The sequence below is a fragment of the Pelmatolapia mariae genome, linkage group LG9 (genome assembly GCF_036321145.2).
Source record: "Pelmatolapia mariae isolate MD_Pm_ZW linkage group LG9, Pm_UMD_F_2, whole genome shotgun sequence".
Classification (NCBI taxonomy): Eukaryota; Metazoa; Chordata; class Actinopteri; order Cichliformes; family Cichlidae; genus Pelmatolapia; species Pelmatolapia mariae.
Genome location: NC_086235.1, coordinates 17,626,724 through 17,748,783, shown reverse-complemented (window position 1 = coordinate 17,748,783; position 122,060 = coordinate 17,626,724). Strand labels below are relative to the sequence as shown.

At 39.4% G+C, this 122,060-nt stretch overlaps 3 protein-coding genes across 5 annotated transcripts; all 3 read left to right on the top strand.

Moving 5' to 3' along the window:
* The first annotated feature begins 41,576 nt into the window (after positions 1–41,576).
* On the top strand, positions 41,577–48,243 carry insig1 (insulin induced gene 1). Its single transcript, XM_063484256.1, has 6 exons — positions 41,577–41,747; positions 41,847–42,197; positions 43,724–43,848; positions 44,107–44,273; positions 44,723–44,822; positions 46,298–48,243. Exons 1-6 carry the CDS (start codon positions 41,690–41,692, stop codon positions 46,325–46,327), a joined length of 831 nt encoding a protein of 276 aa, XP_063340326.1. The 5' UTR covers positions 41,577–41,689; the 3' UTR covers positions 46,328–48,243.
* A 12,772-nt stretch (positions 48,244–61,015) lies between these two features.
* en2a (engrailed homeobox 2a) lies at positions 61,016–63,653 on the top strand. Its single transcript, XM_063484165.1, has 2 exons — positions 61,016–61,502; positions 63,334–63,653. The coding sequence occupies exons 1-2, from the start codon at positions 61,016–61,018 to the stop codon at positions 63,651–63,653; spliced, it is 807 nt and encodes a 268-aa protein (XP_063340235.1).
* Positions 63,654–92,028: 28,375 nt separating this feature from the next.
* On the top strand, positions 92,029–121,387 carry rbm33a (RNA binding motif protein 33a). 3 transcript variants are annotated; one of them, XM_063483507.1, is made up of 19 exons: positions 92,030–92,208; positions 98,214–98,292; positions 98,625–98,673; positions 99,079–99,152; positions 99,251–99,566; positions 101,314–101,466; positions 101,820–101,991; positions 102,171–102,385; positions 104,107–104,425; positions 106,090–106,151; positions 108,753–108,882; positions 109,252–109,604; positions 110,030–110,293; positions 110,459–110,764; positions 111,691–112,452; positions 114,183–114,359; positions 115,140–115,325; positions 116,209–116,297; positions 116,447–121,387. In XM_063483507.1, the coding sequence occupies exons 1-19, from the start codon at positions 92,190–92,192 to the stop codon at positions 116,493–116,495; spliced, it is 3,774 nt and encodes a 1,257-aa protein (XP_063339577.1). In that variant the 5' UTR covers positions 92,030–92,189; the 3' UTR covers positions 116,496–121,387. The 3 variants fall into 3 exon arrangements, with proteins under 3 accessions (XP_063339578.1, XP_063339577.1, XP_063339576.1); XM_063483506.1 differs by having other exon boundaries at positions 109,252–109,616; XM_063483508.1 differs by lacking the exon at positions 114,183–114,359 and having other exon boundaries at positions 92,029–92,208; positions 109,252–109,616.
* The last annotated feature ends 673 nt before the right edge of the window (positions 121,388–122,060 follow it).

Genomic DNA, 122,060 nt, shown 5'->3' with positions numbered 1-122,060 from the left:
TCTACATGTTAGCTTTCTCCCGTCTCGCTCATTTCAAGCTTGTTAACGAGAAATGCATGTTAACGTGCTTGTCAACAATTTCATCATGTGTGAGCCTGCTGAGATTAAAAAGTAGAGCTGGAATAAAATTTCAGAAAAGTCGGGTAGAGCTGAGCGAGCTGAACTTCATAAATGATAAATTGAGAACCAGCTGGGGATTTTGTGCTGTAACACATCAAAATACTCATCGTCAGTAAAATCTCAAGCAAAGGATTTAATCTAATTATAGAAAAGATGGGTTGTAGTACACAACCCTCTAGGAAAACTGTTGAAAAACGTCTACCTTTTAGCTAGATACACGGTGTGGTATCACATAAAATTCATTCAGACATGCTTGCTGATAAATGTGCATTCTGTCCTCTGATGCTGACGAGCTACACACTAATATTTCTTGCACTTTGTCTACACACTAGTGAGAGTTTTATGAAAGCGGAGAAAAATAGCCACACAAGACATTATTTTCATTTGTTTGAATAAATCCTTTGTTGAGAAGCTGCAGCCACAAATGATCACATCTTACTCCTATTCCAATAACAGATGGATACAAAAGATCTTTTGACTGTTGTAAAGCTGCTCAAAGCATTATCACAATAATAGATTCCAACACGTCAGTCGGAATTGAATTGCGCTATAAAAATAGGGGCGTTAAACTTGATTATACTGTAGTATGAGGGTTACAGGAGTAAGAAAACCTGTCAAGTGACCAACATCCCTGAACAGCTCAAAAGAACCGACACAAAACACAGAGATGATAGAGCTGATTTTTTAGTGTTTTCCATTTTTAGATCTTTTTGTATCACTCCCCTGTTTTCCTGCACAAATTACTTTCTACATAATCATTCCCCACTCTGGAATCGGTTAATGAACCTTTACTTTTTGTGAAATAGACTGTGTTGTGAGGAATCAAATATGAGAAATGGATTTTCAATAAAACAAAATAAAATGGCCTACAGTATTATGCAAATTCTTCAGCTGCCACACATTTTTTTTTAAATAATTTGTTAGGAAATGTCAGAAATAGGTGCAGTGAATTATGGAGATGTGCAAACATAAATAAAAATACAGTATTTAATGCAAAATCTGAGTTAATTCTAATGATCTTGAAAGTCAATATTTGGCTTGAATGCACAACCTGAACTCTCTTGGGAAACTTTTCATTTCTTCAGGAATAGTTGTCCAGGTTTCCTGAAAGCTCTTTTTTGGATGTTGGCTGCCTTGTCTTCTATTTTTCCTCAAGATGATCCCATGCTGCTTCAGTAATGCTGAGGTCCGGACTCTGGGGAGATCGATCAATGACCAGAGGAACACGGATCAATGATCAGTGTTCCTCTTTGTGTTTTTCTGTCCAAGTTATACAGCACTGCCAGTGTGTTTCAGTTCAATTCAATTGTATTTCTGTATCAAATCACCACAACAGTTGCTTCAAAGAGCTTTAATGTTTGGGATCATTGTCGTGCTGAAAGAAGCCAGACATTGTCCAGATAATATTGCATCGTGGCTCAAAATATTTTCCGTTTTCATAATTCCACCAGTTTTGTCGGGATCGACAACAACACTGACTGAAATCAAGCACTAAGCCATGACAGCTCCTCCACAGTTTTACAGATGGCTGTAGATGCTCGACATTGTACCTTTTTTCCTGACCTCTGAAGACAATTTGAACCAAAAAATTCAAATCTGAATCATTACTAAGACCTGCTGCCACTGATTTTCAGCCATATTGCACCAGTTCTGGTGCAATATGGCAGACCTGAACCTTTTCCCCCTGTTTCCCTTCCTTAAGAATGGCTTCTTGTTAGCCACACTTCCACTGAGATCATTTCAGTGAAGAGTAGATAGATTCACTGAAGGGCCAGATGCATCTCTCAGGTCAGGTCTTTGCTGGATTTGTTCCTTATTTCTTAACAGCATGACTTTAACATACTGTCCATCTGTTTTCGATATTTTTTTTTAGGCCTGACACTTAGTCCTCCACTTTGTCAGTTTCCTCAAATTTTTTAAGGACACAAAGCACACTGTATATACACCAATATACGCCAAGGTTTCAGCTGAGAATCACATCATTGGTGCAAAAATACTATTTTCTACCTGTCAGACTGTTATTTTGGGCATAATTCATGGATTCAGCAAAAGAAATGGAAAAATGATTGACAGTTTTTGCAACAGGCTGCTAGTAACAAAGTGCCTAAAGACACCTTTTAAATTTGGTTCTTTGCTAAGTCGTCTGTTATCTGTAGATACAACACTGGCTCTTCCCTTGAGCTAGGTGCCTTTTTTATGCTTGAATTATTCATAGGTCAGTGTTCAGTGGCTTGATGAAAAGCAAACAAACAAAACACATTCTTCTGAAACTTGCACTGGACTGAACTGAACATGAGTGAAAAAACAGCCAATGGCCAAAGAAAAAACTTTGAAAGATCTTCAGATAGCCTGGAGAACTATCTCAGTTATTCTCAAGACCACTTTAAGAAACTGCAGTAACGTCTATCTCCTTAAAGCAAAATATAAAGAAATAAGGGTGGCTGAAGACTTTTGCACAGTACTGGAGAACATCTTTAAGGTTTCTTGCACCATTGCCATAAAATGTTCTCTTTTTTCCCCTGTTTAATCTGATGTGGTAAGATGATAAAGTGCAAAAAAAAAGAAAAACTGCTGACAATATTCTGTGATGAATAAAGAAAATGCATGAAGAAAAATGCTGATTGTTATTACATTCGTTGTGTAAATATCATCCTTTGGGATTCTTTCATTGATTAACTTCGTGCTAATCAATAAAAGTGCTCTCTAGATTCTTCACCCCTCTTTTTTCTTTTCTTTTTTTTGTGTGTGTTATGACCCAGCTCAGGAAATGCAAAGTGGCCCTGTTTACCATCTGTTCCGTGTGTCCTATTTAGAAAAAGAATTAAAAAACCAAACCATCATGTTCAACCGTGTCAACCTTTTTTTCATTTGCGCATGCTCTGCTGCACACAAGTCTTGGATGATAAAATTAACAATAAACAAACAAACACTCCGTTTGTGATAAAGCGAGTCAAGTTCACAACTTCTGTTTAATTTATGAAAGTAACAGCTGTAGATGCTGAGCCACGAGGCACACTGCTAGGTATTTGTTAACTGTTGGCACGCACTTGCCTGGAATAATGCATAAAGCGAGCTGGGGTAAAGAAAATATCATTAAGAAAGAATTTTGCAGCATTTTAGTTTTGGTAAGAATTCAATCACTGCCAAGCCACTGGGGTCATTTTATAAAACAGGCACTGGCATGTCTTTAACTCTCTATGGATCCACTGCCAGCATGCATATTTGAGCGCCAGCAGAGAGCCTGCTGCTGTTCAAAGGAGCATATTCATCCGTGTCCAAGGAAGACAGCATACATGAAAATGTGACCTGCCTAAACTGACTTAGGATTAGAACCTGATGCCTCTGGCAAGGCAAACCTGTGCTTCAGCTACTGAATTTTGCAGTAATAGTTGCAGCAAGCCCCTTCATGACATGTGCACAGTGATTAAATGTACTCTCCTACCACAGCAAAGCAAAATATATATATATAAAATTATATGGAAAAATGGTTGAAGCTTGCAACCAACACCTATTTATTATATTACAGCTATTTCATGCATATGTGCAAGCTTTTAGAGCTTTTTTTTCAAACTTGCTATTTCCACTCTAATATATGTGTCTACCAGTAAAGAAGCTTGTCCCTAGTTTGCCACCACAGCCTCTGGTAACAATAGACCAGACCTGAGGTAATGGGTGAACTGCATGTGGTGTGGCTCGCAGCGTGGAGTGACCAGATAGGACGAGATGTCCTATACTGCCATGACTCTCTTATCTCAACAACAAATTGGACTCAGTCTCTTCTTTTCTGAGGCAAAGTTGACTCTGTGACTGTGTTTTTGTTCCACTTGTTATCTCGTGGCAGCTCGGTTTCATCCAAATAGAAACTGCACAGCAGGACTGCAGACAAGAAAATCCTGGTGAGGGAGGGAGAGAGCACATGTATGTATGTGTGATTGGAATGACATCACGCTCGCTTTCTCGCCCTCCGCTTCACCCTTTTGCTTGCTTTTAATTCAGGTTCTGGGGGCAAAAACAGAAGTGACTGTGGGAGAATGAAGAAATTGGAAATTCTGAAATACTCCAGAGGAGGTACAAGCTGATAAATCTTTTTTCGCCTCAAGCCACAAAAGGGATGGACACTGCTTACTGGATTTTTTACATTTTTTTTTTTTTTAGCTTTCTTTGTTTTGTTTTTTTATATTTCATTACATGAACTCTAGTGATGCACTGTGTTGGACCAAAAAGAACAAAATGTTAAGGAATTTTTAATCAGCTTTTGATGCAATATGAAAAACTCAGCGGTATAAATTAATAATTATGAGTTTGTAGATTTTGTTTATTTGACAGCACAAATTTCTATGAAAATTTGACCCCAAAGGCAGGAAAAAAGCATCATCTCGTGGTTGTATCACATTGCCAAGCAGTCAAGTTGCATTTTATATCAATATCTGCCAGGCTTACACAGTACACTGTATGTTGCAAATACTCAAAAGACGTTAATTCAAACATATTAAGTGTGTTTATGTTTGACCATGTAAAAATGATTATGATAGAACACAAATCTGTGCACAGTTTCCAGATGAGCACCCAAGTCAGTAAATATGAAACATTGTCACAATCTTCCCTTCTGTCCTTGAGTTGTGCCAGTGAATAATAGAAAACGTCTTTTTTTGCAGAAGGTATTGTGCTCACCAGGGATGGAGAAATGGTGGGACGTGGGATGTGGGACAGACAGAAAAAAATAAAGTATCTCGGCATGTCTGTCACCACTGGGGAGGCAAAAATAAATAATAAAAATAATACAAACACAGAAATGTACATAAGTGAAAACAGGACTGCTAATACAGTTTTTGCCTGGTATTCACTGCCACTCTGCAGTCAAACCTGTACATGGCTACATTGCCTGTGCCTTCAACTGCTGAATTAGTCAAGTTTGGGGAGCTTTTCGTGCCCTTGCCAAACTTAGTGTTCAAGTCCTGTGGTGCTCTTTGGGTATGAATCGTGGGCCCTGACCAAATTTGAGAGCAACAACTGTAGCATAAGAGTATATGTGGATAACAAAACATGCAACTCATTCATTCAAGCAACTACGTTACCAGGGATACCAAAGTTACACAATTTATGCACAAAATTTCAGGATAAACTGTCTAATGAATATTTAAACATTTCTGGCTGTACTGCCGTGGCTGCCCAACCAGCCAACATGCTGGCATCACTTTAACAATAAAGTGCGCCCTCAGTTTTAAACAGCCAGCCCATAATGAAGCTGGTATTTTATTGTCAAGTATATGGGATGTGAATGTAAAATGCTTTGGTAAAGACTTAAAGGGAAAAGATTAGGAACCTGAAAGAAAACGCTGCCAAGAAATCTTGTGCACTGACTCATCTGTCTTTTGTCTAAACACAAGTAATGTCCTCAACGTCATCTCCGACTAAGAACTGATGGATTTTTGGGGCTTCTTTTTGTCTCTGACCCCTTTCACTCATACACAATAATAACAATCTCTGCAAGGCCATGAATAGTTAATACGCTCTATGTATAAAGCAGATACTGCCGAGCTACAGTGCCACTGATGAGTTTTGACAAGACTGTGACATTTAAATATTTTTACTTCCTTCTCTTCATTGTTCTGCTATCTAAGTCTTTTTAAGTGGTACTGCATCCTCTTCTCATAATGTCCTCCATTATGAGCCAACTTCAGTTCTTTCAAAACATCCTTTTCATGTAGCATCACGGCAATAAGATGATTTTTTTTAATTGAGCTGAGGTGGAATAAAAAGAACAAAAAAATATAGCTGTATACATTTTATGTTGTTTGGTTGTCTGCATTTTAATTTAACACCCAACTGGGCTTGGTTCAACCGATGCATACATGGAGATAGAGCAGAGAGACCTTTGAGAGGACTTGAATGTAAAAGAGACATTTCACAGGCTGATGAGTCTAAATGCTGATACAAGAGAGCTGGCTCCCGATGAGATTAGGCAGGTGGCGTTGTTATTTCGAGATTGCTTGAACTCACTACCAGACTAATTCAGGGGGGTGATTGCTCAGAGTGGGTAAATGGCAAGATGTGGGGAGTCTTAGTGTGTGTTCATCAGGGAGGCAGACACAGACATATATATTTATGCATACAAACACAGATGAGGAGTGGTTGAGTCGCTGATATTCAATCATTCCACTGCAGGAGATCGAAGGCAGAAGCAGGTGATTCCCCGACTCTTCAGCGCTTCATCAGTTCAGAAACGATAAACCTAAACGCCCTCATGCTCTGTTGCTATGGCACCAAGGCTCAAAGAAAGCTCAGTACATATCTGTGAAGATTCCCAGTCAGTAGGTTATATGGTGCTAAGTCAAAGAAAGGCATGTGGTAATGTTTGTTTCTTCACCAAGAAAGTCCTGAAACATGCCCAGCAAGTCTGCTCTCCTTTAACTTGCCACTTCCAATTTCCCTGTATAAAACACAAACAGGAAGAACAGAAACCATCCGCTGGTTACATTTCTGAATTTGTGCACATTTCCACCTCTGCAAGCACGTGTTTTGTGCAGTCTACTCGGGTTTGATTCAGAGCTGAAGTCCTTGGCAAAGTTTTATGAAACAATCCCAGAAACAGCAATGTCATGCCTGAGTGAAGGCACTTCTCTTGGCAAGCGAGCTATTCTGAAACTGGAATCAAGGAGGAGGGGGACGTCATTTGGCACAAGTGCGTGGCACTTTGGTAAAGAACAGAATGTATTGTCATTCCTCCTGCCCTCCCTCTCAATCAGCCCAGAGGATGTTTGCAGGCGCCTCTTTGAAGTCTGATGATGTGCATGTCGGTGCTTTTATCATTACTCACATTATATGCACTGAGTGTGTGAGCTTCTGGTTTTGAATTCCCTTGAAGAAGCATTACAATATGAATGAGATCAATTGCACAAGAACAGACTGTGGTTGATTACCCACGGCTGATGATCAGGACAAGGGTGGAAGCAGCGTGACCAGGAGCTCCAGTGGCTTTTGTGTGTGTGTGCGTGTGTGTGACTTGCTTAGGATTTTACTGAGAAAATCCTCCCAGGTGTGTACTCTAACAAGGATTCAGTGCTGCATTAGGAGCCATGCTGACCCAACCTCTGCTGGAACAAGTGGAGCCTGCATTACAGCTCATATGTTAGCACCACGAGCCCCAGGGGAAAACAGCCTTTGTTTTGCATTCCATTGTTTCAATGCATTCATATTCAGGGGAGCTTATAGCACAGTGACACATATTGAAATTGACTGCATGGCGCCAAACACCACATTGCTTCATTTGAAACCCTCTGAAGACATATTTATGGTCTTTTACAGAGATGAGCATCATTAGAAGCTGCAACATTTTTCCCAGGTTGTTGCTATGGTGTTTTGCAGAACAAATACATTTGTACAAGCTTAACTGGAGCCTTTTTTCTAAGATTAAAGATTAATTTTAATTATCGCTGTGCAGCATGAGGTTGTAAGCTTAAATGAGTGAATTTAGCTTCCTTAGTTTACTTAACAAGTGTTCCTGAATTTTCTCTAACAGTGTTTATCTGCTCTACCTCAGCTCCACTGATGTAAACAGCGGTGTGTAAAATTTGCCTCCTTTATTTTTTTTCCACTATGCAAGCTGCAATAACGTCAGTACATCCTTGTTTTATAAATGGTAATCCCATTTCTGAATCCAGCATAATTTCCTTTTCCACAAACGCTATTTTCATCTCCATTTTATTCATTTGTCTATCCTTAGCCACATCCACAAGATTCAGAAATATCTATGTGGCATTTTCATTAGTCCGACAAATTGTGCATTGCTGAAAGGCCTGCAGTGGAAAGTGTTTCTGGACAACTGATTGCCTCTTAGTTTCCATTTGTGCTGTGGCTGTTTTTGAGAGGTTCGCACAGCCCAAGGAAATGTTAAATTAGCATATTGCTGCTGTCTAGTAAGGAGCACATTATAACTAAATTGTGTCAAATGGAATGGCAGATTCGAACATAATCTTTCATTGCTCAATAAAATCTCTAACGCTCAACAAAGGTTTATATGGAAAAGAAGCTTTTTTTTTGTGCTACTGTCAGAAATGGCAAGAAACGTGTTGATTTCAGTCTTGGTGTCTCCTCAAACAGACTGCTGGAACAAAAGGAACAATGCAACAGTTCATTATGTGTCAGTGTCAGATGACTTCTTGCCTACTGTCTCCCATAGTTTGTGTTTTTTGTGCTTGTCATTGGTGGTCTCTTTATTTTTCTTCTTCTTCCCTTCAACCTCTGATGGCACCCTTATAGACCTCTCTGCTCTGATGAAAAGGGAGTTCTTCCTCCCCACTGTCGCCAAGTGCATCATAGAGGAGTCACTCTCTCTCTAATATTCCAGGGTCTATACTTAAATATAAATGTAAATGAAATTGAATAGATTCAAAGTGACTTGAACATCAAAGCACAAAGAGAGTGCTGTATCTTAACAGTCTGGAGGGGATAGTAAGCAAAGGGGATACTAAGTGCTGTTTGATGTTCAGCTACACACCAGGCAAAATGACTCATTTTTTGTTACTGAGAGAGTATGCAACACTAGCTTTCCATGAGCATACAAAGAAATTAAAACACCCACATGAGACCAATAAACAGAGCACAAGAAAAGAAAGTATGACAATCCTGACAACCCTCTCTGCCCTGTTTTCTCTATCGAAAGATATAACTATATAAATAGGTTAGTTTGTTGGCTATCTTGGCTTTTAATGGGCAACACTACAGCTCAAAAAAAGTGTCATTTGCTTTTTGTTACAGGTACACTCAAGAGCCAGAGGGCATCAGTCACTGCCCTACAGTGTCAAATAAGCAAGACTGCAACAGAAACAAACTCTCTAGTGCCTCTGAAGGACCACAATTTTGAAACTGTCTGATACAGATCTTTACACAGACACAAAAAAGATTATGGCCATAAGTGGCCACAAGTGCAAAACATATCTTAAGAGATATTGGCAACTAAAACAGCAGGACCGGAGAAAGTGAGCAAAGATCTTTGCCACACTTAACCTAGCAAAAAACTATGAGCCATATAGACAGTTTTCCTGACTGATGCTGTGTGCGCTGAGCTGAGCGCATACATCTCCACAAATATACTGGCTGTTCGACTGACTCAGGCTGGTTGACTAATGTAACCACGTCTCCCAAGCCTACTATGTGCAGTCACCCAGAAGGAGCTATTACTTTGTAAGAGCCCTGTTTTATGAATGCTTATGTGTACAAGTTAATAAAAGCAGTAAAAACTGGAACACGTCTACAATATATATGCTAATTTAACATTTCCTTGGGCTGTGTAAAACCTCCATATTACCATACCTGGTAATTGCTTAATAAAAGCTAAGGGATTTGGGCTGATCAACACCTCACTGTGATGTCATAATAATATATCGCAACCTGCTGTGTATTACTTCTTAAACATTTTCTGGCAAACTTCAAGAAAATTTGTGTTTAGACTGTTGTCTACCATGGTCTTGTGCTTTTTATAGCCACAGCTGGTCCACGCCAACTCCACTTTCCACAGCCCACTTCTCACTTAAAATGTACTCTTGGGCTTCAGCACTTAGCAACATGTTCACTCTACTAACCCAGGAAAGCTGAATATCCCCTAAATTATAGAAGAACAAATAAAGAGGTGAACTTAAAATGTAGTGCATATTCTGCACAGGAAACCACTAATTGTTGCGCTCTTCAGATATGACCATGAAAAATGGTTTGAGTATTTTACAACCGGAGAGCTTAGAATCTGAATCACTGCTTTGAAAGGCTCAACTAAACGTGAGATAACAAAAGAGAAAATGAGGTAGTGAATGAGTCCTTGAGGAACAAAAAAGGGGGAATTTTCATGTTATATAGCAAGATTGCTGCTGGGAGCCGGCCAGACACCAACTATAGATCTCTCTGTGTCCACTCTTTACATGGTTATATTGTTTCAGCAGTTTCTAAGTGTATCCTGCAGTGTTCATTACATTATTGATTATTCAATTAGGAAGATCGCAATGTGCTGAGTGAGCAGAATCAAGAGGAGGGAGATGTCCCATTAGCTAAACTATGTGGACTCTGTGGGGTTGGACGTAGCTCTAATCATTGGAAATCGTGTCAAAATAAAAGCAGTGGATGTACAGCAGAGCCTCCAACTATGTCAAGTTAAAGTTTGCCACTGCTAACTTGACAGTCAAGCCTCTTATTGTTCACCCCTCAAATCCAGTGTTGCACACTTTAGTGTTTGAAATCGCAGTTATATTTCAAAACTCTCTGCAGAAAAAAAACACTGCATTGTCTGTCAATGTACTATCTCTACTCTAAACTACTACAACTGTTCCTACATCTTGTGTCATTTCCTTTTATCCCACACAACATATCATTAGACGTACAAAGCCTGTCAGCAGGTATGATCTCTATAAAGAGACTCTACATGTGACTATGTAGAATCTGAGGACAAGGGATAAGATTATAGCTATCAGAAGCTTTTAGGCCTTCTTTTATGACCGTCTGGTTGTCTGAATGCTACTGAAATATCACAGTTGAGCAGGCTTTGGTTGCATGCTGGTAAATAGTCCATGTGAAGAGCACAAGAGTGATGGTGCATGCCAAAATAGATCTGATAACCACTGCCTATAATCTCATGCTGATTCAGTTTTACATTCCCTTTTTCAGTACAGCTGCATTCAGCTGTAAACAGTGACTGTCAGGTTTAATTAGAATTATGGGCCAGATATCTTCTGGCTACAGAGGAAACTTCGACAAATTGGCTGTTGTCTGTTGCAAGTCTGAGGGCTCCCAGATTGGACTTGCTTGTCAAAGCAGCCAATTGGGAACAAAGTTTCTCTAGTATTAATTTTGATGTTTAAATGTTGACAGAGGGGGGAGGGGGTGAATTTTAAAACCCAGAGCAGTCTATTTGTGATGTAATATAGAGGAAAATTTGGAAAAATTTACAAATAAATGCATTATATAGATGGAGTGGGGTGTAATATAATACACCATATAATGTAATATTTATATGGCTGTACTATACATTAAAATGGATTATTACATATTTTAAAAAGAAATGCTTTTAAATCATTATAGATCCATGCATACAAATGTATACATTGATATGACATGGGACTGTGTAGTAGATAAGGATATTTATTTATAGTACATGTACATAATTTTGATTGGATAATCAAAACAGATATATAAGATGAGTTAGATAGGGGTAGGAATTAATAAGCTTTTGCTTCCAAAACACCTTTTTAAATAGGAAATTGTTAACATTTTCCCCATGTGATGGATTTCACAAATTTTGTGTTGGAAAATAAAAATGTGGTTGATTTGGAACTGGAAATATTAGCAGCAACACACAATTAGATGTTTGATAATCTAGTCACCTAAAGGCCCACCAATCACTGCTACATTTATCATATTGCCATGCTGATGCATGCATGCTTGCTGATCATCTGATCCGTAGTGAGAGTAGGAAGGAGGTGGAAGTATGGTCTGGATAGAAAAGGAATGAAATTCAGTAGAAGGAGAAACAAAATACATGTGAGTGAATGAGAAGAAGATCGCTGAATAGATGTCCAGAGATATAGTAGATATACTGGACAAAGGATGTTGAAGATGGAGGTACCAGGCAGGTAGACCACAGAGAAGGTTCATGGATGCTGTGCAGACGGTTGGTGTAACAGAGGCAGATGATCCGCTGTGATAACGCTTCAAGAGAGAAGCCGAGTAGTAGCAAAATACTTTTTCCAGTTTGAACGTGTACAATGTGTTATTGTACAGTGCACAGGGCAAAGTTTGCTTTGTCCTTCATGCAGACTAAAAAGAATGCAGTCCCAAATTTGAGAGATATGGAGTTGCTAATCTTAAGCCCATCATAAAAGTAATAAATAAAGTTAACAATTACCTAGCACACTGATACAGGGTATAAATTATCCATTGTGAGTGTGGTGTGTGTGTGCATGGATGTGTGTGTGTTTTTGTATGTGTACATGCATGTGAGTCATTTCTCATCATCAAGACAGGAAGGAGCTGGCAGACAGAAGCCAATCAAACCTTCATCACAGCCCACTGATTCACAGGAAATGTATGCACAACACAATAAAGCACAGACAAGCACACAATAATCTTCAGAGCAGACTGAGCATCATCAGTCTACTTGCTGCGTGTGCATTAATAACGTGTGAAACCAGTTCAGGCCGCATGCAGGGACTCCAAGAAATATATGCCAAACCTCTAAAGTGTTACCTTATTGCTTAACGCAGTATCAGACTACGGTGCTTGTGAATATGATATAAATACCAAAGAAATGGATTAAAATCTAACACATTTATTATTAAAACTTGTGTTTAAAAGCTCATTATCTCAAAAGGGATATATAAATATTAAAAGCTATATTAGTATTCTGGCTTTCACATTACAACCGTAAAATCCACTAATGTTTGCACAGTTTCAGATTTCCTGCTGTGCACGTTTGCTTTTGAGGCCTGTTTGACAGCAGCTCACACTAACAGAGTAGGTTTTGGTAAAAAATAATCAAAGGAGTTGCGTCCTCTTTGTCTCTTCTTTCCCTTCTAATAAGCCCATCAGTGTGCAGAACATTTGAAGGGAATTCCTGGAGATGTCTGTATTATGTTGGTGATAATGTAGCTTTTCTCCTGAGAGCATCAACATAAAAGCAAGAATCTTGAAATGCTCCTTCCCTCCCCTGTGCTATCATGTGCAGAAACCTTCTACTGGGAACCAATCCATCTCATTAACACTGTTTGCTGTTAATCTGTCGCTGCCAAAGCATAAATTTCTTGGCTTTGCACATCTGCCAGTTCTAGGGGATGTGCAATCTCGATAGTCCATTGGTCCTATTGTCACGCTGATAGATTGCCAATAACTGATTCAAGTTGTGATAAACTCCAATAAGGTTATCTTCAGTTCAGCTATCTCTTCCACAAACACTCATGGTCAAACAGAGAGCAGAGGTGACAATGGGAATGTTATCCCTCTGCTCTTCTTCTCTTTGTATTTTCTCTAATCCTGTGAAGTCTGCAGAGAACATGAACAGTGTGCATACGCACATGTGTAGGGCTGCAAGTGTTAGTCATATAAAGGAAAGGCCAGCATGTAAATAAGTACAATATAACTGTGTTTAATATTTAAAGCAATTTATTGATTTAAAAATAGCACTGATGATAAAACTAACAAAATATCATCTTGACATTATTCATCCTTGAGATCTCTGTCCTGCAGTTTAAAGCCATAATTCAAAATGTCCAGCGTGGTGGGTGTTGCATGGCAAAAGATCCCAGCTGTGTAGCTTAATTGAGATTCACGGTGTAATTTAGTGCACCATATGTGGATTTGTGTGTTTGTCTCCAGAGTCTGCACCGTTATCAGTCACGGTCATCTACGTGGGCCTGTGTCAGTGTAATTGCAGGACATAATTATAATCATTATTATTATCATTATTGATTTGAGATTTCAATATAAGCAGCTGCTTGATAGATCGATCGATAGATCGACAGATGTGCAAAGACATCAGTGTCGAAGCCAAACACAGTGAACTGGCACTTTACCGAATAGGTCTCACTTCCGTTGCAGATAATCGTTCCCACATTGTCGTCAGCAATCTTAATTAGCATCCCAGTGCTCCCTGTTCTGGCCAATAAATTCTACTCAAATCCAGTTCTACAGCTCATCAGTTACACCTTAATGTCTTCTGTTATCGTGTGACTTTTCTCTTCCAAAGACAAAAATAGATTTCAACATACAGTGTATTTCTTTTTACATTATTCAAGCTTCACCACTTATTGCCACATGATTAACTGCAATTACCACCTCAGCTGTTAGTCTGTTGTATTAGTGTGAAAGCTCATGCACCAAACAGAAAAAAATCTTTCACATGCTTCAGTGTCCAACAACATGTGGCATATGTCATTATCACTCCTGTCTGTTTCTGAGTTGAAATGTTGCCATTTTAATGGTTTAGAAAGGAATAGCTTTTGACCTTTTAGGTAGAAAATGTCATCAGTTTATCATTTTATCCTACATGGCACTTGCATCCTTAAGTCCAGGTGGATATTTGTGCCAAATTTGAAAAGAAATCTCTCAAGGAGGCTTTCTAGCTAATTTATTTTTTTCATTTTAGATTGAGTCTTATTCAATTTTAAGATAAAGCTAGCTGCTAATGGAGCAGAAAGTTAGCAACCTATGCTAGCTGCACCATGGAGAGTTTGAGATGCATTTTTAAAAAGGTAAGAAGTTTTAAAAAAAAAAGTCTTTATGTTATCAGCACATGTTCAAACTACCTGCTAACCCATGTGATCCACGTGATGCCCCTGAATTTTTCAGGGGCATCACTCCACAGTCTGGGACTTCAGAGCTTTTCAACAGGTTGATTTTTGCTAAATGGGTCTAAAAGTGCAGAGATGATACAAACACCTATCATCCTTAGCTTGTACCGGGATTTTAAAAGTGATATTCACTTAATTAAAAATCAGTTAACCTGTCTGTTTTCAGCTTGTTCTGCTTGTGGATATATTACTGGTATTAAATATCTATAAAACTGTCACAGTTTCTGTAAGATTAAAGGCTGAATAAATAAGTTGCTGCTGCTGCTGCTAGCACCAGCTGTAGAGTTGGTGCAGACGTGAGGAAGAGACGGAGGAAGATGAAGTTCACATGGTAAGAAAATAGATAACAAACATATTTAGGAAGCAAGAGATTCAAGGATTCAAGTAAAATGGATGGCTACTTTGGCCATGAGTAGCTGAAGTGTAGCTTTTAATGAACACATGCTGCAGTGCAACTAAGAACTAACCCAACAACAACTCTACCAACCTGAGTTTAGTGTGGAAGAAGTTGTGAAAATGTGCAGCTGAAAAACTCACAAAGAAAAAGAAAAAGCTAAACAAAGATGCACCAAAATGTGTCAAGTTAACAATATGTTATCTCTCAGGGCTGCTGCTGCTGCACCACCATCAACAGTAGTGCGAGCAACAACAAGTTACAAGCACTTGCAGAAGAAGGGCAGGAGGAGGTGCCGCCTGGACCAAAAATGTGAGGGCTGACTTTTTGTCCCAGTCCTAGCCACGAACTGTCCTGACTTCAGTTCAGGAGATGAGGCTTGAGGTGAGAAGGAAGAGTAAGATGAGTAAGATGCCAGTGTCGTTGACTCTTTCCTTCACAGTTCGTCTTCTTTGGTGAAGGGGACCAATTCTTCAAAGATAACACTTATGTATAATGTTTCATATCTTGAGTCTAAAGGTGCAGGTACGAGATCAAATGTCCCTCCACCTCACACGAATACCTATGAGCTCTACTTTTCTCCTCTGGCATACTGTTATATTTTGTAGGTCTTTAGCCACATAAGTAAAACTGCAATTAGTCCTTCCCAGCCTCTGTATTCAAATATGGTGGGGGGAACATTGTAAACCTCCTCCAATGTATTTTTAATAGATTCGTTATAAGTTCATGAGAATGCATCAGTTTGTTGAAAGATGTAATGTAACCGTTCTGTTCTTTATTTATGATTACATTATCCTTTTTTGTATTGAATAACCTCAAAATTACTCTCTGTACCTTTAGATCAAACAACATAGAGGCAGAGTTAACAAAATAAAGAACATATTGGAGCGTTTAGCAGCTGAAGAGCCAGATACAACCCTCATGAGTTGGCAGACACCAAATCTGAGTCAGAACTCTGAAGTGTGAGGAGCAGGTGCCACTGATCCTAGAAGCAAAATCCCTATTTTTTACCAGACAAAACATTTTTTATACCTCACTTGTATGGTTTGAATTGATATTTATATTGATTCTCTAAATCACAAGTCAAATTAACAACAACGTCTGTTTAATTAAATGCTCAATTTCCAAGTGTTTGGATTATTTTTTCCATTTGTGTTAAAACTTTGGGCTTTCAGTCAAAAGGTTTTAAAACAACCTTTGATCCATTGCAAAATTTATAAGCCAACAATATTAACAAGCAAAAGGCTAAATGTTGAATACCTTGGGAGTTCGGACCTGGCTTCACCACCTGAGCCTATGGTTCAAAAGCAGCCAGCATATATGACTCCACAAAGCTTTTACAGTTCTAATACATTTTGATAACCTAAAATGAATTATTTACTGGACAACACTGCAGAAAGCAACTAAACGCAAAGGTAGGTGCTGATAGAGAAGAGACCTCATCCACCCAATGATTAGCAGGGATAAAAGACAGAGGAGCGAGAGAACAGGTTAATAATGATGATAAAACAAACAATAAAGTGAGGGCAATCGTGCAGGTGCACAGAGGCGTAACAGCCACCACTAAAAGAATGAAAGTGCATTAGGCAGAAACTGTATTCAAGGTTACATTCACATATCTTCACAGTATGTAATTTAATTTTTTATTCATTTTATGAAGAGCAAGTTCCATATAATGGGGGATGTCAGAGATAGGCTGCAATATTGGCGTCCTAAGAAGACAACACTACAAGAAGACCGTTTCCTCACCCTGTCAGCACTTAGAGACCGTAGGCAGTCTTCAAAGCATTGCAGAACAATATGGCTAATGGCTCTCTACCCAGACAATCTGGAACACACTGCACACAGCCAGTCTCCAGTCTCACAGGGCCTGCCATCTCTGCCCTTCACCATCAGGTCCGTTTGCACTGGTGTCTTCAACATGTGCAGTGGAACCTGAACATCTGGAGTAACGTTTTGTTCGGCAAGGAGTCCAGATTCTGTCTATAGCAGCTGGACTGTAGGGTAGAAAAGATACTGACTGCTGCACCGATAAGGTAACAGCTTTTGCTGGAGGCAGTGTGATAGTGTAGGGCGGCATCTCCCTCACTGGAAAAACAAGGCTTGTCATCATTGGAGGGAATCTCGATGCAGAGAGATATCGAAATGACATTCTGTAACCGGTGCCAATCCCATATCTCCACAGTCTGGGACTGAACTCTATCCTCCAAGATGACAACACTTAAACACATAGAGAGGGGTTTATCAGAGACTACCCCCAGAATTTGGGAGTTGAGAGCAGGCTGCTATGCCTGAGTGACCAACACAACCACATTAGCTGATATGTGACAAATGCTGGTTGAAGAATGGGATGCCCCAGCAGTGTTTGACCAAACTGGTTACCAGCATGAGGCGGAGGTGCCAGGCTGTTGTAGCTGTGTATGGCTCTTCCACATGCTCCTCAGGCCTCTGTTTGTGAAATTGTTAAATTGTTAAATTGCCAGTATGTCTGGTTTCTTCAGACTTCAATCATCCAATCCAGTAAACGACACCAAACAACAGTCAGTAGTAGAATAAGCTGTTTGGCATTGGCAGAGAAGATCTGGTAAATTTTTCATAGCCTGCTGCTTAACCCACAAATGCATTTTCCTTACAAATGTGACACATTAAGTGGAAATAAACAGGATTTCCAATAATATAAGATTTATTGCCGAGAGGCATTGTTACAAGAAGAAATAATCAACCAAGCAAATACAGATTTCCTAAGAGACAGGAAATTTATTTTTGTTCAAATCTACTTTTGAGGACTTTTAGCGCGGTAAACTTCTTCTTGTCATTATTATATAATATTATACCTATACACCTAACTGATCAGAAAAATAATGTTTAAAGAATCTACAGGCCATGCTCTCTACACAAACACAGCAAAAAAAATTTGTTCTGCACTCAAAATAACAGAGATAAGAAGAAAGGGCTCGTGGTCCTGTTTTCTCCTGATTCTGTTCACAAAGAAGACAAGCAAGCATTTTTTCTTCGCTAGAAATGATCTGAGCACAAGAAGCAGAGCGACATGAGAAAAGATGAAAAGGCAGGATACTTTCTATCCTTCTGAATGCTTAAAATGTTAAAATTATACACTTTAACTGTCAATTTCACAAGCGACAGATAAGGAAATATCTCTCCCTCTCTCTTTCATTTTGATAAAATTTGTTCACATAGATCAAAAATGATGCATGGCATGCACAAATGTTTGTTTGGAAATTTCCTTGGCATCAAAAGACTAACAAAAGATGGAACAGAGAAAAACTGGAGATGCAAAGAGATTTGCTCCAAAGCAAAGGCAATATCAGTCGAAACCCTAATGAGGCCATTTGATGTGATTAACTGCAGGGCAATTATTGATCCTTTCCAAAAGCTGAAAATTATAATCCGGCAAACTGAAGATGATGAAATTCTGATTATTTGGATTTTATTATATTTTCACAAAAGCCTTTTTAGTTTATCTCTTGGCTGTAATTAAAATCATTTGCAATCAGATTTTTCATGCTGTTATGAATACATTATAACAGATGAAAACATATTTAGGCTTTAACTTGATGTGTTTCACATTGTTATGTTCTATAAATTTAAGCAGGACTGTGTCTGAATATCGGAGACAGCGAGGGTAAAAATCCCATCTGTATGTCTGCACGACTTCTGTACCGTCTTTGGGGCAAAAAAACCCATCACACACATGAACACACACCCCTCAACAGTCCTAAAGTGCAACAGAAAAAAGAAGACGAAGACAAGAAACAAAAAAAGCAAAAACCTGAAGCCATGCCATTACACCAGCACTCATTCAATGCATTGGGATGCTACAAATGCATAAATATGCTTTTAAATTTGGTACATTTGAATCTGTTTTAAACAGCTGGTCATGAAGCTAATTTAATTAGGCTATTGCTGAATGTATTTTATTTGGCAAATGCTACTTCAGACCTAGATTGCATTTTATTCCACTTCTATGTGTGTTGTAAATTTCAGCAAAGCCCCCACAAAGCTCTGTGGAAGCATCCACCTATTGGTTGCAGAGTCACTATACAACCAATTCAATTCAATTCAATTCAATTCAATTCAATTCAATTTTATTTTTATAGTGCCCAATCACAACAACAGTGGCCTCAAGGCGCTTTATATTGTACAGTAGATCCTACAATAATAGATACAGAGAAAAACCCAGCAATCATATGATCCCCTATGAGCAAGCACTTTGGTGACAGTGAGAAGGAAAAACTCCCTTTTAACAGGAAGAAACCTCCAGCAGAACCAGGCTCAGGGAGGGGCGGGGCCATCTGCTGGGACCGGTTGGAGTGAGAGAAGGAAAACAGGATAAAAGACATGCTGTGGAAGAGAGACAGAGATTAATAACAAGTATGATTCAATGCAGAGAGGTCTATTAACACATAGTGAGTGAGAAAGGTGACAGGAAAGTGCATCATGGAAATCCCCCCGGTAGCCTACGTCTATTGCAGCGTAACTAAGGGACCAGCACATCAACTGTGCTCTTCAAACAGACTACATACTAGTGTGTCCACAAGGGAGTTTAAATTGCCATTAGACTAGACTACTGTTAGTCTTACAATAGCCAGGCGCAGTGGTTTGCAGCATGGACTGGACCAGTGGGAATCGAATAGCCTTCCTCCCATCACCAGTTGTGACAGATGGCTGTTCCTTCCTGAGTCTGGTTCCCCTAGTCCTAGTCAGCCAACCAGTCATGGCAGACCATGGCCCTTCCCGAAACCTGTATTTTTCTCTGGAGAGAGAGTTTTTCCTCCCCACTGTCGCCAAGTGCTTGCTCTAAATTCTATATGATTCATTGAACTCCATGACCTGTGTCCCTTAACTGAAATGGGCAGCTCACAGTTAAGTCATGCTGTGTGAAGAGGAGTTAAATGGCATGTCAGTCACACATTATTATAGAATAGCGCACAAGGCCTGATGAAAAAAAGAAAATTGGTACCCACCATTGTGAAACTCATTATCTCTAAATGGCTTTTTAATGGTTTTTCCGCAACCTTCTAATGCAAAGAAAGTGTATGTCAAATTTACTTGGTAATACACCCCTCTGCACATTACTTCCTCTGCAGTTTTTTGGGTCTGCTCAGTTTTGGCAGCTTCCACAAAGTCAACAAAAGTCATCATCCAAATGTTCATTTGCTTCACACCAGTTTCAGGTGCCAAAACAGGCACCATCTGCACTCTTTATGAAACTAAACCCACCCAGTGGATGGCTTTTTAAGCATTAGAATCAATAAAACCCTTACAATTTACACATCCAAAACATGTTTTGTTTGTCTTGATATTATTCCATGCTTTGTAAAAATTCTTCAGTTATTCGGAATGTAAAAATATAATTTGATTATTACTGTAAAATTACATGCAGGACAATTTCAACATTAGCAGTGAGCTCTTTCATTTAAATAGTATGAACCAAGCTAATCATGTCCAGCTGTTCGGTTATGAAAAGGAAGTTACCCAGAATTAGTCTGTTAAATTGATGTTTTTGGAAGGTTCCCTACCCTTGCATTAACCCACTCAAACACAGCATTGCTCAGAAATGCCTACACAAATGGCTATTTTAAATTCTCACAGCATATCTCTGTGTAGGAAAAGGTGTAGGTGTAAACCGCTTTAATACTGCTACACTGGGCCTGTTTGCTCTCCACCACAATGATCTGAAATCACAAGGAAAACCATGCAATAGATAGACTTAAATAGATGGATTCCACAGTGTAACACCAAATAAATCAAAGGCAGAGAGCTTGAGATAGTCATAGAGAGGCACTCCGTGAAGAGATCAAAAGTAGAGCATTTCTGCACCTGCCAGTGACTGTGTGATGCATGTCATGGATGGCTGGCTCACTGAGGGAAAAGGGGACTATATACCCTGTATCATGGTGGCACACTGGAGACTGATGTTTCTATGCATACATCACGACTTGTCAGGTCTTATTTGTAATTACCTTGTTGCTCAAGGTTTAGGATGATGTGATTTGCAGAGAGTGACATATGCAAATGAAAACATGCGTTCTTTTGAGATGATGCATCAAAGTGTCTCATTCAAGAAGTGTGATGTCTGACATCTTCCAAACACATCACGTAAGTGCAAATGGTGAGATGGAAAGTGTCCTTTCCTCTAGGGAGTTTCAGGGACAGATGCAAAATACTTGTTGCTTATGCTTGAACAAACACGTAGCTCTCGAACGCTTTTGCTTTTCTTTGGTCTTACTGATCAGTTTTTAGTTTCCAGAATTCTGCAGAACTTTCCAAATATTATTAAATTGTCATTTTGACTCAACTCGAGAGTTACATGAACTAAAATTCAAAATATCAAAGAAACAAGAGCAGAATATTAAAAATCCTCCAAAGTTTTTCTCTCGCTTTCTATTTTTAACTTATATGAAAGTAGTCCTTTACTGAAAACAGTGTCAACCATAAAAAAATGCTATTATTTAGTTCTACTGGTACCCTTCACTGAACAATCCATCAAATATAAAAACCTACATTTGAATCACCAACTGCTGTGATCACATTTTAGCCAGAGCTGTTTTACATTTCGATTTTAGCCTGATTGCACTTAGACTGGACAAGACATTTAAGCTACTTTTAATTAATTTTTTTCTATTAATTTGTTGCTATTTTGCTACATAATGGCCAACTATTGGCTAATATATTGGTACTAGCATTTGTAACAACCCATGATCAAAACATTATCTGTGAACTGAATTTGCCATGCTATATACAAATGCAAGTTAAAGCTCTGTTATGCAAAAATGAAGCCATATGTGAACAAGATTCAGAAAATGACCATCTTCTCTGAGCTAAAGCTCATTAAAAATGCACTAAAGAGAAGGGTAAAGGTGTTCAGACAAATCTATATTTGAAATTCGTCTTTGAAAAACATGGACTGCTTGTTATGAGCTCTCACTTCTTACTTGCATCTCTAATAGTACAGGGGTGCTTTAATGGCTATGGAATTGGCAGCTTGCAATGCATCCGCATTTCAGAGCAACATATTCTCCCATCCAGACGATGTCTTTTTCAGGGAAGACCTTGCATATTTCAGCAACACAATACAAAAACACATATTGCAGCTATTCTAACAGATTGGCTTAATAGTAATAAAGTTCAGGTGCTGAAAGGGCCTGCATGAATTTTAAGTGATCTAAATATGTTGGTTTATTTTTTTAAATTGAGACATTTAAGGTTAATTACTTTATACCGATTACTTTGTTTGAGCCTCATTAAAATTATTGCAGTGTAATATCCTACCTATCTTGAGAGATTACAGACTTTACAAAAGAACGTTATGAGAGTCGTATCATGGTCCAAGGTAGATGCTCCCTCTGATTCTTTTTGTTATGGTTATAAAGTTCTAAAGTTACTGAATGTAACATCTTCTATATTCTTGTGTGATCCATAATGTAGTTTTTAGACTCAAGAAAATACTTTTTTCCAATTTATAATTTCACTCATGAAAAAAAAACTTCTGACGGGCAAGAAACATAAACTAAAAACTAAAGTTTTAGTGTGATCAGTAGAAGCCCACAGATTTGGAATAAACTTCAAAGTACTATTAAAACTATAAAATCTTCAAACAGACAGCAACAGTTGTTGCTAGAATATAGTTAATTTTAAACCCTGTCTTCTCTTGATCTATTGTATTAGTGATGCATATGTGATAGGATCTTGGGCTGTCTTAGTGATTTTGTTTACAATGATAATGTATGTTGGGATTTATATGCATTTGGTGTATATTATTTGATGTCTGGTTAGCCATTTACAAGCTGTGATTAGCTCACAAATACAAATCTAAATATTTATGTTTGTATTTTAAACGATTCGTGTGAAGCATCAAAATCTAAACACATGAATATTTTTCTTAAAATGGTACATTTTCTCAGTTTGAACACTTTTCTATATTCTATTGTGAATAAAATATCTGTCTTAGTTTGAGGTTTTGGTTCAATTATTTTCCTCTCTCACTCATTTTCTTTAAGTCCATTCTCAATTTAAGCAGAGTTGTAGCCTGGTGCTTTCCAGGTCCACCTTTAGGCTGGACACTCTCTCTTTGTCATCATTCCACACCTGTTTCAGCTCTCTTTAGCTGGAGTATCTAGTAGCTGGAGGAGCTGCAGATCTTCATCAGATGTCTATGCCAACCACGGTGGTAATTAGGCTCTATTTGTTAACCTCATATTCTAGCTACTTGCATTTGTTAACCTTGCTTCTGTCTGCCTCCTACTTGCATTTCTAGTTTCTGACCTCGTTGGATTCTCAAGGAGCTCAGCTTGAATCTTCAGCCAAACTTCAGCCTGACTACTCTTCCCAGCCATCAACCTTACCTCCCTGGAAACCTGCCTGCCCTCTCTACTCTGCATTTACTTTGGCCAGCAGCCAGTTACCACTCCTGAGTCACTTACCTGCTCTCTAATCATTCCAGTTGCCTGTTCAATTAATCCTTTAAAACTGCAGTCAGTGTACTGACGCTGTCTGTTGAGTCTGACCCCTTTTCAAAGCTTTGCAAATCACTGCATTCGGTTTTTATTCTTCATTTTGAGTTCTCTTTTGGGTTGCTAATAGACAGGCAGCTAGACAGATGCGTGTACTAAATGCGTGAAATTAAGGTTGAAGTAAAGCAGGGTGAACTGGCATGTCGTTGACACCATTTACTGAATGGGCTGTTCCATCTCACCTCTCTTGCAGATAATGGTTCCCACATTGTTGCCAGCAACTTTAATCAGCATCCTAGTGCTCCCTGGTCTGGCCACTAGCTTCCACTCAAATTCCACTAACATTTTATTATTGACAAATGGATGGAATTTTAGTCACACAGAAGGACAGTACTTTTTCAGGACATTCCAATAAAATGTGTCAGAAAGTCTCCTCATATTTTGGTTTTCATTTTTATGATTATAGAGGTAATTTTCTTATGCATCAGCAAGTTTTCCACTTTGTTCTCAGTGTTTGCCGGATTTGGTTATGTCCCATGATTTACAACAGTCCAGTACCACAAGTGCAATGACCATTAGGCACGTTTTTTTCTCTGGAAAACGTGAGTCAGAACCTCTCTAGCTATAAGAGTCAATTTACAAATATCGGGAATATGATGGATATAAAGATTACTGTAAATCTTGAGACTCGAGCCATTGTGGGATTATCTTTGCTAAAGTACACGTGTCCCCTGAGGTTAAATTAGGAGGAGACGGAGTCATACTCTGGTATATTGTTTACATCCTTCATGGTTTTTGCACTAGGAATATCACATTATAGGACATGTACCTGATATTGAGTATTTTGGGAGATTTGACTGAAATTGATAGCAATCACATGTAGAAGCATGTGACTTTTCTCCATAGCGTTTTGACACGTGGTGGATTTGGCTGCTGTAGTTAGGATATTTGGCCACAAGAGTGCTCTGTTGATTATCTAATTGCCCATTTTGGCCAATTTTGAAATACTTGGGATATATAGATATGCAGCAACACCGTACAGTGCTGCATGAAGTTCGGCAACAGGAGCAAAGAAAAATCCTGATGGTCAGCACCACTCCAGACATATCTACTATTTGCACTGATCACCCAAACTGACTGCAGAAAGTCCTGCTAAAGGTTGTTAAAGGTGCCTATGTACAATGCCATCATCCTACTATCTGCTGTGCAGCACTTCAATCTAAGAAAGGAGTCGGAGACACTTCCACAGAGAACTGTTTGTCATGATGTGAGCCACCTGTAGGGGGCCTCAGACTCTTTTGAGATTTCACCAGCCCATGATCCGAAAGCAAGACACCAAATCATCACGCTTTCACGTGCACAGTTATCCAATTAAGGCACTCATTTGTAAATATGTGCAATTGCAGGACTCCCACTTTCTCCCATGGACACAGTACAGCCCTTGGTCCTCATTGGCTCAAACTTTCCTCACCCACTTGTCCCAAGAAACCTGCACGGTCTGATCCCCCTGGGGGTCCATTGGCAGTCTGCACACACCTTGGATGGGCAATGGAGGGTCCAGCTACCTTAGCCCGGATCCCTGTGGAAGAGCAACAGTGTCTGATCTTCTTCAACGTGTAGAACGGTGTGGAAGGTGGATATGCTCCCATATACAAATGTGAAGACTGCAACACATTCTAAGGAGGATCAGAAAGTGCTTGAAGTTCTTGAGCAGTACCCCACTAGAGTTGCAGTAGATGGTGTAACAAGATATGCACGCCCCTCCTCCATCACCAGGACAGTATTGGCTTCCGGGCACCCAAGAGGGCATTGTTAACACCGCTGTGGAGTACTGAACGTCGGATAGCGAGAGATATGAAACAGGTGGAGACCTACTGTAAGGAAGTGCAGAAACTGGAGATGGCAGAGTAACTATTCTCTGCCAGAAGGTGTATTTCTCCAGCAAGTCATGGTTTCATGTAGTTCACCACAATGGCAAGGCTAGACTTGTATTCAGCTGTTCATACCAACACAATGGGCTAAGACTAATAAATATATCTTGGACACAGTGGAGAGGGGCTTCAGTATTGGTAACTGTTTGCATAGTACTCAACCCGTAATGTAACAGCATGCAAGGTCTGCTGTTGCTTATCAAGCAACCAAACAAAACAAGAACAAAATATGCAGTTTGATTATTAGTAACCTGATTATTTTGTGATACCGAAAGGAACTGCAGGCGTTGTTATCTTCATCATTATCACTAATGAAAACAAGAGCTGACAGAGAACACAACTCCTGTCAGAAGGGCAAGGGCTTTACTAAAAATGTGATGTTTTATGTTTTTATTACATTCTGATGACATCAGCCTGTTATTGTGACACTGTAACATTGGTGTCATACTAAAAAAATAAAAAGTGTGCTGTACAGCTCTCTCCATGCCCTTTTATATGAAATATTACTCTCTATAGTTTCATGTCATTTCTTTTCAAGATTTTCAATCGCTAACAATGAAGGTCAAGGTCAAATGCCTAGCAAACCTAGGTACCTGTGCCCCCCAAGGCCTAGTATATTGTTGTAAAGTAAAAGGATAATTGCAAAAGGCTGCAAATGTGAGTATGAATGGTTGTCTGTTTCTCTGTGTTAGCACTGTGACAGACTGGCCTGGTGTACTCTGTGGGTTAGGCTAAAGCACCCCTGGATCCTGAATTGAATACGGCTCCAAAGAGTGGCACAATAATTTTTGTTGCTAATTTACTTTTTAAAGGGTTAACGACAAATAGGTTACCATAGCTAACTTTCTGAGTTGAATGAAATAAAGCCCAGCACTCTTATTTGTGGACAAAGCAAACCTAGTAGAATAGCATGCTGAATGTTGCAACATTATAATATTGCTGTATGCATTAGCTTGGTGGCTAGCATGTGTAAAGGAAAAATGTTTGTTTGTGGATTCTGACTCAAAAACAGTAATGTGTTAAATATTTGCTGATACATTTTTTTAAAAGGTAGTGCATAAAATTACTACCTGGAGAAAGTAACTTGTTGTACTCCTCATTATATTACTTTTCTGTTATTCTGCAACAGAAATACATTGTCACATAATTATGAGTTAACAATAGAAACCTTAGGCTACTGTCACACACAGTGAAACACATTTCTATCCTAATGAGGAAAGAGACTCTTTGTTAAAGATGAGAGCAAAGCTTAAAATCTGCACAAAGAGCTGTTCATGATGTTAACCATTAGCTGAGGTGCTGTTACCCCCCACCCGCCCCACCTCTATTCTTTGTTGAAAAGCAGTTCAAAAAATCAAAAGTTGTGTCAATGTTCGAGAAATTCATCATTAGCTGGTCACACTCCTTTTAATCACCTGAACATGTTAGAATATCTGGCAGAATAGCTTTACATTATCATTAGAACAAAATGAAATGAATTAAATATTCTTGATATTGGAGAGAAGAGTTAAAAACATCAAGAAAATATATATACTCCAAGGACAACTCAGACTCCTGACCCCCTGCTCTGAGCTCCATTTCTCATCATACCAGCAACGTGAGCAGACAGTTAAGTGCTCGTATCATAGGTTTATAACGCTGACATCAGGGACTGAGAGATGATGAATGTGACACTCCAGGATGCTGTGGGTTGTCGGTTTACAACCATTTAGTAACCTGATTAGCTGACAGTCAAATGTTATTGCATAAGAAAAAAAGACCAGTAGATTTAATTCATATATTTTCCTTCATAAGAGACACTCTGACCTGTCCTTTATTGTATGTGGAAACAATACCAGTATCCATTGATGCAGAGCTGTTTTTGCTATTATACTGTGATCAGGCTTTAACAGGCAATTGCATCACTGTTCCAACCACATCTGCTAAGTTAAATAATTTGTCACAACAGAACCACATATATGAAGAAAATAAACAACATTAGTTCGGGAGCTTTTCTTTTCACACTGTGAATGTTGCCAAATTCTGTCATAACTGGCAAAATTCCAGTTAAACTGCCAAGGACAATCAATGCAATCAATCATACTCAAGCGAAAGAAGCTATGCACACTTTGTATTGGATTTCAGTTGTCCTTGAACCAATTCAAAGCATCAAATTAAAGTAGCTAAGTTATGTGACTAGGCAAACAGTTGGACAAGTGTGAATACTAAGTCAGAATAACTGGAAGGTTTTCATGTTCTTTCTGTTCCACCAACGCCAAGTACAGTTAAAGGCTATACCTCTGCTGTGCTGGGGATTATTTGATGTCAAAAAATATGAATTAAAGACACAGACAACCCTGTAAAATGTTATCTGTAACTGCTGCAAGAAGCAGGAATGCGAAAGAGCTGTACACATGCATACGGAGATGAAAAGAGAACTAATTAAGTGAAAACACATGTGCTGTGACTATGAATGTATAGGGGCTTTAATATAGCCTTCAGATGTTGAAGCTTTAGGGCCCTCTTGTGCTTGTTCACCATCATGCCTTACTGAAATATTTAAATGGAGCGGGAACATATAATTTTATAGCACAGTATATTAAATCTTTGCTTTTCTCTCCAAGGACGTGGCTGCTGTTGTTCCTTACCTGCAGTAACGAAGCAAAACTCTTTACATTTTATGTGCGTTCATATGAGGTGTGGCTATTAAATAGCTAGATTGTTACCCACAACTCTCATAAGGTCCCGCCACTGCATTCGTCAGAGTTGAAGTCTAGACTTTGACTGTTCCATTGCAACACCTTGTTTCTTTTTATTTTCAGCCATTCTGTGGTAGATTTGCAGCTGTGTTTGGAGTCATTATCCTATTGCATGACCCAGGTGATCCACATGGTTCCACATTTGACTCTAGATGGCTTTGGTATACAGAGGGGTACACGGTTAACTTAATGACTGCAAGGTGCCAGGATACTGTGCAGCTGGTATGAGGTTTTGCTATGTGCTGTGATATGTGCTGAAATGACATGGTTGGTTTTCACCAAATATGGTGCTGTGCATTATGACCAAGCAGCTCAAGTTTCATCTGTTCAAAGGACATTATTCCAGAATTCTTGTGGTTTTTCAGATGGCACTGCAAACCTAAGCTATGCAGCTATGTTCTTGTAAGAGAAAAAAAGGCTTTCTCCTGGCAACCCTTCAAACAAGTCAAACTTGTTCAATCTTTCCCTAATTTTACTATCATGAACTTTAATATTTAACATGCTAACTGAAGCCTACAGCGCTTGGGTTGTTTCAAGTTCACTGACCTTGGGATGAATTTGCTGATATGTCCACTCCTGGCAAGATAATAAATGTTGAATGTTGATTGTTTCCCACTTCTGAATAATCGTTCTGACTATAGGATGATAGACTTTTTGATAGACTGATGATAGACTGTTTGGAAATGACCCCATAACCCTTCCCAGACTAATGAGCAGCAACGGCTGCTTCTTTACAATCATTGCTTGGCATTATGTTAACAAACACTTGAATGTTCCAGACAAGCATATTTCCAAAACGTCTGCTTTTAGAGATGCTTGATGATCAATTAATCAAGTGCATTTGATTAGCAGCACCTGGTTGCTCCTTACCTTTCATAGAAGCAGCAAAGGTATACTTTGTTTCTCACAGGACTGTATACATTTTCCAAAATGTGTATGAACAGCCACTAAAAATCTGCCTTAGTCTGGAATTCATACATAATGGCTAACGTTGCCAAATCAATTAAAAGGTGTATATTTGCCTAAGGTGTAATATGAATTTCAGTAGGGCAGCAATTAACTTGATTTCCAAATAATAAACTGACTGAATGAACTGATCTGGTCGCACAATAATATAATTGGATAGTCTGTGAAAAACGTATAACTGCAGGTTCCAATAAAAATGCTCATTAAACTGCTGATTCTTGTTGGAGCTGACTTCCTTGGCACTGATGCGCACTCACCTTTCAGAACAATGCCTCGGCCCGCTTTTAGTCAAGACAATTGACATATGAAAAGAATTATTCCAGCAAATTGTAACGTATTATTTCAAACCCTAGGCTAAAAGGCTCCACTTTTAATTAGCAGAGAATGAGAGTCCCCACAAGACATAATTTTCAATTTTCCAATGACTGTTCTTAACACAAGTAATCTCCTCGATCTGTTAATAACCTCTAAGTTGATTAAAGAGCAAAATCATCTTTATTCCTCTTTAATCTATTAAAGTACTATCATTCATTTCCTCAAACTTTGTTCTGTCTCAAGGACTTTGATAATTTGTGTTCTGGTACGTGACATGGATAACATGTCTCAGTTTAGCTTTTTTCCTTCTGTTTGCTCAGGATGATAACGACAGACTGTGCACACGCACGCACACACACACACACACACACACGCACACACACACACACAGGCTGGTATATTTGCTTGGAGAGGATCTTAAAGTATCTGTTTGACTTTCTGGATTCAGTGCCACCTTAGGGGCTTTTACCAGCCAAGAGAGACACAAGTACTCAGGCAAAGATGAACATTGTGCTCCTTTTAGAGTCTCACTGCAGTATGTCAGTGCGGTTGAACTGACTTATTAGCAGAACATAAAGAAAAATGTGATCCTTTCAGTTTTTCACTTGCAGATTTGAATGTATGATGATCTAAATGTGCTGCAAGCGTAAGTGGCTGATGGATATGTAGAAAATACACATTAAAAAAATATTATTAAACTGATATGTTCAGGCTGAGATGAAAGGTTTTTCTACTAAAACTGTAGTGACGTCAAGCTCGTCCACTTGACAGCCAAAGTAGGGTTTCTGATATGAATATTCACTGAAATTATCATCCGTATTTCACTATCTCGTGATTTCATTATCTGCAATTAAATAACAAGAGAACTTTTGTAGTAATTGCCTGCAATTACCGGATAGCCAAATCCCATTAGCATTTTGCTTGTTTCATGATTTAAATTGCCCTGTAAACGGCCAAGTGTAATAGTTCTATGAGGAACAATTACTTTTAAAGGGATGATAATGACACTCTAAGTAGAAAACAATGAACGTGCTCATCTAACAGCAAAGGGGGACTATCTTGCTTTTAATAGAAAGAGAGTAAATATTATAAAACAATATACAGTAATACAGTGATAAGGTTGTATATATCAGGACATAACAAAATAAAATCATCTGGTCCTCAACAGGTTTAACGTTTATTTACATGCAGCCTCAGCAACAGCAAAATATAATATTTTACTTTTTATCTGAGACCATAGTGGTGATGTTTGGCCATAATGCACAGCATCACATTTGGAGAAAACCAAAGACCTCATATCAACTGCACAGTGGTCGAGGGGTGATCATTTCAGCTTGCTTTGCAGCTAGAGCACCCGGGCATCTTTTAGTCACTATGCCGACTATGAACTCCTCTGTATGCCAAAGTATTCAGAGTCAAATGTGAGGACATCTGTCTGACATCTAAAGCTTGGCTGAAATTGGGTCAAACAGCACAGCGATCCCAAACACCACAGCAAATCCACAACAGAATGACTGAAAAAGATTAAAGATCTTGCAATGACTCAAAGTCCAGAACTCAACCTGATAAAAATGTTGTGGTGTGATCTTAAGAGGGCTGTGCGTTAATGATTTTTAGACAAACCTCAATGAAAGGAAGCAATGCTGTAATAAAGAGCGGGCCCAGAATTTCTCCACAACAATGGAGAGACTGATGAAGTCATACAGAAAAACATTACTTCAGGCTATTGCTGCTAAAAGCGGTTCTCCAAGCTACTAAATTATAGGGTCTACTTTTCCATTTTGGCTTAGTTTTTGTGAAATAAATAATGACACAGTGATGAAAGTGCATGAAACACAAGCTTTGTGCCACTGCCAAAATGTTTGGCCACGACTATGCATGACAGAAAGTTTTGTAACAATTAAAACTGTTTGTCATGAAAAAACTCAGACTATCAGCAGCAGCAGACTGAGTGTGCATTTAAAATATGTTATCCCTGTAAAGTGAAGTTCATTCACAGGTAATAGACACTCTGGATTCACCGCTGGAGAGTCACTTTTCTTTGACCCCTCCGGCCACCAGAAGACCTGTTATCGACAAATATGTCTGTCACCTCAGTGGACCCTGCTGGAATCTGTAAAACGAGCCAAGGGAAAGCTCGCTCAGGATTTATAATGCCTGCCTCTGTTTACACCTGAAAATAAGCAAGTTTTTGACAACAGCAATTCCAAAGTGGCAGTCGTGCATCAAAATCCCCCCATTTGTTCACAGCTGCAGAAAGCACACAAATATGTAATTAGCAAGTGTATCAGAGGCTTTTGAATTTTGACAAAGTCACGTCATGCATTTTCCTTTTCAGTACTGTCAGAGTTGTTTGTTTGTTTTTTTTCATAAATGTGTCAGACAAACTAAAGATGAAGGACATGTGCTTTTGTCTGGGTGCTATAGCAACATAGTCATGCAAGTATTGCAGAAACAATAAGAAGAAAGCTCCTGATTTAATTCTCCAGTGAGCCATCTAACTGAAATGCTAAGTAGGTGATGCACTTTATCGATACAATCATTCTGGTTCAGTCAGACGCAGGTGTAAAGATTGGATCTTTCAGCCTGAAGCTTGGTTATGTGGTCTCCCCACTTTTTTCTTACTCTACATAAGAAAGAAACTGGGGGTAAATCTATTTATACTTCCACTCACTGTCATGTGGGCGCCATCTGCTGGTTATTAATGTGCAAAAACTGAAGAGAAAGCCTTAAACTACCACTAGGAGGACACTGCACTACTACATACTGTATATTCCTTCAAACACAGCTTGTAATAACCTGCAGTGTTTGAACATACTTTCCTGATCAAGTCTTGTTTTTTTATGTTATCTTACAGATAAAGTCATTCATGCTCTTAACAGTATCACAAGTTATCAGAGACAATAGATCAGTCACACGGGCTTCCTGTCCCTGTATTGTATTACACCCAGCAATAACTGCTGCCTTTATCAAAGACGCAATGTACAATAACCCCTCACACATAATGATAAGAAAGCTGAAAAGTCATAACATAATTAGTAAAGGTGTTCCACTTGATAGGTAGAGCGTGCCATAAATTACAGAAATGGATCCCTACATAAAATCAACCTTAGCAGTATTTTAAGGCAGTCATCATGATGCTGCAGTCAAGTGTGATTTGGCTGAACTGCCATTATCCTCCATAAAAAGAATCATATTAAAACATCTTTGATCATCTTTCATCTATTCATTGGCTGAGTGATGCATTTGCATAATTTAAACAATGATCCAACGATCAAATTGCTCATCAAATTACAAGCAAACCAACAATTTGCCATGACACAAAACTGCTCGTGTTCATGTAAAAGACTATTTTTCACCACATCTGATTTTATTGGCAAATATTTTTAGGGCTTTGTGTGACATCCTAAAAAAATCTGTGTAAAAATGAAAAGCAGCGCTGGGATTCAAGGCCAAGGAAACCATTTCAAATGAAAGAAAAGCAAATGCTCACGAGGAATAAAGGACTCAGCTCTGACAAGTGCAGGCCATGCCAACAAGGACATTTTTAGGACTGTATGAGACATACTGTTCACATCTCTGGCATATCCCATGACTTTCACAATCACATGAGTGAGTGACGTGAGTAGTGTAATCACACAGTGACATCAAGGTTTTGAACTATGAAACATCAGGAGCCCCTGTTTGAGCTATGTTTTCTTCTTTCCCTCTCAACATTTTATTTATGTTGATTTAAAAACATGCTAATGCAAAAAATATCGCTGTTTGTTTAACTATCTTGCAGCTTTTTTACGACTTAGACAAGTTTATTTGGTTACATTTTGAGTTCGAGTTAAAACGTGTTATATTTTCATGAAAACTTTAACATAGTATTGCTCATTTGTACAAACGTAACTCATGATAGTAAAATGACGTTGGTTTTCCTGTAAACAGGGACATGTGGAAATCATCTGAGAACAGTAAACAAGTTGAGTTTACTTTTTAACTTTGGCTGTCCTTTTTTTCCCACACTAATGTTCTTTGGCACAGTGTTCAGTACTTCCCCTGATATGAGCCCACTACAGCGCGTTAAACATTAAGCTTTAGCCACAAACAACTCAAGGGGAGGTTGCTTCAGGTAAACGTTGCATGATTGAAAGTAAGTCTTTAACAGGTGCCCTGTAAGAAAGGCACCGTATAAAATAATTATACCCACACTCAGTAAAACACAGACCTTTAAATGTGAAAGTTCTGCCAAAGGTTTTTGGATTAGCTTAGCACAAAGCAGAATGGAAAGCAGGTAGCCAGGCTGAATTTGAAAAGTAGCTTACCCATGGAAAAAACCACTCCAAATTACAGTCCTTTGTTTATTTACAAAAGCTAAGGTGAAGAAACATCAGGGGATAGTTCAACAATGTTAAAGTTTTACAATAAATAGTTGCCACTTCTAAGTGCACTTTGCTAGTATTGGGTTGGCTCTTCTGTTCCTTCAGAACTGCCCGAATTCTTTATGACATAAGTTCAACAAAGTGCCAGAAACATTTGGTCCATATTGATGATAGCATCACATTTGTGGTCTGCACATCCAGATAGTAAAGTTAAGTATATGAAACATCAGTATTTGAATGTATTTGAATTTAATGGCACTAATAGGAGATTCTTTTGGAAGCAGGTTATGAATAAGATTCTCTCTTTAGTGATTAGAAGTGATTCCACAGGTCAGTGAGTTTTATTATAGACAAGTATGGTACATAGATATTTGTGTCCCAATACCAGAGTGAATACTCACTATGATAGTGATAATTGTTGTGGTCTACAGAAAGGGATAATGTGTTAGATTTAATTCACAAAACCTAAATGAAAATCATGTATGAATTGTGGAACAGAGATCTCATAACAAACATGAAAAAGGAAGAACTTACTGTAAAAGACCTGAAAAAAGTAAAAGACCTGCCTGGAAACATAAACATGTTTTTGACAATGAAGCTTTATCTCTGCTATGCATACAGCAGGTGCAGAAAATCCCATCTTGTCTAAGGAGGACAACCAGATTTATCAGTTGTAAGTCACACGTATTCCTCTAACAGCAGCTCTAATGCTGAGTCGTCCTCCTATTCACTGTCTATGAAGAAACCAGAGGATTTGTAGTTCGAGAAAATTCACACTACTACTACTACTCATGTATCACTCTTTCTCCCTCATACAAAACAGCCAACTGAGGCAGCGGCTATGATTGGTCTAGAATGACATCTGATTAGACAGCCGGGAGTAATTAGGGTGCTCATTGGCTGCTGGAACTGTGCTGTTTGTGACACTTGTAGTGTAAGCTGGCTTGAATGGAGCTTTTGTGTAAATGCGCCACATATACAGCTGTGGGCCCGGTAGGGTTGGGGCAGCACCTGTGCAGTCCAATGCACCAGCTCTGCAACAAAACAATATCTTTTTAAAAGCTCATATTGTTCAGTTCCTATCAGACAGCCATTGATTCAACACTGTGGTTGTGAACTGTTTAGCAGACTGCAGAAAACTCATAAAGCAATTGAAAATACAACCACCATCCCCCCTGTAGATGGAGTACTTACCACTGTTGTGCAATTTCCTTAAAAGAAAGATAAGAACCTGAAGCATCTGCTTTCAAGTGGAAAAGCTATTAGAGGGTCAAAGGCAGAAATAAGCTTAGCACTGAGAAGATCAGAAATGATAAGTGTAGCTCAGCAAACAAACAAACAAACAAACAGGGAAGGTTATATAATGCATTGCAAACATTGTTTTAATGCATTTTCCTTGCAATAAACAGCAAAAACAAGCCAAAAGAATCAATATTCTCCTTTTAAGCAGCCCCTTCTTTCTTCCGTAGAGTTGAGCACAGGTTTCAGGGTACTTTGCAGGTAGGTTGTTCCAGACATTTTGGAGAAAGTCAAAGCTTTTGGGAATTTAACCTCAGTGTTCCAGACTGACTCCATCAGGGCTCTGTGTTGGTATTTTGTTTAGCTGTAGGACTCATTGTTCATGTCACTGAATCATACAGACATGAGGGTGGCAACCATCTTCCTTTTTTTACTCTTGACAAGAAAAGCGAATGAGCGTCTTCCTCTGAATATCAAACTACTCCTTTAAACAACCATTACATGTGAGTCACCATCTCAGAAATAAAAACACTCTCAATAGCAGGGGTCGCTTTTTTTTTTCAGACAGCAGTTCTGAATCAGGATTTGTGTATAAGCCCAACATATTCTTTCTGTTTTGCCATGAATACTCTCAGAAAATAAGCACAGTGTAGCGGAAAGTGTGTAGGATCTGGCTATGAGCTGCTCTGAAACAATTTCAGAGCTGAGCACTAAAGAACAAAGGGGCGAGTTAGAATCCTGGTGCCACGCCCTCGGGCTGTAGAGTCAGGGCCTTTATGGCAACCTTTTAAGCTGGTTTATACAGTCTATAACCCAGAATCCCCTTTCATCTTCCGTGGCACAGAGAAAGGGTTCACCACTGAGAAGGTGAAGGGTATCCAGAAGAGTATTGACAACACTGAAGCAGTGTTAGGGGAGAAAAAAAAGAAGGCAGAGTTGGAGAAATATTAAAGAAACTGCGGATTAATCTTCCAGTAAAAATGGATGGATGCCACAGTTGACTTATCATTATTATTATTATTACTATTGATTTATTAATAACTTAAAAGCGCTTTGGCGCTTACCCAAATGTGTACCTGAGAACTTGGGAAACGCAATGATTTTTGACACCTGAGCAAACGGGGTAAATAGGATGAAGCTGAAACTGTTTCCGTCTTAATCCGCTATCTGAGAGGGTGGATTATGATGTTTCCTTTCATAATTTCACACAGGATTGGGGTAAAAAATTGTCAAGCTTGAGTTTGATAGATCAATTTGCCAGCTGTTCCAGCAACCCTCTCCTTTAGCTATAATAAAATCCCTCCCAGTCTAACGGCATAATCTATGACACGCTTGATCTGCTATTCATTTGAAGTGTCGTGGCATCCTGCTTTATCTTCTGACGTGGCGGAGACCTCCTCTACACCAGCGCCAACACTGTTGGTTGCTAGGAGCTATTTGCTATATGCCGAGTCATTTTCACGGTTGTTATGGCCCTGCATTAGCTAACATAGGACTCGTGATTCCAGGCTTCAAATTAATGCACATGTTACTGTCAGAGGAAGCATGAAGCGCTATCTAAAATCCCACAGCATCTCTCTATTACTCACTGAAAAAAATTAGCTTCCTGTCTTCATTAAGAAATGTAATGTGCTTCCTTGTGTCACAGTCATCTCAGGTCGCACGTATCTGACACTACACGTTTTATTTCTACTAGATTAACACATATGTAACACATGCACGCTCAGGCAAAGGCACTGATTTACACACTCACACCCCCACACACTCACTGCTGTAGGCTTTTATCCTCAGGCACCTGGATAGCTAAGAATTACACAGAAAGAAACTTATTCATTTGGGGAATATACACATACTCCTTCCCTGAGACAACCTTTTGTCCTGAGGCAGAGAAGAATACTATTGTTGGATTACTGGGCTGGTGTTAGTTTGGGGCCTTGGGGAGCTCCCCGTAGGTGCACCCTTCTCTTTTTGACCTCCCCACCCCCACCCTTTTATGAAACTGTGAGGCTCGGGCGATTTATCTGCATTAACCACATGGAGCACTGAATTTAGGGTGTAGTAAATATGACTGATGACATTATCTATGGACAGCAGGAAAGTGAAAAGTCTTTGAATGTCATTCTAGGACAGCAAAAGTGTGTTTATGGAGAGGAATGAGTGAGGATCTGTGAAATGATGTCTAAGTGTCTTTTAAGAAAGCGGTGAAAAGAGTTCTTCTTTGACACTTCTTCTTATCATGACATGCAGTATTTGTCCAAGCCTACTGCATGTATCGACATTGCTCTAAATACTCAGAAATAAAACCAGGGAGACAAACTTTTTAACCCTCAATTTACTTTCACGCATGGCTTTATAATATAAACAACTCTCAGAAAGTGCAGCTGTGACATATATATTTACCCATTCAGTTATCAGACCCATTTTAGAATTTTTTTTTTCTCATTCTACTCAGTGAAGGCGTTTTTAAAGCCAATCACTTTGAATGTGCAGTCTGGACTTTAACATCTAATAATACATAGTTAATAGTATTATTTAAAGACTCATTCTCAGGCTGTTCTAGATCGAATGAAAAGCCTGATTTATTTTTTAAATTGTGCAATAACATGGTGACGGCACAGAGTAAGAAATTTCTCCACTACATTTGCCATCACTTTATGTGCCGTACAATCATACTCATCATTTAGGAGGTTGTACTTGCTGCTGCAGGGGAACCATCAGAGTTATTATAATTTATCCTGATGGGCACGTGAATGTCTATATATTTGCAGAAATCCATCTAGTTTACAATTAATTATAACACTAAAAGAAGTAATGGAAATCTGGTGTACGAGGTTCATTAAAATCCAAAACACTGCAAGTACTGTAAAGGACTACAAACAAAGATCGCCTCGTTATTTGCTCCCTGCAAAACCCAGATAGACTTTTAAATCCTTCAAAGCCCTTAATCATCAAACCTCAAATCATCAAACTCAGTCATTCTTTAAAGACCTCATAGAACTGTATGATGCCAATATAGCACTTTAGAGTGTAGTTTCCTTGTTTTTCTTGATTATGTTTGCAAGAGTAAAATGGGAGCATATTTGACCCTACTCCCAGTTGGGTTCAGAAGAGAAGCACCCAACTACTTTAAGATTCGTCTCAAAACCTCTTTTTGATGATGCTTTTATTTAGAGCTGGAACATGTGACCCTGAGCCATCCTTTAGTTATATATGAGCTACAGGCTCAAGCTGTGACACAATGCAGACCTCTCCTTTCTTCTCTTTTGCTCACAACACATTCTGCCGTCTAGGCTGTGCTGTTTGTTATCTCACTATAAATTTAAAGAAAAATAAACTTTATTTACAAAGTGCTTTTCACAAAAAAGTCACAATTACTATACAACAATTAATATCAATAGAGAACCATGCTAAAATAGAATTTTAAAAAAGTAACCAAAATGTATTTATATAGCGCTTTTTATCTGTGCAAAGCAATAAATATCTAGCAGAAATCGATAAAAATATAAATACCACAAGAATCTCAACAGAAGGCGTGATGAAGCAGAAAGGTTTTCAACTGTTTTCTTTAAACAAGGGGTGAAGTATTAAATTGTTTCATTGCCTTGATGCACAGACTAAGAGGCTCTGTTCTCCTATGGTCTTCAGTATGAGGGAAAACTGATAGATTTTGAGCTTGTGAGAGAAGATAGCGAACAGCTGCGCATTTAACAAGAAGCTGATATATAATATAGTCTGGAGCATGTCTGTTTAGTGCTTCAAGTGTGAGAATTTTAAAAACGTGATTCAAAATGAACCGGGACCAATGTAAAGAGAATAAAATAGGAGTAGTGTGAGCTTGCTCGCTGGAGCATTTTGTATTGCTTGGAGGTGTAAAAGAGAAGAGATGAGCCAGTAAATAGGGTATTACAATAATCTCGGTGCAATGACACAAATACATGACTGTAGATCACAATTTCTAAATGTTCTTTAAATGAAAAAAAAAGGAAGGTGGAAAATATTTTATATGTTCTTTTTTCTCAGACCGTGCAGGAGTCAACAGGATTCCTCTGGTTAAAGGAGTTTCCAAGTGCTTGCTCAAAGTGAATCACTGAGGTTTTCCATCCACGATGTTCTAAAGTACACTGCTTAGACAACAAAAAGTCAGGCACTCTATAATTTCATTGGACTACCTTTAGCTTTTAATGAAGGCATGTATTCGACCTGGTGTTATTTTGGTAAGCAGAATCAGACTGTTGGGTAAAGTCTTCTCCAGCACATCCCAGAGATTCTGTGGGGTAAAGGTCTGGACTCTGTGGTGGCCAATCCATGAATGAAAATGATGTCTCATTCCCCCTGAACCACTCTTTCAGTTTGAGCCCAGTGAACTCTGATATCAGGGAAGAATAAAATCCATTGATGGGAAAACCTGGTCATTCAGCATTGTCAGGTAGTCAGCTGACCTCATTTTTGTTGCTGAACCTAGAAATGACCAACTGAAGCAACCCCAGATCATAACACTGACTACTCAGGCTTTAAGGTAGGTGCATCACTGAATCCGCCTCTCTTCTTACCCTAATGTCCCCATAACTTTGGAACAGGGTAGAGTCTGGACTAATCAGACCAATTTCTCCAATTAGTGTCAGTGGATTTCTTAAGGCTGCACAGCTGTACAGCTACACACCCCAATCCCTTTTTTATCCAATACCATTTCTTCCTCAAAGGTGCCGGTTCATCAATAACCTTCCAGGTTTTAACAATACAGTTAAAACCTGGACAGTTCTTAACGAGAAGCTTCTCACTGCTTCAGTTAGGGTTAAACAGCCAGCTGAATCATATTGATCCCTGCATAAATTCTGGTTAGTTAAATCCAAGCGGTGCCTTTTGTTTTTTTCACTGGGCGGTGTATTTAAATGAGTAATAATACTGAGATTCTGGGGGACCAATAACCTAACTACTAAAAATAGTGTGAATCCAACAAGTAGATGTTTATACATATTTAACAGGATAACTGCTGCCTTTAATCTGTTTGTGGTGCTAGAACAAAAGTCAGAGAATCAACAGACTCATTATGATTTGACCCCTGAAGACTCTGATTGTCTTCACCAAATTTCATTGTCATGCAGCCGAAGTGGTGAGGCAACCAAACCCTAGAGCCAAAATCACTAGCAAAACTAAAAAGTCCTTGGTGTGCCCACAGTGTTACCATGTCCATTATTAATATTATTGTTATTATAAATACAGTTATTTCCACAAATACTCCTGATAAATCGTACATTGTTTTTCTCCACACTGCACATCAAATCAGCCATAACTAAGAAGAGATAAATTCGGCAGCTGGGTGGAAGCTTTGAAGCTGAACATTGGGTGAAAACCAACATTGCACCCTGATTTAGTGCCGAACTCTCTACATTTGAACACCACAAATGTGCCAAAAACACACACACACGATTAATATAATACCCCCCAAAATACCAAGAGCACTGTTAATTACACCCCCCAAAAAGACATTTAATTAAACCTAATTGAAATGAAATGCTGTCACACTGATACGGTCTCTGTTTTTGTTTACCACATTCGCTCCAGGTCATGAGGCATCAACTCACTTTTTCCAAGTCTTATTTGCATAAAGAAATGATTCATCCATGGTATTGCTTTCTAAGTGCCAGAAGCTGATATTATTAAGTAAATGTGACTCAGGCTTTTTGTGAAAAGAACTGAAAACGTTTGATTTATCTTTTTTGGAAACACAAGAAGTGAGAAAGCTTGCACGGGAGTAGATTTTCATCCACATGCGAGGTGAGGTTTTCCTCGGGCTCAGAAGCAAAATGTGCTCCGGTAGTTGCATGTGCCCTGCTGCACGTATCCAGCAGGAGGATGATTGTTATTGTACTGATCTACTCACGACCGACTGGATAACGCAGATTCTTGCAAAACACGTTTTCGCGTTGTTGTCGAACGAGCCCCAAAAGTCTACATGTGATCGGGGTATTGAACCTTTCAGAATACACGTTATCTCTAACAGACGTGCGCTGGCACTACACGCCTTCCCGAGCCTCCTTCCAAACCACACCTCCTCTAAAGTGACCCAAAGTTTACCGTTTTGTTTTTTGTTGGTTTTTTTAAACAAACGAACTGTGCCACTGACCCCATTTCCCAAAGGCTTCATATATAAGGGTGCAGAGGACTGCTGTGAGTTTAGTTACAGACGAAGAAAAGCAGCTTTTGTTTAGAGAATATCAGTGAATAATTCAACACCTAAAAGGGGTGGAGCGTGAGATCTGCCTGGTAAACGCACATTTACCTTTAAAAAAATGAGTAATATTCTAGTTGAATATAAAGCTAAAGCTACAGCTGTGGTACTGTGGTAGTTTAGTCATAGTTACTACTTTTATTCCATATGTTTTAACCGCCTCCTCTGTCTCGTAGATTTCTTTTATACTTTCTTGTAAACTATCATAGAGAGAATAAAGGCTTTTTTTTAAAGAGCCGCTGTTTGGCGTTTCCACTTTCACTTCTGCTCTCCAGCCTCCCTGTTTGTGCGTCTGTCCCGAACGAAGTGGGCGGTGGGGTGGCGTCACGTCATATCAGCCGCCGCGCTCTGATTGGCTGCCGATTCTCACCCGACACAGCTGTGATTGTTTTCTGCAGAGGAAGCTCTCGTCCGTGGTATGAGGTCTGTGCGGTGGAATGGAGGATCCCTGTGTGTTTTCTCTCTCTCGCTCTGCGTGTGTTTGCTGACGATGATGTGAACAAACAACGTGACTGCAGTTCTCTTGTTGTAAAAGAGCAGGAAAACGAGGAGGGGGGATCCTGGCTTAAATCTGCTTGCCGAGGCGCGAATGAACAGGAGAAGAGGATTCTGCTTGGAGCTGACTCTGAAGACGTCTGGAGATCAAGGTAAGCAGCCGGAACAATTTTAAAACATTTTCTTCGATTTTTTCTTTCAACGTGAAAACAATGGAACTCGTGTGTTGACTGTCGCGTTTCCATCTTTAGCTTTAAAGTGCCAAATGCCCAGGCTGGAGGAGCATTGTTGGAGCTGCTCCACTTCATCAAAGACCGAAACTAAGCACCCATCATCTGGCGCAAACTGGTTGGCATCCAGAGCTGAAGAGATGATGTCAATCATCACATCGGTGCTCAGCAGTGCCTACATCTCCCTGCAGGACGTCCGGACGGCCAACCTGATCCGCCGGGGTGTCGTCCTCTTCACGGTCGGAGTGTTCCTGGCCCTGGTGCTCAACTTGCTCCAGATACAAAGAAATGTTACCCTCTTCCCCGAGGAGGTGATGACAACTTTGTTTTCGTCTGCATGGTGGATCCCACCTTGCTGCGGTACAGGAGCCGGTGAGTGAATAAAAGGCTGATTTTATAAAGCTTACTTGGTGCTTTATAAACGACCCTGCAAGGTAGTTTTACCCGGGTGATCAGTAGTTTGCGGCTAATTTGGGGACAAAGGAATGCAGAGAGGGGAGGAGTTAGAGCACAACAGCCTTCCCTTATAAAGAGAAAATGACATTTTAAATAATATGTGGTGTGTTTTACCGCTTGTGTATATAAAATGGGCTCTTATTGTCAGGAACTCCCCCTTTGTGAGCTGGATTTTGCCATAATAAGCAGCAGAAATTGAAACCGTATACAGCAGAAGCACACCCCTTTTCTCATCACCACTGTCAGGAGCATTTGTATGATCAGATGACAGTGAATCACCATTCAGTTTTGTTTTTGTTTCATATTAATTATGACTCAGTTTTGATGGCATCATTAAGCCTGGCTGTTATCAAAAAGAAAAAAAAATGGCTTGGAACGGATGTTGCTTTTTCTTGCGCTCTGATTGGTCGCAGCAGCCGGACACGAGGCGAGCTGCGAGCTCATTGGATGGTGTCATAACGGGTGAGCTGAGAGGGGAGGTACATTTAAGGCCAGAAACAGGGAAGTGAGGGAAAGAAAGAAGCGCGTAAATGCTGGGCTCCTCCCCCTCCTCTCGTCATTGCATGCTGCAGGACAGAAACAATCTGAGAAATAAGAAATGTAGGCTTATGGCTTTGCACCAGGCTTCCCGTTTTAAATCCCCAGTGTCATGCAACAGATGAAGAAAACTGTTCTTTACTTTCCCACACCTGAAGGTGATGTCATTAAATGTCATCTTATGCTTGATAAATAGTCCAAGAAACAGATGATATTTCAGTTTCCACAACAAGCAACTGCCACAGATCCAATTTCTGTCAACTATCAGTTCACCAGGACAATTGATTCAGCCTCATCTAGTAGGATTGCAGCTAAAGATTGTCAATGAGGAGTATTGTATTGAGGAGTATATTAGGTATTTTCTCAGATAAAAGGTGAAAAATATACTAACAAAAGCTAGAGGGGTAAAGTAAATCCTCTGACTTAAGAGGCTGGTATTAAAGAGCATCTGGTGCTTTCTGTGAGCAGTTTTGTTTTTTTAAGTGACGAATCGAATGTCAAAATGGTTTCGTATTCATTTTCTCGTGATCCAGGTACTAATTCCTGTAACTCCTCCACTTCTTCTTGTAAGATATCCACTGTGTCCACTTTTTACACTCTAATAGTGTGGTTACATAGTTTCCTTCACAAATTCTTGGACTTTTAATGACAGTATGTAGGGAGTTAGATTAAAAAGTCACAAACTTAAAAAGTAAAAGACAACTTTAAAATTAAAGCTAATGTTTATGCATATTCCTCATGCGGGTTTTTGAAGTGCATGTACAGCAGGTGTGTCGCTAACTGTGGAAATGCACCTTCAGCAGTCTGTCTCCATGACACAGTTTGCCCTATTTTTATTTCACAGAAGTTCTGCTTATCTGGCACAATTCAAGACTGTTTGTTCCCTTTTTTTGTTTTTTTTGCAGCTGTTATCGGCCTGCTGTATCCCTGTCTCGACAGCCACTTGGGAGAGCCGCACAAGTTCAAGAGGGAGTGGGCGAGCGTCATGAGGTGTATCGCTGTGTTCGTCGGTATCAACCACGCCAGTGTTGTATCCTTTCACCATGTCCTGTACACCTCTCAAATGCACTTTTGCTACTTTGTGATACTTTGTTTGTTACAGTAGAGTGGAAAAGTACAGCAGTAATTAACTCAAGTTTGGCTGCTGTCTGCATCAGCTCAGTAATCTGCTTTATCCTTTTGCAAAAAGAGGTGGTGCAACTTGATGGTGGCCAAATATTTGCGTAAGAAATAATCATATGTTATCCTCGTGCTGTTTGATTTTTGTCCTTAACTTCCCGGAACACAGAAACTAGACTTCGACAACAACGTGCAGCTCTCCTTAACGCTAGCGGCCTTGTCCCTGGGTCTGTGGTGGACATTCGACCGGTCCAGGAGCGGCTTCGGACTGGGCATCACCACTGCCTTTTTAGCTACTGTGATCACACAGCTGCTGGTCTACAATGGAGTCTACCAGTAAGTTCTCTATCAGCAACAACAGGGTGTTCAAGGAAAGCCTTTAAAGGTGGAACAAAAACATTCTTGAGTATCTTTTTCTGAGGAAACAAAACTGATGCAGTGATTTGTCATCACTATTCTTTTATTCCTTATTACACCCACAACTAAAATTACAGTGTTTGGTGTGGGTGTTGGTTATCCAGCTGTGAAAGTAAACCCAGCTTTGGTATGAGGATATGGAGTGAAGTCAGTAAAGTGTTAGCCAATACAATAATAACTAAAAATGTACAGCAGAGAGGGCAAAACACAGCTGCAGATCATCCTGATTTTACAAAATAGAAACAGGAGGTAAGGGGTGAGGGGAGGTAATTATTGGTAATAACTGCAACTCATACTTGTGCTTGGGATGGCTTTCTTAACTTTTATTTTTTTCTAAAGTGTGACTTCTTTTCTCTTTTTCTCTTAAGGTACACATCTCCAGACTTCCTGTATGTACGCTCCTGGCTCCCGTGCATATTCTTCTCCGGCGGTGTTACTGTGGGTAACATAGGACGCCAACTAGCCATGGTAAAGTCTGCAAGTCTTGATCACACTGTCATCATTTAACTGAAGGTTCAGACTGATATATTGATGTTTGTGTAAAGTGCTGATTTCATGTCAGCTCAGACATGAGGTAACACTTACCTGGCTTTATTGGAATATTACCAGTTGAAACAAGCCAATACTCACTGCAAGAAACCACCGTTTACTGTCCTGTGATCATCATATTTAGGGGCTATAGCTAAGTCTGTAGAGTCCATTGTATATATTCTGGAGTCAGATAGCTAGGTTTTCTCGCTTATTTACTAAATTTAGCAGATTTCAGAATTAAGGGTTGTATTTTTTTTTTAAAAAGGAGCATTTGCATATTTGGAGTTTTATTGTCTTTCATGTGTAAAACAGCATACAGTGTAAGCAGTGATGAGGTTGGATGCTGACACTTTTAAAATGAACTGTTCCTTTAAAGAGCTACCAAACTTCAAGTTTCAGTGGAAACCAGTCACATGACTCTCTTGATCCAAAAGGTTTTTCTAATTGGCTGTGTTGAAAGTTGGAGAATAAAGTGGCGATTCTGTGTCGATGGTTTGAAAAGTTTTCGGTATGTCGCATTTGCGCAAAATATCCCTCCGCGTTTATCGTTATCAGCCCCTGCTCTGTGTCTAAAGAGCTGACTTCAAAAGCTTCCCGTGCGCCACACATGCTTTATTTGCAATTATTCTGCTGAGGCGCGGCAGCAGATAACATTGTCAAATGGTTTCAAATTGTGCAAAGAGCATTGGACGCCCCCCTTCCTTCATAATTATCCCAGCAAGTCAGCTTTGATGTCTTCATTAAGCTTCTGCCCAGAAGCCTCACCTCATTCTGTCTGTAAAGTACCAGTCCCCGTCACTGCCTCAGTTTGACTCACTGAAAGCGTGAAAGCAGATTAAGAGCTGTTGTTTTTCACAGTCGTGGTGAGACACAGAGCCAGTCTGGACTCGGCTGACCAGAGGGTCATTTGCTACTTGTTGTTTTTGTTTTCGTGATGAGGCCTGAGGAATGTTGGCACAAGTTTGAACTCGTGGTTTTGTTCTGTGTTTTTTCGCTCACTCGCTTCAGTGGGTCATTTATGAGAAGAATCAGGAGGCACACGAGACCTTTTTTTGTTTTATTTTCTGGAAATGACAGTGATAGAGTCTGTTTAGTTGGATTAACCATGGAAAAAACACCCTTCATTTCACGTTAGCTGTGATTTTATGCTGAATGTCTGATAAATGTAACTATTTTAGGAGCTCATGAGCAAATAAGGTGATTAAGCGTGTAACAAAACAAGCTGATGTTGAGAAGGAAGTACTTTCTTCCCCCGATTCTGCAAAATATTAGGTTGCCATTAGGCAGAAAGAAAAAGGGAACTGATTCTAACATGCTACCTTTATACTGTGAGCAAATACAAGTATTGTCCTGTAGCTGCATTACAAATTGATTGATATATAACTAACATAGGTCTTGTTTTTCTTCTCCAGGGTGGTGTTGAGAAACCCCACATGGACTGATTGGTGGATGACCGGGTGAAGGGCATCCGAGAAAAAATGGATACGTTCTGTGAGGAACGAGAAGAATGATGTGAGGAAAGAGACTCTTTGTCACGACCTCATCTTTTGCTCAGATGACAAAAGTGCAGGTCAGAAAAGCCCCTCATCAAACGTGCCATGTCCTCTGCATCTCTTTGCAGCCAAACAGCCCCTTCCCGCCTCTGTTGTGCTCCATTAGCATTAAGGCTTCCTTCACACTACACAGGTGGACAGCCCTTGCCTTTTGTGTGTGTGTGTGTCCTCGTTTGAAGTGAACAGGAGACTGGTTTAATTTCATGAAGTGGACGCGTGCTCCTGGGCGTGATTGTATCCTGGAAATGGCAGAAAAGAAATGATGGGGGTGCTATGATGTTTTCTTTTCTTTCTTTTTTTCATTTTTGTATGATCATAAAAGGGAAGTGTTGCTCTAGTGGGCAAAATGATGCCTGCTCGCTCGCACAAAGAGATCCTTTTTTTTTTTTTTTTTTTTTTTTCTTCAATGTAGAATCCCAATGAAACCAAATTGAAGTATTTATTTTCCAAGCATCCAGTGGCCGCCGCCCCCAAACTAAATGTATGTATGGTAATGAACGGTGTTTCACATTTTTCGAAGGACTAGTTCAATGTCTTGGGAAATATTTGGGGAAACTGCTTTCTCATCTTATTCCCAGCAGGAAAGCAAATCATTTTTCTGATTTATTAACACTTGATTATAATACATGATTAAAGAAGGCGCCAAGAGTTGACTACCAATTTAAACTTATATATTCACCAACAGTGAAGATCACTGAAGCACAAAATTCAAGCTGCTTCATTTTTTTTTTAGAATGGAAATTAGTTGTTTTTGCCAGTGAATAGTATTATTTTTAATCAGTTATCAAGCTTGTCTTTGCTGTAAAACGACAGAGAGGACTGTTTTAAAGTAAGCATTAGTCGGGACTGGGAGTTGAGATGAACCATAGAGGTGAAGCATGCTTTGAAAGAATGTACCGGGTATACTAGCAGTTTAAAAACACCCTTTCCAGTGCATTTTTATAGAATGGACCTTACATTCCCATTTGGAAAAACACTTTACTGTGGGATCGTACATGTTTTCGACTTCAACAGCATCCTCAAACTAGAGATGATAGTTTGGGAACAGACACCAGTTAAAATGGGAGAGGACGGGACGTTATTACGTAAGATTTGCAATCTGTGATTGCCTGTGTATTATAGAATGTAGTGCTTTTGTCACTATTACAGTTTAGTTGTATCCTTGTAAAAAAACATAATGACATTACTGCTTGTGTGTATAATGGCTTGCTTGTGTAATCAGACAGGTATTATTACCATACTAGACCTACAGTATGTTAGTGTTTGGGGGTCTAGAGGATTAAGTGCAATCAGACCATACATGAGCCGATTATTCTTCCTTATTTATTATTTCTGACAAAGGCTAAAAAAAAAATATTTGTAACTTTAAAGTATATGCAGTGTGGATCATTCAAAACAGCAATAATATCCTCTCTTTCTCATGTTTTTTTTTTTTTTGTAAACAACAATGCTTTTGTCAGAGATTACATGCCTTCAGAGTCAATACCAATGACTCTCACCAGAGAGACAGCATAAAAAAATATATTGTGTCAAACTGTTGTTTTAAAAAAATCTCATTTAGTAGCATTACTGAAGGAAACCTGATTTATTTTTTTAAATCCTTTTTTGTGGCAGATCACTTCAGGTCAAATCTGCGTACATTCAGGTGTGCTAAAACTGAAGAGGAAGCTTTATGTTTTGAGGTGGTGAAGCACCTTTTGTCTCAATGTTTTAGAGTTTCCGTGTGTGTGCGTGCGTCTGATAATTCAGCTGTGTATCATTTTTGCTACTTTGGATTTAAGTGAAAAATAAAAACACTTGACAAAGACGTCTTTGTGATTTATTTTATTGTGTTACTCACATGTGGGGCTGGAGGGACTTTGTGACTGCTATGATGTGACATATGGATGCTATCTGGTTGAAAATAACAGACACTGTAGCTTCCCCTGTGGTGATATGAACCTGATACCATCATTCATAATTAAACTGATTACTAGACACTTGCCTAATTACACATCTCTGCAGCTCCAGTAAGACACTAGCCCGCAGATTTTATTTGGTTGTCAAATGCAGCTGCAGCTTAATTGGAATGAAGCTTTCTGGGGTGCTGATGATGGCGTTTGTTGTGTCTGCTGTCACGGTCATGTTGAATAGATGAGGACACTCTTTTGTCCCCTCCTTTGTACTGTCTTTGGCTGCATCTTCCCTCTCCTTCCTCTTCTCTGTAAGACCCTCTGCAACCCACCAAAAAACCCTGAAACTACCCCCCTCTGCTGTGTGTCACTGGGATCATAAGGAACTGCCCTCCCTCCCCTCCTCTGTCTACCCCCTCTCTGAACACGCCTTTCTGGAGGGCAGACTTCTATTTATACCTAGCGGGGGACTGACAGTTAACCTTTTGCACTGGGGGAAATTTCTGGGAGCGGGGCCAATGGCTGTGGGCTATTCTGAATCAATCCCTCATTCTGGAAGTCCCTCTATACTTGCATGCATCTGTTTTTGTTTTCCATCAATCCTTCTATCCCATCTATCCATCCATCCATCTACCCATCCTCTAACAGGGCAACGGCGCCACACGCCATCTCTTTCCTCTCCCTCCTCTTTCAGTCTCCTACTCTTCTCAGGCAGAATAATTGGCCAGGCTTCAACCTCCTTTCATTTCCAGCCACAGCAAACTGAAAGACTCCATTAGAGAACCCCCCTCATTGCCAAAAGCGCCCCCTCCCCTCCGTCTCTCCGTCTCTCTATCCTTCCTTCCAGGCAAGAAGACAAGCGAGGGCACATCAGATATATTGATTCACGGCACCTATAGGTTTGCTCCGGCAGACTGCTATCATCTCTTTGCAGCACTTTTATGACTTTGAAATTTGTGTTACTTGGCCTCGCATTTCGTGCAGCGAGTCTACTGCCAGCAAACATGAAGACAAAGATTTACAACTCTACACTGGAGTATGGCAAATTTAACTTGTTTACTTTGTATTTAACTTCATTCTCTTTGCAATTTTGTGTCTCTTGAAATGAGAGTCTCACTTACTGCGTCTGTTTAGTACAGATCACGGTATACAAGATGGATAAAATCAGATTTAAAAAATAGCTTTATTGGTCCTAGAAGGAAAACAGCAGCAGAAAGAACAAGACAAGAAGGTATATTCATATAAAAAATACACTGTACAGATATATATTTCTTTTAAACTAGCCAAAGAAAATGAGAGAGACTCCAAAATAAAGTGGAAAATGATTAGTGCAGCTTTCCAGAATAAGTTGGCACGATGGAAGAAGTATGAGTACGAGTTTTGCTCATGTAACACACCAGTGGTATTGCCATTAAAATACAACAGTATGATACAGCAGAGTTTAAGGCCAATATGTATGTAATGTAATAATAATAATAGTTCTTTGCTGCACTGTGTGGTTCTGTAATTTTATAGTATTTCTTAGTTTCTCACTTTTATGAGTTCTTAGGAGCTAAAAAAGCAGCTCGAACTAGAAGAAAAAGGCTTCAGGAATTCAGAGCAACTCTAGTGGTGTTGGCACTTTTGAATATATTTGCCTTTGAGAGTTTTTTGTGATGAGGCAATATTTCAAAAACTAAATTTTTCAAGGAAAAAAAAGGTGGTGTTCAGATGTGTACTGAGAAAGAAGATGCAATCCTATACTAAACTGCTTCTTTAGATTTGCTCTCTTTCGTTTACTGCCCCTCAACAGTGTAGAAGGCAGTGAGTATTACTATTTTGTGCTACTTTACACTTCATCTCAATTATATTTCAGATTTGGTTTTGTTCCTTTCACTGTATTGCATTTCAGGAATACACCATTGAACAGTTTGCAAACAGGATGGCATTTACAATGTCACTAGAAGATGTTTACAATTTTTACAGCTCTTCTTTCTATTTGTATCTGAATAGACTAAATTTGGCCAAATTATTATTTTAAATATGTGTATTAGTGAATTGCTGGAACTTCTAAATGTATGCAACAGCTGAAGACTTTACATATGCCTTACGTGCACCATTGTGATAATTATAAAATACATTAAAAACCATTAAACCAACAGGTACTAATCTTATGGGATTGTGACCATTTTCAGCAGATCCGCCCATCAAAATAAACGTTTCCTTTAGAAATCTTTTCACTTAAACAGCTGTTCAAACTTAACAAGAAACAAAATGTTCATAACTCGGTGCATAATTTGTAGTAAAACTTTATTTTCATCACTTTCTTACCCCAGTCTTGCAAGCATTCAGATTTGTCTTAGTAGAAAAACTAGTCTCACACTAATGCATCTGCATCTACAATCTGAAAAAATGTAATGAAACCATCAGCTACTTTCACATTTATTCTTTCTTTTCCTATCTAAACATTTGAATGCTGAACTTCTTCTCTCCTCTATAACTTCTGACTTTGTCTTCACTGAACGCTGGTGGCCTGCCTCGCTTTGAACACACGTCTCTGTGGTAAACCTGTCTGGGGGAGCGCCTGTCATCTCACCTGGGCTGTCACACACATTTAAAATCTGTCAGCTGCTGTTACACAGGCACTGTTTGCTTTATTTCATGCTCCACCTGTGGCACTAAACTTCTGTTTGTTTCATCCAGGACAAAGACAAATGAAATCTTGACTACTTTATTAGTTTGTTGTTTAAAAAAACTAAATGTATTGTAAAGTACTGAGCTGTGGTGTGGTAGTGGATAAAGATATTAAGAATCATATATTCTGGGGAGAGAAAACATGCAGTATAGTACCAGATTACCCAGTAGCGATGGCTTTTGTTACCACCAGATGACAGTATTTATCCTCTCAGCTTGTCTGGACAGGACATCTATAGACCCCTAGTGGAAGGACAAGGAACAGGAAGGTCTGGAAGGGCCTCATCTATGTAGAGGTTTTCACCTAACTACTTGTATGGAAATGTAGAAAAAACAAGTCTTCAGAGGCGCTGAACAAAGAACAACCGGAGTGCTGCGATCTGAGAAAGCAAGAAAACACAGCACATGAAGAAAAATAAAGGCAATTAAAAGTAAAAGTAATTACAAATACGCTCATATTCTCCTTAAAGCCGCTTAAAACTTTGGATTCAGAAAGATAATTTATTAAAACAGCAGAGGAATATTATCCTTGGAATATTTATCTCACAGTGCAGTGAGCGGGCAGAGTCACATGCATGATAGAAAAGGTCAATGAAATGGATTGAGTGTGGAGAAAATCATTGCACTTTTTTTCTCTGCCAAAAGGTCTTCAGTGGCATTAATGTCCTGCTCTCTCTGAAATATAATGAAAGATTTTGTGTGTGCAAGTGCGTGTGCGAGTGTGTGCGAGACTGGTTTAGGTCTACTGAGTCTTCATTACACCAGAGCTGGGTCCACTCCTGTCCTCTGCCCTCGCTCATTGCCTCTCCCAGTGCCGGCCAGGAATAATGAATTACAGTGGATGCCATGGGGGGGCTGAGTGAGTGGCTCAGAAGTGGACTCCATTTTAGCTCAAATTACCTCTCAGATCCATTCAAATGGCAGTCTCGGGCTGCTCTCTGCCTTCTCTGCGTATTCCTGTCTGAGGGTGAAATGATCCATTCACACCTTTTCTCCCTTTAAGTGGCTGTGATTCTCTTTTTGGTCGCAGTTCCTCCAGTGCTCTGGGTAAAATCACGGGGGGAAAAAACCCCAAACAAATAAAAGTATGAACGCTTAAAAACATTAAACAGACTGATACAGAATCATCATTAGAAGTGCTTGTGTCGTGTGAGATTTATCAGTTCAGTCAACATGCTCAGCCTTGTGTGCCATTCCAGTTGATTCCTTTTCTTCCACCGCAGGACAATAATAAAATGACAGCATAAACCTCAGGTGATGGCACATTATGCATGCCATCCAAACAAATCCTTCCCAGTGTAAATTAAACACACCCAGTGCATCCTAGCGCCCAGATCAGACTCTGTAAATCGACCAGGGTAATAATAATAATAAAACTAATAACAGCTGAATAAAAGGTAATGGAATAAATCAAGGTGAGCATTTCCATTGCGAGATCTATCCTGGGAGGCAGACAACAACATCTCACAAACAGAGAGAAGGCTAAAATTTACACCACAGGTCAATATCCGTGTGTATTCTTTAGTTTTCTGAAAGAAAAAGAAAGAAAAAAGAATTAAATAGCAGGAGATTCTTTTAAAAATAAAATGTGGATTTGAGATTCAAGAAGATTAGCTGGTTGTGGCCATTAGCTGTATCAATGAAGCACGTTTAAAAATTACAATATTAAAACATATATACATATATATAAGCCCTTACGTTTGCGTGATTTTACAAAGAGATCACATTGATTTAGGCACAACTAATGTGGACAGTCTGCTTATGTCTTACTGTATGTCGCCCGTGTGTATATTGTCAAATAGGCTAACAGACTTCATTTCCATATATCAGTAATCTAAGACATGCTTGCAGCCCTACTTAGAATGCACTAAAGGTCGATGTTTGTCATGTTTTAATTAGTCTTCATTAGTACGCGTAAGCATAATTCAAGCAACAGGATTGCAGTCTATCCACTTCGCTCCGGAGAAATGCACAAAGTTGGCAGGCTAAAACCATCTGGGAAAGTTCTTGCGTCTAAAATGTCCTTTGACGAGCCCCTCTCCTGGTAGGTGACAAATTCACAACATATAAGTTACTGGGGGGTAAAAACAACTCAGGTGCACTGGGTGGGACTGGGTGCACATGGTAAATCCAGGGGAGTCCAGAACTATTTTGGCGACTTTAACGGTAAAGGGCGCGATGCCACACAAGGAGCCGGGTCAAATATCCGCTTATGACTGACCTCCTTCCACTATAATTAAAGTTGCTGGACGCGGGGACATAACTTAAATTGTATCTCGCAATTAGAAAGAGCCTCGGTATGAACAAATGAAGAAGCACTGATGCCGATGCTTGATCTAATCCCTTAGCATTTACCACTCGCACTAAATGTGTAACTTTAAAATCTCTGTGATGCGATATGATTACATCTAACTTGTGAGTTTGGCGTTTGTAACTGCCCGGACACAAAATCCGAACTGGCTGGGGTAAATCTACTTTCAGCTTAACATAAACGCGAATAAGATTTGTACTATTATTATTTTTTAAATATATATATGTATAGATTTTGCCATAATTTAAGAGGAATTTCTCCTCTTCGTCGTTTTAAAGGAAACAAAACTAACAGATTTGGTTCTGCAGTTAAACGATCACACGTTTAACTGCACTTCCTGCGGACGTGAGGTTCTTCTAATAAAATCTAATTAGCTCATATAACGACAAAGAACAAATATGAGTTTCAGCAAGTGATTTCCATCTGTCTTTGTCCCACTTGTTCCTTGCTTCCCCGCGACAGACAGGTGCACGAGGCATGCGGACAATCCAAAAACCGCAAAGCTTCCCGGATGACCCACACAGGAGAATCAAGGACCCCAAAAAACTTTAGGGGCCAGCGAGCTGAGCTGATTGAACATAAGGTACACACTACTTCCTTCTTCTTCTTCTTTTTTACATTACACTGGCTTTGCTTTGAGGTCTGTTTGGCGGCACATTTTCATTCATAAATGCCCCCCTTCTGGTCCCTCTCAAACTGAACCTGTCCACCCCCACCCACACCATAGCCTATTTGTTCTGTATGACTGAGAATGTAAACCCATTAACCTTACAGAAATAGCCACCACGTGCAGTTCATTCTTTGCTGTCCGAAGTAAGACGTCCCGACACGTGAAAAGTCCCGCAGACCAGCCACAAAACTACAGTAGGAGAAGAGCTCTGTGGGCCTGACACCAGTTGAGCGTCACGCAGATAACTGTGCGCTTTATGTACCTACAGGATTACAGAGCGGAGCCTTAGAGGCTTTTACACTCTGTGAAAAATAGCCAGTTATTATTAAAGATATGAGGATCTTTACAGTGTTATTTTCTGATGTGTATATAAGTACAAAAGCACACTAGAAAAAGGAAATTCTGATCTTTAACGGGATACAAAGCGAGAGTTGCGTGCATCCTGAAGGTTTTTTTTCCACTTTAAAACCTTTTTAAAAAATCTTTTATGGCTGTTAATGAGGCACTGTGGGTCATTAAGAGTGTCTCTGAGTTATTTCAAAATAGAAGAAAGAAGGTGGGCAATGCTTTTTTTTAATGCATGAGGAAGATTTTTTTTCTCTTGCAGCCGCTGTAAGGAAAGGTTTTTTCTGTTCAAACTTTTATTCCTGTTGGTGTACTTTATATATCTGTTGCATTATTTTTTTAGAGTTTCATTCTTAGAGATGGTTGTTCTGTTCGCTATAGATTTTGGTTGTCCTTAAATTTATATTTTAAAATCAAATTTTCTCCTTTAAACCTTAATCTCCGGATCAGAATTATGTTATTTTTCTCTCTTGTAAAAAAAAAAAAAGAACAACTTTGGATCACAGTAAGCATATGCAGTTTTCTTTCCCCCCTCCGCTCAGAAAACAGTTAAATAGTTGCAAAACAATCCAGAGTGGCACTGATTGGCAAGAACAGAAATTTGATTTGTCAAAGATATAAGCTTTCTATGTCTGCAACCCACACAGTATGCACCACAGCTAAGTTCTCCAAATCTGTGTCTCTTATGCGCAAAGAGAAAACTTGAAAAGAAGAAAAGTTTTGCCTATTTTTCCTCTCTAAAATGATGCAAATAAAGATTGGAGTGTTGCTGCTTCGTGTCTAAAAGAAAATGCACTTTTTGACTTTTTACCCCCAAATACAGATAAAATAATAATAATAATAATAATCAGTGACCATCAACTAGTATTATTCATTGTATTAATTCAAGAGTTTGCTGATGGGAAGTCAGCTGCATTCAATTAGCCTTCATCTAATTTAGCTGAAGCCTTAATTGCGCTCAGGGTGGTGCGGTTGTTTGTGCTAAGCTCTGTAGACTTCTGTGGAGAAATACGACCCGCCTCTTAAGAACAATCCAAATTCAAATGAGACTTATCTACGCCAGACTGATCAGACGGATTAAGAGTTATTAAAACCTATAAAGGGCTGAAACCAGAAGATTCAGCAGCCCCAAAGTCCGCTACGTGGCGACTCTAGAGGATTTCTCTGTAAACACAATCAAACCACGGGAAAAAAAAATTATATAGACATCATCTACATAGAGCCTGTGATGAATAAGCAGCTGTGGAAATTATATACTGCGCTTTTTCCACTGGAAAAAGGGAGAATAAAATTAATCAAACGGATTTAGAGAACCGCCACCTGAGCATGATTTTGCTTTAAAATCTAACAATGGAAACTTGGAGGAACACCTACAGTATTTCAGCCCAAGAAGGCAGTTTTATAAAGACTATTACTACAATTATATCCATGTATCGATGTCAGATGCCAAAACCTGCTTTTGTTACTTATTCTTTTCTTTGGGATTTATCCTGTTCTGGTTATATCTGAAACACTGCGAAGACCGATTCTGGAAAATTCCGGGGAAACAATGAAAAAATAGATACTGGTGTCAAGTCCCTCCATTTAACCTACTTTATATTCCGATGAACCACACTTCTAAAACTGATTGACTTTTTGTATTGCCCACTAAATGCAGCTCGGCCAGCTTTCTAATCTAGTCTAATTCGGCTGCCATGCTCTTGGCCCATAATAAAAGAGTGGGCAGCGAGCTTCTAGGCCCACAAAAACACGACAATAAAAAAAGAAAAGAGAAAAAAGAAAGAAAAAAATCATACAGGATCATCAAATAGAAGAGAGGTGCTTTTAGGTTTTGAAAGGCACAGGAAGCTGGAGGATTTGGTTAGACCCCTGCAATGGTGACAGAGCTGATATTAGAGACCCCCATTCATCTGGAGGGAGGGGTGGTGTGATGGAGGGGGTGCATCTGCAGAGGGCCCACCGCCCTCTGATCTGTGAGCTGGCACACATCACGGCGTCCATTCACAAATCCTCCTTCTGCGCGTCACCTTTTGTAGTACTCCATAGTACTGAGCGCTGGTGACGTATAAGACAATCCTACCCAGAAAAATACAGAGGAAAAAAAATAGGTTATAGGAACTCAAGGACAGGGCACATGCGCACAATGCATGCGATACATTATAATAGTAGGAGGGGTATATGTCTGTATATATGCGTGTGTGTATGTGCGCGTGTGAGGTAGAGGGGAGGGGTATAGAGCTATAAGTGATTATGAAACACACCTGGTTAGTGTGTATATACGCTGCACGCAAAATATGCATTAAAAGACAGGGAATATTAACCCTTTCAGAGCAAAAGAAGAGATGCCCCAATGCTTTTTTTTTTTTTTTTTTTTTTGCAGACAAACAAAAAGACAGAAGAAAACGGAAGCATTCACTTATTTAGTAGAACCTGACAGATATGACAAGTACAATAATCAATGTTTCCTGCTTCCGTGAACAAGAACAGAATATAATCATAAGAAATGCCCATTTTATAGGCTATGTTTTAACCATAAGGCGGCACCCGGGATGCAGAATTTAAGAAAAGCTAACAAGCTAAATGAATAATGTTGAGCCTATATGTGAGAGGAAAAAATCCTTATAGCGGGATCAAGAATTTTTAAATCTTTATATCTTTGATTAGAGATTTGACGGGCCTGCTGGAGGCTATTTTGGAGGTTACCTGGCAGCGTGTTATAGAGGAAATGATGGCAAACAGGGTCCAGGAAATGAAAATATTTCACATGTTGTGTTCAACATGTTAAATGGTTGCAGGGGATGTTTCTGACTCGCCAGAAAATTATTATCCCCCCCAAAAAACAGCTGTCTCTGGCTCTATGGCTGCTACTCTTTGACCAGTGGACTTTTTTGTTGTTGTTGTTGTTCTTGTCAAAATATAAAAAGTCATCTTGAACAAAAACTACAGCTAGGGTTAAGGTATAACCCCTGCACTACAATGGTTAGGTTATAACAGTAACTATAAGATTATAAGTTGATTGACTGGGAAAATAGCACAAGCAAAAATAAAGTAATTGCAATTGTTCAATAATTTGATCATTTTCTTGCGTGTGGAAAGTCTGGGCCCAGGCTTGGTGAGGCACGGGGGACTGATAAGTTACCGTCGTTAAGGCTTGTGATTTAAAAATCACGTTTTACAAATCAGTAAATAAGGGAAACAAAGCGCATTCTGAAGAAAATGCAGTGGCGCCACCAAATCACCACAAGAGCCGAAACAGAGAAAGTAATATAGCAGCTCTCGTTGGCTGTTCTGGCATATAAGCGTGCCAAAACAGGCAAACATGAATAAAAGACCATGCCAATAAAACACAGCTTTATAGATGTCAGTTAACGCCTGCCAATATTTAAAGTATTAATAATGAGAATATGTCAATAACTGAATTGTATGGTACTATTTTAACCCTTAATAAACCAGATCAGACCGTCCTGGAAAATATAATTTGACAAAAACCCGAAAAAGGTCGACCAGAAAGTCTCGTTAGCATGCAGCACCACAGAAATGTTCAGCAGGCAAAGCAATAACTGATCATTAGGAGCTAAAACAGAGCACGATCCTTTTGTCTTTTCATCAGTCATACTCAAAACAAGCCAGTCCAAAGTGGGCAGACAATAGTGACTCAGAACCCCCACAATGACCGGGATTATGGGTTTGTACAGCATAAAGAAATAAGCATGTGTGTTCCAGATTTGAGTCAAAACCTTGTTTTCGTCTAAAACTACACCAGGCTGAGATGACTTCCTTGCACCGCTCAGAAGCAGCACTGAGAAATAGCTCAAAGAGTCATTATTTCCAAATCCGACTTTCAAACAAATCTCGTCCTTTGTTTAAAAACGCTTTAACAATATGAGCCAATGGAGTGATATTAGTGGAAGCTCTTTCACTCTAAAGACAAATAATATTTCAGGCTTAGATTCGTTTAGATGTGCATATTTTTTAGTGCACAAAGGCCCCTATTATAATTCAGAGTCTGAAATGGTGTCATTTCCTCCAGACATCCCTGTTTTGCTATGAGGTTAGAGGCCAAGCCCAGGCGGTAGCGGCCTGTCTGTGAATCCATTGTGTGCTGCTTATTTAGCGCTCAACATTAATCTGCGCTTCCCCTCACAAGTGAGAAACAATCGCAGCGTGAGAGTGGCCTGTCTAATTACATCTTTCACTCCCAACTTTCACTGTTTGGATTGGGCCCTTTTGTGACTGGGGAGATGTTAGACGGGAGCAGAAGGTGCTGCTCAGGTATGGTTTAAAAATACTAAACAGAAGCAGCATTATCACAAAGCAAGAATTTTATTTTAAATCAAATCAGCTAGAACCATGTGATGGTGCACTTTGCAAATCTCTGCAAATAGGAGCTGGGCATAGCCGTGGAAACGCGCACTGTGCGAACTCCAAGAAAATATTTTGCTGTGCTGCTTCACCGCTATTGCTTTGCAAAGAATAAATTCATAAAGCTTGTATTTAACAAGTGAGAAAAAAAATAATCAAGAAAATTATGTCTCCCACGGGAAAAAAAACGGGCATAGACAAAACCAGCTTAAATTACAGATTTTTGCGTTGCACAAATAGAAATGAAAACAGCTTTGGACTCTGCTTCTCAGCCAACCTTCACAGTTTCCCCAAACCCAAAGCATGTGCACAAATCAAATCAAATAAATACATCACATCAGAGCAAACTGCCGGCTTGTGGTGCCCAAATAATTAGCTAACACGAGGAAACAGGTTATGTGTCCTGAATTAATTTGAAGAATCTAAGAGGCACCAGCCAGAAAACCCAGTGACTAAGACAAAGCGTTTTTTTAATAATAAAAATAAGCCAGCCGAAAAACTCCTCACTCAGTCTCAGTCTTGCTGCTCCTCGGGTCATCCCCGATCCACTCTCCCTCTCTTTCTTTTTTTTAAATGCACTTCTCCGGTTCAAACGCCAGAGAAGAGCCGTCCTCGCGAGCCGGTGGCGTCCTGGGAAGTGAAGCGCAAACTTGGTGCTGGTCAGCAAAGTTACTCAAAGTTTTGTCTTTGGCGCGACTCTGTATCCCGAGCACCGCGCACAAAACAGTTTGTTTGCATCACTGATTTCTTTTAAAGGGATATGGACCCAGTTCTTGGTCGACCGCAGCGTCACGACAGGCGAACATGAGAACATCAAAAATACTCAGCGCACTTCCCCGTGCGTTTGAAAGCAGACAGGGAAGACTCTTTTGGCTGTCACGTTTTAGTTTTGATGCAATTTGTTGCCAGTTATGAGGCGACTGAAAGCAACATGACACATCCGACCACCCTGCACATCAGTGATGAGTAAACAGAAAATCTGCTGTTTATTTGGGGGATAAAGGGCATAAATGCTCGGAGATTAAGTTGCATTTTTTAAAGTAAACATACATACATTACTTTTAGGTGAAAATATGAGCACGTAGACACCCAGAAAAAAGGCTATCCGCATTTAACCTTGGCCAGGACGGAGTGTTCTCAAGCCTTAGTTGACCTTACGAGTGCTCTAACTACATTTAATAAAGCTACATTGTAATGTATAAACTCAACAAGTAGTTATTTTATTGTTGTAGTGTTTTCAGATGGCATTTTAAAACACGCCTCAAAGATCTTCATATCACGCATCCCCACGCATGTCTGCATTGGACCAGTTAACCATTTTGTTAAAATTCCGTCTCATTTGCCTTCATATGAGTAAATCATTACTTCTTATTGTGTTAAAATGAAACTGTATTTAATTGCGGACGTGCGTAAAAGTGTCGAAAATTAAACTTTATAGTTATAAAAATGTTATTGGGTAAAAAATATATATATACACGTGTATAAATGGGCTATATAGTAAAAATTTGCTACTTGTGTTATTGGGAATCCCTGCTTGCCCTGCAAGCAAGGAACCCCGGGGGTCCCCGCAGCTCAATTTGACAACCGATGCTCCAGTGTCCTATTGTTTTAATATACACGACAAAAACCGACACGCATGGCGTTTTTAAATTGAAAACCCCAAAGCGCCCCAAAATAGAATAAAATAAGTCACAGGTTCATAAACACTGATGAAATATTGTGAGTATGTGGGTGCATGCCTTGGATTTAAATTAGGTCTCTTCTTCGTTAGTCCAGCACTCTTTCTCTTTTACTAAGGAGAGGATGGGCGTTTGTAGACTGCTCTGGAGCCTGCGTCACGTGGCCTGGTTTCTGCCGTCCCATTGGTCCAAGGCACGTGTCTGGGAGGACGGTGGGAAAACGTCACTCGGGGGGCTCGTATTGAAAATAAGAACAAAACTCCAGAGTGAGAGTATTAGAGCATCAGTTTAGGAGCCTCTTTATTTACCCTTAGTTTAGTTTAGGTGTAGGCATTACCGAGCACGCTGATATTGGATGACACTAAATTGGATGGTGCGCAAATGGCAAATGTTTTAGCTGTGCGAGATCAGTTGTAACCCGAGATTGGGGGATATATGTCAAAAAGTATGCTTTTCTCAGAGGACACAGTCGCAAGGCTTTGCATGGTGTCCGAGGCACTCACTAGTATTTGAGTTTTCTTTTTTATTTATTTTACTCGTGCAGTTTTTGCAGTCTAATTCCCCTAAAGTTGTTCGCGAATTTTATTGCAACGGAGAGAGCGATAAAGGGGTTAAAGAGAGTAAAGCGGGGGAAAGTGAATCAGTATGGAAGAAAATGATCACGGCAACAGAGATGTGGTGGAGCGGCAGGAGTCGGCGGACGAATCAAACAGAGCCATCCTTCCCCTCTTACAGGCGCCGGGGAACTTGCAGATCCCTCACCGGGTCACCAATTTTTTCATCGACAACATCCTGCGGCCGGATTTCGGACGGAAAAAGGACGGTGGCGCAAACCGCGAAGAGAGTAGCCTTGCGTCGCGGGAGAGCCACAACAGCCCAACCGCCCCTCAGACCGAACCGGTGGGGAGCACTGTGCCAGCAGAAGGGACCTCCACTCCACACACGGTTACCGGGACCAAGAAGCCTGCTATAGCCGCCGAGGAGCCCCTGAAACCCCGCGGGGAGAATGGAGACCAGTGCCTAAGCTCAGACTCAGACAGTTCCCAAGCCAGCTCAAACCCATCCATGTCTCAGCCCATGTTGTGGCCAGCCTGGGTCTACTGCACCAGATACTCGGATAGGCCTTCTTCAGGTTGGTGTGCGTTTCTTTTTCTTTTCTATACCGCGTTCTCGGTAACCTGAAATACCCCGTAACACTGACCCCGAATGCCTTGACCGACTTCTCGAGAGTAGAGAAGCGAACCGTGCTGTGCAGAGCAGGCTGAGAATTTGCACACACAAAAAAGAAAACCATCAAAAATTATTTAACGCAGGAATAATATCCACAGGAAGACAATAACAAGGTGTGAATTTACAGCGCGGAAAAACACAACATGAAAAGCTTTTGGCGAGGGGCAATTTTAATGCAAATGACAGAGAGGAGATCATGTCTTTTTTTCCTTAAAAAATATATAAATATTTTAAATACTAAAAATACAGAAATTGAATATATATATGGGGGGGGGGCAATACTGCACAGAAATTAAAATTTTTGTCTGAAAATCTCACATTCAAGCAGTCATCAGTTTCACGTTGTTATGAATATGATAATATCGGAGTCCTACTTCCATTAAAAATAAGCAGCTGCGTGTCTTCCAAAGAATTTGCTCCAAATGAATATTTAGTGCACTTTGCGTGGACGTGTTGCTCTTTAAACGCGTTGCAGAAGTTGTTTGGGGTGAATTAAATATGCATATGCTTTCAAATGATGGCTGCAGTAGGACTTGTAGGCTACACGCTGGCCAGTAGAGAGCTTGGTGGTATTTTTTTCTAATCTTCATTTACAAGAACGCGTGGAAAGTCGCTTCTCATCTTGCAAGCAAGGTTAATAGCTCGTGTATTTTTCTAAGTGTCTGTCAAAAAAAGTGGAGTACAACTTGTTCTCATGCATTATGTAACGCCATATAGAGTGGCGTAGGCGACTACTACCGAGTTGTAGAGCTGCAGGTTTTTATTTGGGGGGGGGGGGGGGGGGGGGGAGTTATGGGCACACACATCATGCACGTTGATTCATGGAGGTTCGACTCGTATTAAGTAGTTTCATTAATGTTTTCCGCGCTGTTTGGAGGAGGCGACCGAACACAGACAGCCAACGGCTCCACAAAACAGGCCTCCATCCAGACGGAAAATTAATGTGTATCTAATGTGTGCTGCTCACATTCTGTTCACGTTTGTCCACTGAGGAGCTTTTCAAGTGGCCCACAAAAACTAAAATGCAAAGTAGGTTCACTGAAATTGATCCTGTTTTTTTTTCAGCCAACCTGCTAAACAGTGGCTGAGTTGTGTCAGCGATGCTTTATGCTAATAATTTCACATTGCTCCAGAGTTTGTGTGTGTGTGTGTGTGTGTGAGAGAGAGAGAGAGAGAGAGAGAGAGTGTGTGTGTATGTGTGTGTATCCATACGTAGTATGTGTAAGCGGGGAAGAGGGATAAAAACAGAGGGGGGAAGGGAAGGTTTTGTTTCTGCTTTGTCAACATTTTACAAGCATCCCTGTTCAGTTTTTACAAGTTTCTAGAAATGTTTTGTGAGTTGATTCACACTTATTTTGCGATTTCTTAAAAGGCAGGGTGACCAGAGCAGTAAGACACAGAGCCATTTGTTTTCATACTTATTATATGGGGGGTTAAATAAGCTTTATAAAATCTAGATTATTATAAAATACGCTTTACGCACGGGTTTGTAGGCACTACTGTGAATACAAATTAGCACAACAGTGTAATGATCATATGTTGATTGAGGATTTTAATACATAAATAAGAAAAAATAAATCAAAATTGTTACTGAACTTTATAAAACAGCTCTGATAATGGGCAGTGTATCTTTTATTATGACTTTATTCTCTTTTATTCTTCTCGTGTTCGGATGCTGACAAACCCATACATGTGTATCTGTGAACCCCACCTCCCAACTCCCCACACTACAGGGCCAAGATCTCGGAAACCAAAGAAGAAAACGACCAGCAAAGAGGACAAGCGACCACGGACGGCCTTCACAGCAGAACAGCTGCAAAGACTCAAATCGGAGTTTCAGACAAATCGGTATCTGACGGAGCAGAGGCGACAGAACCTGGCGCAGGAACTGGGCCTGAACGAATCCCAGATCAAGATCTGGTTTCAGAACAAGAGGGCCAAAATCAAGAAGGCTAGCGGCGCTAAAAACTCTCTGGCCTTGCACCTGATGGCACAGGGACTGTACAATCACTCCACCGTCACGTCGAAAGACGAAAAATCAGACAGCGATTGATTTCCAGAGAAGTAACAGCAGCCTCCTGACGAAAAAGAACCTATAGTAATCCTATTATAGATTTTTATAGAGATATCACAGAAAAAAAACTCTACTTACAGGAATATTTAATGATGCCACAGCAGATAAAAATACTACAAAGTACTATTACTATTACTCAACGCTTACTCAGTAGCCTACAGATGTACATCGCGTCCAGGGCACCGTTAAAAATACAATACTACAAAAAAAAGTAAGAATAAGATCGCCACTACTTCGAGTCCCTACAGAAATTTTAATGCTACCATAGGTCTCTGTATGTTCCTATGGGAATATTATAGTGCTTTTTCGTTATATGGGAGGTTTAGACAAGCCTACAATGCAATAATTTCACCGAATAAAGGGCCAGTGTATAGAGTATACCAGCATAAATTGTTTGAAAAAAAGAGAGATATTTCTGCAATATCACGTCTATAAAAGATGTTGTATAAAGGTATGTTTTCATTGTTTGTTGTCCCCCAACCCAGCCCAGCCCAAGCTCAACCCCAACAACCCCCCCGGAGGTACAAACGCTTACTCCCTTCATTTTTATATACCGTATAGGATTACTGCTACCCATGATTGTCATCGTTTCACATTTTACTAACTGGCACTTGACGTTTGGATTTGTCAGTGAAGTGAGCAAACTTTAAGTCCAAAGAATATTTTTCTGCTGCATCCAGGCTACTGTGAATTTAAATAAATGCTAACGCGGTTTTTATCTTCCATGCTTGTTGGGTTTTTTTGGGGAGGGGGGGTTGATTGTGTTTGATGTAAAATAGGCAGAAGAAGGTGTTGCGTGTCAGCTGCAAAACTAATCGGGCAGACTCTGAATTTTGATACTTTTTTTTTAAATTCACAGTTTCTTACAAGTGACCGAGAGAGGTAGGGATTTTTTTTCTCTTTAACACACCACTTAACTAAAATGCTAATTTAGGCCTTGCTTATGTTTGTGGTCATCTCATAGCCTTTAAACAAATATTATGTGCGTATTCCATTCGTTATACCAATGCATCAGTGCAGCTATTATAGTTTTAAATAGCAATACGAATCATTTTTTGTAGCTAAGCGAAGGCTATAATGCTGCCTATTACGTCACAGAAACAACTCTGTAGCATAAAGACAATGATGACGCCCACTTTTGCGCACTCTCACGAGTATCTTCTAGAAATGCAGGTTATTGGATGTTCTTGTTAAATCTTTCTCTATATACATTTTTATTACATATCCATATATCATAAAAAGAAGGCAAATCCGTCAGTGACTGTATTACAAATGTTGGAAATCTCTTATCGTTGTTGAAAGGACTTCATATGTGTATTTATATAGATTATATTGAGAAAAAAAAAATCTATCCAATGACCAGTGTTGCTTTAGAGTAGATATCTGAGGTGTTTACACTGCTTGTTTATCTTGCAATAACTTCTTTTTGTTTTCTTTTCTTTTTCTTTTCTTTTTTTTTCTTTTTTTTTGTGAATGAAAAATTGTTTATGGGGCCTTTTGCATGAAAGCTGCAATTTGTTGTACTTGGGCAAATAACTGTGTTTATAAAACTTTGGTCTTTATCGACGAAAGTATGATCGAGCTAAGTTTCAGACTGTATCCATACCAAATTGTGGATTATTTGCCTTTCAAAGTCTTTTTGTTGTGTATCTGCAAAAAGTGTGTGTGAATTAAAATCCACCAAACAGAAAACACACTTTGCCTTAAAGTTCAAGTGTGAACTTTTTATGAAACAGAACTGTGCCGAATCAGAGAAGCAGTATTACTTCAAATGCAGACTACTCAAGTTTAATGCCTTTATGAAAAACTGCTGGTACGACATTATGAATTTACTCATCAGCGTATATCTATCTATATATGAACATGTTTAAATAAAATTACAACACAGAGTTGTAGAATACAATGCTATTTTTTATTTTATGTTGGAAGTATTCTTTGGTATAAATGTACATAATTTGTATCATGTATTAATTGTGTAATTAACTGCCACCTGAAAACTGCAAAAGAAGAGTAAATAAACCTTGAAGATTATACACAAACATGTTTCTGAACTCTGTATGGTGCTCTAAAACCCATAAGCATTAGCCGAGGCCTGGATAGAACAGCAAACGGGACCTTCGGTCTCTCCTGATAGTGTGCACACATCATAACTTGAAGAAAAAACAAATGCATTACAAGCTAAAACACGGCATTTGCTCTTTTTAAAGAAAATTACAGACATTATTCATTTGCACAGCATAGCAGTCCTTTCCATGCAAACACACATTCGTTTATGTTCAGAATCGTCACTGAAAATCAGAATCATGGGTTTTGAGATTAAAACATTTGCAAAAGCTTCAAACATTATGCAAGGGAAAGCCTTGAACAATTCCCAGGCATGTTTCCTCAACAATGCCTTATCTGCATTTCCATACTTGCACCACTAGTCTTTGAACGCCATGTCTAACGGCCAGTGACTAGCATTAGAGCAAATGGGGCTGCACCCAGCACTGTCTTCGAGACGGTCAGTCTTCCTCGTTGCTTCTGAAAAGAGCCTGTGCTTCTATCACAAGGAAGAAATGGGAGTCGAAGGGAGAGAGCGAGAGAGGGTAGGGGAGGGAGGGGTGAGTGCAAGAGGGGGAGAGAGAGAGTGAGAGAGAGAGCAATGAAGGTCAAAGCCTGTCATGGCTGCAGGTGGCTGGTTTCCCCCTCCCGCCCCTCAGTAACCCATTCTCCACACACAGCTTTTTCACTCGCCAACTCATACTCTGTCTCATACACTCACACACACACACACACACACACACACACACACACACACACACACACACACACACACACACACACACACACACACACACACACACACAATGCACACATATCTCAGTATCACTTGGTTTATTTTATTCTTGCATGGCACACACACACACATCCAAATACTCCATTCAATTCTGTTCCTCCTCACATGCGCACGCAGCCCTGTTGTTTTGATCCTTCATTCAGCGCATCAATAGGAAGCTTCATCAAAATATTCACAGGCAGAGAAGCTCCCCTGAAGTTCAGATAGGGACACCAGCGCATGAACAAAAGCTAAAGCTGTTAGGCTGCATGGGCACTTCTTTCCTGGAACAAAAGGTTTTATCTGAGAATAATTTGTCTCGTATTGGGAAGTAGAGATTCAGGTGGTCAAATGACCACCAGCGGTCCTTTTTTGAGGCTCCTCACGGTTCAGAAAAGTCTTGCATTGCTGCCAAAATACCATATATGACCGTGTAAAGCTGGGGAGGTAACAGCGAGATAAAAATCTCTGCAGAAACTCTTAAAACTGCCTGGGATAAAAGCAATTTTATTCAGTACTGCGGAAAATTTCAGAGAGTCCTCATGTTGTAAAAAATGGAAGTGGGTGCAGGATACATCAGGAAAGTATCAATGTCTACCTCTACACACAAAAGGGCCCCATCCTGCTATGACCTCTCCCACCATCCTCCCCCTCCCCTACTGTGTCATTTACCCACAGTTTCTAAATGCTTCCTACGGCCAGAGTGGAATCTGCTCAGAGGTGCCTGGGCTTTGTGGCGGAAACATAATTAAAGTGGTGAAAGATGTAAAAGGTGAAGAATGGGGATGACATCAGGCCAATTTCACACTTGGCACTCGAATGGCTAGGTCCAAGCCAGGACTCTTGCCTCGCAACACAGATCAAAGCCCACTGTCACCGCACCAGTGCAGGAAAAAAAAGAGGCAAAAGGACACCTAACTATGCTAATCCCCAGGACGAATATATTTTAATCTTGTTAGAATACAAGTTAATGCTGTGGCTCAGTGGCTGAACTTTTTTGGCAAGAATGAGAGGTGGACAGAACTACTTTTACCTTTTCTACATGAGGTGCCTCTGTCTGGCACCGGATAAACAGTCAGAGTCTGAACAAACTTTCTTTTGGACAAACTCACCGTATTATCGAGCCACATACTGTACAGGGCAGCAGATAGCAGTCAAAAGGCAGTGAAAAGGCAAGCAACAGTTTTCATTAAGAACAACGATGGAAAAAAGAAAAACTGTGTCAGTGACCCCGGCTGAATCCCCACTAGGGCACCTAACATGCAAAGGAAATGAGTATTTTGTGGACTGGTTTGTCCCCTCTCACACTGAGCCCTTCTTTCTCAAAAGCACCTTGGTAACCCTTGATCTCTCATGTATGGAAGTCAGGGTGCTGGGGCCTGCAGAAGTTGACTAGGCAGACAATAGCAAGCGGATGCTTTCTGGAGAAGTCACACCCAGGCAACTCTCATTTCACACACCGTGTTTGAGTGACCCTTGAAAAAAAAAAAGAAGATGCAAGACTTTTAAGCAAAGATTCTTTTTGTTCACTTGAAGAAATTCAGGAAAAAGAAAAAACATCAATGCACCTTTTCTCATGTAGCTACCATATTTGTTTCCTAAAGTAATGTTTTCTGCTCAGCGAGACCGAATTTTATGCTGCGTTCAAATTTCACAAAGTTGTTTTTAACACAGCATGAGTTGCACAGCTTGTTCTCTATACTGGTGGATTCATGGATGTGTCATATATTTTTAACAAAAAGATGGTAAAAGAAATATAGGAACAAAAATAAGAGAAGCAATTACAGAATAGGAAATGTTTATTAATAAAAAGTTATTTAACATTACGGTCGTAGTTATCTTACATTTAATTTAACATAAATACATCATTTCTTGTAGTTGCATCTTAAGTTGAATCGTGTCTTTTGCAGAATGCGTCTGGTGTAACACTGACTACGGCTTTGGATAAACTCTTGTCTTTGATTGCTGCTACAAAATATTACAATAAGCACTTTAGAACTCAAAAAAACACCAACTTTTAAAATAATTTCCTAATATGTCTTATGGGTCATCTTTTTGGCGAGTGGAAGCAAATATCTTGCATGGAACAAAACGCAATGTTTTCTTTTGGAACATCTGCAGATATCAATTTCTGAATGTGCATTTACACTTAAAAGCAGCAACTACAAAAATTATTTTCACTAATCATGATTATATTCTTTAAATTTTGCATTGATCATTTATTGTTCAGACATTAGATACACAAAATCCCCAAACACAAAATGCTTAAACATTATCATCAGATTAACCATTTTATCTGATTAAAAGTCTAAAATCCATATATTTTTAAATTTGTCAGTACATGAATATAACAAAAAAAGGCCAGAAATAAAACAGATATTTTATCGCAATTCAATAAATTCAAAAATTTCTTCTCAATTGGACACCTTCTCAAACTGATCAGGTATTTGCTCTAATAAAAAATCCTGAGATGTGGATAACATTTTCCAGACCCCTCATTTTGAGTGCATCGTGTACAAACGTTACACCATCTTTAAGTATTGCAACACCTAGTGCTGCAGCTGATTAACAGTGGAACATTTTTCTGCTATTTGACCACATATCCTGTACAACAGCTATATTAATAAAGATTTTCTCAATCATCAGCTTCAGTTATTTTATATGAAAAAAAATCAAAATGCTAATTTGAGTGAATGTGCCACTTTGCAACTTCAAGAGTAAAATTTACCCTCAGTAATGAACAGATTTATGTTTCCTTGCATGAATGCGTTATTTAAGCCATGTGTAATGCGCTGGAGTAAACAGTGTATACAAAATTTGTGCTGAGTTTGTCTAAGGCAGGTCTGTAACAACATCACAAAGCCAAGATTAAAACATCAGCACTCTGGTGGAACAGAAATGCACACAAAGGTATCAAAGGTATCAATTTGTAATGTGCGCTTCATTATAATTTCAAAATGATCTGATGGAGTCTAGCAACAAAAAAAACTGATCCACTTAACAGAAAAACTCAGGTAGGTTCTATTCCTCCTACATTCTTCCTCTACATACTAAATAAAGATGTACAATGTACAGTCATGCCAGTTTTGGCCTTTTTCTTTTTCTTTTTTTTTACAGAGTTTGTGTTGCTCGCTGACACACAGCCAGACAGGGTCAAGGATACATCTGACTCACCTCAGGCCCCCTTGCTTTCCCCGGGGACTGGCCTGTCACTCACTTTGTGGTTACGGATCATAGCTGACAGAGGCACAAAGTGAGAGCTCGATGCTGCATCAACAGTAGCAACATCATCACCAAAACCCATCCTTAGCATGACATCTTCCTCCTAGTACACCAGCTAGCTCCCTGCACTGTGGAAAGGAAATAAACACATTCACACCAAGAGGATCATAATAAACTGTCATTCAGCGAAAGTAGGAAGAGCTAAAAATAAAAATTTGGACATTTACCTTTAAATTTTCCACTCTGCAGTTTGGATGTAGAGTGCCTTGCAATAGAGCTGTTAAGAAGAAGCTGCCAGTCCTGCAAAGGTTTAAAATGATTGGGTATAATGCTTAATTTCAGCCAGTTTACTGAGATTGGTTATACCCATCTATGCTCTGTGAGCCATTTTAAAAGGGTCTCAAGCTCACTGAAACAGCACTGGGTTGGTGTAGCATACAGCCTTTAATTGGTATTAGTTAGATGACATAATAAGCACATTCACAGAGCTGTTTAAGAGCAAAGGGTTTCAATAATCACTGATCGCACTACTTTGTTCTGTCAACATTAAAAATGAATATGGTCGCTGAAATACTGTACTGTATCACTTCAGAATACAAATGATGCAGTGGCCAATGCGTGCAGTACAAACAAATACATATTACGAGTAAAATATGAATATTTTAGGGGTTTTTTTGTTTTTTAACATCTTTAGACAGTACACAGCAGAAAATCCTGTATTAATCACACAGAGCCCATAAGCAGTTGTATAAACCTGTAACCAATAACATGAAGAATGGCAGCACGCCAAAGAGCATGTTCATGTTCAATTACAGTGTAGTAAGTGTAACGCCTAATAAAATATTGCATACGAAGGGTTCGCTAATCATATTAGCCCTATTACAAGTTTTGAAATCAGCTCATAAAGAAGAATATATGATTGTTTTGAGTAAAATTTCTCACAAATTGTTGCTCAAAACAGAGCGTTACAGTAAAATACAGATGGCGGATGAATCTGTGACAAAATTTGCTAACTATTCAGTGATTTCAGCAGCGTGTTCCCGTCTAGACATTTTCGGATTCACATTGTACTCAGACGACTGAAAACACCAAAAAATAATGATCTCGCTTTGAGCTGGCATACGAGGCGAGCTACAGCTCAGTCGACTGTGCCTTAGCTCACAGTAGTGGGCGTTTCTCTCTTTCTCCCTCTCACTCATTTTGCTGCGTGCTGCCATTTTAACTGTTCCTGAGTGGCAGGCGAGAAGGCGGGGTTGGAAGTGGCGGCCATGATGGTGGAATCGCTACACCCACTCCTGAGAAACAGCCTCAACATCAAAGCCAGTTCACACATTAGGCTATGTTGTGGTTCAGGCCAAAATCAGCGACTGTAGGCATAGGATAAAGAGCGACATGTGGTAAATAATAAAAGAAACATTTCACTGTGTCTGTGGCGAAACATTCCCATTAAGGAATAATGGTGCTAATTATGTTCTTCTAAGCCTATGAAAATAGTTTGGTTTTTTTTAAAAAAAAAGGAACAAAGAAAAAAATCTAAACATTTGTGCATATTGGCATAAAAATTCTAGACAAGATCTGATTTGCGTTTTTAAAATTCAAACTCTTCATTACTACTTTTCAGTGTTTGTCTTCTTTGGTTTCCAGATTACGTTTAAATCTTTTCCAAGAAATTATCTATGCCTAAGCTCTGAGTAAGCAGAGATAAAGAGAAACACTGTGCTGGATATTAATTTGAGCAACTGAAATATAAAATTAAAAATGTGAAAAAGGTCGAGCAACATACGAGAGCGTAACAATGTCTAACCACACAGAAAATCTGTCTCTCACTCAACAAGAAGGCATTAAAGCCGCTCGAACAGACAAGTGCTACTCAGCATATGTTAAAAGTAAGCAAGTAACTAAATTGAATTTATATAGCACATTTAAAACCAAAGTGCTTTCCAATAAATTAAAATAAATAAAGGGCCTAAAGACTGATGCTTCACACAAAAACAGCTTATGTTAGTAGTCAGTTTTTGTAAGTATGAGTTTAATTAAAATATTAATATTTCTATTGGTTTTACCTCCAATTTACTGACTGAATATCACATTTGAAAAAGAAATTTTAAGATTACTTACTGTGTATGATGAAGAAAACATCCAAGAGTGCAACCAGTAAACAGCAAAATCACAATACAAGTCGTTTGTAACCCAACTGAAATTATCATACAATATAACTAGCAAATAAATAAATAAAACCAGTTTTGCCAACAAATTCATGCCTGTGGTTTCTGAAAGCAGATTGCGCATTATGTAGGTCACATCCATACCCCGCCTCATTTCCCCACCTCCAACCCTGAAATTAAAAAGAAAAAAAAATGTCTTCCTTGGATGACCAAAGTAGCTCCTAACCAACTACAGTTGAGGTCAAAGTTCATTGTGTCCCCCTTGGCAACACCAGGGCAACAAACAACAACTGTGTCTAGACAGGTCATGGTACACCCCCGCACCATGCCCAACCCAACCCACTACCCCCTGGCTTCTTCCGGAAGGAGGTGTCAGCAGTAGCCAAGTACAGGGTAAACAGGGCAAGGGGGGTTTAGGGGGGTGCCCTTTGGCCCTCATGAGGTCGGATCAGCACCTCCACCCTCCACTGATCAAAGATCAGCGTCCTCCATGCCAGGGCCTTGGTCAAAGGGGGCAGGGTCGAGAGATGAACTCTACGTTTCTGTAAGCTAGAGGTGTCCAGACCCAATTGTCTTCTTTCACGGCCCAAAATGGACCCTTCCGGTGCTGCTGATTACATTAGGGAACGACAACCTCTTTTCAAAAGGAGCACCCAGACAAAAGAGGCGCTTCCGTGCCCCTCGCCATCTGGTCCCAAAATAACAGAAAAAGTCCTAGGGATAAAAAGCCCAGCCAGCACACAGCTTTAAATAAAAGGAAAGCTGTTTGAATAGATGGGATGGCTGGACAGATAAGCAAACATACAGTAAAGCCTCACATTTACGCAGAGATTGGAACCCAATCTACATCAGCAAATAAAGCAGTGTACATGGGCTCTGAGTAGAGGCCTGGAAATGGTATTCTGCCTGTGCACCAGCTAGAGAAAAGTGCCACACATATATCATCATCACTATTATTGGAAGATATACAACGGCAAAGGCTCTTGATCAGGTTAAACTCATTCGTAATGGAAATTAGATTAAAAACATTAAAATATATGACAGTTCTGAATTGATAATACAATATAGTCAATAGAAATTAAGATAAATAATTCAGGGCAGAGTACGTCAGGCACCATTGCACAAAAAAAGCCAATGTATTGGGAATTCAAAAGGATTTTCAACACATTAGGTTGATTGCTAATTGATTTGCAACCACAGACATTGTGTACTCTGTCTATCGTATCCCTAGTAGTTCGTTTTTAGTACTTAGTCCTCTTCATCAGATGCGTTTCTATTTTGCATGTCATGACTTTTGAATGCCCACGATTTAAACAAAGCAAAAAAACATTGATGCAGCTGATGTCAAAGATGATTTGGCCTATTTGCAGCTCAAGTTGCCTTGAAAGAGAAGAGAAATGCTACTGACTAGCAGTTAGCACATTGTTATAGTGTCATTTATTACAGAGTCCAAGTAAAGAGCACAGTAATATCTTATATGGATAGTCACCATTGAAAAAACATTGTTTATTACTGAGAAATCTTTGTAAATTTTGGAAAATCTGACATGAAATTAATTTCTCTAATTAAAGTCCTAAAACTTTTGACTCTAAAATAAAGCAACGGGAAGTTCTGAAACAATTTTTTTCAAAGATTATGACCTATTACAATTAAATACACTTTTGTCCAAAGTGTAAACATACAGGCAATTCAGGTAAGAAACATGGGATCCTGCTGTCACCTATTCTATAAAATGGGACTTTTGGAGCTCTGTTTTGCTAATGCTAATTATGTGCTCTGCTATGCATGGCCCGTTTTTCCTCTCAGTTTAAGTCCACAAGGAAATTTGGGGGAATAAACAACCTCATTAGTGGCAAAGGTGATGCTGCCCTTGATCTTGAATGCTTCTGTCAGGAGAAAGGACAATGTGCAGCATTGAGAAGTAAAGTTAGATTGAGCAGTCTCCCCACTTGGGACTAACAGCTATGTTAAGAAAACTGATTTATTTAAAAAATAAAAAAAATGCAACTGCAATGTGGAAAAAGCACAGCATGAAACCCAACTTCAAACATTAGTCATTACATTAGATAACTTGTTTAGGCCCAAAGCTGCTAAAAGGCTCTCCAACCAAATACTGCCCATCAATCCCCACTTTGATTATTTAGCATTGCTGCCTCTTTAAACTCCATCTTCACAGAACGAGAGCTTAGCATTGTGTTTTAATTGAATGCTTTTATTTGAGGTTTAAGTCACCAAAGGTTTAAATATGAATAAAAGGGATGTAGGAAATATGAAATAATGTTAGTGCCGGTAGAAAATGATGATTTAATATCCAATGAACCTGAAGAAAAGTTTTAAATAAAGTTTCTTTTCAGTTTTCTTTTAATTTTAGAGACATTCTGCAAATATATGGCTGGTCTTACATAGTGCAAGTTGTATACAAAGATTATTTTCCAACCTTTTCCATCTTTTCTTCACATGCTTCACTCTTCTTGTTTTCTTTTAGGAACTCAACCTAAATCCCACTCTAGTTTTATGTTTTAAACATCATACAAATAAGTAAAATGTGCGTGAACACAACCAAATAATTAAAAAATATGGTTGCACACTAAGTGATCCACATCTAAGCTGTCGAAAATGGACAGAGGCTATAAATACACCAGCTAATTCATAAAAATGAACTGAATGCAAATGGAAGTCTGCTGGTAGGAATTCTGACAGCTAAATCCAGAGAGGAGTGGAAATTACCGTCGACTTCAATGTCTTAAAAGACCAACTCCACACATGCCAACAAGCTCCTCTTATCCCTGCTGTGATGCAGCAACATCCTGCAAGATGATATTTTCATCTGTGTCATTTCTAGAAAAAGCTGTTCATATCGAAACAATATGAAGAGAATAAACGAAGGTGGTGAGGCGCTGTGATGTGTAAAGCTCCAGAGTAAAAATAAGATATCAAAATAAGAGTTTGTTTTATTTTTAATAAACACTCCAAAGTTTTAAACTTCAGACACGTCACTCTGATACATACAGGTATAACTGCTCTAAAATGCTAAAGACAGACTGCATTGATGTGCATTTAGACCAGAATTTGACATGTATAAATATGGCTCAGTCACTCAATTGCCAATGCTGTAAAAGTGTAATGATGTCGCTTTCTTCAAGCTGAAAGTCAATCCTCTATAACACACGCAAACACAAATGCACATGCACAAATTCGTGGTTGATTTTCTTTGCTCTTTGTTTTCTCAAGAAGTACTTTTTGGCTTTGCAATTATTAATAAAGGCAGTTATAAACAAGAATATCAAATTACAGTACAGCTACAGTCAAAATGTGGAATCTGTCAGGTTTTTTTAAGGTTTGCATGCTCCAGGATGACAATTACTGCTATACCGTAAATACCTCTCAATCAAGGAAACTTTAAAATTTACATTAAATGTGCTCCAATCGCATGCACGATATGGCTGTTAGCCAATTACCATCCACACAGCATGACAATTACAGATAATTATTAAATATATTTGCATGTCCTGAACCAGTGCAACACTGCCATAAATGTTAGAGCTGGTTACTGCACTGTTCATTTTACTGTACATGAACTACCTCCCCATTATTTTTCCAACTAGGAGAAAAAAATAAGTAGAAAGAAAACAGCTACAACCAGAACTAAGCAAACTCTTCATACTGCACAGCAAATAGTCACAGACTTGCTGAAAATGTCTACCATCTTAGAAAAAAATATGTCAGACAAAATGCAAGAAAACAAAGCTTCTTTAGACTACAAACATGAGAAAAACTCTCTACAGTGCACTGACTCTCTAATCTTTCTATGTCACTAAGGAGAGTACACTTCCTGTTGCTGTCGTTGACTGACCTTTCAATCCACCAAATCATCTACAAACTTATTTACCTATAGCTAAAGCTTATCTAAATAACAGCAACACAGTAAAGCCCAACCCACCACTGAGTCACTGCATGGGTGTCTGCTGGGGGTTGCACATAACTGGCAGACACTAGCTCAGTGGGATAAGAGAAGCGAGTATAACATATAGAGGGCAGGTGGTGCCAGTCATGTGGAGTACATGTGCGTCGTCCCAGTCTGTACCGTCTTAGCTCCATAATGAGTTTTTTCCTTTAGCAATCCCTAAAATTATGTCATCAGGCCTTACAGAGTACTCATTATTGACTGCAACAAACAAGCTGGAAATAGCACTCAATCCTATGGAGACATGAGAAATGCATTCCAGGGAGGGACTTGAGTCGCTGTGTGAAACCAACAAGAACCAACATGACACCTGGCATTTTACAGCTAAAGTGGGTTGATGCACACTGCTGAGCACAGTAGCGAAATGGCGAGACATGCTTCTTAATTGTGCAGATTTGAGTGTAGTGTTCAAAATAAATAAATATTTAACATATGGTTGTCCAAAAAACCTGAAACCTTCTTTTGGTTTTGCAGACAGATGAGGTTTACCAAGCTTAAAGAAGGAACTAAATCTTAATATTAGGAAAGAAATAGAACATTTAAAAACAGATTTTTGTTTTTTGGTGGATTTTTTTTTAAGTATGAAATGTCTCTACAATTTTTTTTTAAAGTGCATTTAAGTAAAGTTCATGTAATGCACAGTGGTGGGAGAAAAAGGTTCCTACAATAAGTTTTTCACATTAGAGACCATAGATTAAAAGCATAATGCAGTTTTTAGAGGAACAATTGTGACGTTGGAGCTGTGGGAAAATGTTCACCAATACATTAAATGTAAAACATCTACGTGTAAATCTAATATAAAGGTGACTAATTCAAAGCACAAAGCAGTCAGAATGTAACTTTTTAAATCAGTGTTTTTATGACAGCACAAGGTTTCAATGCATTTGAAAGAAAATTCTCATACACATTAAACATTAACAAGCAAAACTTTTGCAGAAAACTCGAATATTGCTGAGTCCAAAGAAAACTTTGCTATTTGCTTTACTTGGTAGTTTTACAAACAAATACAAATAAAATACCCCTTTAATGTCGCTTGTAAAACAACGTGTAACGCAACAGATTTATGTGCCGCTAGTTTGTAGATGCAAGGAAATTAAAAGGACACACCTTTGGAAAATATGTAATGTAATGAGCAATTACTCAAATGTACATCAAGTGTTTAGTGAAGGCGTTTTTCTAATTTATAAATGTGTGCGATGACTTCTGATTGCTATAGTGAATAAAGTCAAACTACAATAAGTAATGTAAATGATTAGTGTGTAGCGAGAGTTCTAATATTTAAAGTTAAGTATTTTTAGAGTTGGAAATTGACAGCTGGAATTTAAAAAAACGAATCTTATATAATACTAGACTAATAAAATCAAAGTCAAAAGAAACCCTGAAGAACTGATGCCGCCTGCATTTCTGAAGTCTTGCAGCGTCTGTGCTTTCATAAAAGTGACATGTACCCTGACTTAAAGACTGTGCAAACATTTTAAAGAGGGTAATTAGTAAATAGTTAAAGGAAGCAATCACCTAGCAATGAAGATAAAAGGACTCAAAGGAAAACAAACTGGAAATGGGCTGGTACCATTCACATCACAGTCGGATTCCAGAGGTTATATGCTAAGTCCTGTTAAGAGTCTCAAAGGGCAAAACATTGAACACTGAGGACTTCTGCATGAGTGTTCATAAAACCCAGCCTGAGTTTAAGCACACAAACATGAAAAATATCAATTTCACATTTGGTTTAACGCTTTCACACTTTGTGTCACTGACACCCAGAGAGAAGGGCTGTGGAAGACAAAACACAGCTCCTGGATAAGGATCATGTTAATGCCTATCAATTAGGATCAAAAAGGGATTAACCGGCATGGTTGCAGCAGTGGGATGGGAGCCCATGCAAAGTCACTGAATACTAGGGGTCAAACCCCCGACTTCATTAGGCCTGACCTTTCCACGCCATTGTGTGACAGAGAGATCCTGCAGTCTGTGGGTGCAGTCTTACCCATCTTTTAAGGTTTGGGAGTCAGATATGAGACATGCAGAAAAGCTGTTGGAGATAAGTGAAATATGAAATATTCACTTTCAAAGTCCAGGGAGACTTATTAGGTTACTGCAACTTAGTGCAGGTGGGTATTTACTTATCAACCCCCACACTCTGCAAAGGAAATCAGTTTTTCACCTTAGAGAGAAGTGAGATTTACTAATTAGTCATGGTGCAGCCTTCCCTCAGTATGATGTACCGCAGGGTTGATGAGCTCTAACTGTCTTGCCGTCTTAATTCACAAAAGGTCAAATGGCAGAATGAAAGCAGGTATTCCAGGTGTGTTAAAATAAGCCCCAATTAGGGAAAAATGCAAGTGCACCCTCAAGTCTCAGAAATCTAGCTTTGAGGGAAACTTTTACCAAAGCCACCGCAGTGGTGAAATTTTAATGCTTTTGTATGTTAACGAAGCAGTTTTTGTAAGATATGAAACAAATGACAAAAATATAAAGCAGTAACATACACACCGATCTGCTCTACATACTATTTGCACCAAACTACTGGCTAGTCCACAAATGACGTTTCTGACTTTTCACTATAAAAGTATTTTGCAGATTTATTCTTACATCTTCATTTTTGTGAATATAAAGTTAATGCAACAAGTTACACTTTATCCCAAGTATGTCTTTTGTTAAAATAACCAAAATTTGTAGACGATGGCAATGTGTACTATATTACACAGAGGCAAGGAAGGCTCTTGAACTGCCATATTATCATCTTACCAGATGTTTATACTCACTCATGGTGATAGTAGTTGATCAACCAAGCAGCTATCAATTTTAGAAGATATCTTGATTAAAATATGCACAAAACAATATCTAATAACTCGTCACAATAAGAATGTGTTTTGTCTTCCTAATTACAAAAATCTGTTCTTTAATAATGATACAAGTCAAGCTTTATATAGTGACTACTGCACTGGTATACTATTTACTGCACGTTCAAACCTTCATTAGAAAGCCGAATACTGTTACGAACAATAAAATCTCCAAAAAGCATTGTGCAATATGTTAAACACTACTGTAAAAGCATACATGTCTTTTGACACAAACAAACTGTATAACTAAGGTCATTTTCAAAGCCTTAGTCCACTGTAAAATCCTATGTGTTGACATCTCAGAGAAAGAGTTACACAAGCAGAAGTTCACCTCAACCCAAAAGTTTCCTCCCAGAAGGTAAGTACTTGTTGAGGCTGTTGCTCACTATAAGCAAGCACACAGCCTTGCAGTGCAGTCAAACAGTGATCACCAGGCCCTATGACCTTGTTTGTATCGTTTATGAGGGTGTTGTAGATGAGCACACTCCATTTAAAAGTCAGTGGTGGTTTTGCAGTCAAATGAAACCAGGAAGTACTGCTGAAGCTGTCAATGCAACGCAGCTGAGTGGGAACAGACATGCTGCGTGTGCACATCTTAAGACTGGCTGGATCACAGCTAGTTGTAACAAATGCAAGCAAACACACTCCAGTCAACGAAAATAGGTTATTTACTTACCTTCACAACTCTCAGAAATAACCGTGACATTTACATTAAAGTCAATGTGGAATTTCAGGCAGGCAGCCTTCTGCTAATGAACTAATATTCATGTGATATGATGTTGTGGCTGCAGATTACATTCACAACCTCAGTGAGTGTGTGCCGACTGTGATTCTTTAGTTATTTAAAATAAAAGAAAAGAAAAAAAAGGTCTGTTATCTCCAAGCCAAGATCCTACTGTTGACCTAAGATCAATTCAATACTTCAAAAATGTTATTTTGGCTCAAAACGACAGAAAAATTCACCAGATAAACAGCGTTTTATTATTCTGTTATTAAGGTTTAATGGAAACACTTAAAGAAACATTTTGAAGAGTAACATTGGATCAAAACGGTGAAAACAATTTAGGCTTATTAACAAAAGCATCTGCAGTCAAATGAACTAATAAAAAATATTAATAAGTGTTCGACGCAATCAGGAATTCAGCTGAAATAATTTAGTTTTAGTAATCATAATTTCAAGTGGAAACTATCTAAACCACCTGCATGCATAAGCTAAACTTAATATGGTTTAGCGTGGTTCATACATTTTTTAAAATTCATTTAATTATTTTTTTAACAAAATCTAACAGGTCTGACATTAATCTATAGGTTTGGTAATTCTGACCTGCCTCCTGGCCTCATAATACCTAAACACATGCATAAATCCAAAGTCCCTTTTCCTCTCTCTATTTTAATGGCAACAAAGCACAGACCCAGCTTAATGCTACTGACAGCCACTGTTGTGTTACATGGCATCAGAATACAGTGTGGCTTTACATAAGTGGAGGAAAACAAGTATTCAGTGGGTGGGTAAAGGTTAACTAATTAGTTTCGTAAGACAAACTAGCAGTTCTACATCCTTTTATACAGTACATTTAAAATAAACGTTGCAATGGGTGGACTTTACTTTCCAGTGCAGTCATTAGCTCATACAACTTCATTAAAAAGATGCATCACTTATAAGAGCCTGACTGAAATCTAACACACACAAAAATACAGCACTATATCGCTCTAATATAATTTAGCGTCAATAAGCATAACTTTTCTATGCTATTCTATAATATATGAACAATATTTTATTACACTCATTACATTTTAGAGATTTATACACTCTGCTCAAAATAAAAACGAACTGTGTTAAAATAAACGATTAGAAATAACTTCAATATATACGAACAATGCGTAATAATCGTACAAATCAGAAATAAATTTGCTATCAAACCGTTAATGCTGCTGAAATTTTATTACAAAAAATATAAAAGGTTTAAGATGCACAACACGCTGAAAAACAAACATTTTATTAATCGTGTAAATGTGTTCTTTTAATGCGCGTTTTTATTATCGCCGAATGCCTATAACTTTTCGACAATTTACAGAGCAAATAAAATTTAAAATCAAAAGTCAAACAAACAGTTATTGCTTCAGAATCTTCTCTCGAATAATCATTTTAATTGCGTGACTTAGTCATTGTCATTTAAGTCTGATAGACGTCAATAAATAACAAATAACAAAATATGTGTATTGCACGTTATATTTTAAAGCATGTATTCCATGTTAAACTTTTAATAGTACGTTATTAGAATATATTACGTTGGCGCTTAATTAATACTTTTTATTTAAATCTGAGGTGATGAGCATTTTCAGTAAATCATCTTAAACGTGGCATCAAAAACATTTAAAAGTCAGTTTAAACATTTGAAAATGAAAAAAGAAAGCATTACGGCAATAAGAAAAAACACGCTGCACTGAACAAAAATTAAAACTTTAAAAGACAAACTAAAATACTACTACTACGCTAAAAGTATGTTTCACATATACCCATAAATCTCTTTGACTGGAAAGTTTTAGTTCATATAAGTTGTGCCGTTTTCTGTTAGGATTTATGCCGAGAGTTCAGATTTCCTTTTCTACGGGCTACATTACAGTTCTTCTCTTTTGCCAGTGCCTAAACCTAAGATGGACGTTGATGGCTTTGCGATATCGATGGCTAAGACCGGCTGAGGGTCACAGCTGTGCAGCTGTTAGAGGAGAAAAGGGAAATGGATCCATGTTTTGGCAGACTGCCAGGAGACATCTTAAATACAGGGAAGGCCTCAATTTAAAAAGAAAAAAAATGCCACACCATTGTCAAAGGAAACTGCGTCATTACGTAGCAAAAGCCTGGTGAGTTAAACATCCCACCATTTACAGGAGACAATGGCAGGTGCTGCTGCTGTTCAGAGCAATGCTTTGAAACAGGCTCAGATTTTAGTTTGTATGTGCACAGAAATAACCCACGAAAAGCCTGTTTTTTCCAGACATCATCATGATGCTAGACCTCGTGACTGCACTTGTGGGTGGAGACAATCATCCAATAGAAAAACAGGATGAAGATTCAGAGCGCCTCTTGCATCAGCATTTTCCAGTCAAAGCCTCAAGTAAAACTTATAAGATCCATATCTATGATTATATTATGAAGAGATCAAAAATGTGTGTTGGTAAAAAAATAAAATAAAAAAATAGTGAATGACAGCAGTGGATTTGAGCCAATTCTCACCATCTTATCATGCAGAACTGGCATTGCAGGCAGGAGCTCAAGCTCTGGAAATGCTGGTGTGCAGCGGACTGATATTTCCCTCAGGCAATCGCATTCACTCACTGCAGCACCTTAAAGCATTCCTTGAATTGCTTTTCTCAACTTTAAACGTGCCCAAATGTGCTCTAATGAACAGGTCAACACAGATCTTACCATTTGGGCGGGTACACTTCAGGGTCAAACATATGAAGGCATGACAGACTTCAAGAAACCAGGGCTCTCCTGTGAAAATGAAAGAAAAAAAAAAGCATTACAGGACAACTGTGTGTCTTAGTCAACGCTCACGTTCTTTTGCACCACACAGAACACGGCAGAAAACTGAAATGACAAGGATTAAATTAAACACTTTGTTTTTTTCTTGTTTATCACAGCTTTCTTCAAACTATTGCAACTAAGTCTGCAGCTAAAAAGTCACCACACATAAATGCCATATTGGCTAGACGGTAAGTGTTGCTGAAACAGTTTAAAAACAAATCGTAATTGTGCGGATTGCTCCACAAAACACTTAAGCTGCAATCGTTATTCACTTTATGGTAGCTGACACAATTACAATTACAGATACATAATTTAGGAATGATTTTATTTGAAGTTAGCTTTAAGCAATGCATCGCTTTAATTTGATTGGAGGTAGTAGTGATTAAATAAATACTCATTTAATTAATATTGTGGTCACAGCTACAAATAATAAGTAAAACATTTCACTAAAACTGCATTACAAAAAAAAAAGACCAAAAAAAAATCTGAAAATGAATCAGTAACGTATTGTTCTGTGTAGCATATACCCCCAAAATGGCTTGCTATTCTGTGCTATTGTGCTACTGTAGGTAAATCACTTTTTTTTTTTTTTTTTAAAAAGGTATCAAAAAGAAATATAAGACTTAGAAATTCTGCTTTGCGCGCATTTCTTACCTTTCTAATTGCATTTCCAATCATTTTTTGTCAGACACTGGTTCAGGTTAGGGACAGGCCTGCAAAAATACTGCATGTTTTATATGTGGCTACATGATCAACAAGCTCACAAAAACACCTGAAAAGGATGAGACTAAAGAAGCCGTCAGACATCAGAAGAGTATGCACTAAGTAGGTGTTAATGAAGAGATCTGTCCAGGCTGGTCACTGATATGGCAAACAGATAAACATCACAGACTTAAGCAGTGGAAATAACTCGTAATGTCAGAGGAAAGCTTGAAGCACTTTTACAAGTCAAAGTTAATACTGCCTGCCTCCCTCTCTTTAAAGGGGATTCTGTAAAGCATTACTACCGCTGCTATAATTTTTCAATAGTGTAATACCACTGTTATAAATCAATATCCACTCCAGGTGAAGCAATGCATCTCCCAAAGACATTGCAAACTTTTTTTTTTCTTCTGTTATCGTGCATCCCACTTTACAGCACTACCTGTGGTATGAACACACTGGCTGTTAATACAAGACTTATTCAAGTCTAAAGCGACAAAAGCTTTAAAATAAAAAATTACAAAATCATAAAACCTAAAGTATAATCTTACAGACTACATTGTTATTCCAAGTAATGCTTTCTCCTATGTTAGGTTACTTTTTAGTGCCACACTAGTGTCTAAGACTCGCTGGATTTTTTATGAACACAAAAATATAAACGTTCACACTTTTCAACATTTTCAACAACACTGGAACATGACTGCATTTTGTACTGCGTATTCCTGTTGAGACCACAGCCTTCTGAAGGTGCTGGGCCAAATGCTCAGAAATGCTGAGTAGTTGCACGACAAATTTTGGAATACCCTGCAAGCCTTATGCAGTGATGAATCAGACAAAATGGCTACCAAGCGTCCCTATAAAAGACCGGCATGCAGCAGAAGAGAAAGAAGTGGGGAGGAAAGCTCTCAGATAGTCAAGAACTGCACAAAAACATTGCAACTTTCCATTTACTGGGTTGCACTGATCCGAGGATGGTAACTAGTAACAATCAATAATCGACCAAAGAAATAACTGAGCTGACGATTACAATAAATGTAGGTTTGAAAAAAATCAGTGAAAAGAGCTGATATTCACTACCCCTTCTATGTTGGTGTAATTTATAATAAGACGTGTGACCATTTTTGCCACGGTTTTCCTCCTTTACGTTGATTCATATATACGTCATGGGTTGCAACAATACTTTAGCAGCCATCTTGCCCTAAAAGAGCAGACACTGAAAGGAGGGAGGAATTCTCCCCAAGTCATATGACCGCACTGTCTGCAGACAACTGCAGTGAAGGAGGAAAAGTGTCTAGACTAGTCTGTGGCAGCAGCACATCAGGTACACAGCCACAGTGGCACACAGATTACTTTGATCGTGTTGTTAAAGCCTTACCAATATTTCTCTGTTTTCTGTAAAGTCTTGTGTTTTAGGATAAGAAACTGTTTGACAAAGACATCTTTGGGCTACAAAAGATGTTTAAAAGCACACGTAGGGATTTCAATTTGGTGCAATGCTGTAGCCAGATTTATTACATTTATTTAAATATGTGTTCATTTTGAATATAGTATAGATTTCTAGATGTATTTTTTTTATCCACAGTAAGTGTTTTATTATACTTTGAAGCTACAAAAGGGAGAAGTTCAGGACAAATTCTGAAAACTTTTAGAATTCAAATATTAATATCATGTTTTGAGGAAAATTTTCAGTTAATTACAAAGCTAACAACATCCTGCATAACATCAGCCCACAATATAAGTCAGTTCAAAAATCTCTATCATAGCCTAATGCGCACAGCAACCAACCTTTCTGTGCTCTTGTAGGCTGCCTTCTGGATGGTGCACTCCTCTTGAACTCCAGGGCTGAAGGGTGATTCCCTGCAGAGCACAAGCAAAGATAGGAAAAGAAAAGAAAATTCATACAGTGTTCATTTTCCACTACCCTGTAGTCACATATACGAGTTTAGATTCCGTAAATGTGCGTCTACTTGCAAAAGAAATGCATTGTAATCAAAAATGTGGTCTTTTTTTTGTCAGTGTAGCTGAAAGGGTTAAACTGAGAATAGAAGAGTCCACCGAAGGCAGCATTTGCCTTCAGGTGTCTGCTGACTAACAGGTAGCTAAAGCGCGCATGGGGTTAATCAACAACCTCACGTCAGCAAAGGTGCATCACCTGCGCGTCTTCCTGAAGTAGTGAATGAGGTGAAGCCCCCACAACAAAAGAAGCTACTGCTAGTCGAATTAATACAAGTAAATAAAAATATCACAATATGCGTTATTTTATTATTTTTTTTACAGTCTGCTACGTAAAACAAGCTCCCTTAGATTTTAAGGTCTGCAATTTAACTGTTTTCTATTTTTTATTTATTTATTTTTTTAGTCAAAAACACATAGCTAACATTCACAAATAAACAGGTTAAAAATGAATTTAAAAAATAAATAAAATAAAAAAAATAATAAAAACCAGCTGTGTAATGCTGCAGTACACTGGGCAACTCTCACTCTGACGCTTGCCGTACCTACCTGTGCATAAAGAGCTGTCTCCTGATAGACTGCAGAAGAAAAAACTTTCACAACGTTTATCTAGAAAAAAATCTATATTTTTGCCAGAGCGTGGCGACTGGTGGGCGAAGGCGCTCGAGGAGGAGAGCAAAGATCCCATTTTCCAACAGGCGGCTTCCTTGTAAATGAACACAGATATCTAAAAGTCCATTTTCAATTTTATCTATTTCAGACAGACTCCAGACAGTCTCCAAACGGTTACGTGCCTGGTCCTGCATGCGCGTGCACGCCGAATGGCGCGGGAAGCGGCGATAACAGATCGAGAACGACAGCGCGAGCGGCCAATGAGCAAGACGAGTCGAATCTAGTGTCCAATAATAATGGGCCATAAGCTTAAGCCCCGCCCCTCCTCCTCCTCAGCCGTCTGTTGACAGTGCACTGAATAAAACAACAGTCTGAGTTAAGCAGTTCATTGCGCTGAGATGTGGGTCACTGACTGCAGCCTATCCACGCTGGGAAAAAGGCACAGATGCATGGTGTTGTGTATTCAAGTAAAAGCATATAGTCTAAAACAGTTAACTTTTTAGGGTTAAGACAGTTATATTCATTCATACCCTTTTAAAAATGTAGCATGTTCCTCAAGATGGATAGATAGATGTTTAAATACATATAAAGGCCAGACAGCTTTGATAGATACGGTCTGCATAATGCTAGAGTTATTGATTTTATGCACAATGATGAAAAAGAAAGTTGTTGAATACATTAACCCTAATAGTTTCCATGTTGCCAAGGACTTTCCCCTTATTGAGAAAAGTGAACCAATTTGAACCTCCAAATCAGCATCAGAAGGTCTCGGCTGATTTTTTTTTCTTTCTTTCAAAGTTTCATTCATTCACAAAAATATTCCTACAGACCATTACAGCCCACCCCACCCCATCCCACAGCCTTAGCATCACTTTCTCCAGACAGCTGCTGATCCTTATGAACTGACATCTAAAACTCATTGTCTGGCACAAAACAACTTCCAAGTTGGCATTTATATTCTGTCAAAGTCTACACAAGGCATACAGCCGAGTTTGTTGTAAAGAACCTCTGTCCTTTGGGTGGAGAATAACAAGTCTTGTCTCCTTCGGCTTTGCACCCTGTAATTTGCATTGTTATGGAAAACCGCTGGATTTGGACAGAGCACAGAATCATTGAGGTCAGCATAATAGAGTGTGACAGGTCCCCTTTTCAAATCTATTTGGAAGTAAAATCAAAATTCCTGGGAAAGTAGATCCATGGAGCATAGAAATATCTTATACAGCTTTGAAAACAGATGTTGTGAGTGAACATGTAATGAGGTGTGGAATATATGTATTGATATGGATTGCACCTGCAGAGGTTGGGAGGGTGAAACATCAGACCTTTATAATGTCAGAAAGCATGTTATGGGCTATAAAAGCACCTGCAATGGGTCTTGCCAGATACAATTTTGGTTCCAACTTGCAAACTATTATAAATATGGGCTTGATAAATTTCAGCACAGTATTGGGTGTGTCTGCAAATTTGCAATGCTTTGGATAAACAGCTTTTCATATTACTTTAAAAGAGAAAAAAAGGCAAAGTCTGCATTTTGTCTATCAGTAGCTGCAGTCTATTAGAATTCACCGACTATATTTCACTAGCAAAGTCCCTTTACACTTTCTCAAATTAAAAATCTCACGGCATATCCCCTCCATCGCCCTGGCTTTCAGATATTGACCTTGTGGTGCTACAAAATAGCTTCTTCCTCACTGCGGGACCCCATAATGAGCCAATACAATGAGGCTTCAGTTCACTGCTCACCTCTCTTTGGTGTCTCTCGGGGTCTTTGTTGACGTTTGTCAGCCCAAGAGGAATTTGGGGGTTAGAATTCTGCTGTAGTCTAACGGCCAGACTCAGACGAAACTTTGACTCCCAGACTTAAGCACAAAAGAGGAAAAAAAATAGCGTTGAGATAAGCAGGCTGTGACCTTACAGGGAAGAAAAATCAAAGGAGTGAAATGAATAAAGATAAGGCCAGATTTTGAATTTCAGCCAAAGTGACCATTTGAAAAGGACAAGCATTTACATGACAGCTGTACTCTGTTACATTAAAACTGAAAACCAAGCACTGTTTTTTTGTTTTTTTTAACTTTGACAGCTTTGCAGCAAATAACAGATCTGATGAGTCATGATACCTGCCTGCAGGGGAAAGTAAAGCTACAACTCATGTGAGTGAGAGAAGTTCTGCACATTCAGATGCCACCTCCAGATATCAAAACATAAAATTTGACTGCAAAGCAGATCAGAGACCCCCACTGGAGAAATTCCAGAAACAATGACCATCTATGGACCCTGACAGATTTTTGTACAGTCGAATTTAATTACAGCAGGGTTGTTATTAAAAAGTGGTAGACGGTGGGGTATACGTACAAAGAGGAAATGCAGAATTGGACCCCTCTACTACTTACAGTCTATAAACAAATGTAATACTTAACAACCAGGGAGACACTGCATGCACTAGGACCATGTGGAAGAAGAGCATTCAAACTACCCCTCCCCATCCTTTCTCATTCATGTCAACAGCCAAACAGCAGAAATGTCCAAACCCCAACCCTAAATGTTAAAAAAGGGGGGGATATAAGCCATGTCTTCAATATATTGACTTAGCTAATGTTAAAAATATTCACAATCAGGACGTGCTGGAAGATGAATATCAATATATATATATATATATATATATATATATATATATATATATATATATATATATGTAATTACCAACATGGATGTGAAGAAAGCGCAAAGAATTTAGGCCATGTTATTGCTTTAATAGTACTTTTTTAATAGTACTTTTTTAAATAATATTTTTATCCATATGAACTACCTTCTCCATTATAGTGTCTTGATATTGTAAGAAGGTACTTCTATTTCTAAATTTAATAAATTTTAAACACATTTTTAGAAATTATAATATCTATAACAATTTTATTACACTAAATATTCTTTGGGGCAGGTGGTCTGTTGGTTGTGGAGGAACATTCAGCCCTACTTCAGGTCCTTGCATTCCCCTTCTTCCTTCCCCTTTTTGGTTCAGAGACCACTATCAAGATAACCACAACAGTAACCATGGCAGTTCTTTTTCTGACTGGAGTCTTGCATCCTTTGTTTATCAAATTCTGCTATTGGCATAATTTTTGTTTTAAAGCTTTCATTGAGCTTTTGGTCTTGCTGATATTACTTTACTTTACTTACTTTACTCACTCTCTTAATATCTGTTAGTCTGACAATATCTGACATATAATGATAGGTAATAATCAAGTTTCTTCTGTAAAATAGGGGGAAGTCATATTTATAACAAGTGAATAATGGCTACTTAAACAAGTCTTTGATGAGCAGATCAAATCAACCCAAGTGTCATCTAAATGCTTCAATAGAAGGGAAACAGTTCGAGGAACTCTGAGCTTTTGTTCTCATTCTTTGTTTGATCATTGGCATAGATACTGTGCAGAATCTTAAATATCCGTTGCCATAAGTTGTTGAGTTTTTTATGTTTTTCAAATAGAATGTGACAAATATGAATTCTATTGGCTGATTCATGAAACAATGTAAGCTGCTTGCCTTTAAGTTTTCCTACATATAGACATAGTTAATTTGATGAAGGCACTTTTGCTACCGACTGTAAAAGGATTTGCTTTAACTCATAAGTAAGTAAAAGTAAGTAAAATGTATTTAAATAGCACTTTTCACAGATAGAAATCACAAAGTGTTTTACAATAAACCAGAAATAAATATAAGACAATAAAATGAAAAAATAAAACAACAAGTGAATTAAAAGCTTGTCTGTATAGAAATGTCTTCAGCTGCTTTTTGAAAGAATCACTGGAGCCTGTACAGCGTAAAGACCGTGGAAGAGAACCCCACAAACGTCCACAGCTCATATCACGATCTTTTGCTTTGTTCTATTATAAATGTTTCACCAGTATGTTTAAGCCATGGTTCTATCTTGTGAACAGAAGCCTAACTTGATTTATGTAATATACATTTTCCTTATGAATTGAATTTCTGAAAAGTCTTGGTGACAAATATGCTGGGAAATACTTTACTTGTCTTCTTGACCTTGGTGCCCGTGGATGATGTGCACGAACTTGTTGACATCAAGTTTTCTGTAGGCTGTACTATAGAGGACTTTGTCAGCATAGCAGCATTATAAATTATACTTAGCAAGCCAAAGTAAAAATGTGGTGCTCAAAAGAGGAAGGAGAGAAGAGAGCAGGATGATAGACTTTGTATTTGAGCAGTGTTATCAATGTGTTGCTAAGATAAAGTTCTTTTTCTAAATGACTGAAACAGTATTACCACCTACATGTGAAAATACATCTAGAAGCTGGTCGACTGGAAATGATTGTTGAATGTGGTTAATGGGCTTCTCTCCTTTATTCCATGTTTATAGTAATACAGTTGTCTTCATGTCACTTTAACTAGTCGAGTTTATAGCACTAAACAAGCACTAAATGTGTCCATTCTCCGACTTCTGAGCGCAGCTTCTGCCCACAGTGCTGTTCAAAAGCTAGAATGATGTTGTTGATAGTATTGATTATTGAGAAATATAGAGAGAATGTGAGATGGTGTTTTTGCTCTGGTGGCAGTAAGGGCCCAAAAAATATCTGCCCCAGGCCCATTACAGGGTTGTTACGCCTGTGTTTAAACTAAAATACAACTGAAAACAAAGCCTAACAAAGGCCAAAGTTGACTCTTGGTTTCACATGGGACACAAACTCCAGGTGTCTCCTAGGAGAAAGTCTTGTGCTCTGCCCATTCATCCACCCTTACCTCCTCCCTATTCCAACACGTTTCACTTTTTATACTAGCTTACCATAGACTTCATAAAGTCTTCTGCCTTGAGGCTTTCTAGCAGACACCCTAAGGGCAAACTTCACCCACTAGCATAAAGCTGACCAATGGAAAGAAATTTCTCTTTGTTCTCTGTTCTAGTGTTAATGTATTTATGTGGCGTTGAAACATATGGAATCCAATTAACAACCAGAATATTTTGTATTATTCATGAGTTTAAAGTGTTCTAAGCCAGTTTGTGATCTATTCTCTGTATTGAAAAAAAATCTCATGTCAAGACAATAAATACAACCTTTTGAATGCCTGAGGTTGTTTCCTTTCTAAAGATAGCAAGTATTTCTTCTGTTCTTCATGATTTTATGTGTGCAAAATAGCATATTCAGCTGAGCAGGGGACTGAATTGGTTTCCTTTTCCAAGTTTCGGATTCAATCAGAAAAAAGACTCCTGGTTTTTGTTGTTACTCATTGTTTTTTCTTAGTGCAGAACCTGTCTACTCTTCCTTTAGGGAGCAAAGTTATCAGAGAGTTGATTGAGACTTGACAAAAGGAAAAGGAAGTACCTAGCACCATTGTCCCTTTTAGGGAACAGTCTCCACTAAAGCTTTGATATTGTGCAAGAGTACAGGTGTGCTTTTTATAGCAAAAAGGAAGATAAAAGTTTTGGTTTTAAAATGTATTTTTTGGAATTAGAAAAATAAAACTGCAAAACTAGAATTTAAAAAAGGCTTTATTTATAACAGGATTACCACTGGTGTAAGTGTTATAAAAACCTCATCAGCCTTGCCGAAATAATGCATGACAAAAACCATTATGTTTCTATAACATTATCCTTCCATTAGTGCAAGTAGTTCCCCAACACAGGTGGAAATCCTAATTTTTCATACCTTGGAAAAACATTACAAGGAGAGGTTTGAGGGCAGGATTAATCCAGCTAAAGCATGTTCATTCTTAAATGATTATTAAAAATTGAATGAGTACCATGAATGTTTAAAGCTGTGGGGGAAAGAAGCAGAAAACATTTAAAGAACAGAGAGCGCATAGGAACTTAAAATGTGCATCTCTTTTTCCTCTGTGGATGATGCTTAACTACAAAAAGGAGGATAGATTAAAGGTATTGCAGTGCAATGTACCCTTCATTTTATACTTTTCAATAAAGTTTTGTATAGTACTGAATTTTGTAAATGAGCTGGTACTTATGTAGTGCAGAACTCTATTTGAGCATTTAAAGTGCTTTCTTACTGCAGTCCTTATTCATCCATTCAAACACACATACACATGTTTTTTTCTATGCCTAATGACTTTTAAGAATTCACACGCTCACACTCGGGGGAAACTGCGGGTTCAGTATCCCCAGTAAATCATGCATACTAAAAGTGCTGGGAATCAAACCACCAGCCTGATGGTAGACAACCCGCTCTACCTCCAGAGCCACAGCTGCCCTAACCTGAAAAAAAGGCTGAAAAGGTCACTTTGAATTTATAGGTAATACACTTACTTACCAATATGCCACACAATATTCAGATTTATTATTGTGTTAATGATGTATGCTTTTTGTAGAACTAATACGAAGTCAACTTCATACCTTATCCAGATGTAAAGTAAATATCCCTCCCTCATCTTGCATGTAGCCTAGTAGTAGAGGGCAAACATATGTCTGAATTTTTAATACCCAGCCAGTGTCTACCTGGCACTACGGAGAGAGCTCGATTTCCTGCAGCAAACCGATCCAGGGAGCTGGACTTTCCCCACCCACAATGCATCATCGCTGCAAACCCATCTCTAGCATGCTTGTATCCTGGTCGTGATCTGAAGTCATTGCCGCATAGAAGCTCTTGCCAGTCTCATATTTTAAACCGTGAAAATGGTGAAGTACTGAAGATTAAATGCACTCTGCAGTACAGTAATCACACTTTAAGCGGGACGGGCCTTGCACCATGTCATCCAACGACCAGGGTGAGTAATATCAGTTGATTTTGTCGATAGTGCTAAGTTAGCCTCAGAGCTAAGTCAAGCTAACTTAGCTCGTTCGTACTGTCAACAGACGGCTTCAATGAGAGAAGGCCGCACGCTAGCCATTAGCTAAACCAGCTTTGTAAAACGAAAACGAATATAAGCAGACGAAAATACCGGACACAACGTTAACTCAACAAGTTTAAATTTGTAAGACGCTCCAGCTGTGCATAATTCCCAAAGCTACTGTTAATACATTGAGGACAAAGTCAAGCGCTGATTAGCGTTGAATTTCTTTTTTGGCCTGTTTGCTAACATTATTAGCAAATACGCTCGCTGCTAGTCTGGTATCTGGTGGGATTGAAAAAAGCCACTTGATTCCTGAATAGCTAAGCATAATATAAAATATGCCATGGGTTATAATATGCTTTAAAATTTCTCTTGAATTTTAAAGCAGATATAATGGTTCTCTAATCAGGTATTTCCCCTTTTTGATCGCAGTAGCGCTTTTATCGATAGCTAATTTTGATAGCTCAAGGTAGTCGCCACCCCCCCACAACAAGCTCTTTTATGGATGATTAACACTGATTATGCACCTAACTACCTACTGTTATTCTATGGCCTTTTCGCCAGTATCGTAGCTATACTCACAACTGCATATGTCTATAAGGGCACTATGACGCAGTTAACGCGGTCCGTATATCCCCACAGTGATTCCTACATTGTGTTTGGATAGCATTGCTTTGTAGAGGCCATCTTACGATCACAATTACAGTAAGAGTGAATACATTTGATTACAAGCGGTAAAATACAGGCACCAGACTCTAAACACTTGAACAAAATTGGGATCATTTGGATGTTGGAATTGGTTGGGACCCCAAGGCCGGACTGACCAATGGCTTTTACCTCAAATAAAACCCATACAGAGACTGCATCTCTAAGAGATTGCTGGAGGGGGCAGTTAAAAATATCACTTTATTCAGTATAAATAAGAGGATGATAATGCATCAAACAGCTGCAATCCTATTTTCTACACACCAGTTCTGTTACTACATTGGCAGACTACATTTAGGAGGCCATGCTGACTTGGATGAAGGACCTCACACTGGATGACTGAATTGCGACTTGGCGGCAGCCTAAGATAAAAATATTGCAACCAGTTGCAAAAGATGGCTTCCCCTTCCTGAGCCTACCTACTTGTGCAGAGGTTTCTTCCTGCTTTCTTTTCCCCCACTGTCGCCAAGTGCTTGCTTAAAGGGTGGTTGTTTGTTTGTTGGGGTTTCTCTCTGTTATTGTAGGGCCTTTACCTTACAATATAACTTGCTTTGATTCGACTGTTGTTGTCACTTGACCCTGTATAAATACAATTTAAATGAAATATTCTAGTGTTTAAATAAGACCACATCTTGCCAGCTGTCTGATATGCACCACTGAACAAGTCATGATGAAACACACTGTATTGGGACTTTGTTAAACAGCAGTAAAGAGCCACTACAGGCATTAGACATGAGATTTCTTACCAAAAACAGATTTTATGTTTTGTTTTTTACTTGTTTGTTTGTTTTTTCCATCTACTTCTTCTTATGGGTTATTTTATTTGTCTTTATGGGCCAGCTCTGGCTGTATTTTTGCCTGTACGTGATTTAGCAAGTAATCACACTTAGATATTTTATTTTGATTACCGTTTCTGACAGCATGAGCATACTGGAATGCTATGGCCTTTCTTTTTGTCAAGTTCATATGTTAAATTAGCCAGTTATTCTCCTGCACTGCATGAATGAAACTTTTTTAGCCTAACTTCAATGCCAAATGTAAGAGTTTGTGATTCGTGCCTTTAGCAGTCCATTAAACAACTGACTCATACATAATTATTGTTGATACTGATGGCGGTCAACTGTACAGCAGTTTTTCTGTTGAAATCCCATGCTCAGTGCATGGCTGCTTTTCTAGGATGTTATTTAAAAATGGCAGCTTTATCAGGCTCTACTGTCAGAGTAGATTTTCGAGCTGAAAGCACAGATACAGAATAATTAGATGAGCGGAGACTGAATTATTAGGCAAACCAGATTCAAGAGCCCACTTTAAAGCTGCTAATTTGCCCTTTGAGTAGAAGAACTTTTGCCAGAACAGAAAATGTGCAAATGTAAAAATTAAAATTGATAATAGGTTAATTAAATGTTGCTACATTATTTTCAGGGTCTTGAATATAGTTCTTGTTGCATCACTGACACACAGTTATTAACCTCTGAGCACACTGCCGGTGAAAACCTGCATGTCATACCTTGTGTGTGTTTATGTGTGACACATGCTTCCTGCAACAGTTGTTAGGTACTTAATAGCACAAGTGGCTCTCTCGTTGACGTTGCCATAGACTGTAGACAAGGTAGTAGGCTCTGTGAATGATGAAAATGTCTACCAGTGGGAGTTCATTGTTAAACTTGTTTTTAATGGTTGGCTGTGCTGCTGTTGGCCGACATGCTTCCATTCGCTTTATCTTTATTAATCATTGGAATTATTTTTGGAGGGAAAGACGCGATGTGTTGCTTCATTCTGTTTGAATACTCTGAAAGTGCAAAGCGTTCTCGCTACAGATACACCCGACTTCCCACCGTCAGCAGTGACTCCTGCCATGGTGTGTAGCTTTTAACACTTTACTGATAAAACAGAAAATTATTCTGAATTACATCGTGTCATTTACCAGATAAAAGTTTCATGCTCGACTGTCTGTCAGGGAGCACCAGCCTTAGTTTTGGGGAGGGTCATGAAGGATGGTCTGCTCGAGATGGGTAGAGGCGAGAAAGGTTCATGGATGTAGAAGGACGCCCATGAGCTAAACTTGATATTTAAATCACAATCAAATTACCCGAGCCTCTTCCAGTTTTGTCGAAGTCAGCAGAGCAGAGCACATTGTTATATCCACCCGTCTTAGAATCAAAGTAGAAATCGCAATTTTCTTGGTTGAGTCTGATTTTTATTTATTTATTTTGTGTGACCTTTCATTATCAGCTTTTGCCAATCCCGATTTTCTTTCTAAGGGGTATAACTGATAGCATGTATAAAGAAAATCAACTTTTGCTAACAGGACACTGACACTTTTCTCTTTTTAAACCTTAATTTTTCCTTGTTCATACCAAGGCTTCTGCTTTGTGACTGGCTCTGATGTCTTTAGATTGATGGATAGCTGGATGGATTTGGATAGCTTTAGCTTTAGTTGCCTTTTGTAGTTTCTTTAAAATGTTTATGTGAGGGTGTTTTAAGTGTCTTATTAAGTTTGTTGTTACAAATGTTTTCGTGCTAGTTTCGTGCCTTACTTTGATGAACTTTTTGTTTTCACTCACACTGAAGCGCTTGCATGTTAATAGGAATTTTAGTATGTGGCCTGTATGAAACACACTGGCTGGTAATTGGACATAGAGGGCTTACAATGCTGAAAATGCGCTGATTCCAATCCCTGGCTGATCAGTTAGCGAATCCCTAATTTAAACAATTTCATTTTGTCAGTATTTTGAGCATCCGTCCCTTTTTTGCTCATATGATGTCTGGCTTTCAGAGAATCAGGGGTTGCATTTTGCCTCATTTGCTGTGTTGTAAGTGTAGGGATGCTATCTTGAATAGAATGAGCCTGACAGATTCTATTCAAGGCTGTTTGGAAAACCTGCTAAAATTGAGTTCTTCAGATTTAGGTGAGCCCACATAATTTAATCTGTGTTCTTTTATCTCTCTGATTTAATTCTGAAAGTTCTGATCAGAGTGGTTAATATCTCAGCTGCTTTGACATTCATTGATCATGTTGCTGCAGTGAGTTTTACCCCAGTTGCATCAAGGTCTATAATGTTTGAATGGAACTTTTATTGATTTAATGGAGGCCAAATCTGCTTCAGTGCTAGCCATTTTCAAACAAAACCTAAAATGGGGTTATTGATCACTGCCTTTAAACTTATCAGATAACTGTGCCTTTTTATTGACACGTGAGGCCCATCGCTTATTGAGTACACATCATTGTACACTGCACTTCCTTGTATTATGTGTATTTTTTAAGCTATTCCCATATAAATAAAGTTGGTTTGCCTGAATTGGCTATTGTGACAAATTAAGATCGTCCATGATAGACGATCTGTGTTCTTTCTGAGAAAGATTTCAAAGAGTTTGATCAGTCTGCGTAATAGGCTCTTGCATTGTCATTGCAACAATAACGGCAGTTTGTTGGGGTAAGGAGCATGTGCAGCAGGGTGTTTGCAGTTTAGGGGCATTTCAGATTGTGAAAAGCAGATGGTCTGTTGCAGGGCTGCACAATTATGGCCAAAATAATAAAAAATAAATAATAAAAATATGGACAGTCATTTGATTATTGATTGCTTTTATTGAGGAAAAATACACTGTGCTACATTTCAGGTAACTAAAGAAGCTTTTTAGACAAGGTGTTTATTCACTTGACTCAAGTGCATCTCCTAGAAGGGAAATATAAAGTCTTTCATTCCATTAATCAAACCTGGGTGATGGATATGACTAAAACTTGTAGCAAAGTACTTGAAAAGAGATTCCTCTTTATTTACCCTTTGATTGTTTGCATATAGCGCAGGTTTTGCTACTTTGGAAAAACGATTGCACTGAGGGGTAGCCTATCTTTAGTCCAGCAAATGTATCATTTTCCTGAAGCTTTCATTATGCACAGTGTTTATTGGGTGCTTATTTTGGCTAAATGTGATTGCATTGGTTTTTCAGTGTAATTTTGTGAGCTGGATGGAAACTGATGCACTGCACTGGCTCACTTTCATGGATGTCTGAGTTAACGTTGAACGAGTCACGGTAGCACCCATTGCTTTTTCCCTCAGCCTTCATTGCAGTGCAGTTTGTGGTGTGTTGTCAGGCAGTTGAATAAGTTAATTGTGTTGCTGGTTGGTTAACAAAATTTGCTTTAAATCCAAAGTATTTCCAAAGAACAAATGATGTTCTCTTCACCACCTGCTGTATTAGACATTTGAAGTTTGTTGTATTTCTGTCTTTTAACATTATGTTACTTGTCCAACTAGTCCAGGAAAATTGAAGCTTTGTTGCATAGGGAACAGCTGTGATTGGCACATGCAGGCACGTGGTCAGGTGCTGATTTAGGAAGCACTTGATTTGCCTCTGCTTTGTGTTCCATTGGGGAAGCACGCGTTTTCAGTGTCGCTTGATCAATTTCAATTAATTGTGGGAAGCCAAAATGGTGATCGAGATTAAAATTCAATTAATTGTGCAGCCCGATTCCATAATGTTAGTCTAATGCTTTACATATTAAAGGAATTTCTTAGCTTTAAGATGCATAAAATATATCTTCTTAAAAGCGCTAGTTTCCAACCCAACATTTAAATATTTTAATATATTTTGATTTACTACAAATCAACTTTAACATGATGGTGGAGAAACATGCCCATCTGCGTTAGTCCTGCCAAGACGTAAATTCATGTGTGGCTTGATGTTCAGCTCAAGTGTTACATCCTGGCGGTAGAAAAGAGACACTAGTCTTCAGTGTTTTTGACCAATATTTGCAAAGTAAACGTAAAAGTTTAATTGTACAGGCAAGGAGCCTCCTCCATTTTTAATGGATACACAGTCACACTAAAACAAGCATCATAGTGAGAATAATAGGCCTATGGCATATGAAGAAAATGTGGGCTATGTCTCACCTTAAAAACTAATTTTTATATATTTTGTAGTTATTTTAAGCCGTTGCCAGATTTCCCAAATCATATTGAAAATGCAAATATATTTATTTTTGGGGTTATCTTTTCATGGAGTAATTTTTATCCTGCTTTTTGTGTAACAAAGTGATTGTTCATTGTTAAATCTTACTGACGCCGCATGTGATTTGGTCTTAACAGATCTGCACAAATGATAAAAAAGTGGCTCGAGCCACTATCCTGCTTGCCGCCTACCACCCACCTCTAAATCCATGTGGGAGCCTTCTGTTAGTATTTTAAGTTGCTCTTGTTAGAGCTAATTTTTAAGCACAACTGTCCTTTTTGCAGATTTTGACTTTGATGAATATGACAAACCCGGTGCTGAGCGGTCACGCAGAAGGAGAGGTGAAGATGATGATCTTGAGAGGTAAACTATTGCATCCATCTCTTTATTGTATTAAATGGCACAACCTGCTGTTATCATTGAAATGTGTGTAATGGATTTTGGCCTGTGTTTTAGAACTTTTACATCCCTTGTATTGGTCAAGATGCTACTGAAATTACTTATCTTTTATTGCAATAATATTGTTTTTGTTAAAAGTTGAGAATTCTATATATATCTTTTAAGAAGAGTTTACCTAAACAGGTTTAACTTGCTAGTTGAATAGAGAGTTGACAGTATTATATAAGGCAGTATTAAGTAGCATGCTGATGTCTAACTCGACTCACCTGTCATTGTTTGTCTTTTTGCCACAAAAGTGATTTGGAAGAGGATTTGTTGGAAGAGGACTGGCTGTCAGGTAAAAAGGTAAGAATAAGCTAAAAGCTTTTAAAAGTCACATTTTTGGCCGTGTGTGCTTTGTACCAAGCTGTTGGTATGGTTTCTCTGCTTAAAAACTGGAAAACAACATCCTAAACATTAGATGATGGGGTTTGTGGAACATTTAGAAAGTGATGCGAGCAGTGGATTTGTAGCAGGTGGCTCCTCCACAGGGGGAATTGTTGATGTGAACCAGGAGGAAGTACAGTGGACAAAAAAGCACTCTGTTGACCTGTCCAGATTGCCTTCACCACATGGGAATAGAGCATCCTTTGGGGTTGGAGGTGGTCCCCTGCCCCCACACCTTAAACAGACACACCAACACACGCACACATCTAAAGAACAGTATGTTAAACACCATAATGGTCCTGTTTGTTTGTTTGTTTGTTTCAGAATCCATCAGAAATGTCAGATGAAGAGCTGAATGATGATCTTCTCAGAAGTGATGATGAAGACGTAGATCAAAGGTAATCCACTTATATCTGTGTCCTCATCTTTGCTTAGACTTCCATCATCCCTCATTTCTGTTTCATGGGATGTTAAAAATGTTTTCACTTCCTCTCAGTGGTCAGGATATCAGCCTCAATGCCACATATACCCTGGGCACATCCTATGACCAGCAGGACAACTCGCAGGAAGCAGACTATACCGATGACGTTGTGAACCTCGGTGCAGAGGGCTGCGAAGAAGGGGATGTGGAGGAGGCGGAAGAGTACCAGCAAGAGGATGAGGCATATACAGAGGAATATGGCCAAGAAGATGGCGCAGAGATTTCCGAACACCAAATGGGTTACGCCAGAGAGCCAGCAGAGGCTGACGACGACTATCAGGATGGTGTGCTAAACATCCAAATCAATGAGCCTATTGATGGTGAATTTCAAGTGAGTTCTCACATTTCCTCAGTTGTTCAAATCTATGCCTGAACACACACACACAGACACACATTTCTGCCCCCTCTCCCCCTTTTCTGCCCAGCTCTATTGTGTCCAAGAGATAATGTCAATTTTCTTGTCTCAGTACAGGGTCAGTCAGGATTGAAAATCTATTCAGGAGAAGGAGATGTTGGTCGGTGTTTTTTGGCAGGGGAGGATTAGATTCATTATCACTTCCTGCCAGTTAATTTCTCCATCTTGCTGACAAAGTTTTGTTGACAGCTTGTTTGGCGTGAGGTAATGCTCTGCTGTCGCCTCCAAATCCCTGTGCCATTGTGACCTTGGGCCTTGTATCTTTGGGGGAGTAAGAAGCTGCTTTGTGTCAGGGAGATGTGCTGCCAATCGGCAGAGGTTAATGTGGGGGGCTTTTATCTCTGCCTTTAGACTGGATCTGATAAAGTCTCATGCAGGTGAAAAGATTATTGACCTTCCCGAGGACACTCCATACAGTTTTCTAATGATTGATGTGAGTTTCCCTTTTATTCGTTTTCCTTTCCTCTTAGCCTGGGCTAAGAGGATCAAAGATAAGACCAGATCCATGTGCAAATGTCTGTTATGGTCCATTTACCATGGTGTGATTGTGTTTGTCACCTGACAGAGATATATTAGCCTACCGTCTTTCTCCAAACAACGATAAGATGTTGACCTTCTTAGCACAAGTGGCTGCCTATTTTGGATTGGATATTTTGGAGATGTCTGCAGGTGTGGAGGTGTATTTCAGCTATCTGCAATGCCTGTTTACAAGGTCACTAGACTGCATGGCCTTGACATTTTGCTCACTGTGGTATTCATTGAGCATTTTGTGGAACAGTTTAAAGGATTAAGCTGTTCTTGTGCCTCCCTTGGGACTTACTGTCCATCCGCCTGGTTTGGTCGGAATATCCCCCCCCCCCCCCCCCCCCGCCCCCCTTTCTGCCTTTATACGTGGCGCTGCTGCTGGCAGGTTAATGGAGCACAACACCTAACATCACCTAACATCACTGCAAGACATACAATCTGACCTTATTCAGCAATTGGTATTTGTTAGAGGGTATTGTGCAGTTCGGATGCTGGAATCGCTGGCAGCTCATATTCCAGCTATATGGCACCTTTTGTGTGTTGATTTTTTTTTTTTTTTGACTGAGTTGTGTATTTGGATCACAGCTCAGTGTTTGCATCATGGGTTGAAGTGAAATCAGCGTGGACAGTAACGGAGTGATTTGTGAGGAGTCAGTCAATGATATTTTCACCATCATTGAAGCGGGGAGGAGTGTTTTTATCTGCGCCTGCATTTCTGTATATCATGTCAAACATTTACATCTCATTGAATTTCAAATGCTGTCAGGAATAGTAATGAAGCCTTGCTCCTACTGTTATGATAATTTGGGTTTGGAAGGGGTGGGGTTGTCTGGTGCCTCCCCAAAAACCTCACCATAGCATTTTATTGTGCTTGCTCTGTATGATTTTTATTTTATTTATTTTTTGTCCTTTTTTAATGAGAAAAGTTGAAATTTTATCAATCTGCACTGCAAAGTATGTCATCATGTCACCTCTTGCGTTCATTTCAACTCTTAGTGATGGGGAAAAAGATAATCTATAACAGCATTTTTATTTTCAACAGAAACAGGGAAAATAAAAAATTATTTGCTCATTGCCGGTCCTAATCAGAAATCTGTTGTCAATTTATTGATGCATATTAAGCGTTTCATCTTTATAGGATGAAGAATATGAAACCCCCTATGGTGATGAGCCTCTTGATGAAGATGGAGCCCAGCAGGAGGAGGGCGCAGAGGAGGACACAGAGGAGGTGGAGGGAAATCAGCACAATGAAGACACTGCTGAAGGGACTCGAGTCTATGACATGGAGGAGGTATTCTGAAGCCAGCTTCTTTAGATTCATTGTTTTTATTTCAGTGTTGAACCGGGATGAACAAGTGGTGCAACAACTTCACATGGTACAATCAAGCTCGAGGGCTGGCTTTGTTAGCTAGGAATGCATAGAGCTTGATTGGTAGCAATGGGAGTATATGCTTTAACCTTTTGGCTACTAGCCCCCAACTGTTGGTGTATATTCAATAAACACCAGCATGAATTTTAGGATGTCCTTTCATGCAATAAAGCCAATGATGAAATTAAACACAGCAAGCCACAGAGTAAAAATGGTGAAGCAAATGTTAGGATAGGAGACGTCTTCTGCTTCTAACATCGGAGCATGTCCTTCAGGGTGAAAACGAGGCTGTGCGAGAAGAAGAAGAAACAAAGGAGGAATCGGACGAAGAAGACGAGGAAGATGAAGAGTCTGGCCGCATAAGGTTCAAATCTGAAAGAAAGGAGGGGGTTGTTGTGCGCCTGGCAGATGCAGGCTCCAAAAGGCGGAACATCCCTGAAACACTAGGTACAAATTATTCCTACTGGGAATAATTTATTCTGTATCCACTGACAGCCTGAATGCTTAAAGATTCTGAAACATTGAATCTCTCTAAACTCTTATAGGCTTCATTTACATTACTTAAACTTCCATTGATTTAAGTTTAATGTGTGAGTGCCTCCTTTTCCTGTTCCACGTATAAACAGAACTGTCAGAGAAGGCCAAGCGAGATTTGATGGAATTCGAGGAGCAAGAACGACAGAAGAAACAAAATCGTCACGGAGGCAGAGGCCGAGGTGGGGGACGAGGAGGCAGAGGAAGAGGAGGCTTCCCAGGGTTTGAAATGGGAGACTATAGAGGAGGAAACAGAGGAAGAATGAACGACCAGAGATTCCCCCCGATGGGAAACATGGGCATGCAGGTAAAGCACTGTCAAGTCATCCACCTGAATGTTTTTAAAGCGTTCTCCTATTTGGCTGCACAGAGTATTGCATCACTCAGTACTGTGTCACTTCACTGTAAGGGAGCATAAGGGCTTCACTGAATAAGATGATTTGAAATGGCTCAACTTTTTACCTCCTTGTATTCGTCACAGTTACAAGGCAGCGTGTCTAAGTACTTGACATGTATTTATTTTGCTGCTGCTCTCCTTCCTATCTAAAAGCACCACAGCAATGGTTGATTACACATGGAAAGAAAGTCAAAGCACTCTCTGCTCTCCTGTAGTCAGTGATATATGGATTATAGAAAATGATTTAGCAGTTGTTCATTTAGACAGCATTATAAAAAATTGTTTGCTCTTTACACAGGACTGAGCTCCAACCATTTAATCTTTTGATATACATTTATTATTGGTGGAAAAAGTCACATTGAGCATGTACCATAATGTGCATGTGTATGTGCAAGTAACTAATACTTTTTCAGCACATCCTGGGCCTTTTTATACACTGGTATATGATATAAATAGTTACAATGTAAATTAATTTATCAAATGAAAATGTTATTCTTTTTTAAAAAATAAAACAAACTGTGTAGGTGTGTTAGGTTTCTTTACGTTTTTAGATCAAGGCTTCAGGTAACGAACAAAAGTATCAGTTGGGTGTTTCCCCCGTTGTTCACAGCTTGAGACGGTGATTAAAGTGATTCTTTTTCAAGGCTAGATGACATCCAACTCCAGCACTGCATTATTTTAGGTTGTATTAATTAGTGTTAATAGGCTTTAAAATTCAAAAGCAAACGTAAACACTGGAAATGAAAATTTAATGGCACAGGGATGACATGCCAACACCACAAACATCCTGCTGGCTGCCGTTAATGAGTGTGTGCTTTTTACAAGGCACTCTAGTTGTCAGGTTTAACTATTTGACTAATTTGGTCACTGGCATGTTTGTTTGTTTGCTCGGTAAACAGATTGACCAATTATCAAGGACCCATTTGAAACATCACCTAACTATATAATTATTTTTTTGATGCATCGATGGCAGGGATATTCCAGTGGTAGCAGGTGGCATGACTTTTAAGTGTTGGCTTTGTTTGTTTTTCTTAATTTTTGTAGCATATTTCAAAGATTTTATATTTTTATTGAATGAAGGTTGATGAAATCTAACGCTGGGTTCAAAGTGCAAAATTTTTCTACCTGTTATGATGGTCACTGTGGCAGAGTTAGCGATCATAGTCATTAAAAACTTGCCTTTTTGTAACTGAGAAACATGACGGAGTACTTGCTGTTTCTCCTTTATTAATCATGATTGCACATGATATCTATTGAGCTACATGGGCAGCATCATTCCTGTTTTACTTTGCTCGCAATGGTCAACCTCACAAAAATATTCTGACATAGCAGGTTGTCAGGACAATTGCTCCAGTTTTCATCCATTATTATTGTTTTCGATTAACCCGATTTCGATTAAGCCTACGTCATCTCTATGAGGCCACAATCGGGCTGTTATCACAGAGTCTGAACCCAGCATAAAGAAAACAGACGTACATCGTATTTCTACCATATCGTCTTTGCTCTTGCTGTTGAATTGACTTGTTGGTGTGTCCTCACATCATAACAGAATCCAAAAGAACGAAAGGTGTTTTGACGGGTTGTTTTGGTTTTCCCTCCTCTCTCCTTTCCTTTCTCTTTCCAATTAACAGCAGTCCTCGCGAATGCTTCCTCCTCATCAGTCTCATCAGCAGCAGCTGCATTCCCCGCAGCACCACCCCTCACGTCCAAGCGGACCGCCTCACTTCCAAGATCACGGGCGTCCGCTTCCTCAGCAGCCCCTTCAGCCCCTCATCCCTCCGCACATGTCTCATCGCTCCCCGCCGCTGCGACCCCAGATGGAGCCGCCACCACGACTGATGAATTCCCCGCCACCCAACTTCCCTCCACATCACCAGCAACAGGCTCCACAACCCAAGAACATCCACATTAACCCCCACTTCAGAGGGCCTGCAACGTCACCCGTGCAAGGTACTTTTCTCCAGCATCAACCCAGTGCTTTCTGTTTGACTTTTGTTATTTAACTTAATATTTCCCTCTTATTCACAGTTTTTCTTTGGATTAGTGTTAAAACTAAAATTGCTAGACAACTTATACATTCAATAGTTCTGTCCATTAACAAGGGGATCAAGCCAATCTCTCATAATTATATACACGTTTACAAGTTTTAATGCATAAGAAGCCACATTGCTTTAGAGAGTCTTATTTGTTGTATAGAACTTTTTGGAGTCAAAGACATAACATACAAAAAGTCGAGAAATTGACAGGAAACTGAGAATCCCACCTGCGCACAAAGTCAGTCAAACGGTGACCTCATTAGCATTTCCAGTGTTTGTTATTGTAGCTTCAGTGTCTGCAAATAACTCTCTAAGTGGAAAAAATTAGTTTATTGAACAGTTTCCGATGCATAAACTTCAAGTAAGCAACACAGTGTTTTGCCCCGGGTCCTTGACCGGCAAACCTCTCGGCTGTGAGGTGGGGAGGGAACCCCCACTCAGTGTAGCCACACACGCCTGGGGCTGCGACCTAGCCAGTCTGCCATCCCATTAGTGATGACGCTCAGTTCTTCGTCTTTGAGCTGTGGTAGTAATTGTAACTGATGGTTTCTTATAAACTCAGTGAAGTTACAAGAGGCTGTCTATCTATTTGCCTGTTTATTAAACCACAGTAACTAGCAATGGATACTGTTAGACATCTTTAATTAAAAAAAACAAAAAAACTCCCAAGCAAACAGGAAAGGAACACAGATTAAGGACAAAGATAAAAGTTAATCTAGAAGTTGAAAATCTGGGCTTTGGCCTGGCTTTCATATGCTGCGAAAACCAAGCTAAAACCCAAATTAAGCCATGTTTCTTTATGGTGGCTGGAAATGTATTTAAACACTTTTTAGAGTAGATTCACAAAATTATGCCATATATGACCCGATGAGATGTCTTGTCAGATTTTCTGACTTAAATTTGTTAGTATGGGCAGTGAAGATGAACAGTGTTACAATAACTCAAGTATGCATTCATTCACTGAGATGGGTTATCTGGCCTGTCTGTCCAGGCCGAGATTGAAATTGTGTTAGGAAAGCGTGTGCAGTGTGGGCTGTGCTCCCAAGAGAAAGGCATTTGCTGGAAGATCTGGGGGTGCCTGAGGTTAGGATTGTGTGTGCATATGTGTGCATGTGCATTGTATTTATTTATTTATTTGTTTTTGTACATCTGTGTTGTGTTTTTCATATATTTATGTAGTTTTTATGTTCCACTTTAATTTTCTTTACCAGTGCTGGATGTTGGAATATGCTTTCACCAATGCTTATTAAGAAAATCCCATTAAAAAAAAACATTTCAAACAATAAGAAATGTCTTCTTTTATATTTGTTGATTCAAGCAAGTTATTCTCATGTATTTACTATTTCCTTGAGCTCCCTGGTCTGTACCTAACTGGGGAGGGGGTCGATTTGTGCAGCAACACTGAGCTAAAATTTAACATGTACCCCTGACTAAGAGCCTTTAGCATGGATATGTCTAATGGTCTCCTTCCTTTCTACAATCACCACCCTCTCTCTCTCTCTGCCTACTGCCTCTCATTTTCATTTCTCCCCCTCCCCCTCCTTCTCTTGCTCTCTTTCTACCTCTCTCTCATTGCAGTGCCCTTGATGCCTCCTGCTCAGAGCCAGCCCAGACCTGCTGTGGGTCCTCAGAGGTTCCCTGTGAGTAGCAGCTGCTCCTCTACCTCTCTTTCGCCTCACTTTCTCTCCTCCTTCACACGGTTAGCGTCCCTTTTAGTGAGGGCAATATCATTACTTCAATTAGACTGTCTGCCCAGGCCAAATACTGTTAAAGCAAATCTGTAAACACTGATAGGAGCCTGGCTGCACAACTGGAAATGCGTGATAGGGGCTTTAGGCGGTCGACTTTTAGAGGTTGGGGCTGCAGTGGCGGGACTTACTTAGTAGCTCTTTATGGATGGGCTGGGGCTCAGACTAGCCAGCTTGGCATATAATGGAATTGTGAAACCAGGATATACTGCCAGTTAAAATTCACTTTCCACAAGTTTGTATCCCAAAGGCACAGAGACCTTTTTCGAACAGTATCTAAATTAGTGAAACGGGGTGGTGGTTTGATGGGGCTCGGGTGTACCACATATTGCAAAGGCAGAATTTCACGTCAGACGGGCTGATCTTAAGTCAGTGATTTCCTGAAAGAAAAGGTCCTTTATTTCACTCACAAAGAGCCCATCCAAGACATGACAGAAATGCCTTTAAAGTAATTACTGTATTGAAGGAAATGACTCGCTAGAAAGTCACCCAGGGTGCCTTAAGTTACTCCATCCTTCTACTTAATGATGCTCAGGCATCAGGTGGTGCTGGTACTGACTGACATCTTTCTGGAGAGCGCCTTTTATATGGATTTATGCAAATGAGCCATTGGAAATGGCTGCATCCAATTGCGCTCATGTGAATTTACAACCCTGCTGCCAGATGCCAGACCTCTGCACAGTAGTCGGTTTTTGTCAAAAATGTATTTTTATTTGCACACATTTCTGGCCTTTAGTGTCAGTATCACAGCATTCCTGTTTCTTGAGGTCTGTGATTGTGCTGGTTATTGATGGCACCGTAGCAAAGAGCTATTTTGGCAGTACAAGGGTGGGTTGGAAAGGTATCCAGACAACTGGACTGATGAACAGCATAGTGTTGGATTCCCCAGCTGTCAATTGCATTTAGGCTGGTGTTGCCAAGGACACAATTTGAAATGCAGGTGACATACCAGCCGGCAACATCCCATTTATCGGCGGGCACCTGATTACTCATGATTATCATACATTATCATCCCATCAAATTTAATTGTTAATAGGCCAGGCGAATTGGGGGTCATAGCCTCTAGTATTACTGCATTAAATTTTTGCTGGTGGAGACAGGTTTTGAAATATTAATCTCAACACCAATTAAAGTCATTATTACGAATATTTTTACTCTTCACACATTTAGTTTCACCACAAAAGAGCTGCAACTAAGGATTATTTTGACAATTATTTTGATTTGGTGCCCGCTCTCAGTGAAATATTGATTAATATTAATGGAAAAATCAGGAAATAGTCGAGCATGCGCTTTCTATCTGCTCAAAGCTAACTGTTAAAGTCAGAAAGCTTGTGTTGTCTTAAACCTAAACAACAAATGCGTTTTAAAAAATTATCCGATGATGAGTCATGTCTGAGAAAGAGACGCCTGCTCTGCAGACACTTTGTAGGAATCTTTTCTCCTTAGCTATTATTAATTTACAGCAGTGTTCACTACTTTGAAAATAGCAAAAGTAGTAAATGATATCAGTCTTATGTTAAACCCAGAAACAAAAACTCAAGTTTCCATTCTTTGTTATATAGTTTGACATTTGGCCCATCTCTGTTATATTTGTCACGGTTATCCCATCACAACTAAGCACTGTCCTTGCATCAGTTACATACCGAGCCGACTGTTTATCAAGGATTAGACGTGAGAGGATGAGCCGTGTTATTCGAGAGGTATTATATGGACACTGGAGTCCTCATTGTGCAAACCTGCCTGCCTGACCTTTCAGAATGGCATGATTGTGCCCCCATTGTGATCCTCAGTCTTTGTAAGCCTCTTTGATTAACTTTATGTTAAGCAAGTTTTTGGGACTCTGGCCTTCTAGCTTTCTAACACCTCTTCTCTCTAAATACCTCCACACAGCAGTGGAATAAAGATGGATTAAGCCTTGATAGCATCTTAAGTAATTTACAATAGGCTTGGAGGAGGCAAGCAGCCCATTTGTGGAAGTGGCACGTGTTGAATAGCAGGTTAATTTTTCAACAGAGATGGATGTTTAAAAGAATAAAGGAGACAGTTATGAGGGGGATTCGAATTCCAAGGAGGGATTAAATGGTTATCTAGTTTTCCTTGGAAGATAGATTGGGAGTGGTGTGCATGCGATGAGTGGAAAGCTGTCTAACATACAAAGTGGTTGAAACAAAGATGAGGGCACTTATCCCCTCCTGAAATACCCTTTCCTTGTTGGAAAAAAAGCCTTTTAGAAGGTTTATCAACAAAGCCCCGAGTAGCATTAATGCAGGTTTGCTCACAAATTCATGCTGAAGGGTTTCTTTAATATTGGCATGCATATTGATGTTTACAACTCAAGATTCTGCATCTTTTTAATGACCCCAGCACCTCAATTACAAGCTCTTTCTGCCCAGTGCAATACCTCACAAATTCCCATTTTTCATTAGTTTAATTTGTTTGTGATTATTGAGTTCCCAGAATGGCCTATAATTCATGAGTTTTGTGTTTTCCCAGGGACCGGGAGACTTTCAGCAGCACATGCCTGGTAATTTCGGTCAGCCCCAGCGGCCCCCTCATCACATGGAGCCTTTTAGGAACCAGCCACCTCAAGGCCCCCAGGACAGAGAACCCCTCTTTATGGGAGGTGAGTCTCACATCCAGCCTTGACGAGGATAACAAAGCTCTCTTAGCATATTTAACCCTGTTCATCATCACCTCTGGCGCTATACCTACAGGGTATGCTGCTAGCTTTCTGGTTAGCAGAACTCATGTAGAATTCATGTGTGTATATATTTATATACGTCAGAATGAAACCTGGAAATGGCATTATACATATTTCATTTGCAGAGTTAATAACCAACATGTTTGTTTTTCCGTTTACCTTGAGAGAGCTGGCTGTATCCGTTTTTCATGCTATAACACTATACATCCGGAGTCTTAGTTACCGGTGTAGTCTCAAGGAAAGAAAGCTGACATCTCTCTTATGTTGTTGTTATTCCTCATGTGAAAACAGAGCGCACAGATTCAACACGGTTTCCAGGGCAGCACATGTTTGATCACCAGGGCCCCAGCCCTCTGATGAACAGCGGCAACAACCTCCACCAGCAGCAGCTGCCCAGCCAGGGCCACATGGGCTTCGGCCCACCAGGACCAGCCTTCAACCAGCCGGGCCAGGGCCCGCTTGGACTGTTTGGGAGAGAACCCCCAAGACACAACATCCCTCCCCACCAAAATCACCCGGGAATGGTGAACTTAAATCAACAAGGTGGACCCCCCAACCAGCCCAGGCCTTTCATGGGCCCTCGTCAAGCTTTTGGCCAACAGGGGAACCTTTTCCCTCCTACACAAGTTCCATTTGGGATGCAGGTACGACTAAGAGTAAGTGATTTTTATAACCACTAGATGTCTGTGTGTATTTGTGTCTGTTTGTTTAGTGAATGTTTGTTTATTTAACCCTTTTTCTCCTCTTCTACCACAGTTAGACGTGCTTTCTAAATTCAATAATTTGGTCTGACTAGTAATCATATTCATTGCTGCTGAAGTGTTGAGGCTCTTGTGTTTGGCACTGCTGCATTTTGAGTGGAGACATAGACAAGAGCGCCCTCTAGTGATTAAAGCATTATTTTAGTACTATTTAGTTGGATGCATGAGGACACAAGTTAGAGCTCAATTATGTAGAAATTGCTCGTTCCAATGTTGGGAACAACTTTCGGAAAAACTAGTGCTGTTTCTGTTGTTTCAGAAAAAGATGTGTTCATTGAGCTTTTCTTCCTTTCCTCCTGATTGTTCAGGGCTTAATGCACGGCCCTCCTGTTTCCCAGCTTCCACATCATGATCCGCTGTCACCCCATCAGCCCATGCACCAGCAGCAGCAACACCATAGGCAGGACTTACCCCACCATCAGCAGCCGCAGCTAAATCTCGGTGAGCCTCGCCCCATGATGCACCATGGCCAGAATCCTTTCCATCAACAGCAGGGGCATGGCAGCCCAAGGCAGATGAATCCCCGCCCTCTGAACCCCCAACAGCGCCACATGTCTAACAGGCAGAGAATGGTGAGTGATTAACATATTATCTCATTTATTTTATTCTTATTCCCAGTTTAAGAATGAAAGAATAAAATGTTGCCATCGTTGTTATATGTATCGCGTCTATTTTTAATCAGTAAATAAAAACTGAGCTAAATGGTTTGAAAACACAAAATTTGGCCTTTTCTTCAGAACACACCTGTCTCCAAGCAAATGCAGCAGCGCAACAGCAACCTACGTGAGCTCCCTGTAGCACCTGGCAACACAAACATGAACAGCGCCCGCCCCGCCACCACCCCCACCTCCCCCGCTGCCAACATCAAGCCTGTTGCCAGGACAACACAGGGGATGCGTCCTGGGCAGAACACTCAGCCGATGCCTGACGGTGGCAGAGGAAGAGGCCAAGCTGTTGCGAAGACTGAATCACAGCCTGGGGGAGCAGGCAGGACAGTTGTTCGCAAGGAAATTCCAAGCACGCCGTCCGGCGTGACACCACAGGTCAGGACTCGAAGATCACATTTTTGTTGTTTTTTTTGTCAGAGACGAGGACAAAAAAGTAAATTTTAAAAAATGAGAGTGTTTGGATAATACATAATTTGTTTATAGTAATGTGAAGGATTTTTTTTTCCAAATACACTTTTTATAAATCCTCTGGTATATAACACAGTGTCAAAAATGTTTTTTACAGCATTGTTTTTCCTGCATCCTGAAATTCAAACCATCTTATGCTCCTGTCCCAAAAGTAAAAGAAGGAAATCAGTGTTAGAGATGAACATTTCTAGCTAAAATACTCTAAAGCTATTTGACTATTCAAAGATTACCCCTCCGCACCCACTCTCATATGACTGTGGATATATATGCTCTATATACCTGGAAAACTATGGAGTGGGCGTTGTTTTCATTCATTCTTTAGAACTTTTTAATGGCCGTAGATGTTTTGTTTTTTTTTTTGTTTGTATCAGAGCATCTAATGTGTGTCTAGTATTTGTTAGTGAAGGCGATATTCTTCTGTTTTAGTTACAATTTATAATAGGCTTGGAGTGAGACTGGCAGACAACTTTTAATTTCATTGCTGCCACCTTCTGGTAGTACTATTGCATTACACACTACTAGATACCAGTAAAAACAGGGGAATATTAATATATATTAATAATAGTATACATTATTTTTTTTAAGTAATGTAATCTAAAAACATCGATGTGTGTAATCAGTACAAAAAAATTACTTGCCGTATACTTAAGTCTTTGGATTTTTACTTGTGCTAAAAATTCACCAAAAACCAAATCATATATTTGCTGATGACATTTTCACATGCTTTAGATTTAATGCCCAACCCAAGCACTAATGATTAAAATAAGACACAGTGCTACATCCAGGAAGTGAAGTGTGGCAGGCATATTTCCAGCTTGTGTTTTGTGCCACAGGATCCTGATGAGGATGAGGAGACACGGCAGTATCGTCTGAAGATTGAGGAGCAGAAGCGTCTGAGAGAGGAGATTCTAAAGAGGAAGGAGATGCGACGGCAGATGCAGGCTGGTGTCAGGAAGAAGGAGCTGCTTGAAAGACTTAATGCCCAGGCACCAAGCCAAGGCACCACTACTACACAAGCTCAGCCCGAGCAACCAAATAAGCAAATACCACACCCTGTACCTCCAGCACAACAACAGCCGCAGCAGCAACCACCACCAGAACACAAACCACAACAGCAACTGCAACCACAACAGCAAAGACAGTTTCCTCAGAGAACACAACAATTAGTAAATCCCACATTAAAGACTGGCAATATAGGTAACACCATCCCTCCCAGCAGTGCTGCTCAGACCCCTGCGCCCCGTCCCAATGTCAAGACACGGCTGCAGATGGTAAAAGGCAGCATTCAGCAGCAACAGCCTGCCGGGCCTGTTAAGCAACCCCAACAAAATCAGCTGCAGCAGCCAGTGCAGCAGCCAGTGCAGCAGCGAAGGAACAGCGCTTTGCAGAACGTAAACCGATCTGGTGCTCCGATCCAAACCGTTCAAGTTCCTCAAAGGAACGTACCTGATACTCCTTCAGCGAGTCCAGCCCTGGCTCAGGCTCAAGGACCTAAACTTGGCGCTAAAAGAACTGTGATGCAGCGGGCAAGGAGTACTAGCTTCGAGCGCCAGCAGGTGCCACAAAAAGTCAGAGTCGTCAAACTTTCAGGAGCGGTGAGCATATGATTTCATTTTTATCCTACACCTCTTTGCCTGTTTTGGTTTGACATTTATTTGATCCTCTTCAGCAGATTTTACCCACATGGGAAACTACACAGTTTTGAAAGGAAATGCCACTGATTGCCCTCACTGTCTGTGTTGCAGTCCAGATGATATCTAACCTATGGGAATGACATAGTGATGTCTGTGTCATTTTGGAAAAATTGATCTGTTAAGAGTTTCCTCTCTTAAGCTTTGGGATCTGGTATTTAAGCCACAGTGCCTTTACATACATTTTACCTAGAGAACACAGAAAGGCTGGAGGCATTAAAAGAGAGCAATATGACATTTATCTGTAGAGTTGGGTACACCTCATCACTGCTCCTAAAGGTTGATATCCTCTTTTCAGGACAGAAGAGTATTCTTTTAATGATAAAGGCCTCGGAGGGTGTAAAATAAGAATGACGGTAACGGCGGTAAAGTCCAGAATTACCACTGCTGTCTGTTTTTGTACTTGCTTGATAAGTTACTGCTGTGGCCTTAATTGCACATTAATCTTTATTGAAAAACCACAAAAGCGTGCATGTTAAACATTCATATTTGTCACTGATGAGACGTGTTGGTGGGATATGATAGTATTTGAAATAAGCTGCTTTTCGACTTCATCCCAGAGGATCAAGCCGCCGAGCCAAAATCGCAGGCTGGCTGCAGATGAAGATAACTGGGTGTCAGCGCGTTAATGGAAACCTGCGCAGAGCTATCTGATGTAGCGCATCTTGAAGAAAAAAAGAGGAGTGGGATGTGAAGTGGGGAGAGAGAGAGATGGAAAGGGAAAGAAACGGCTAGGGCCCTATAGCAGCAGTGAAAAGAACATTCTCCAGGTGCTCTCTCTTTCACATTGTTCTGCTGTCATCAACGGGAGCTTGACAATGTTATCTCCTTTCCTTATTTTTCCTCACACTCTCTCTCTCCCTTTCTTGTCATCCCTCAGTTGCTTTTTTCCCTCAGCCCATCTCTCAGGTGCGAAGCAACAAAAGATGCCAATCCAAGACTCTTGTAATTAATCTTTTTTGGTTGAAGGTGGTGGCGGTGGGGGGAGAAACATAATACCTGTGTAAGAAAGTTGCCACTTTTGAGGATTTGGATTTGTATGGCTTAGGCACACAGATAAGAGGCAAATTATATTTTCATCAGGGATAATACAAAGCAGTGCAAAACACAAAAGCTGGGGAGGAGGGGAGCACGCAAGGGAGATGGGGTACACATCGAGCTGCTGTCGTTTCAGTGTAATGCAGCTTAGCATTTGATGGGCGCAATCAGGAGCTGTGATTTCTATAGGAGGGATTAATCCATTTATTCTCAGCTGGGGACAGGTCAGAGATATCGCCTCTTTTCTTCCCTCGTATTGATCTGTCACATCTTTCTGCAGACTCGGGGAGGAGACGACCTTCAATTCCTCCCTGCATGTCAACACAGTTGAGCTGTGACTTTATTTGATAATGAGACCATCACCTTGTTGAGCTGATCTTTATTCTCCACAGCCTGGCGGATACGAATCCAGCGTCCAGTCCTGACAGATTTTAACGTTGTAGATATGTCCTTGCATTTCTCCCAGTTGCCCATAAACCACTTTCCCTAAATGCTTAATGTGCATAAGGTGATTTTAAAAAGTGGGAAGTTTATAATTAATTTTTTTTTTTTTTTGAGATGCTAAATTAGTTTTGCCCTCCATCATTCCCATCCAGAGTGGAAAGGGGCCTGAGGCCACAAGCTCCCCAGTACAGGAACAAGGCGCCTGGCCAGCAGCTACGCTCAACCAGGGCATCCAAAGGAAAGTTACCATGACAGGACAACAGCAACAGGGACCAGGTGGACCGTCACAGGCTAGCCGCGGGGGCATGGGCAACCCACAACAAAACAGGGTATGCTCAAAATGAGCTCTGTTTCTTTTGCGGTGTAGACACTAGAGAGAATTTCGCCTAAAATGTGATTATTAATGGAGGTCACTGCACATGCGATGGCAGTTCTGCTATAAAAGAAGCTGAAATGACTCCTGTAAAGTTGTCCTGTGCCGGTGGCACTCCTGTGGCATTCAGTAGACGTACCAATCGAGGAGTTGTAATAAGACAGGACAGTATGCCAGGTGCGGGAGTATTGACAGGCTGAAAATGGTGTAACACAGGGGGACTACACAAGGTCCCCTGGCCTCTCTGCACGCCTGTCACCGCCAGGCTCCTGTCACTGTTACCGTACTCACTGGCGCTGACAGGGTAAGGCAGCCACCATAACGCTTGCATGGCTCCTCTCCCTTTATGCTCCCCCGCCCCCCAACACATACAGACATATCCCCACTAGCTCCTCTCCTCTCTTCCTCCTCCCCTCCTCCTCTTCTTCCTCCCCCTCTGCTGCTGAAGCAACATATCTCTCACTCACAAGCTCATATGAAGATATGCCACGCCGCTTGCATCGTGTTCTGATGTTGATGTTCAATGCAGAAATATGACGAGTCAATCATGTGAAAGCTTGACAAGGCTGAGAGGTGTGAGAGGGAAACGCGTAGAATTTTAAAAATTTGCCTTTGTGCTCAGAAAACTCTCCACACGGCTGAATGCACCTGCGTGCCCGTTTTTAAGAGAAGGTTCACTCTGTACATCTGTGGTCTCTCTCCCTGTTTTTAAAATGACTCCTTCCATCGATTTTAGGTTGTTGTGTCAGGCCGGGGCCGAGGTAGAGGGGGTAGCCAGATGGGTCGAGGTCGTCCGATGCCCACCAGACAGAGCCAAAAGACTGCTGAGAGTGAGCGCTGCACTGTGTCCATTGAAGGCCTCTCCTCATCTACAACCGATTTGCAGCTTAAGAACCTTCTGAGGTCCATCGGCCCCATAAAGGTGGGTACCAAATACATCACACTGGAGAATATGGTGTATTTATATTGTGTTTTCATACCTCGTTGACATGGCTTGGCTAAAGCTGAATGTATGCATTGTTTTTACATTAAAGCCTCATACCTCACACTATTAGGTGATCTGCTTTAATGGTCAGATTGTCCTGTTGTAACCCTTTAGGGATTGCCAGTCACTGATAGCATTGCTACTAGGGTAGGTTGGCAGAGAAGGTTAAAGTGGACCCTTTTAGAGTATACATGTGTATAGATGCACTAAGTTATTAATCTTGGGGGTCTTCACTTTTTTCCCCCCAAGATTAATAAAAGAAATGAGCTCAATGAGTATCTCTGCACGCTTAGTCAGATTATTCTCCAAATTGAAAAATCCCCCCTCGTATGATGATGCTGCATACACACATTAATTTTAAAGTGTGCAGAAGTCTGAGTGTGTGTTTGCGTGCACATCTCCGTGCACACCCAGACACATCTGCGTTTGCAAGTGTTGCTTATATGTGATGTGACATGAAACTGTAGCGAGGTAGATTAAGTTTTGAATAATCTATGTTATGTTATTTATTTAAAAGATTAAATTAGGAAATTAGGTAAGAATTGGCGAGATATTGCCGATCACTTTGGTCATCTTGACGCCCTACTTCACACTGAAAACTTAGAACCCACATACTTAGTGGCACCCACCAGTGACAGCAGTGGCGTTTTTTTATCTGCAATCCCACAGCGCCCTCTGTTGTAGTGATTCGGTAGGTTAGCTTTGAAGATCCAATTGATTATTCCCTTTCTTGTTACCACCCCCGCTCCCCCTTGCGGAGGAAAGGAGTATGCATTTCTATTTAGTTGGGCCTTTTTTCCCCATTTTTATCCACTTGCAGACTTTCAAAATGATGCCCCAGCAGAGGAAAGCATTTGCTACATTTTCCAGTCCCCAACATGCAGCAAGTTTCCAAATGAGCTTCCACAGGTACTGAACACACCTCCTTCCTTTTATCTTTGTAAACATGTCAGACATACTCCAGTAGACCTTTTTATTTTCCAGTTTAGCTGCTGTACAGTGTCATAGGTATCTCCATCCACAGTGGCTCAAACATTGTTATCACAATTACCACACAGGCACATGATTGATTTGTCCCACATTGATGTGTCGCTGATTGACGGATGAGGAGCGTTATAAAGCCAGCGGGTCCTTTTGCAAGAAGTCGCTCTCTCCCAACGCTGGAGGGTCACCTGCACAGCTCCAACCTGGTCTACAGATACGTCTCCATTTCTTTTGGGGGTCACTAACATTCAACGCCTCTGCACATCATTCATCAAGTCGTCTCCCATCGAGCTGGGACAGTGAACACAAAGACATTTAGCTGAGAGCATGCCTGTGTTTGACTTTTTCTACCAAGTGTCTGCAGTTGTGAAAATGGCACTGGAGAGATACTGGACAGCTTCTGCTATTTCAATGTAGTTTGTGAGGAATGTTTATTTTGCATCTGACACGGACACTATAAGTAGAGCTCATCATGGGATAATGGTTGCTCCCCTCTTTAGTGAAATCCTTCGTGACAAATGACACTTGAACGCTGCGATTCTAACGTGACCACTTAATAGTATTTTTTATGTTATTCGTGGTGTGGTGCTCATGCAGGGGGAATGGTTGTGCTGGGATGCGGTCAGCCTGTTCATGCAGTGGGTCTCCCCTGTCTGTAGATGGCAGTATTTTATCACTATTTGTGTTTCAGTCTTTCTCGTAGCCCTGCATCTGGGTAGCTGTGAAGTCTGTTTTTTGGTCTATGGCACTACCTAGTGGGGTTCCTGCATATAGGCAGAGAGGTGTCCTGGTTGTGATGATTCAAGATGTCATAGCAGTGACCAAAACCCAGCTGGAATAGGCTGTGATTATTTTTTTGCTAAATTCCCTGTGGTTTAAAGAATTGTAAATGTGGGCACTGTTGAGTTGATTTCTCCTGTTTTTCAGTTTTATTGTTGCTTACTAAGTCCTTTCTATCTATCTCTCCCCCCCCCTCTCTCTCTCCCTCTCTCTCTCTCTCGTTTAAGTTAGTTGGTTATTACTCAGCTTTTAACTGTTAACTAGAAAACATTGTGGATGAACCTTTCATGCCTTGTTTGACCTGCATTTTAGTTGGATGTCTGATTATGAAGTAGTTAGATTTAGGTTTCGAGGTTGTGCCGAGTGTGCTTTGTGGCAGTGAGTATGTAGACATGTTTTTTGAGTTTTCTTTCTTTCTTTTTAATGAGCTTGGCAGGGTATTTGACATTGTTGGTAGACGGAAAAGAACTGTTTCCAGTTCTCTGCAGGATAAACAGACATTTCTGTGAAGTTCCTCGAGGATACATTCCTTACTCTCCTCTGGAATTGGAATAAGTTTGGAAATATTTACCCAAATTTGAGTGACTATCAGCTTGGTGCCTTATTGATCAGTAAGCTGCACAGCAGACTGTTTTTCCTTCACGCAGAGCGGTCAGTTTGGATAAAAGAGGAGGAAATCTAAACAAAATTCACCTTAATACTTTGCCCTGGAGACTGTAGAGAGATACATTTTCCTAAATACACTAATTTCTCTTTTGTCAGTTTTACACATTTTTTCCAAGGCATCACTATTAGCTCGTCACATTTTTAATTTTTTTGTTATTCAGATTTTTTCTCCTCATCACAAAACTGTGTATTGTAGTTGTAAAAATGTGTTAAAAGTTTAAATGCAGACGTTTTTTCACATCGGAAGACTGAAATTGTTTTATATACATTATTCAAAGGGACGAGACAGAACAACGAGAGGGGGCAACCATTACCCGCGTAGTGATCATGTGCATAAGTCAGGCTTTCACTCGATATTTAACTCGTTAAATTTTTTTGAGTTCACTCACGTTGTATCAGGAAAAACAACTTTTATATGTAAAGGATATGCTGAAGTGTCCAGATAGAAGTCATTTTTACAAGTATTTTGTTTCTATTTTCAAACAAGGAATGACTGGACCACATTTGTGTTAAACAATACATTTGACAAAAAGTTTAAGGTAAAAAGAAAAAACGAACAAATAACCAAAAACAAAAGTGTAAATAAAAATATGGCCAATATACCGTGAACATGCAGGTATGTGAAGCCACTTGAACTTTAGCCCAAAGACGTGTGGTTGTGTGTGATGTCCATGTGTTATGTGCCTTTATGATAACGTAGTTTTCATCTTCTGTGCTACACTTTCTACTCCTTTGTACTTTTTAACGTATTCTGTAAGTTTGGGGGTTTTAACTATGCAACATATGACGTAAATGCGTTTGAAAACTTACGTATTTTCTTGGGATGAACCACTTTTTTAAGTAATTTTTGATTTTGTAGGTTTATAGACGCAAAAAAACAAAACAAAAAATGAGCAGTATTATGGCAAGATATACTACCTCAAAGTTAAAGGGGAATATCACTGAATTTATTTCCTTAAATGAGAAATTTTGGCCTGAAAATTTAGCATTGATGTCATCTGAATGTGCAGCTCCATAAAATGAGAAGCATTGCTACTCGGCTGGTAGGGAAAAAGTATGAGTTTTATGCCAAAAAAAGGGTCACCACTTTTATTTTATTTTTTTAATCTGTCTGGAAGTCTGTTCCCAGCTGTGCCTCTAGGTGGCGCTACAGATTAACCTCCCTGATTTTGTGGTTTGAGAAATGTGTACTAATTGGCTTCTCTGTCCTGTCTGCATGTGTTGAATCACATCACAAATTTAGTGGTATTTCCCTTATGTTACTTGAAGTTACTAATAATCCATAAAGGTTTAAAATAAGCCGCCAGTACATTCTCAGCAAGTACCCAAAGTATTCGATCCCCCAAATTTCCTCTTCTTCATATAAACAGTGAAGATGTGCCGTTTTTATAAATTATTTATTGTTTTATTTATTTTTTTGTATGTTGCAGAAATCTGGTTAATTTATGTTTTATTCTTTTTTTGTTTGACATTTTTGAGCTCTTTCTGTGTATTGACGGTTATGTATTTATTGTCTTTCATGTTGTGGGTTACTCGCTCGAGTTTTAGTGCTATGCTAAATCCTGTGGATTTGAAAGAGTAACGGCAATGCCAGGTCGTAGTCATATTGTTATAAGACGTCAGGTCTTTTAATGCCAGAACAGATTCATATTGAATCTTATCTGTACCTTAATTTGAAGAATTTCATACAGACGTGTACTGTGAATTTTTAAAAGTGATTAATTTTAATCGGGGGAAAAAAGGCTTATTTAAGTTACAGCATGTGTTTCCAAACATGCCACCTCATATGGTTGTAGTAGGTATTTAACATAGAAGGGCTTGCCTGTCAGATGTGAATGCAGCTTTCTTATGCTTGCATAAGAAACCTCCATAAAGGCTGCTGATGATTATAGTGAGAATATTTAGCATATTTGGGTCAAAGGTTGAGTTTTGCACAGCACTAACTTGTAACTTTTTTAAACAGGTACATTTAAGGTGGTGGAATTTTGCAGAGTCGCTGAATTAATCACTGAATTCTGTCTTTTTCTTCAGATCAAATCCTCTACCATGGAGCAGAGTGACAAATGCATTTTTAAAAGCAAATTTAAGAGGCCATACCAAAGGTTTAACATGTTTTAGTCAATCAACAAAGTGCATTTGCCAGTGACCTGAAATTAAGCAGGCTGTTTATATTAATCTGCTAGAAGTATCCCCTGTTTATATTGCTAATGTAATCATCTCAGGCCTTTTCCCAGAAACCTATCAGGTCATTTAACATCATATAACCAGTTCCTCAAAGCCTTTGTTCTTCTGCTAGAAAAATAATCAACCTGTTTTCTGAGCAGGGAATTCTTCAAGGATCTTTTTGAATTTTTTCCGGTAAATTTCAGTTCAGTTTTATTTGTAGACTTCCAATTCACAACAACAGTTGGCTTTATATTCAGCGCTTTATATTCTAAGGTAAAGACCCTACAACGATGCAGAGAAAAGCCCAACAATCAGACGACCCCCTATGAGCGAGCACTTGGTGACAGTGGAGGGGAAAAACTCCCTTTTAACAGGAAAACTAAAAAAAAGTGTTAAATGACCTGTGACTGATTCAGTCATTAACTAAGAGGTTGAGTAAAAGCATGAAACACCTCTGGTATGGTCCCACACTTGCTCTTGTGGTGCTCTTTGTTTGATCACACTTGGTGGCACGATGGTGCAGTTGAGATTTGATTCACCTGACGTGACCGCCAGCCATCTCAGGTGCGAGTACAACAGAGAGACATGTGTAACTAACGCATACTTTTACTTTATTTTAACAGCGTGCCAGTAAGAGGAGCCATTGACCAGCTTAAACCATGATACTGCCTTAACTCATTCGCTTAACACTTCACGTTCTTTCACAGCCTCACCATCTCCGGCCCCGAGATGAAGATTTCATTTCCCTCACTCGACAGTTGTTGGTGCGTTCGGGTTATCGGGCCTGTCGCCTTTTTCCTAACCGCTTTTCCTGCTGTCACTGTTCTTTCAACTTGACCATATCTCGTCTTTTCCTTCCCGCTGCTGTTCTTCAGTGAACTTAAAACTTCTGTATCAAGCAGGGTGGCCTGCCCGGATTACCATTGTTTGTTAGCCCAGTGGATGGAGGTTTCCATCTGTGTGACGACAGCCGGGTTCACTGAGCAGACACATAAACCTCTAAAGCAAGCTGCTTCATGGCTTTCACTGCACCAAAGGTCATTCCAGCTTCTTGACACTCACTGTTTGGTTGGATTTTTAACACAAAGACACTGCACTGGTTTCGTCATCTCGAACTGTACGGTGCACCAAATGACTGTAAACCCAGCCCGTTGGGTTCTGACCAAAACAAAAAGCAAACTTTGAAGACATCTGTGTTTTTCACACTCGTGTCATAAGAAGGAATCATGTTGTGTGTTGGATTATTCTGAAATGATTGTGCAATTTGTTCTGATGCTGTAAAAATGGGATTTTTCTACTATGACATGAAGACTTTCAAAGATACTTTATTTTTTAAGTACATTTAAGTTTTTGTTCTTTATACCTCAAACTCATGAAAAATAAAAGTTTTTGATGCACTTTAATATTTCTGTGTTTTTATTGTTTTTGGCTTTTTTGCTCAAAACTTAAATCAAAATGAATAAAAGTCCTGTAGCTAGAAGTGAATCGAAGCTAATCAAGACAAATAAATAATTAGACAAATTTTAATGTTTTCAATATTATATATCTTTTCTTTATTCTTCTGAACTTTGAAGGTTGGTGATCCATTCATCTTCATAATAAATGTTCTTTATAGGCACCATTGTTTTGTTTTTTTTTAATTATTACATTATTTTTATTAATTTGACTCTCATTGTTCGTCATATGTCAAACAAATGCAAGTTGGGAAGTTTATGTTCTAAAAGTAGCTGATGTAATCATCTGAAGCTTTCCTCAACCTTACCTGGTGACGTAAAACATTTGAAATGTTTGCTGCAAAAAGTTTCTATATAAGCAATTACATGTTTTATTTCCAGTTTAGCTTCTTTTCTTTCTTTTTTTTTTTTGTTATTTTTACTTTAACAGAACAAATTTTCTTAATTAGAGCTAAAATACAAAGATAATCAAGCAAAAATATTTACATACTTAAAAAGCTGTTTTCCTTAGTTCATTCGTGTTTCACAGCATAGAATTCCATCTTTGACCTTTCTGGACATCTTTTTTCTTGTCCAGTGCCTAACATTTCATCTTTGTTCCTAACCTCCACCCAGTTCGGTT

What these genes read in the sequence shown, in the direction of transcription:
- en2a (XM_063484165.1), top strand. Translation starts at nt 61,016, where the DNA reads ATGGAAGAAAATGATCACGGCAACAGAGATGTGGTGGAGCGGCAGGAG. An exon ending in CTCGGATAGGCCTTCTTCAG is followed by an intron (nt 61,503 to 63,333) that starts GTTGGTGTGCGT and finishes CCCACACTACAG; the next exon opens with GGCCAAGATCTCGGAAACCA.
- rbm33a (XM_063483506.1), top strand. An exon ending in TGCAACGTCACCCGTGCAAG is followed by an intron (nt 104,426 to 106,089) that starts GTACTTTTCTCC and finishes CTCTCATTGCAG; the next exon opens with TGCCCTTGATGCCTCCTGCT. An exon ending in TGGGTCCTCAGAGGTTCCCT is followed by an intron (nt 106,152 to 108,752) that starts GTGAGTAGCAGC and finishes GTGTTTTCCCAG; the next exon opens with GGACCGGGAGACTTTCAGCA.
- insig1 (XM_063484256.1), top strand. Translation starts at nt 41,690, where the DNA reads ATGAACAGGAGAAGAGGATTCTGCTTGGAGCTGACTCTGAAGACGTCT. An exon ending in GTATCAACCACGCCAGTGTT is followed by an intron (nt 43,849 to 44,106) that starts GTATCCTTTCAC and finishes CCCGGAACACAG; the next exon opens with AAACTAGACTTCGACAACAA. An exon ending in GTCTACAATGGAGTCTACCA is followed by an intron (nt 44,274 to 44,722) that starts GTAAGTTCTCTA and finishes TTTTCTCTTAAG; the next exon opens with GTACACATCTCCAGACTTCC.